The sequence below is a fragment of the Sceloporus occidentalis genome, unplaced genomic scaffold, assembly GCF_023333645.1.
Source record: "Sceloporus occidentalis isolate IW3139 unplaced genomic scaffold, rSceOcc1.0.p SCAF_13, whole genome shotgun sequence".
In the NCBI taxonomy this organism is placed as follows: Eukaryota; Metazoa; Chordata; class Lepidosauria; order Squamata; family Phrynosomatidae; genus Sceloporus; species Sceloporus occidentalis.
The window spans coordinates 184,220-308,753 of NW_028316993.1; the positions used below are offsets into that span (position 1 = coordinate 184,220).

At 42.6% G+C, this 124,534-nt stretch overlaps 6 protein-coding genes across 8 annotated transcripts; 4 read left to right on the forward strand and 2 right to left on the reverse strand.

Moving 5' to 3' along the window:
- Positions 1–4,319: 4,319 nt before the first annotated feature.
- LOC149304451 (interferon-inducible GTPase 5-like) lies at positions 4,320–16,214 on the reverse strand. Its single transcript, XM_089479231.1, has 3 exons — positions 16,145–16,214; positions 9,275–9,354; positions 4,320–7,040 (listed from the first exon to the last, which is right to left on the reverse strand). The coding sequence occupies exon 3, from the start codon at positions 7,032–7,034 to the stop codon at positions 5,802–5,804; it is 1,233 nt and encodes a 410-aa protein (XP_089335357.1). The 5' UTR covers positions 7,035–7,040; positions 9,275–9,354; positions 16,145–16,214; the 3' UTR covers positions 4,320–5,801.
- A 3,399-nt stretch (positions 16,215–19,613) lies between these two features.
- On the forward strand, positions 19,614–31,547 carry LOC149304452 (heat shock cognate 71 kDa protein-like). The gene is made up of 9 exons (XM_089478240.1): positions 19,614–19,801; positions 25,035–25,244; positions 25,669–25,874; positions 26,112–26,264; positions 26,912–27,467; positions 28,057–28,259; positions 28,789–28,987; positions 29,356–29,588; positions 31,115–31,547. The coding sequence occupies exons 2-9, from the start codon at positions 25,040–25,042 to the stop codon at positions 31,304–31,306; spliced, it is 1,947 nt and encodes a 648-aa protein (XP_089334366.1). The 5' UTR covers positions 19,614–19,801; positions 25,035–25,039; the 3' UTR covers positions 31,307–31,547.
- Positions 31,548–43,249: 11,702 nt separating this feature from the next.
- Positions 43,250–52,619, forward strand: LOC149304453 (uncharacterized). The gene is made up of 7 exons (XM_089478201.1): positions 43,250–43,298; positions 47,176–47,289; positions 48,303–48,449; positions 49,356–49,499; positions 49,669–49,803; positions 50,315–50,473; positions 51,007–52,619. Exons 1-7 carry the CDS (start codon positions 43,250–43,252, stop codon positions 52,590–52,592), a joined length of 2,334 nt encoding a protein of 777 aa, XP_089334327.1. The 3' UTR covers positions 52,593–52,619.
- Positions 52,620–64,643: 12,024 nt separating this feature from the next.
- Positions 64,644–78,804, forward strand: LOC149304454 (urokinase plasminogen activator surface receptor-like). The gene is made up of 7 exons (XM_089478768.1): positions 64,644–64,841; positions 71,315–71,425; positions 72,110–72,256; positions 73,133–73,294; positions 75,085–75,228; positions 75,779–75,925; positions 76,764–78,804. The coding sequence occupies exons 1-7, from the start codon at positions 64,754–64,756 to the stop codon at positions 77,024–77,026; spliced, it is 1,062 nt and encodes a 353-aa protein (XP_089334894.1). The 5' UTR covers positions 64,644–64,753; the 3' UTR covers positions 77,027–78,804.
- Positions 78,805–80,900: 2,096 nt separating this feature from the next.
- Positions 80,901–86,764, reverse strand: LOC149304455 (ly6/PLAUR domain-containing protein 5-like). 2 transcript variants are annotated; one of them, XM_089478974.1, is made up of 5 exons: positions 86,602–86,764; positions 85,866–86,018; positions 84,653–84,841; positions 82,979–83,113; positions 80,901–82,164 (listed from the first exon to the last, which is right to left on the reverse strand). In XM_089478974.1, exons 1-5 carry the CDS (start codon positions 86,681–86,683, stop codon positions 81,758–81,760), a joined length of 966 nt encoding a protein of 321 aa, XP_089335100.1. In that variant the 5' UTR covers positions 86,684–86,764; the 3' UTR covers positions 80,901–81,757. The 2 variants fall into 2 exon arrangements, with proteins under 2 accessions (XP_089335100.1, XP_089335101.1); XM_089478975.1 differs by lacking the exon at positions 82,979–83,113.
- Positions 86,765–95,743: 8,979 nt separating this feature from the next.
- LOC149304456 (ly6/PLAUR domain-containing protein 3-like) lies at positions 95,744–108,645 on the forward strand. 2 transcript variants are annotated; one of them, XM_089478128.1, is made up of 6 exons: positions 95,744–95,807; positions 104,435–104,566; positions 106,719–106,889; positions 107,397–107,537; positions 108,047–108,352; positions 108,443–108,645. In XM_089478128.1, exons 1-6 carry the CDS (start codon positions 95,744–95,746, stop codon positions 108,643–108,645), a joined length of 1,017 nt encoding a protein of 338 aa, XP_089334254.1. The 2 variants fall into 2 exon arrangements, with proteins under 2 accessions (XP_089334254.1, XP_089334253.1); XM_089478127.1 differs by having other exon boundaries at positions 108,047–108,645.
- The last annotated feature ends 15,889 nt before the right edge of the window (positions 108,646–124,534 follow it).

Genomic DNA, 124,534 nt, shown 5'->3' on the forward strand with positions numbered 1-124,534 from the left:
GCCTTATCTAGAGCCAAAAACACTTCTTGTTTTTCCCCAGCCCTCTGGAGATTGTGTTTTTATGGTACTCAGGAGTTGGATATTCCCCAGTTTATGATGGATTCTGCTCTTGGGTGGGGGAAATCCCTGCATTGAAATACCCCATCGCATTTCCTTGGATTTATAAAAATTCATGCTGTGTGGGGATGGGAAGGAACAAGAATAATGCTTTAGCTGCTATGGCTCCATCCTATGGAATCCTGGGGTTTTCAGGGGTGTTTTGGGGGTGGGTGGGTTAGAATGCTCCTTCAAAGTGTTCCAGCGCCTCATGAAACTACAAACCCCCAGATGATGGCAATTTAAATAGAATCGTAGTGCTATAAATGTGTAGTGTGGAAGGGTCCATGCTCATGTTGTTAAGTCTGATAAGAATGGATATGTTTGGGGTTTATAGTGACATTTTAAGGACTGGACACTGTTGCACCCAAAATTGAAAGCAAGATGACATCTTCACTTAGTTTGAATGTCTCTGATGGATTTCCCAATTGAGTTGGGAGACTGGGAATGGTATTGATTAATTCAAGTGAATTCAAGCTGAATCTACTAGAGCCGGTCAGTCATTAAGAAATGGTCTGCTGTCCCAGGTAGAATAAGAACTCTTTTTAGTGGTAAAGAGACATGTAGCTTCATTCGCTGAACCAATTCATGTACAGTGCGGTCTTCCTCTTTTTCTACTGCCTTCAACATTACCAAGCATTATTGTTGTTTTTTCCCCAGTGTGTCATCTCTCATGATATGTTCAAAGTAGGACAGCCTTAGTTTGGTCATCTTGGCTTCCAGCGAAAGTTCAAGCTTGATTTGATCTACGACCCATTCATTTGTTGCTCTTTTTAAGTAGTTTATAGTAATAATAAAACTCTTCTGCAGCACCATATTTAAAGACGTGAAACTAGATCAATGTTCTCTCTGTTTTGGATTAGGACAGGCTGTGTTGACACAAGCAAAACATCTTATTGAATATTGGTGCCTTTTCCCTTTGTGAAGCTAAGTGTACACATAGCAAGCATGAAAGGACAGGCTGACTGATCTCAAAGACTCCTCCAATGCCACAATAATAATAATAATGATAATAATAATAATCCTGCCTCTTCCTATGGATTGAGGAGGGTTACAAAGAGATAATGTTTCCTAATCCAGGAAACAAAGCAATAGCGAATGCATTTTCTCATTCTGTATGATGTACAGAAACCTAACCCCGAAAAAGTCTTGGGAAAATGGACATCTCTCTGAAGCCAGCAAAAGGAGACATTGCCATCTTGTGGTGAGAATATTTTTCCCCATTGATTCAGTCACGGTGTAGTGGTTTGAATGCTGGACTGCAACTCTGGAGATCATGGTTCAGTTCAGTTTCTCTGAAGATGCCAGCCACAGATGCTGCCGAAAGGTCAGAAACAAACTCTTCTAGAACATGGTCACATAACCCGAAAAACACACAAAAATAACTATGAATGCCAGTCCTTAAAGCCTTTGACTTCACATCTGTTCCTGAACTTTCATCAGTTGCCATTCCAAGTCTTCACTATTTTCTGTAAAGTTATATGCGATGCAGCAGCTAACAAGGCCAATGAGATTTTAGGCTGCATCAATAGAAGTATAGTGTCTAGATCAAGGGAAGTCATAGTGCCACTCTATTCTGCTCTGGTCAGGCCACACCTGGAATACTGTGTCCAGTTCTGGGCACCACAATTCAAAAAAGGACATTGAGAAACTGGAGCGTGTCCAAAGGAGGGCGGCTACAATGGTGAAGGGGCTGGAAACCATGTCCTATGAGGAATGACTTAGGGAGCTGGGGATGTTTAGTCTGGAGAAAAGAAGATTAAGAGGTGATATGATAGCCCTGTTTAAGTATTTGAAGGGATGTCATATTAGACTAGGACCCAGAACAATGGATGCAAGCTCCAGGAAAAGAGATTCCAGCTCAACATTAGGAGGAACTTCCTGACAGTAAGAGCTGTTCGACAGTGGAACAAACTCCTTCCTCTGAGTGTAGTGGAGTCTCCTTCCTTGGAGGTCTTTAAACAGAGGATGGATGGCCATCTGTCGGGGATGCTTTGACTTAGATTTCCTGCATGGCAGAGGGTTGGACTGGATGGCCCTTGGGGTCTCTTCCAACTCTATGATTCTATGATTCTATATATGATTCCTTCCCTAGGATGGCGTCATCCTTACTATCCTTCCGATGCCAGGTAAAGACATTCCTGTGCAGTCAGAGCTATTAAACAGAGAAGGACTGGGTTTTTAATGCTAGGCTACCCAAATTTTAATGGTTTATATTTTAATATATTATATTTTAATGTACAACTGTTTTAATCCTTAACATTGTTTAATTGTTTTCTAAATTTTATATTTATCTATTTTAATATTTTGAATAGTTTTTAAATTGTATTGGTTTATACTTGTATGCTGCCTTGAGTCACTATATTGGGAGAAAGGAGGGATATAAGAAAATAAATAAATAAATAAATAAATAATAATAATAATAATATGATGTCATCTGCATATCTTAAACTGTTCATGTTCCTTCTCCAACTTTTCGCGTCTGCTTTCTCTGAGTCTCTTTCTGCATCGTATGTTCTGCTCTGCTTAAAATGCAGCTGGTAGCACACTATGCTGCATTGCATTGGAAGCAACTAAAGAGAGGGAATGGTGCCATCTAGTGAATCCCTGAATCCTTTGCATCCAAACACTTGAGGGGGGGAAAGTAACTTGAATCAAAAGTTACAGTATTGGGGTAACACCCTTTCTCCTCCTAATCACCATGTTATTATCAGTGGAGGAGGAAAGAAATGACTTTCTCAGTAGCTAAAATAAGTGGAACGTTGTTGATTCCTGAAGTCCACGATGGTGTCCCCCCTCTTCATATTCATATATATATATATATATATATATATATATATATATATCCTTTGACACTTCTGCAAAACTCTTGAGTCATGCGCACTCAGTGGCATCACTAGGGTTGGCGTCCCCTGGTGCAATAACGTATCGTGTCAACCCATCACTGTTGACCTCCTCCCAAGGCATGACATGCAATACTTAGTAATGTGTTTTGTGCTAATGCTACTCGTAAATCATAATTCCCATATATCACCTAATGCAATGCCCACCGTTGTGACATGAACAACTAGCAAAATCAAAATTATACCTTCAAATTAAACTATCATGTGCACCGGTATTAAATTTTCTTTTAAAACATCACATCTTACCAAATTTCCCCTTCAACCACAAGAAACTATGTACATGGAAATACATTTGGGCTGTATGATATTGTAATTCAAAGGCAGACAGTCGTTTTAATGTTGCTAGGTCTTTATGCCACAATGGTTACCCTTACATTCTGTGATATATGGGAATTACGATTCATGAATAATATTAGTACGAAAATGTTACTAAGATTCAGTATGGAGTAGTCAGTAGAGGTCAATAGCGTCGGTGAAACCATGAGTGATGCCAACCCTAGTGACACCACTGCTCCCAAGGTGATTTTTATGTCCTCCAGGATCTTTTATTTGTTTTGGTTAAAAATGAGAATGGGGGACATTTTCACCATGTTTTGAGGGTCTATCAGAGCTATTTTAGGCCCAACCTTGGGAAGGCCTCTAAATATGGTGGAAATGCTTTCCACATATCTAGTGGCCATTTGTGGATATTGTTGAACAAATACACACACACACACACACACACACACACACACACACACACACACACCTTGTTCAAGGGATAAAAAGCACATGCATAAAGCTGTCTCTGTTTGCTTGTTTAGTGATTACAGTCGGCCCTCCTTATCCACGGATTTTTGGTCCACAGAATCAAGCATCCACGGATTGAAAATATTCAAAACAAAGTATAAATGCCAAATAGCAAACCTTGAGTTTGCCATTTTATATAAAGGACATCATTTTGCTATGCCATTGTATTTAATGGGACTTGAGGATCCACAGATTTTGTTATCCACGGGGGGTCCTGAAACCAAACCCCAGCGGATAACAAGGACCCACTTATTTATTTGTTTATTTACTCCTACATCATAAACGGCCTTCTAGTCACTTCCAGTTTGACATGGAGGGGCTGGAAAAACGGGTCCCATACTGTCAGGGCTTGCGCACTCTTAGAGCATGGGAAATAGTTTTGTGCTCCTGAAGTCCCACATCTATGACATAATGCCACTTTTTTACTTCCCAGAAGTCAACTTCAGATTGTGGCCCCGTAGGTACAATGAACAAATCACAAAGGCAGGACAGGTAGAAGAATAAAGACTTTATTGAACAAGAAACATCCTTTACTTTGCAAATATGTATAGGGCACACTTTTGTCGCGTTTGTCAAATTATAAAAAGCATTACTATTCAAAGATCAAGACCGTTCCACCTATTTCATTTTTTTATTTATACATCAGTTTCTCCTGTGCTTTATGGTTAAGCAGCTCTCACTCGATAAAAAACACTTGAAAATTAAAATATCATTAAAGTGTTACTTGGATTGTAAGCCAGTCTTGTCTCTATAAGAAAGGGTGCATCAATGCCAAGAAGATTCTCTTATGATGGTCCCGCCAAGTGAATCTATATGGGTGATAGGATGGTCCTGTACTGAATATCTCAAAACCCAGGTAGTCTCATAGGGAATAACATATTTCTTTAGACAATCTGAACTGTATAGGGTTTTATAGGTCATAAACTACACTTTTGCAATGTATTTGGGAAAGGACCAATAGTCAGTGAAACCAATGTAACAAAGGAATTGTACCACCTTATAACTAGCCACAGCCTACAGTCAAAGGCAACCCTATCCAGAGTTCATTGCCATATTTCTGCCAGGATGTAACTAAGGCATGTGTCATCATAGCCAGATCACAGGTGTCTATGAGCAGGTATAGCTGGTGCTTCAAGTGTGCAAATACACTCCTGACTACACAGGAAGCTAAGATTCCAAGTCAGGATTGAATCTGACTTTATTGAGATGTCCCAGACATCTGAGGCTGTGAACCAGCATCTAGAGGGAGATGTAACTTCAGCACAGACTGAAATCCTATTCCCCGATTTGCCTTTTGAAAATTCACAAATCTCAGGATTCCACAGCATTGAGCTAAACTGGATTATTTCTGCAATGCTGATGTAGTCTATGTTTCAAAAATCCCATTTCTTTGGCCTCAATCACTCCTCTATAGATGCCACTCAAATTTCCATTGTTCTACTAGAGAAGAATTCAAAGTTAGTAAAGATCAGTGTGGTTTGGTAGTTTGAGCATTGGACTACAAATCTGGAGACCAGGGTTCGAATCCCCACTAGGCTATGAAAACCCACTGGGTAACTTTGGTCAAGTCACATTCTCAGCCTCAAAGGAAGGTAAAGGCAACCCCCCTCTGAACAAAGCTTGCCACTAAAACCTTGTCATAGGCCAGGTCACCTTAGGGTTGCCAATGACTTGAAGGCACACAGCAACATCAAGAGCCACTATAATCCAACAATGCTACATACTTCATCCTCCATGGAGTCAGGAAACTTCCTCAGCACCCCATCCCATAAAACAAATGTGCAAAAAAATGTTTCCAGTAGCACCATGCTTTTATAACCTTTTCCAAGGGGCCACCTCAGGATTCTTTGATGGAACTGTTAGCCCAATATATATATATATATAGAGGGGGGGGGTTATATTTCCATGGCCACTTGGACCAGAGGGAATAGAAAGCAGAAAAAGTGTAAAAGGGACAGAAGAAAAAAAACCCATCATCCACAAATACCCTTGAATAGCTCTCTTTGTCTCTTGTCAATCAAAGATGAATCCAGGTTCTGGAGGGTAGAAGACTGAGCTCTGCAACTCATTGTCCAGGTCATAGGCTTTGAGGAGCACTCGCTCAGCATCTTGTGCGAAGCTATCCAGGGCAGTGTGAAGCAGGTAATAGGCAGCTACAAAAGAAATGCCTCCAGCTACCAAGTTGTCCATAAGAGGCACCCGGTCCTTCACCAACCTAGCAGCCACCCTCCCATAGGTAGCAGCTTGGCTCAGGATGGCCTGGACGACATTCTCCGAGAGATCCTTCCCTAACGTTGAAGTCACCTGTTTTTTCAGTTCCAAGGGGGGCTTTGAGGCTGTGAGGGCCAAGGTGCCCAGAGAGCTATCATCTAGTCCAAAAGCCTTGCGGTAGGAGTCTAGGGTTTTCATAAGCAGGGGGATGTTGAGATGGAGAGGGAGGCCGGGTAAGGCTGAGACAAAACAGGCCATCAAGGCCCTCTTCCAGATGTGCTTCCGCAGTGAAGCTTTTTTCTTCTGCACAGCTTCAGATGTGACAGAAGGGAAAGAAAGGAGCAAGGCATGCCTCTTATGGCCTTCTAGCTCCTCGGCAAGAGTGTCTTGCAAGAGCTGGAAGTGATATTTGTGCAGTTCAAAGCTGGAGATCAAGAAGACCTTCGGAAACTCCAAGCCTTCTTTCTCCAATTGGCGGATGCAGTCTGCTTCTATCTCTCTCAACACTTGGACCTCCTGGAAACGGGTTGGTCTTCGTTGCTGCGAAGCCCGCAGGTCCAAGTCCACCTTGGAACGGACAAAGTAGAAACGCTTGCCCATGGCAGCCACAGCACGTGCCAGTTCAGCATGGTTCTGCCGGAACCTCTCTGACGCCACGATGATGAAGAAATCATATCTCTCAAACTGCACCTGCTGCAGATACGTTTCAGCTTGGAAGCGTGGGGTGCCAGTTCCCGGCAGGTCCCAAAGATGGACCCTGGGCAGGCGAGGATGCTCGTAAGGTGTGGGTGAAAGTGTGGTCTCAGTTACTCCAGTGCGGGCAGCACGAGGGTCTCCATCATGAAGCCCCATCAGCGCATTGATGAAGGTGGATTTCCCGGCACCTGATTCGCCAGTCACTGCAATCTCAAGCGTTGTGGTCTCCAATGAATCCAGGAGCGACTGGACCTGGTTGGACACCTCTAAGACGACACGGGATTGGATGAGGGTGCCCATCTCTCGGAGGTCAAGCTCCTGGATTTCCATGGTGGCCATTCTATCCTAAACAGGAAGACAAAAAGAGAGAATCAGATTCAGATCTGCTAGCTTTTTCTATTCTCCCGTAAGCCAGTGACGAAACCACTTCCACAGCTAATTCCATAAGACAAGGAATGGCAGAGTGTTTCTGGCGTAATATGTGCCACTCCCCCTCCCAAGTTTTAGTTTTAGTCAGTGGCTTTTGACTCCTTAAGATTCCACGAATTGCTCTCTTCCTCTCGCCATACTGAACTACATTACTAACAGCCTCCAAGACACATCTTGCTCTTTTTAACAGCAAAAAGCAAGCAAACAAAGTGTGTGCTCCCTCTCAGAGTTTCCCAGTTGTGGAAAATTGGCTTTCAGTCCCACTGCAATTGCTCACTCTTATTTAAGGCGAACTGATGGGAAAGGAGGATTAAACAGCGCCTTTACTTCAGAGTAAGGGAAGCTGTAGCCTTTCAGATGTCTCTGAACTACAGCTTTCACCATTTCTGATTACTTGCAGTGCTGGTAGGGGCTCATAGGCGGTGCAGTCGAACATAATCTGGAGAGCCCCAAATACCCCAGTTCTGCTTGTATTCCCTGATGTTCACCATACATTGGAAGATCAACACAGTTACTTACACCTTTGGACTCTCTATGGGGGTGTATCTATTGAGACTGTGTTAGTAAAGTCCTGCACTACGAAATCTACAATTGCACAACTGGTTGTATATAGAACATTGGGGAGCAGGGAGGAAGCTCACCCCTTCCCATCACATTGATCCAGTTCCTATTGTAACTGAGGTGGACCAATTCCATATCCTCTAGCAATTCACGATGAAAACAAGGACACATTTGGCCATGCAACAGCAGCATGTGGCCAAGATGTCAAACAGTTATTACTGAGGAACAAAAGATGAGTCGGGAGAGGCTGCTGCAGTTTGCTTTTGCCTGAGCCTACAGGAAAGGCAAGAGTCTGCCAATTCTCTCTGCTGTCCCCTGCTGAGTTAACCGAGTGCAAACTACTTGCACTTTGAACGCAGCTGGCATTAACTGAAGTAAACTGAGGAGGACAACAGTGGAAAGTGAGAGAATGAGAAAAAATTGAAACATTTTAAAAGCATACAAAAAAGTGAGAGGCAGAGGATGGATCCATCGGGACTATTCCTGCCAAGAATGGAGCAGTTGGAAGATATGGGTAAAGTTATAAAACTGCAAGCAACAGTAACAGTGAGATCCCCAGAGAACAGAAGAAATGAATGAACACAGTTGACACTGTGGCACCCTTTGGAACTGGCATCAAAGCTAATGGCAAACATAGGATGAAACCTCAAGTTTCTTTATTTCCTAATCATCTAGAAAATCTCTTCTGGTGAAAGAGAAACAGAAAGAAACAACAGAAAGAAAATCCTGGCTCAAGGCTTCCCTGTTCTTACCACTAGAGCCTACTCTTTCTCCATCCAAAAGTATAACCCCCTTAATCCTTGCTGCAAAACCAGAGAGTCACCTGACAACTTTAAGAAAGCCAGGCTTCTTGTGCCTCCTTAAAACTAAAATATTCTGGGTTTTGCAGACTGTATGTTGTGTGTTGTCTGCCTGCAAGTCGTTTCCAACTCACGGCAACCCTAAAGTGACCTGGGGTTTTCTTGGCCAGATTTGTTCAGAGGTGGTTTGCCATTGTCTTCCCTGAGGCTGAGAGAGTGTGACTTGCCCAAGGTCACCCAGTGGGTTTCATGGTTGAGTGGGCAATTGAACCCTGGCCTCCAGAGTCATAGTCCAAGCCAAGGCTTTGAACCACTATATTACTCTGGCTCTCACATTATACAAAGGGAAAAATAAATAAAGCTATGCTATTCCTGGAGAATTCATGTCCTTCGTTGGCTTGGGATATTCATTCATTTCCAGCTAGGGATGAATGATAACTCAGTGGTAGAGCATTTGCTTTGCATGAAGAAAGTTCTGAGTTCAATCCCTTGCATCTCTAGTTAAAAAAGGTCAGGTAGCAGCAGGTGGAAAAGTCCAGTGGGTTTCATGGCCAAGTGAGGAATTGAACCCTGGCCTCCAGAGTTGTAGTCCAACACTCAAACCACTTATGCCTGGAAGCCACCTATGAAAATCGGCAACCACAAAAGGGTTATGAATTGAGATGCTATGGGATTTCTTCTTTGCTTTGGACTCTTTCCCTAAGGAATTCTTAAAACAAAGCCCAAGTGTTTCTCTGTTTAATTCTGTCAATTGATTTCCCTCCAGCCCTTCCTTCTCTGTATACTCACAGATTTTTCCCAAGTAGATTCTCTATGGGAAAGAAGAAATGTAGAAAACAGAAGGCACTACCGACTCCGGATCCTCTGGGCTGTAGGAGGAAAGGAAAAAGAAACCATCACATGAAAGGAGGTGGAGCTGTCAAGCAGGAAACGTGTCAACTGGGCTGAGCCTCACATAATAGCAGCCTATGGTAATGTGGCATGGAATGATGAAGCCAATGAGTGCCAACCCTGAGCAGCTGGCACATGGCTTATCCCTGCTGACCCACAGTCCCAAGCACAATAACATCAGGCAAGAGGCATTTGCAATCCAGTGTGCATTGTTTTCGATTGCAAAACTTAATTCCCAGGCAGAATCCACCAACCAGAGAATGAGGAAGCAGCACGCCCCCTGGTGGCTTGCTAGGTTATTCCCAGTACTGTACACTGTTTTGCAAATTACATATCTTTCTGTATTGCAAATGGATATTACATGTCCTGGACTTTGAGAAGCTCCCAGTAACCACATGGCCAGAAGGAAGAGGTGCCAGCCTGCAAAAAACACCCCTCCATTCCATACTATCTAAACTAAGAACAAAAACAGCAAGGTGTCTTCAATTTTTGCATCTGAGTAAATAGACTTAAGTCCGCAGAAGCTCGTGCTGCCAACTTCTTTCTTTCAGTTAGTCTCAAAGGTGCTACAAGACCTCTCTACATACTTTTTCTTGTATGGTTTTTAGCACCTTGCCTGATGAAGAAGCCAATAGAGCTACGAAAGCTTGCAACATAATTATTTTGCATTTTGGACTTTTGGCCCCATAAACATATCACTATTTGGTGGATTTTTGATGTTACTGGATTGACTGTAAACTGTTGAGGAGAAGGAGGAGGGAGAAATACATCAAGAAGAGGGAGGACGGATACTGGGGTGCACAGGCTGACCGGCTGCTCTCCCTTTCCAGGACATGAGTCTCCTTCCTTAGAGGTCTTCAAACAGAAGCTGGATGGCCATCTGTCGGGGATGCTTTGATTGTGATTTCCTGCATGGCAGGGGGTTGGACAGGATGGCCCTTGTGGTCTCTTCCAACTCTATGATTCTATGATTCTATGATTCTATGTCCTACATTTCAGCCTTTGTACAGGAAAAATTCCACAGTGTCCTCCCTTTTGATCGTCACTAAGAAGCCCATTGTGTAGCACCACATTTGCTGTTCTCCCTTTGATCATTGTGCTATTCAAAGCAGTCCAGGGAGATCTCTGGATAGCTTCCAACCATTAGTTCCATTCAGAAATGTCAGCTGACTATCTGGACCATGGAGAATCTTTTGTCCACTGTTTGACTCTAAACAGGCATTGCTTTAAAGCAAAACGATAGTGATCTTCCCACTCAGCAACATCAGACAGACAGCCTGCAGAAAACTATCTTCATCATCACCAGCCCTAGAAATGGGACCTGGGGCTTATTTGGGTGGTGAAAATAATCCCAGGAGAATGTGGGTTGAATCTTTGTTGTTCGCATCCTTTTCAAATGCACTTGGGTAAGTCGTGAGAGGGGTGTGCGAAAAAACCCACTTAACCTGGGATAATCAATCGTGTGGGTCATTCACACTAAAAAATAACCAGGTTATTCCTATGGAGTTCATAGGACCCATACAGACAGGCCAAAATAAAGCTGCTTCGGATCACTTTGGAGGTATGCTGTATAAATGCTGAATACATCCTAAGAGACTGGAAACCACACCAAAGCTACCCTCCAGCCCTAAGGACTGCAACGTAGCTTTGGCGCAGCTCCTGGCCTCTTAGGAGGCATGCATCATTTAAACAGCATACCTCCAAAGTGACCTGAAGCAGCTTTATTTTGGCCTGTCTGTATGGGTCCATAGTTACCCTGACTGCACTTGGTGCAGGGGGTTTTTTGGAGGGGGGGCTGCTAAAAAAACCACTTAACCCAATGCATTTTGCACCAGATCACCTACTGCATCTTTTTTTGCGTCGCCATAATGACCCAGATCTTGTGTTTTTTCCACATTTGCGCAGGTCCTTCACCCTAACCCCAGTGAATGTGGAGGGACCACTATCCTCCTTTAATACAAAAGCTGGTACCAGAGACACAAAGGAGAGGGAAAGAATTGGGATTGTTTCTTACACTACAAAAACAAAAACAAAACAACCAGTTCGTGTTTCAGTACATTTTTTAAATTCAACAATATCGGGACAACAACTGTCAGTGACGTTTTTGTGAATGCTTTTTGGGGGGAGCAAGCTAAGGCATTTTTGGGTGGGGCTTTCGGACTATGCGCCCATGTTCTAGAAGAGTTTATTCCTGACGTTTCGCCAGCATCTGTGGCTGGCATCTTCAGGGAATTTCTCCAAAGATGCCAACCACAGATGCTGGCAAAACATCAGGAATAAACTCTTCTAGAACATGGACACATAGCCCCAAAACCCAACAATAAAACGATGGATGCCAACCATGAAAGCCTTCGACTTCCCAAGCTAAGGTATGCTTTGTATCATTTGTTGATTAACCTTTAACTAAGTTTTAGTTTATTTATATTAATTCTGTAGTATTAGGCTTGTGTTGTGCATTGAAGTGACTGGGGCTTACTTGTAAGTAAAGCCCTTTAAGGCCTTACATTGCCCCACTAAGGCTAGTCCTTTATTAAAGCAGATCCCGTGGTCTCCATGGTTACCAGATCCAAGGGAGGACCACTTTGGGAGGGGGGCAGGAGTGGGATGGAGGCTACGTGACCAAGCTCTCATAGCACTGTGTGGGCGGGGCCTGGGTGGGGAGCCTCCTTTTTCATTGGCGGAGAGAACACTGCCTCTCGTTCTCATTGGCTGCTCTGTGTAGACGGACGGCTCAGGAGCTGCTGCAAAAGGGCAGGGTGCTGGGAACTGCTTGCTGCAGAACAAAACAAACATCCGAACATTTGGGGTTGCATTTCTGCAGCAAAGGACTGTCCTAAATATTTGATTCTTTTAATTTTTAATAGTTTATTAAATTATTTATTAAATTTCAAAAATACGAAAGATAGAAAATTGGTACAAAGGTGTTGTAGGGAAAAAAGACACTGATCCTTGATACATAACATTGCTTGGCTGCCTTTCTTGTAAATATCTGATGTTTTTAAAAGCACCCTTCCAAGGCTTTAATCCCTTAGTTCTCCCCACTGAGTTAAAGGGGATTTACTTCCAAATGTTAGAAGTGCCTATAAGATTGCAGGTTTAAGTTGCGGTTGTTGTGTGCCGTCAAGTCGTTTCCGGCTTATGGAAACCCCAAAGTGAACCTATCATGGGGTTTTCTTGGCAAGTTTCTTCAGAGGGAGTTTGTCGTTGCCACTCTCTGAAGCTGAGAGAATGTGCCTTTCCCAAGGTAGGCTTCCATGGCTGCATCAGGACTCAAATCTTGGTCTCCAGAGAGTTAGAGGATACATCGACACTGCAAAATTAATGTCGTTTGACACCGCTTTAACCGCCATGGCTCAGTGCTATGGAATTCTGGGTCTATTTAGTTTTCTGAGATACATGGCCTCTGTCCTCTGAGTCCACAAGAAACTACCAATCCCAGGATGTGTTTGTGGCATAGCGGTTTGAGCATTGGACTAGGACACTGGGAGACCAGGATTCGAAATACGGTTTGGCCATGGAAATGGGTGAGCTTGGGCAAGTCACATTCTCTCAGCTTCAGAGAATGGCAATGGCAAACCCCCTCTGAAGAAATTAGCCAAGAAATTCCCATGAACAGGGCCACCATACATCAGAAATGACATGAAGGCACAATTAACTGGGTTAAATCTTGTCTTTCCCAGTAGGCTCAGGCAAAAGCAATCTGCTGCAACATCTCCCAGTTTTGGTGTGCTTCCTCATAATTACGTTTGCCATCTTGATCCACTCTGATGCCGCTTGGCCACATTTATCCCAGTTTCCGTATGTGAAACATTGGTAGTCTTGGGCACCATTGGAAACATTAGAAGCCCAAATCACGAGAATAACAACACAAAAAAAGCCTCGGCCATTGATTGCTACCAATTTCATAACACTAAGCGCTTGCAAAAATTTGCTCATTCCAGAACCCAAAGTCTGCCCCAGAGTAGATAACATTTCCATAGCCCATGGTAGATATAAGAGGAGATACTCCCTGGAGTATCACAGTCAATAAAGAGCTTTCAAGGGGAGTGCCTTGGACTCGTCCCAGAAATAAACTGGTGGCTAATGGATCTGAGAGAGGACTGATGTTATTATTAGTTTTGTGAGTAAGCTGCTCTCTCCAACTTGTCACAAAATACACATACATAAGATCAAGGACACCACACCCGAGACACAACCCATAACTCCTGGCACCATTTCATGAAGGGTACAGCAGCGAATCTGGGTTTGCCATAGTGTGAATGAACACACGAGAAGGAAAACTGTCCAAGTTGGGCGTCTTACAGTAGGTATATCTAAATCCTTTATTTTAGTTCTAACTGCAGTAGACCCATTGAATCCATTAAATCTTATCTATATATTGACTCACTATTCAACCACGGATTGAATGTGTCTCCTCTGGTTTGGACTAAGTGATCGGATGTTAACTTGGGTCTGTTGCATTCACACATTACCTCTTCGACGCTTTGGCAGATTCTTGTGACATGCGCATGCGTAAGTGTGGCTCATATGCACTTATTCACTTTTTGTGCAGTCCTTTACTCAATGTGCAAGATGTCCCTCCTCCCACAGTCGTCAAGACCCAGGAGAAGCCAAGACCTAAGAAGGGGGATGCAGGTGTGATAATATCACTCATGCTTTACCTAGAAGCTATGAATTAGCATGGTGTAGTGGTTCGAGTGTTGGACTAGGAAACTGGGAGACCAGGGTTCGAATCCCCACTTGGCCATGGAAACCCACTAGGTGACCTTGGGAAAGCTGGAAGGGACCTTTAAATCCAACCCCGGCCATGCAAGTATACACAACTAAACCACTTGTAAAAGATGCCCTTCTATTTCAGGATCGATAAAGATGGAGAGTTCCCTAAGCCTCCAAGGCAACCCATTCCACTTTTTTTGCAGTAAAGAATGTATTACTAATGTTTGGATAGACTTGATGGCCCATGAGACCCTTGCAACTTTAGGACTCTGTGCATCACCTTTCTAGAAACTGGAATCCATTGGTTTATGGAGCAGCAGAAAACAAGCTTGCTTCTTCTGCACACCGTCAGATATTTAAACATGATAGTTCAGATAGTTAAAGATGTTTGACAACCCTTGATTCTACAGGAATACTGTGATATTCCTATGATTAACTGCTGCTGTACTGTAATGGTCTAGATTCCTCTTCTTGCCCTTTCAGTAGGCATAAACTGGTCTCACTCTTTCTGACTTGAGTGCCAAATAGCACGCACTCGGAGCAGGCAGCCTTCAAATGGGAATGGTATCAGTTTGCACCAGCCGAGAAGGTCAGGAGAGGTGAATCAAGACCACTTGGCTTTATAGGTCAGCCCCTAGGATCACCCACATCTTTCGGATGCTAGGGATATTAATAACCTTTAGGCCAAGCTACCCATGACGTAATTCACACATTTAAACTAAGGCACAATATCGCTCCTCTCGATTCTTCTTTATCTTCCCCAATGTACTATTGCTTGCAAACAGCTCCTTCAGGGGCAAATATATCCAAAAAAGGGTAAATTTTTGGCCCAGCTTTAGTCCTTTCCTTTTGAATAGCCCATCAAAATACGATATTGATATCAAATTACCAGTGTCAATGCACAGTATGGAAATCCTTCTGCGGATGTAACAAAATGTAATATTTCTTATGTACTCTATTTAATCCTATTACTTTTAGGGGCAGCCACCAAGAAGGCCCTTTCTTGTGTACCCAACAAACCTGGTTGTGACAACAGTATGACCCATGCTAAGCATATTTGCTTAAACGTTAAAACAACATTCATATCATATTTAGTCACTCACTTTGGCACTTAGATATTGCCATGACTTGAAGCCAAACTTCAAAACAGTCAAAAGCTTTAGGTGGAGCTTTAAGGGAACAAAAGAACACCATACGCTCAAATGGAAAGTGGAGGCCCAATCTCAAATGGCTGCTGTATCTTCCCTTCCTGTTGCTTCAAAGTATGTCCGGCCCTAAAATGGAAGTCAACTGAAATATGTTTTTTTGTCTAAGTGTTGAAAAGTACAGCTAGCTGAGGCTCGAAATATTATTGTCTCAGAAAGCAGATCTCTCTCTCTCTTAAGATACTGTAGTGCTGTTTCTAACAAACCCTGGAAATCAAAAGGAAACCTGATCTATCCAAGTCGACCGTAAGTTGCATTTGAAAAGGAAAACAAATACACAAGGCATTTAGGTACATTTAGAGTCCACATTGTGGCAACACCTTTATTACACCAACAAAAAAGCACCTGGTTCTCTATGTAAACTTTCAGAATGTGCTTCTCCAAAAATGGTTTAAAGGAATTCAGGATCAGGAGAAAGGAGTTTGCAGGGGTACTAGCAGGGACATAGCCAGGGAGGGGGGGGGTCTTGGGGTCCAGACCCCCCCTTCCGTTAGATAAAATCAATGGTGCGTGCTGCCACGCCGCTGCACCCAAGCCCCATTATAATGGTGGCACTTAGTCTGGACCCCCCCTTCCCAAAATCCTGGCTACGTCCCTGGTACTAGGAGCTCTCTAACTGAGAATCCTAAATAAGTATTCCTAAACAACAAACCCCCAGATTCCATAGGAAGCTGCCATGGCACTTAAAGTGGAAACGTTATATTTAGGTTAAGTTAAAGGGCCTTTGACCTCAATGGGGAAAAACAAAGGCAGTAATAAATGTACACTACATTTTCATTCTCCGTTTCAAAACACCCCCAAATTCCACTGAAAACCCAAACCAGTCTCTATTGTAGGCAAAGCTCACCGGTCCTTTTGTTGGAAGAGGCCAACTGCTACTTTGTCAGAGCCTGAGATAAATTTAGGTGCTGGATTACACAAGCCCTGGTGATAGGAACTACACTAGGTAACTTTATCTTCAATCTACTTGGAGCAGATCCACTGCAGTCGCTATGACTAAGTGTCAGCCCTACAGCTTTCAAATTGTTGTGAAATCTAGATCCAATCCAGAAAGTTCTCCATGTCACGACTCATTCCACTTCCCCCTATCTACACTGTCACAAGCACACCTAAATGCCCTAAAAGCCCCAGGTCCTATCTGATCTTGGAAGGCATCCAGGATCAGCCCTGGTTAGTACTTGGATGGGAGACCGCCCACAAACACCAGGCGCTGTAGGTGACATTTCAAATGAAGGGCCTGGCAAAACCATCTCTGAGTATTCCTTACCTAAGAAAACCCTCTGAAATGCATGGGGTTGCCATAAATTGGCAGATGACTTGATGGCAGATACAAAAAAGAAACAGCATTTCAATGGACTGTGTAAGATGATACAGGTTTTCCATATCTTTACAGTCATCAGCTCTCAGTGTTGATGTGTGAAAGCAATAAATCTTCTTACCAAAACTTTGGTTAAGCTGTGAGAAACTCAATGAAACTTACTTCTGAGTGGACAGATCTAGGACAAGAACCAGCATGGTGTAGTGGTATGAGTACCAGACTAGGGCTGCCATGTTCTGTGTTTTAATGTGAATCTATACTGTAGAAATAATGTAGTTTGATCCCACTTTACTTACCGTGGTTCCATCCTATAGAATCCCGGGATTTATAGTTTGTTGAGGTGCCAGCACTCTTTGGCAGAGAAGGCTAAAGAGTTTGTGAAATGACAAATCCCAGGATTACATAGGAAGGAGCTACAGCATTTAAAGTGGTGTCAAAGTGCATTATTTCCACATTCCAGATACACCCTAGGACTCTGGAAGGCCATGGCTTGAATCCAACATGAAATGAAACAACCAAATAAGGCAAGCTTTGCATTAAATAAAACAAAAACACTTGAAAGCTTCTTCCAAAATGCATCCAGGTTTCTCTTCCTTTCTTTTACTAGCCTCCCTTTTCCTTCTGATTTCCATTTAGATGGCCAAACTTGCAGACGGCTGTGCTTTCGACATTCCCAACTGAAAACTGGGGAAGCAGGCTATTCTTTCCTGGCTCAAGGATTATTGTGTGGTTTGCTGCACATTGCCGCAACCAACACAAAGGTTTGGTATTTTGAGCCCTCGTTCAACATCCTCTCAATGCCAATGCAGCTAAAGAAATCTAGCGGCTACACAGAGGACAAGGATGAAAACTGGGGCTGGACTGGTATAATATAAGACTTTGCAAAAAGGAACATCTTTGTCAGATGCTTTGCTAAGTGAGGTGTGTCTGTATTATTATTAATTGTTAGGTTGGCTCAAGATTTATCATCATCATCATCATCATCATCATCATCATCATCATCATCCTTTTATAGCACTGTAGATTACTTTCCCATAGCGTTTACTCTTTACTGTTGCTTTGCAGTTCCTTTGGACTAGCAAATATCTCACTGTTGCAGCTATGTCCTGTTCTGGCACTCTGGCAGGGGATCATGGGAACTGTAGTCCAATCCCTCTGGAGAGTTCTAGAGTGGCGAGGCACTGTTTTTCGTTCATTATCTTTCTTTCTCTCATGGCCTTCTTTCTTCTCTTTCTCCTCGTTCCTCCAAAATTAGATATATTAAGCCTCTGAGTGGTCTCTCTGTTCCTCTTGTCCTTTCACACACCTGCCCTTGTCCCAAAAATAATCAGCCACCCCAGCAAAGGCAAGGGATGAAATTAGAAAATGGACTCATCCCGGCTTCCTTGGAGAAAGAACATAGCAACCAAGGATCAACTTTAATAATAATAATACATTTATTTATAGAGCAGGGTATCTCAACCAAGGGTCCAGAGATCGCTAGGCTTCCATGTAGTGTAGTGGTTTGACTACAACTCTGGAGCCCAGGGTTCGAATCCCTGCTCAGCCATGGAAACCCACTGGGTGACTTTGGGCAAGTCGCACGCTCTCAGCCTCAGAGGAAGGCAAAGACAAGCCCGCTCTGAACAAATCGAGCCAAGAAAACCCTATGAGAGGTTCACCACGACAATATATGTATAGATATATGTGATTGCAAAGCAAAATCAACAGCACCTCTCTCAAGTTTGTCCCGGATCACAGAAGGAAGCACTTAATCACGATATATATGATGTTGGGTGCCTTCATGTTGTTTCCAACTTATGGCAATCCTAAGGTGACCCTATCAATTGGAAGCATGAGCTTTCCTAGACTTCAGGCGACCTCCTCTCCGTATACACTGTACATAGGCACATAGATAAGAGATGTCACAATATTTGAAGTCGAAGGCTGGCATCCACAGTTTTTTGTGGGTTTTTCGGGCTGTGTGGCCATCTTCTAAAAGAGTTTCTTCCTGATGTTTTGCCTTCTTCAGAGAATGCTGGCATGGAAGAGAGTGGGGCTATATATATATATATATATATATATATATACATATATACTGTGTGACCCTGGGTTGGGAGGAGCGATTTCCATTTTTATCTGTTTATTGTTCTGTTGTTGAATGGCAAGGCCCCAGGGTTGGAGGCTACAGGATTATTAATTAAACAGATACCAACCCTCTTTGCATATCCTCCCACCCTGAGGGCTTGCCATTCAACAACAGAACAATACACAGATTAACATGGAAATCACTCCTCCCTACCTAGGGTCATACAGTATATATAGTCCACCCTCTGTTTTCACAGGGGATCTGTTCCTGAACCCCCTGCGAAAATGGAGACTCACAAGTATTCAAGCCCCATAGGCTTGAATGGGGCATGTGCCGCGGGAACATGCCCTATTGACGATAATGGAGGTTGCCCCTTTGTGCATATTCAAGAACATGGATCCCAAGTCTGCAAGAAAGGAAGGGGGGACTGTATATAGTTTTTTGTGGGGTTTTTGGGATATATAGATATAGATATATATACCCCACTCTGATATATATATATATATATATATATATATCCCACTCTTATACGTATAGATATACATATATATATATATCCCACTCTCTTATACATACATATATATATATACCACTCTCTAATATATACATACATATATATATCCCACTCTCTAATACACACACACACATATATATCCCATATATATATATATATCCCACTCTCTTATACATACATACATGTATATGTAAGAGAGAGAAGAGGCTGAATGCACCATCCATAGATAAACATGAAAACCATTGCCACCTTCTTGAAAGTTCCAGATGCTGCTCCAGCCCCATCTGCACCAGGCAGAAATGCTGCGGTTCGATCCCGCCCCAGTTCCCTCATTGCCCCGCCTCCTTCTGTGACGTCACCCCCAGCCCCAGCCCTGCCTTCGGATTGGACGAGGCTGCAGCCAAGTCGAGAAGCTTCTGCAAAGTGTCAGCACTGGCAGAGGCCTTTGGAAAGGAGGGGAGCCTTGCCAGATATAAAAGTCTGGGTCCTGGGAAAAGACAACACAAGAAAAAGGAACGGATTTCTTTTCATTCCTCTCCTTGAAGCCTTTTTTTGCATTGCTATATTTTAAAAGAAAAGAAAGGAAGTTTGCAGTCTGGAAAAGGTACTTTGGGGTTATTATGATGATGATTATTATTATTTTGCATACTTGCATTATTTTTTAAGCCCCCCCAAAATGAAATGGAATTAAAGCTAGGGCTCCTGTTGCGCAGTTGTTTGTGTTGCTTAAGAGGCTGGTTTTCCTTCTTGGCCCAAAGCAGCCCAGCTGGCTTGTCTTTTTCTTCCTTCCCCACATTTGTGGTTGTTTGCAAGCTGCAAAGGAAATTAAGTTACAAGTTGCCTGTTTGTTTGGCTTCCTGTAACTTCCCTTTCCCTCGAAACAGATACATTGAATCTTTGGCCTTGAAGGGTTTCCTTTCGAGAGAGAAGAGGACACGAGTGCCTCTGAGCATAGTGCAGAGTGTTGTTTTTAAAGTTGATCAAGTTGGGGGCAAAGTGGTGAATGTGAATCGTGGCACGGATTAGGTTTAGGAATGATTTTCTGGGTGGGTTTAAGTGTTCTTTGATAAGGTTTGGGGCCAAATGGAATCAGATAATGTTGGGGTCTTTGCTTTTGGGGAAAGGGTTGTGGAGGTTTCCTCCAGAGGATTGCCATAGTAGGATTCCTTGCTTTCTCAGCTGTCTAGTCTTGTGTGTTGTGTTGTGTTTGCCTTCAGTTCGTTTCTGACTCTAAGGCACCCCTATCTTGGAGTTGCCTTGGCAAGATTTGTTCAGGGAGGGTTTGCCATTGCCTTCCCCTGAGGCTGAGAGAGTGTGACCCCATTCCTGGGTTTTCTTGGCAAGATTTATTCAGAGGAGGGTTGCCATTGCCTTCCCTTGAGGCTGAGAGAGTGTGACTTGCCCAGGCTACCCTGCTCTGGGGTTTTCTAGGCAAGGTTGATTCAGAGGAGGTTTGCCACTGCCTTCCCTTGAGGCTGAGAGAGTGTGACTTGCCCAGGCTACCCTGCTCTGGGGTTTTCTAGGCAAGGTTGATTCAGAGGAGGTTTGCCACTGCCTTCCCTTGAGGCTGAGAGAGTGTGACTTGCCCAGGCTATCCTATTCTGGGATTTTCTTGGCTTGATTTATTCAAGGAGGGCTTGCCATTCCTTTCCCCTGAAGCTGAGAAAGTGTGACTTGCCCCAGCTATCTTATCCTGGGGTTTTCTTGACAAGATTGGTTCAAAGGAGGTTTGCCATTGCTTTCCCCTGAGGCTGAGAGAGTATGACTTGCCCAAGCCACCCTATTCCGGGGTTTTCCTGGCTAGATTTATTGAGAGGCTTGCCATCGCCTTCCTTTGAGGCTGAGAGTGTGTGACTTGCCTAAGCTACCCAATCCTGAGGTTTTCTTGGCCAGATTGGTTCAGAGGAGGTTTGCCAGTGCCTTTCTTTGAGGCTGAGAGAGTGTGACTTGCCCCAGCTTACCTTATGCTGGAGCTTTTCTGGGCAAGATTGGCTCAGAGGAGGTTTGCAAGTGAGTCTGAGAGCCTGGGTTTCCATGGCTGAGCAGGGATTTATTTGAACCTTGGGCTCCAGAGTCCTAGGGAGAGGCGTAGATTTGGAATCGAGGATCCAGTTGATCCCTTATTGCTTGGGGGCATGTGATGGATCCTGCGGAGTTTTCAGGGGATTGCTGCAAATGATGGGACAGAAGGGGGAAAATACAAATTCCAGGCTTAGCCTTTGGCTTAAGTGCAAAAACATCCCTTTCTAATGTAAAGGGTTTCAAAGCAGCACTCTCTTGAAACGAGCTGCAATGGACTGCATTTTGTTGGTGGTGGAAAATTACTCCATCCGTTGCTTCTGCTTGCAGCTGGCTGGAGATGTCTCTGTTTCGCACAGGGATTTGACTTCGGTCCTGCAGTCTTTTTAACCCTTTCCTTTTGGGGGCAGATTGGGAAGAGAGAGTGTCACTGTGAAGATGCAGAAGATGGGTACTATTTTGCTTTTTTCCTCATTTATTTCAATGGGGGAAGGGCTGCATGTCAACTCATTGAGATTTTTATTCTGCAAAAGCCATTGCAAAAATAATAGCTCTTCGGTGCCACTTCGAACACTGCTTCAAAACAGTTCTAAACCTCAAAGGTTTAGGGCTCCAGGACACAGTGATTCCCAGACTTTGGTCCTCCAGATGTTTGGGATTCAGCTCCCAGAATTCCTGACAGTTGGTCAAAGCTGGCTGGGACTTCTGGGAGTTGAACGCCAAAATACTTGGATGACCAGAGTTTGGAAAGGATGGGGAAGGCCTAGGGTTAAAGCCGCTGAAGAGCTCTGTACGACTCGGAAGCTTGCATGGTTTGATCTATCACTGCTGGATCGCTAGATCCTGTCTGATTTTGGAAACTGAGCAAGATCAGCCCTGGTTAGCACTTGGTACCAACAAGTACTAGGTACTGTAACATATAGGTCAGAGGACTATGTGTGTGTGTTTGTGTGTTGTGTACCTTCAAGTCATTTCCGACGTATGGGACCCTAAGACGAACCTATCACGGGGCTTTTTGGGCACAAGATTTGTTCAGAGGAGGTTTGCCATTGCCTTCCCTGAGGCTGAGAAAGTGTGACTGGCCCAAGGTCACCAAGTGGGTTTCATGGCCGATCAGAAATCGAACCCTGGGCTCCCATAAGTCGGAAATGACTTGAAGGTACACAACACACAAACACATACACACACGCACTCCTGTGACATATATCCACCACGCTGCACTGAAGGAACTGTCAGAACCACTTCTGAGGCCTCCTTGCCTAAGAAAACTATAAAATGCATGGGTTTGCCATAAGTCCCCAAGTGACATGAAGGCCCACACACTTCAAGGTTCTTTGCAATAGTATTGCTTGTTGTTATTGTCAGAAAATCTGCCTCCAGGATGGAAAATTTCTATTGCATTGGTTTGCAACTCCCATCATCCCCAGCCTGAGTGGTGGTGCTGATAGGCGTTGGAATCCCAAGGAGTGCCACTGTAAGAGGAGGAGGGTTAGAGCCACAGATAGGTAACCTGTAAGCAGCTGTTCATCAAAGTTACATAGTATCTATTAAGTTACTCCTTTCCTAAGAGTGGCTTCTTTTACCTTGGAGGTTGCCAACTTTAAAAAAGCCATCTGCTCTTGTGCATCTAGATTCCAAAGGCAGCAGATTACGCAAAGGTAGGAGGAAAGCCCCATCCAAAACAAGGGAGAGTTAGTGTTTTAGACTACAGCTCCCACAATCCCCCCCATTACTGACATATTCTGGGATTTGTAGTCCCAGCCCCGACATTCCCATGCTGCTCTTCATTATTATTATTATTATTATTATTATTATTATTAATGTACAGACAGAGGCCCATGTGTCTGGAAGCTAAGTTTTTCTCTAAACGTCAGGATTTGAGTTCTCAAGATTTCAGATATCTGGGTTTGTTTGTTTGTTTGCTTTTTCAGGAGAGGCTGAGGAAGTAGTATCTAGTGAGTAGATTGGTGGAGGCGACTGCAATTGAGCCATCTGCAGTTCTCCTCCCTCTTGGCAGGAATGACAAGCTCTCTGCTTTTTTAACAGCAGCTGTTTTTGGCATGCTTTCTGCTGCGTCTTGACTCTGGCTTAGCCATAGAGCCCTCTTGGGAGCTGAGTTCCAGAAAAATCTCTCTCTCAAAAGTGGGCAGTGTTGGAAATTGTAGACGCACCACCCCAACTGCCCGTTTCCAACCTGTGCCCTTTGGGCCAAGCTGGGCAGAGTGCAGAGCTGGGGTGGAGTTTAACCTTTGGGCGAGTAGTTTGGGTGAGAAGTTTAATCTTATCGTGAGCGGCAGCTGTGCCTGGTACAGAATTGACAAATAGGAGCCAAGATTGGCATCACGAAGGTATAGATTAACACCCTGACAATCAGCCCCAGAATGTGTCTTGATGCATCTGCACTGTAAAAGTAATGCAGTTTGAAACCACTTTTAAGTGTTGTAGCTCCACTGTATAGGATTTGCAAGACTGGCACCTCAAAGGTATAGTTTAACACCCTGAGGATCTGCCCCAGAATGTGTCTCAATGCATCTGCACTGAAAAAATAATGCCGTTTGAGACCACGTTTAAGTCTCGTAGTCCCATCCTATGGGATTTGTGAGACAGGCAACTCCCGGATGATTGGCCCCAGAATCTCTTCTGCACTGTGAAAATAATGCAGTTTGAGACCACTTTTAAGTGTTGCAGCGCCATCCTATGGGATTTGTTGTTTTACCAGGTCTTCTGCATTCTCTGCTAAATAGGGCTGGTGTCTCTACAGATCCCAGTATTTGGTAGTATGGTGCTGTGACAGCAAAAAGTGGTGTCAAACAGCATGATTTAGGCCACTTTTAGGTCCTGTTAAGAGTGCCATGGCAGCGTGTCAAGAAAGAAGAGAAGCCAAATTTGCCCCCCATTGACCATGTCTCAGGCCATGCCCATCCTTCCTATAAAGGGGAGGGCTGATATTTGCTAGGATTGCTGAAAGGGCAAAGGACAGGAGCTCAAATTCCAGCCTTCTGGCTGGATCATGGAAAGTTTCTTTAGCGGTTTGGCTTTTTCCAAAAGCTCAACCGCTGGGGCTGCAATATTGAAAGTTTCCAGCAGAGGGAAATAACTGCGACACGTACGTTACATATCTATCAGATATACATATAAACTGCGTGAGAACTAAAGTACCCGTTGCAATTTTCTGCAGCGCCAAGGCAAACCTGCTATTACCAAGCCTTAAGAATGTGTTGATTTTGTACCACCCCATTACTTCTGTTGCATTGTATATGTTAAGAGCATTGGTTTCTTGCTGCAAAACCAAACAGGGCAATGATTATGAAATCATCTTAACTGCATGAATGGCTTTTTCTAAAAGACGTGTGACAACTACAGACAGCCTGAATTGGGACCCTGGAGTGAGGATTAAAGGGCTTTTAAACACTTCGCGTCCTCTTGTGCTTTGTTTTTGGCCTTATGTTTGGGAGAAGGTTGGGATGTGGGACTGTTTTAGCGTGAATTTGTATTTTTATGATATTTTATTGTTATACTTCTGTTGTAATCCGCCAGTGGGTCATTTGTCCGTATTTGATACTCCAGATGTTCAGTGTAGCTTCCACTATCTCTAGCCAATGCTGTTGGGGGTTGGAGTCCAGCAACATCTGGAGGGCCACCAGTAGCCCACATTGAATTGCATCAGTAGCTTGCTTTCAAGGTTTCAAATTGGGAGTCTCCTACTCAGCTGGAGATGCCTAGGACCTGATGACTCAGGTTGTAGCTACATAACTACAGTTTTCTGGCAAGCTCTCTTGTGGCACTTGTGTTAACGTTCACTATATGTCCTCTTGCAGCCAAAATGTCCAAGGGTCCAGCTGTAGGAATTGATCTGGGGACCACCTACTCCTGCGTTGGTGTCTTCCAACATGGGAAGGTGGAGATCATTGCTAATGACCAGGGCAACCGCACCACCCCCAGCTACGTGGCCTTCACAGACACAGAGCGCCTCATCGGTGATGCTGCCAAGAACCAAGTGGCCATGAACCCCACCAACACTGTCTTTGGTAAGGATTAGCCCAGACCATCCATGGTGTGGTGGGTTCTGTTCTAGGCGCTGGCTGAGAAGATGTGTTGTAGCTCAGTTCTTTGTCCAGAGAAGAGTTAACTCTATCAATGTGTGTTAATGGATGAACTACTGAAGCTGAGTGGTTACTAAAGCACATGTTTCTCATGAGAACAACTATAAATGACCCATAACCAAATGGATATTAAAATAATATACACCATGGACAACCTAAAACAGGTGTTCTGTGCCATCTGAAGGTGCATCTATGCTGTAGAAATAATGAAGGGTATTCCGAGTATTTAGGCAACATCATCACTGGTACCATGGATGGCGCCCAAAGTGGATGTGTTTTTCCTTTAAAATAGGAGATGATTGGCTCACTGTATCTTTCTTGATTGTATCAAGTCACTCCTCTTTTCCAGATGCCAAACGCCTTATTGGCCGCCGTTATGATGATCCTGTGGTCCACTCTGACATGAAGCACTGGCCATTCCATGTGATCAATGATGGGGGTCGTCCCAAAGTGCAGGTGGAATATAAAGGCGAGACGAAAAGCTTCTATGCTGAAGAGATCTCCTCGATGGTTCTCACCAAGATGAAGGAAATTGCAGAAGCCTACTTGGGCAAGGTGGGTAGTTGTCGATGATGATATCTCAGTGGTTCTCCAGATGTCTTGGACTCTTCATTCCACAGTCCCTGCCCATTGGCTGTGTTGACTTGATCTTCTGGGAATTGAAGTCCAAAAACATCTAGAGAAGTAAAGGTTGAGAAGGAGACATTGTGGTAACGGGAAGGGATGAGACTGAAGCATGGGTAACATGGGTTGAGCATAGGTCTTTCTAATTCCTTCTTCTCTTCATTATAGACTGTTACCAATGCAGTCATTACAGTCCCTGCGTACTTCAACGATTCCCAAAGACAAGCCACCAAGGATGCTGGTACCATTGCAGGCCTCAATGTTCTTCGGATCATCAATGAACCCACAGCAGCTGCCATAGCCTATGGGCTGGATAAAAAGGTCAGGAGGAGTTATTTGTTTTTGGTTTTTAAAAAATATGGCTAGCCTTAAGAGGAGATGTGAGGTTGTACACCTAGGTTAGGAAAGGCTGGCTCTCAAGGCATTGTATTTAAACTCCTATCCATCCTAATCAGCATAGCTGGTGCTGAGAGCTCCTGGGAGTTGCAGTTCAACATCTGTGAGGGCTTATAGTTTGCCTGCCCTGGTTCATGAGCAACTGCAGGATCTCAAAAGTTCCAATACTTTAGTAAAACATTCTGTTTCTAAGTTTCTTCTGGAGAAAATCTTGATAAGTAATTAAGTATTCAGAATTGTAACAGGCACATTTAGCTTCTTTTTGTGCCTGCAGAATGGCATGTGTTCTGGTATTTCGGATTTCACCTCTTACAAATCCCAGCCAGTTTGGCCGATAGTAAGGGATTATAGAAGTTGTAGTTGAAAGCATTTGCAGTACTTGGGTCCTCGGTATTTGGTTGGACCATAATTCATCAGCATCAGTCTTACCTGGTAGACTTGATAGGAGTTGGTTGTCCAACTCATTGTCTGCCCATGCTATATATAATCTTGTATTGGTAATCTTCGGTACAGGACATGGAAACCCCTCTGAATAGGATGTATCTCACACTATTGGGCTGTCACATTTACAGGTGGGTGGCGAACGCAATGTCCTCATCTTTGACCTGGGAGGTGGCACCTTTGATGTCTCCATTCTGACCATTGAAGATGGCATCTTTGAGGTTAAGTCAACCGCTGGAGACACTCATCTGGGTGGTGAGGATTTCGATAACCGCATGGTGAACCACTTTGTGTCAGAGTTCAAGCGCAAGCACAAGAAGGACATCACGGACAACAAACGGGCAGTCCGGCGTCTGCGCACAGCTTGTGAACGGGCCAAGCGCACCCTCAGTTCCTCCACCCAAGCCTCCATCGAGATAGACTCCCTCTATGAGGGCATCGATTTCTACACCTCCATCACCCGAGCTCGCTTTGAGGAACTGAATGCTGACCTCTTCCGGGGCACCTTGGAGCCTGTAGAGAAAGCCTTGCGTGATGCCAAGCTAGACAAGTCCCAGGTGCATGACATTGTGCTTGTTGGCGGCTCAACCCGTATTCCCAAGATCCAGAAGCTTCTTCAGGACTTTTTCAATGGCAGGGAGCTCAACAAGAGCATCAACCCTGATGAAGCAGTAGCTTATGGAGCAGGTAAAGAGTCTTTGGCAAAAGGGCCAGGTTGGGGTGTGGACTACAGCTCACAGCATTCTTCGTCACTGGCTGGGTCTGCTACGATTTGCAGTCAAATATTTGGAATGCTGAATGATTCCTACTTATTCACTATGGGGTTTGTGGAATAGAAGGGAGAAGCAAGTAGATAGATTCAGGAAAACAGCTGCTCCATTCTGCAGGAAGAAGCAATTTCTGAATGTACATATTAAATAGATAGCAACAACTGATATTCTAAAGCATCTTAGAAATAATACCAACTAGTTATGGTATCAGGGATGGGCAACAGTGGAGTGGGTGCATTAGTCCCTCCAGATCCCATCCCCAGAGTGTGACTTGGGAAATTAGGACTGGAGTATGGCTTTTGTGTGGCTTCTAGCCTCTTAGGACTCATGCATCATTGAAACAGCATGCCCCCAAAGTGACCTGAATCAGCTTTATTTTGGCCTGTCTGTACAGACCCATTGTTGAAAGCCTCTGGGACCATGTTTGGGCAAGACAGGATTTTTTCCCCAGGGTCTTTGTCTGATGGGCATTGCTGCCTCTTGACCCAGTTTCGTTACTCCTCCAGCTGTCCAAGCTGCCATCTTGTGTGGGGACAAGTCAGAGAATGTGCAGGACCTGCTGCTGTTGGATGTCACGCCACTCTCCCTGGGTATCGAGACAGCCGGTGGGGTGATGACAGCCCTCATCAAGCGAAACACCACCATCCCCACCAAGCAGACTCAGACCTTCACTACATACTCTGACAACCAACCAGGAGTGCTCATTCAAGTAAGTGGAAACAGATGGTATAAATTAGGCATTGCTAGCTGTTTGCCTGAAAAATAGAAATAAGATTTGAGCAATGATGGTACTGTATGTGAGAAGTCAATCCAACACTTCATACATATTTGGAGTTTTGCAGTCTCCAAATATGACAGGCATCTTGGGTTTCTTGTGCGCATTTTTGTACTGCCAAAGTGGGAAGCCAAAATCCCTTGGGCTGAATTGGTCCTCCACATTTCCTCAAGTTGGTTATACCAGCTTTCCACAACACTGCTATTTGCTGGTTTGCCAGGTTGTATACATTTTCCCCCCATTCAGGAATGTTGCAATGCCTCTCTTCAGGCTTGGTTGTGTGCATAAGTGCTTTGAAGTCAAATATGCCTGTGTTTTGATCCTGCTGCTTGGTTCTTGGCCCTGCCCACTGCTGGAATGTAGCCCCCAAAAATTACTGAATTGGAATTCAGCCAGAGGTTCCTTGATGATCTCAAGCTTTGCTTTCTAACCACCAGATGCATCCTTTCTCCCCAACCTGCAGGTGTACGAAGGAGAGCGTGCTATGACCAAAGACAATAATTTGCTGGGCAAGTTTGAGTTGACAGGGATCCCCCCTGCTCCTCGAGGTGTCCCACAGATTGAAGTGACCTTTGATATTGATGCCAATGGTATCCTCAACGTATCTGCAGTCGATAAGAGCACTGGAAAGGAGAATAAGATCACAATCACAAATGATAAAGGTGAGTGTGGATGGAAAATGGGATTTCAGCCAATGGTGGGGAATTAGGCAATCTTCTATGTGCTGCACTACCAACATCTAGGTTTTTTCACCAGTGGCCACTCTAGCTAAAGCTGCTGGGAGTTGAAGTCAAGCAACATCTAGAGGACTGTGCGATTCCCACCCCTAGTTTGGCCATTGGTTCTTGGTTGCACCTATGTGCTTAGATGGGCAACTTTGGTCCTCACAGGCTATACCTGCCATCCTCACCATTGGATTGGCTAGGGCAGATGGGTTTTACAGTCCCAACAATGTACAGGAAGGCTGTACATGGCCCATCCTGGCTTACAAATTGCCATCTCCTTGACTGGTTTCCCCTTCCTGCCACAGGACGTCTTAGCAAGGAGGAGATTGAACGTATGGTCCAAGAGGCGGAACAATACAAGGCCGAGGATGAAGTCCAGAGGGAAAAGATTGCGGCCAAGAACTCCTTGGAGTCCCTGGCCTTCAATATGAAGAGCACAGCAGAAGATGAGAAGCTGAAGGATAAACTGTCTCCGGAGGACAAGCAGAAGATCCTGGACAAGTGCAATGAGGTTATTTCCTGGCTGGACAGGAACCAGGTGAGTTTACAAGACTAGGTGGCATGTCAGTAGAAGAGTGGTTAGTCCTGATTTTAGAGTTATTTCTTGGTTAGGAAAAAATGAAAAATAAGGTGACCAATAAGGGCCATCATGCAGACCTCAAAGCAATAAAGACTGGATGGGAGGATGTGTTATTAAGTAAGTCATGTTCATCTTGGTGATTGTATGTTTCTTAGCAAGATTTATTCAGAGAAGTTTTGCCATTGCCTACCTCTGAGGCAGTGGGTTTCATGGATGAGCAGGGATTAAAACGCTCAAACAAGTATACCATGCTGGCTCCAGGGGTCCCTTTGCTTGATTTCAAATGGCCAGTGACAGTGTGTTCCTCATTTTGGTGGTATAGAGCTGTGCATTTGTACAAGGAAAAAGGCTTTACTGCCACATTCATCATCTTCCCTGGTTTCTTGGAAGTTGTGACTGGGTAAAGAACTAGTTAGCTGTCTAATCGTGTTGCCTTCCACCCCCACAGCTCAAGGTTAGTCCCAGTGTTGTAGTTGGGGCATGGTTGGTGTTTCAAGACTTTCTGATCAGCAGAAATGATTGATCACTTGCCATCTTCTCTCCCTCCAGGGTTCCCCCTTCCCTCAAAGCAATGGTTCTCAAACTTTGGTCCTCCATTTTAGTTTGGATCTCAGATCCTAGAGGTCCCAGCCAATTTATCCAAAAGTCAGGAATTACAGGAACAAGTCCAGAACATCCAGGGAACCAAAGGCTGGGAATCATTGCCTTAGAGCTTAGCTGTGATGGAGTTTCCATGCTGTAGTGGAGTTTCCATGTAACAGTATATTGATGGTATCTGTGTGTGCGCATACACATACGTAGATAATGAGCAACATAGCTGTTTTTATTTTGAAGGACTCCTTGGGAGTGTTGCTGTGGAGGTTGTCAATGATGCCCACCTGCACTTCAGCAGCTACCTCTGCACTGTTGGTCATTCCCAAGAACAACTTGACATTGTTGCCATGGCCTATCTAGTCCTAATCCCCTACCAGTGCAAAAATGCACAGCTATAAACCATCCCTAAGAAGTAGCCATCCAACCTCTGCTGAAAAACCTCCAATGGAGGAGAGCCAACCATTCTCCAAAGTAATCTGTTCTGTTGCTGAACCACTTTTACAGTCAAGAAGTTCTTCCTGGTGTCTAGTCAAAACCTCATCTATCCATTAGATAGGATGGTTGTCTAAAGGGGAATGGCTACTTCTAGTTCTCTGCTTGCTTCTTCCACAAGGGGGCATCTGCTTCCTAAGAATGAATCTGAACAAGAGCATCTGAAGGCTTAACCCTGTCATGTCACAGATCTGCCAGGACTTCCAATCTGTTCTCCTGAACTGTGGCTCATTGCAAGGGAAGACAGCTACTTAGCCAATAGTTAGAGACAGTCTTGTAAATCTAACACAGTCTCAGACTGAATGCAGTAGTGCTCCTGTCTTGAATTGTCAAAAACCTGTTATCATGTTAAAGCTAAATTCATCTCCACCTTTTTGTCTCTCCTCTCACCTTGGCAGATGGCAGAAAAGGATGAATACGAACATCAGCAGAAGGAGCTACAGAACGTCTGCAATCCCATCATTACCAAGTTATACCAAGGAGCTGGAGGCATGCCAGGAGGGATGCCAGGGGGGATGCCCGGTGGCTTCCCAGGAGCTGGAGGCACTGGGGGTGGCTCTTCAGGTCCCACTATTGAGGAGGTGGATTAAGAGCCTCCCAAGCCCTGCATGGTGGGGGAGGGAACTTGTGCAAGTTGTCTTGGAAGCTTCCTTCTGATCCTGCTTCACTCCAGCTGCCTCCTCCTGCCCTTCTTCCCCCTCTGCATGAATGGAGTTTCCTCACTCTGTTCTCTCCCCCACACTACTTCTGCTCTCTGTTACAAAATGGAGCATGTCACTTTACTGCCAAATTGTGTTCACATGAATAAATTATTGCACTTTTGTCATCCTCCGGCTTTGGTGCCTGTGTGATTTGTGCGTGCTTGTGTTAGGGCAAGTTTGTGTCCTCTGGAAAATACCAAAGTCCACAATTTATTTCCTTCTTTGTTATTTATAAAGAGTGAGCAGAACATGCTGAAACAAATCCAGGTTGTATAGTTCGTCTTCCATATCCATGGATTCAACCATCCACAGCTTGGAAACATTTGGAAAATATATAAATACCCAAAAGTGAACTTAACTTTTGCTATTTTATGTAAGGGAAACATTTTACTATGTCACTGTATTAAGTGGGACTTGAGCATCCATGGATTTTGGTATCCACAAAGTGTCCTGGAACCAAACCCCAGCAGATACCAGGGGCCTACTGTATAAATTAAAAGCATCTGCTTTTATATTCTGCTTTTAAGGTTGACTCTTAACAAGATGACACAATAAATAATATGAAATAAATAAGTTACATCACTGAAACACAACTGAGTTACAACAGCTTTAGAAGCACTTGTACTGGAAGAGTTAGAAGCACAACCCATGTGATGAAATCCAAGACATTAGTACTCATTTGCCAAAGGCTTGCCTGAGTTAAAAAGCACTTTGACTGCTAACAAAAGGACAACAATGAAGGAGTCAGCCAACTTTCTCTGGAAGGGAGTTCAGCAGTTTGGAAGAAGACAAAGCTCAAATCCCTGTCCAGTTTGCTCCCTGGGTAAGGACTGCTGAAGTATGAGTAATCTGTACTTACCCAGGGAACATGATCTTCCAAATATTGGACTGCAGTTTCTAGCAGCACTAACCAACATAGCTAATGATGAGGAACGCTGGGAGTTGCAATCAAACACAAATTGGATGCTCATACGATTTCCATCCCTGTTGGAAAAGGTAAATAATATGATGGTAATCTATCCGAATCACTTTCTCCAATGGATCTTTTCACATCAGAGTTCCACGTGAACCACATTTGTGGCACACCCCAAATATTGATCTCTTTCTCTTCCTAAAACAAGTCATTTTGCTTTGTCCTTTAGTTCACCTTTTGTTCCTGCCTGTTTTCTGCAAGGGCTGTGTCTGAATTGGAGATCTCTAAGACTGGAGTTTATTTTCACTTCTCTCTTTTTTCCTATTGGAAGAATAGGTCAGTGAGGATCAGGGAAATGCATTGGTTCTAGCATTTATTTCCTACCTAGTGATTTGCAATCCCATAAATGTGCCATCCTCTCCAGCTGTCCTGATTTGACAGTCCTAATTCTCTGTCATCAAACTTTTTCAGCTGCTTTTAGGATGTTCCAGTTTCTCTCTCCTCCTCCCACTTTCCCCTTTTGTCCACAGCATGTTTGAACTGCCACAAATTGAGTTTGAATTGCAAAAGTAGTTTGTACTCAACTCAGCCATTGCCATCCTCTGAGGCTGAGAGAGTGTGATTTACCCAAGGTCACCCAATGGTTTTTATGCTTGAGCAGGAATTTGAACCCTGATCTCCAGAGCTGTAGTCCCTAAGTAGATGACAAAACGTAATCCGTCCATTTCCCTTCAAGATTTCTTTTAAACTGCCATTATTTAGTTTCTCTCTTAAATTCTCTCTCCCTAAACTGCCAGGATTCAAGGGGATGGAACCATAGCTGTTAAAGTGGAATCGTAACACTATAGCTGTGTAATGTGAAAGGGCTCCAAGTGAAGGGAAGTGTTGGGGAAGGGAACAGGTGAGTGAAAGTAGCCGAGTGGTGCAAGAGTTTCCTCTCAGCACAATGTGTGCTGACATGGAGGAACAGCATCTGTTGGCACAACAGGAACGGCAATTGCACAATGGTGCTTTAACTTCTTTGTGTTTGCTCTGTAAACACAACTTGGAAAGATCTTGATTGCTTACTGTTGACCTTAGCAGTCTGCAACCGCAGCTTGGAGTGTATTTATTACCTGTCCTTGAGGCAGAATGTTGGACATTTGGATGCTCCAAATGTCTCCAAATGTCCAGATGAAAACAGGGACATATGTGACCAAGCCGCATCAAGATGGCAAACGTTAATGCAGAAGGACACACAAACTAGGAGATGCTGCTGCAGTTTACTTTTGCCTGACCTTAGTGGTCAGGCTTATCTGTTCTCCCCTTTCCCCCCCATATTCTGCTTTTCACAGGTGCTTAGTAAAAAATTCCAGCGGTCACTGCCTGTTGCAGCCAGGTCCATAAAGCGACTGTAAGATCTGCTAAACTACAATATTTCCCATCTCAAGCTTTTTTTGCATTGTTCACTGCAGACACACTCTTGCACTCCGACACCTGAAGTCTGTGTTTCTCCAGTCCTGCTTACCATTTTCCCAATGCCAATGCTGCTAAAAATCTTCCAGTTAGACAGAGGACAAGGAGTAAAAGGGAGGCTGGGTAGGCATATTTTGTAAAAAGGAGCTTCAGTGTCAGAGGCATTATTAACGAAGGTAGGCCTGTACTTTGTTTTAATCTATGATGCCCGAAGCGGTTGCCTCACTCTCTGTGAGAGATGTTAATCCATCTCTGGGGATACTGAAGCATTTAAAAGATGTGTGAAAATTATTGCTTGGCAACTAAGTGCAGTTTTGTCAAAATAAGTGTGTTTATTATTTATGGAGCAGCTGAGGATCTTCACTTCTAGGATGCCAAGGTACCAGACAAACATAAGAAAGAATGATAATCACTAAAAGGAAGGAGGGCATCTGTATGAGTCAATAGGCAATGCTAGGAAAAACATCATCAGGTTCTGTATAATTAAACTGCAGGACTCACTCCGACAGAATGTGTCACAGGTTGGACGTTTTGCAAGAGTTAAAAAGAAGAACTGGGCTTTTATCTCAGAAAATGGGTTGGGCAAAAGGTAAAAAAAAGACTCCCTGCTCAGAGCCTTTGTGCAAATTTGGAACAAGCTAACACTACCAAAGAGAGACTCAAGATCCAAAACGATTTCAACAGGCTGCCGCAGAGCTTGTAACATGACTTTTGAAAAAGGAATCCGACCTGTTCAAAAATGGTGTTTGAAATGTGATTTTCAACAATGCACTCTGGAAAGGCCGGGTCGGGGGCCGCGGTGTGAGGTTGCCATGGTCCTGATCCAGCTGAAGAAGGAGGCTGCTCCTTTGGAGCTGTTTGTTCAGCCCCATAGACTGCATCTCCACTGCACAAATAGTGCAGTTTTGACGCCACTGTAACTGCTATGGCTCAGTGCAATGGAATCCTGGTATTTGTAGCTTTTTAGCCAGAGCTCTCTGACATAGAAAACTACAGTCCCAGACTTTCATAGCACTGAGACATGGCAGTTAAAGCTGTGTCAAACTGCATTATTTCTTCAATGCACATGCATCTAGAGGGTTTTTTTCTTCTTCCAAAAAAGGGCAAGTTCTCCCCAAGCTCTGGTCCATACAATATTTTGAGTAAAACCATGTATCTTGCAGTCAGCAGCTTTCCCCAATATGGCAGATACTTATCTTATATTCCAAGTGTGTCACTGACCTCTGCTCCCAGATCCGCATGGGGCACATCTATACTGTAGAAATAATAAACCTTGGCACCACTTTTAAGTATTGTAGCTCCATCCTATGGAATAATGTGATTTGGTGCCTCACAAAACTACAAATCCCAGGATTTTGTAGGATGGCGCAATGGCAGTGCAGCAGAAGTCCAATCTGGATTACAAATCAGCTCTTCAATTTGCATTCCAATGGGAAGGAAACAAAGGATTCTGTTGGCATGTGGGCAACTGGTTATTGTATGGCAATGAGAGTTTGCTGCAAGTGTTCTGACTCAGGCAGAGCCCAGCTGTGGTTGGCCCTCATTCCAGCCTTACTTTCATGACCTTGGTTGCATTTCTTCAATATATCCGGCATGGAGGATGTTCCCTCCCACGTGAATTTCCACTGATATTTCACAACTGGGTGAGGTGTGTATCCAAGCCAATAGACACTGATAGCTCTTCCACCCAATTTTTCATTGGATTTGGAGTCTATTAGTCATGACCCTGTAGGTAGTAGGCAAGGTGTCCAGGTTGGCACAACCATTCCATTATCACCAGCTTGGTGACTTTGGCATATCAGGCTGAATTTTATGTTTGCAACACATCTTTGGTTGTCAGCTGTTCAACTGTGTAGCTGAAAACATCACAGACTTGGAACAACTGCTAAGGAATATCAAGGAGGAAAGTGCAAAGACAGGCTTATTGTTGAACATAAAGAAAACAAAAATAATGACTACAGAAAATTTACACAGATTCAACCTAGACAATGAGGAAATAGAAATAGTAAAAGAATGTCCATACCTGGGGATCAAATATTGATCAGAGTGGGGACTGCAGTGAAGAAAGCAGAAGGAGACTAAGAATGAGGAGGGCGGCTATGAGAGAAGTAGAAAATACCTTAAAATGTAAAGACATACAACTGAGCATACAAGCCATTGTATTCCCTATTACTATGTATGGATGTGAGAGATGGACAGTTAAGAAAGTGGATAGGAAGAGTATGAATTCATTGGAGATGTGGTGCTGGAAAAAAAGTGCTGAGGTTACCATGGACAGCCAAGAAGTCAAATGGGTCCTAGATCAGATCAAATCAGAAATCTCTCCGGAAGCCAAGACGACAAGACTCAGGCTGTCATACTTTGGCCACATCACGAGAAGGAAAGACTCGCTGGAAAAAACAGTAATGCTAGGAAAAGTGGAGAGAAGTGGAAAGAGAGGAAGACCACATGCTAGATGGATGGACTCTATTAAGGAGGTCATGGGTATGAATTTGCAGGACCTGAGCAGAGCAGTGGAGCATAGGGAGTCTTGGAGATGCCTCATCTACAGGATTGCCATGGTTTGAGATCAGCCTGAGGGTGGGTAACACTTGGGTGAATTGGGCCCAGGCTAGGATCTGAACTAGGTGGGCTCAATGGGAAATGACCAAAGAGGAAATTGGGACTATGGGTTATATTGCTGTTGATTTGTGACCAACACCCAGAGCATAGCTGGCAAGAGAAAACTTACGCACGTGGACAGATGCTGGGAGGGACCTTGGGTAATCTGAACCTGGCAGAGGTTTGTGATTAGTATCAATTAGCCAGGCATTATATCCCAGCTAATAAATAGTTATTTCCCAAAGCACTGGTTTTAACCTCTGTTTCCTAATCTAAGTGGAATTTTACAAGGGGCAATCAAGCAAGCCATATCCAGTATATTGCATGAATATAGAATAAAGCAGGATGACATCTGAACAATCAGAAGACAAAATTAATGACTACTGGTTATTTACATAACTTTAAAGTGGGCGATGACGACGCTGATATGGTTAAAGATTTCCTACATCTTAGCTCAGTCATAAATCAAAACAGAGACTATACTCAAGAAATTAGAATAAGACTTAGGACTGGGAAAGGCAGCCATGGAGGAACCAGATAAGATCTTCAAGTGTGAAGACATATCATCCACATGATAGAAAAAAAGTTCTACAGATACCATGGAATAGTAAAAATGAATAGATAAATGAATAGATCTTAGAGTAATTTGAATTCTCATAAGAAGATGACTAACAAAAAATGCTGTTGTACTTTGGACATATCATAAGATGGCATGATTCATTGGAAAAGATGTTAATGCTCCATAGAGAAGAAGGCAGTAGGAAGCAAGGGAGACACTTGCAAATGGAAATGCAACTATGCAAGCAACTGGCAGATGCAGAGAGGAATGCTATGGATGCCTGCTTTCCCATGATAGCAAACAAGTAAAACAGTTGTGTGCCTATATAACATTATACATCATACCCAGACTCTGTGCATGCTACCTGATCACAACTCTCCCATGGCACACTGATGGCAATAAGTCTCTGTTAATTGGGCACTGTAACATTCATTTTCTATGAATCAATCTGTTTTCTGTTCCCCTCTTTTACTCTTACAAAAGCCCTGTAAGATGGGTAAGGCTGATGAAAAGTCACTGACTGAAAGTCACCCAATAAGAGCTTCATGGATAAGTGGGGATTTGCAGCCGAAAGAGAGCTTGGAGATGTTAGTTTTTGGACTCAAATCCCCCCATCAGGGACCATGCTGGCTGGAAGTTCTGGCATTTGTAGTCCAAATAAGTAACTTTCCCAAATTCTGGTCTTAGTTGGTAAGTATACAACAAGGAGGAACTCTAATCCGTGCAGATTCATTAATACAGGACATAAAGATTTGGTTTCATTATAACATGCCTTTTGGCGTATTTCATACATGAGAACAAAATGAACTAATCCATCTTGACCTCTCTTACAGCACATGCTGATCCAATTCTTTCCTGTTATCATGCTCAATTAAATTATATCCACCGGGAGCTATTTTTTAATTGTGATGCTATTAAAAAATAAACCCGTGCCCACTCCCTTTTTTGGCAGCCTATTAATCACTCACTGTTGTTGTTGATGTTGTTGTTTCTATTGTTTAATAGGTGATGGGTTGCATCCAAAGACATGCTTGAGCAGAGAATGGACAGAAAGAAGAGAAGGGATTTATATGGCTAGGAAATACAAAAAATGGGGCAAAGGGTTTAGATGCACACAGTAGGGTCTGTGACTCTCATCTGAAGGGTCTCTGGTAAGTCTGACTGTCAAATGATTTGGCAAATTCAGGGGCTGAGGCATCATGTCCTACAAATTTTAGCATATACAATTTGCCTGTTGGAGCTGATCTTCTGCTTCTGGAAACATTTGGTCCCCAGGATTCTAGCAAACTATGGCCCCATACAGACAGGCCAAAATAAAGCTGCTTCGGGTCACTTTGGAGGTATGCTGTTTAAATGATGCATACGTCCTAAGAGACCGGAAGCTGCACCAAAGCCTTGATCCAGTCCTAAGGACTGGATCACAGCTTTCGGACTCTTAGGACGCACGCATCATTTAAACAGCATACCTCCAAAGTGACCCGAAGCAGCTTTATTTTGGCCTGTCTGTATGGGGGGGTCTATGTATGAAATCCCACAAGCCTAAAGTCTTTCCAGGATTGTGGGTCACCTCTGAGCCACAGGTTTCATTGCTATTGTCTCATCTGACCAATGGGCCAGTAAAGTCCTATGACAGGCTGTGTTTCCCCTATCTGGAATTCCAAAACCCCAAATATTAAAACAACCCCAGATTTGTCATGGGTTCCTGAGACTGGGACACTTTTGCTTTCTGATGGTTCACTGAACACAAACTTTGTTTCATGCACAAAATTATTTAAAATATTGTATAAAATTACCTTCAGGGTATGTGTATATGAAACACAAAAGGAGTTACGTTTCTTTCTCATTCCATCACGGCTGCAGGTATGAGTATTTATTAGGATTGTGACTCTCCCTTGGCAATGAAAGCAGCTATTTAAAGCTGCCTCACACCCTGCATGTGGTGCGGTTTTGTTGTGTTGTGGGGGAAGATGGGATGGGAAGGGCACTTTCTGAATGCATGAGGTCTATGTTTGGTCATGCTGAGATACCCATGGGAAACATCAGTGACACTGATGTCATCTGATCATAACATGAAAGAATATACCTTTAGACCCACAATACTTTGCAAGAGACAGACAGGAGCTGAAACTGAGCCAAGATGCATCATGAGCTCGTTCTGAATGCTAGAGAATATTATTATTATTATTATTATTATTATTATTATTAACCGGAATTCTGTTGTGATCAGAGTAGAACCATCGACTCAGTAGAGTTTACCTTTGTGTTGACTCACCATTCAGCTACTGATTCAAAGAGTCTATGCTACTTGGGACTAACCAACAATATTCCGCCAAACAATATTAATAACCATATTGTTAGTATTAATAGAGTGGGCGCTTGGTATTTGCTGGGGTTTGGTTCCAGAACCCCCTGTGAATATCAATATCTGTTGATGTTCAAGTCCCATTAAATACAATGGATACTCAAATGAAGATCCTTATATAAAATGGCAAAATCAAGGTTTGCTTTCTGGCATTTATATATATGTTTTTGAATATTTTCAATCTGTGGATGTTTGAATCTGTGGATAAAGAATCCATGGATACTGAAAGGCAACTGTAGTGAAATACTGACACCTACAAATCTGAAGATCACTGCCTATAGGGGAAAGCGAACAACCATGATTCCAATGGTGACAGGGGTTCTGAATCTGAATTAAACTGCCATAGACAGGATCACAGTAGTGACAAATAGTGTTGTGGCACATTCCAAGCAGTGATAAAAATGGTCACTGTTTGGAATGTGCCACAACAGTTATCCAAGAATAGCTCATCGATCCTAGATTACTGGATAGGATCTGAATCCCTGATGGCCCACAACTCCAGACAGTAATACCTAGTAGGCTGTGAAACTGAGTTAATAACAACTCCGGCTCCAGTATGTGGTGTGGAACACAAATGGGAGGGTGGTATTGTGTTCTAGTTCTGCTTCTAGGCTTCCTATTGGACATCTGTTTGGCCATTGAAGACACAGAATGGTGGATTAGATAGCCTTGGGCCCACACAGTTCTTTGTATACTCCTTTATTCAGCGGATCCTTGTAATACGCTGGGGTTTGGTTCCAAGATCCCCCTGTCAATCACAAAATCTGTGTATGCTCAAGTCCCATTAAATATAATGACATAGCAAAATGGTGTCCCTTATTTAAAAAAAATGGAAAATCAAGGTTTGATATTTGAAATTTATACCTTTTTTGAACATTTTCAAACCATGGATGCTTGAATCCATGTATTAAAAAATCAGCGTATAAGAAAGGCCGACTGTATTATCAGAAAATTCATTCTCTCATAATGAATCTTAATGTAGCCAAAGCCACACCATATAGTCACAGCAGATATCTATCGGCAGTGTTGTGTGTGTGTGCCTTCACATCACTTGACAATTTATGGCAACCCTATGAATTCCATTGGGTTTTCTTAGGCAAGGAATACACAGAGTTGGTTTTGCCAGTTCCTTCTTCTAAAATATATCTTACAGTAAAGTTGTAGGTCTATAGAAATGCAAAAGAGAGGACAAATCTATCTGATAAAGGCATGGAATAGACTTTTCTGGGAAAGGGAATGGGTGTCTAGAATCAGGAACAAGTCCACTGCCAATAGCAATATTGGCTCGCCAGTCCAACTTGCTGTCTTGGACTAATGAATCCAAAATGTGCAGTCTTGCCAGTCTTCTTAGTTTCTGGCATGTCATGTACCAACGTTTCTCTATCAGCCCACTCACATTCATCCTTGTGTCAGGATTGACAGAGGTTACCTCTGCTTTTTGGCAGGTATTGGGAATGCCCTGGAGGAAGGCATGTACCAGCAGACACTTGTCCAAAGCAAGAGCTTGCAGGGTGTAAAAAGCAGAGCCTGGAAAAGTTCTTCTTCTGGACTACAGCTTCCAGAATCCACCACCACTGGCCATGTTGGCTGGGGGATTCTGAGACCTGTTGCCCCCAAGCTGTAGCAAATAGAGAAGGTATAAGAGAAGACATTTAAAAATAGACAACTAGGCATAGTGAGCTCATTGCGCTTTATAATTAATGGAGTGCAAATTGTGATGGACAACTATGTTTTAGTTAGTGTCCTGGTCTGAAAATGCAAAGTTAGCTTCATCTTAAAGTGTGTGCCAAATTAATTTCTTCCTGATTCCCATTCGTTTTCCCATCCATCTGCATTTGCTAAAATATATATTAATGCAACCTCCAAACATGGTGCTCTTGTTGTGCTTTCCACATGCCAGAGTCAACTTGAGTGCTCTGTTGTGTAGGATGGAGCCAATGGTACACCTGTTTATTTATTGTAAACAGAGAATGGAAAGGCTGGGCACACCCAGCCCAAACTCTTACCAGGCCCAGAAAGTCTCTGACACAACTGGATGCCAAGAGACCAAGGCGTCTCGATTCTGAATCAGCCCTGCCCAGTCCTAGAGCTGCAAAGAGAACAAGTGTCTGTGCACCTGCAGGCTCCAACCACTTGACTACACAGCCTTCCAGGAATTTGGAAGCGGGGATCTCAGAATGAGTCCTTGTGCTACAGTTATCTTCAGTCAAAACTTGGAGATTATGCATTTTCCAGCTGTAATTCAAAAAATACATTATTCGTGGCTTGATCATTTAAAAAGCAAGGTATGGAAGATAGCAAAGCTATTCCCCCCCTCTTTCCATCACTCACAGACAAGGTATTGTTTAGTTCCTTTTGGACATATGACTTCTGGAGGTGGGAGTTGTATCTGCACTACACAGTTGAAGGGCATCATTTTCATACCACTTTAATAGCAATGGGTCCATGAAATAAAATCCTGGGATTTGTAGATTGAGGGAGTATTTTGCTTTCTCAGCTAGGATAAAATTGTGGTCTAGTGAAGTACTTAAATGTCTCTCCTAGAAAGGTCTAGTCCATTCCCCTGGGTTACAATACAAAAACCGTGTGTGGTTGCACTGTGTTGTTGTTCTTTACCATCAAGTGGGGACACAATAAAAGGCCTTCTCTGGGATTGCTCCCACATTTTGGAACTCCCTCCCTGGGAAGGTTAAAATGGCTCCTTTGTTTTTCTTTCACTGAGAAGACATTTCTTTCCAACAAGCTTTTGGAAACTGATTTCAACACAAAAATGACTTTTATGGTGCAGGGTTCAAATCTTGTCTTGGCCATGGAAGCCCATTGGGTAACCTTTGCTAAGTCACGCTGTCTCAGCCTCAGAGGAGAGCGATGGCAACCCCCCTCTGAAGAAACGTGCAAAGAAAACTCCATGACAGGTTTGCCTTAGGGCAACCATGAGTCAGAAATGACTTGAAGGCTCACAACAACAGCAAACTGTTTTTAATCTGTATGAATCTTGGACTTAGCCTGATACAAAGACATCACACACACACACACACACACACACACACACACACACACCATGGTGGGAAAATACCAGTACTTGCATATGCAAGCAAGGTCTGCCCCACATTTTCCTGTAGAATAACAGTAAGCCATGGAAGGGAGAGCTTCACTTCTCATCAGAGAACCCATCACTCATTTGCACCATATTTAATTGACCCTCCATTCTGGCCTCCCCTTAAATGAAGGAGTGCTGTTCGTGTGCTCTCTGGGATGGATGGGGAATAGAACGGGGACTTCTGGCAGCACTGGCGGTGTTCCCCCTTGCGCTAAATACATGGTATCCCCGTTCCGTTCCCTTCTCGCCCTCTTCCATTCTGTGCCAGGCCCATTCTCTGGGGCCCATGCGATAAGCTTCCATATCACTGGGGCAGTAAATCCAATTTGGTTTTAAAGGCGCTAGCCAAGGTGATAAACCCTTTGCTTTCTTCTTCTTCTCTCTCTCTCTCCATCTCCCTCTCTTTCTCTTCCACCTTCTTTCTCTTTCTCCTTCACTCATATTTTCCCTCCCTTCCCAACCAGACTGGCTGGATTCCTCAGATCTGACACAGCCTCCTTCCCATCCATATTTTGGGATGCTCCCAACGGCTCCCTCTCAAATCCCAGCGGTGACTCATGTTGATACCGGGTGGGTCCTATCCACTGTGCCCTCTTGGGCGACTGTTTTCACTCACGTGCCTAGCAACTTTAATTAGTACTGTCCCCTTCCACCCGTTGGGAAAAAAGGTGGATCTCCACCTAGGACCAATGGAAGCCCAAAGAGGCACCTTTGTTTAGGGTTGGCCCTTTGGAAGGGAAGGCTTGGCCAGAAGCATAGAGAAGGTTATTAAAGCTGGTGCCTTGCAGTTGGTCAGAGACAGGGGCACCGGACACAAAGGGGGAACACAGTAGTGTCTCAAGATGGCCAAGATTCTGGAAGTTTTGCTCCTATCCACACTCTTCAGCCAAGGTAAAAATAAACTTAGGCATGGATGAGATACTCTTTAGCAAATAGTTATGGTAATCATACTAATAATAGAAATAACAAGAATAAAAATAGGAGATTTATGAATTCCCTCTGAAAATGTGCTATGCTTTTGCTCCAACAGAACTATTCCAGCATCTTTCAAAGTCACTCTTGACTATTAGATGGAGGAGGAATCCTGGGGTTCGCTCAATTTTTTACATGAAGTGAAATTTCGGGCGCAGCTCCATTCCTAGCCAGACATGTATCCAAAAGTCATCCCTGTTTGCTTGGAATGTGATTTATTTCCAAGTGAGCATTTTAAAACTCCAGACGTAGGCTGAGGCCCCTTATTTGACATCAAAGCCCATTGAACTCAATGAGACTCCTTTCTCAGTTAGTGTAAAGGAGTTATGTTGTGTTTGTGCAATGCCCAGACTCATGGACTTGTTATTTTTTAGGACTCTGTGACCACGGGACATGCTGGTTGGGGGACTATGGGAGTTGTAGTCCAAAACTAACATGTTTTTGAACTTTTGGTGTCATCACAGTCTTTCTTTTTGTTTGATCTTAACAGAGCAGCTATTGGCCTTGCAAAAAATGGTGGGTTTTTCTTAGGTTGCTAATTTTAGGCTAGCGCTTTCTTCATAATCACTCTTTCTTAAAGAGAAGGAACAGTTCTGGCTGTTAGATATATCTTTTTCTGGTTTGTTGCAAACCATAGGGAATAGTATTAACAGTAGGAGGAAATGAGCGCCTTGCTCAAGGCAAATGCAGGAAGGAAGCGGCAGAGGAAAACACTGCACTAAACACTGCCTTGCAGATGTGAACCTACATTTTGGAATACGTCTCCCAGAATCCACAAGAGGATTCAAATGGGTTCCAGCAGAGGAAGATTTTGGAGGTTATAGCCCCCAAAGAAGAACTTTTCCAAGCTTTTCATCCGACCATTGCTCAATTTGAGGTGGCTTCAGTAGGACACTATCTTCATTGTTTGTAGAATTATTTCCCCCCAAATGATATAATGCAGACATACAGACCAAACCAAGATAATGAAAATACAATCCACTAAAATATACTAAAAGCACAGGGAGTTAAGAGTGAGAATAAGATGAAGCTCCAGTCAAAACAAATAATATGTGATAGGGACTGAATGAGTAAAATGTTAAAAGCCTAGGAGAACAAGGGAGTTTAAGCTAGCAACTGAACAAAAACTGTGTTAACAGCAAACAAATTTTTAATAGGAAGAGCATTCTGTTTCAGAGAAAAGGTTTAAAGCAATGCTGTCAGAATTCTACTCCTACAGCAAAATATACATAAAGGTGGAAGAGTTTTTATCATCAATCTAGGGAAATTTATTGAAAGAGTTCACAGACTGGTTTAATTATTTCATTTGTTCTCCTTTAGATAAAAAATTCCAAGATCAAAGGACAAAATAGTGTCTTTTCCTTCCGTTCCAAGCATTTGACCTGAATGGAGCGGCACTTAAACCTTAATTTAGCCCGGGCAAACTAGTTTAGTCAGTAATGATGGCACATCCTCCAACTGAATTGTTAGGGGCCGACCCAAGTAATCCTCTGTTGTCCCATTTTTTCAGCTGCTTTTAAAATGTCTCAATTTTTCTCTTAACTTCACATTTCCCCCCTTTGTCCTCAGCTTACTTTGCAATGAACTGAGTCTAAAATGCAGAAGTAGTTTGTACTCCATCAACTCACTGGTGTGATAGGAAAAGAGGGGACAGAATCTTGACCTTCCCTGTAGGCTCTGGCAAAAGAAAACTACTGCAGCTGCCCCTAGCTTATGTGTTCTTCCTCATGAATAACTTTGGTCATCTTGGCAACACTCTGATGTTGCTTGGCCACATGTGCCCCTGGTTTCATCTGTGAAATGTTGGATGAGTTGTGTATGCCACAATCATAGAATCCTAGAGTTGGTAGAGACCCCAAGGGTCATCCAGTCCAACCCCCTGCTATGCAAGAATATGCAATCAAAGCACTCCCAATAGATGGCCATCCAGCCTCTGTTTAAAATATGGAGGTTTTTAAAGAAGGAGACTCCTCCTCTCTCTTAGACAGGTTGTTCCACTGTTGAACAGCTCTTACCATCAAGACCTTTATCCTAATGTTTAGGTGGAATCTCTTTTTCCTGTAGCTTGAGTCCATTGCTCTATGTCCTAGTCTCAGGAACAGCAGAAAACAAGACAGGCACAGGGGAGAACAGGAAGCATGGCAAATGGGTGTGGACAGCCACTGGTGCCCTCCAGCATCTGCTGCAGTCTACCTCATAATATTGTTCGTATTGCAGGAAATCATTTTATGGAATAGTCTTAAGACAAGGAACACAAAAATGCTCATGCTGCAATCCTTATTATGAGGGTATTTTTGTTGGAGAGAGTGGATCTAGATTAGAGGTAAGGATTGTGTGGCTCCCCAGTTGTGGTTGGACTTCATTTCCCAGCATCCTCACCATTGTCTATGTTGGCCAGGGTTGTGGCGAGTTGTAGCACAACATCTGGAGGGTCACATAATCCCCATCCCAAGTGTAGAGTCATGGATGACTAGTGAAATAGGCATAAAATATCCTTATGTCCTCTTTGTGGACTTCTCAGTGGCAGTGTGCATATACAGTTGTACTCTATGCAAGCTCCTTTTGCAATGTTATTATGGAAATGTGTGGATTGGGTGCACACATTCCCATTTCTCTGCATGTGTTCAGCTCCACCCTGAGACTGCCTCATTTCAGATTTAATATAACCACCTCCGCCTTTCACCTCCTCCGAGGACAAGGGATTTGCAAAACGTTTCATGCTCAGTTAGCTCAAAGAAAACTTGTCTCTTGGCTTGTTGCACTTGGATTCCTACTCAGTTTCTTATTTGGAAATTAGGACAGTCATTTTTAACTAAATGGTCTGTTCCTAGATGATGGTGAAATCATGGAGGGGATTGTTCCTTCTCATCTACTCAGGGAGATCAGATGAGAAACATTTAGCCTATTTGCAAATCAAAACATGGATGCAAAGTAGAATGCAAGGTGAGCCCTGGCACTACAATGACTGGCGGAAAGGAGGAAGAATCTTTGAAGTTGTAGCAAGAAATGTATTCATAATTCTTGGCAATTTGGGCAAGAAAAAGTGCATAGAACCATGCTTTTAAGACAGAAAAAGGAAGTTTCTGATCTGATTCTTGACTTCTGAATTGCAGGAAAAAAAATCACTGGTGATAATTGTTCAAAAATCCTTTTTCTGAACAACGTTTAAATGGATGGAAGCACGCTTTGGCATTCGACTTGGCAAGCCTCGGGTTACATTATTTTCTCAAACCCTGTGATAGGGCTGGAAAGAATATTCGAAAAATGGTTGGGAAATGTGCTTTTCAAGCATTGAGAAACCATTCTGCGAAAATTCACGTGTGGTTGTTTTGTGCAGAAAACAGCATTTTCTGTGCAGGAAACTATGAGGAATCCTCTTGGGCAACTGGGAAATGTGTAACCTACGGTGGTTACCTATTTGCAACTGCTACATATTCACAATTCCTAGGCAGTCCGTAACAAAGCCACTTAACAATATGGTTAAAGCAAGAACAAACTAAAAACCTGATGATCAAAAGTTTCAAAAACGTACCTAGTTAAATTAAATTAGCTAACAGCTATAATGTGGAACAATATAAAATCATTTAAAAACAAAACTTAAAAATTTAAAATGCAGCACGTCTCCCATGAGAAAACCTTGAAAGTTAGATACTCTAATGAATACATGTGCTGCATATCATGCATATGATAATGGCATGCATTATGTATTATGTATAGGGTAATGTTATGGGATCTCTTCGTGCCCAGATGGGATGGCAACATCAATTCAGACTATTTTCTCTTCATCTTTTGCCAGTCTTCTGCCTGCAGTGCAACACATGCCATGGAGAATACGATTGCATAGGAGAGAATGTGACCTGTGAAGACCCCTCTGCCAGCTGCACCACATCTGTCCGAAAGGCATACGTCTGTAAGTAGTATTTTTAGACATGGGAACTGGTGATGCTTTTTATTTTTAAGGGCCAATAGTTATCAATAAACCGGAAGTATCGGCAGATTTCTTAGCCCATTCCCAGAAAAACCAAGTCAATTGGGTTTTGCTGTTGTTGTGTGTCTTCAAGTCATTTCTGACTTATGGAGACTCTAAGGTGAATCTATCATGGGGATTTCTTGGCAAGGTATCGGGGGGGGGGGGGGTACCATTGCCTTCCTCTAAGGCTGAGAATATGATCAGGGTTTGAATCCCTCTTATTTATGGAACCCAGTGGGTTTTCATAAATAAAAGGGGATTCAAACCCTGATTTCCCAGCGTTTTAGTCCAAGAGTCAAACCACTACACCATGGTGAAACCAGCTAGGAAAAGCCTTGGGAAACATTCAGCAAAACCATGTTATTAGGAAAAGTCATTTTTTAAAAATTGGTAGCCCAAATGGTAACGTTTCCAAACCCTCGGACAGCCATCCGAACAACAACAGCATTCCAAAATTTGGGGAACTGAATACAAACCATCAACTAGTGAAGTGAAGTGAATGGGTTCATAGGAAGGAAAGAAAAGGGCATAATGTTGTTGTTGTTGTTGTGTGCCTTCAAGTCATTTCCAGCTCAGGTGAACCTATCATGGGATTTTCCGAGGCTGAGAGTATGTAACTTGTCCAAGGTCACCCAGTGGGTTCCATAGCTGAGCGAGGATTTGAACCCTGGTCTGCAGAGCCATAGTCCAATGCTCAAACCACTAAACCACACTGGCTACAAGACCTAATAAAGTTCCAACAAGGCCCTGTAATTGATGCCTAGTGGTTGCCAGGGTGTGACCAAGGCTTCAACATTCTTTCTGGGCAAAAGCAAGGAGGAGAAGCCAGAAAACAAAATTAACTAAATTATCCATCAGTTGCAGGGTGGACTAGGGCATGATGAGTCTCATGCAAGAATAGCCTCTCAGCCTCATTTCCTCAAGAATATTTCTTGGCTTCTTTTCATTCCCAGCCTTTCTGGAGTTCCAGTCTGTGAGGAAAGGCTGCGCCCGCCAGTTGTACCCCCTTGAATCCGTTTCGATTAAGTCGCACCTGATGTCCCTCTCGTATCAGGCGCGTTACTGCGCTGAAAATGGTTGCAACAATGAGACCTACTTTGGTGAGTTTGGTGAGTCTGATTATTCTTGGGGGCACCTGATGCAAGATCCTGTGTGGTTGTGGAATGGTGGCTTCCGCCTAACAACACATCGATTTTTAGAGCATTTAACACTACAGATGTAATGAACACTCAATATTTTTTTAAATATAATTAATGAGAAATGATGTCAGGACACATCAAAACATTCCACTAAGAAAATGGTCAGTTGCTGCCAGATTTTATACATTTTTGGAGAAGAAAATCATTTGTGGAAAAATGGCATTTTTTAAAACAAAAAGAACATTTTGTGTAATAGCAACATGGCTGGAATCCTGGGACTCTTTCACTTGCATAGTTATAGCACTATGGTCCAAAACACACTGCAGAAATAGTCCAGTTCAAGACCGTTTTAATTGCCCTGGCTCAGTGCTAGGGAATCCTGGAGACCGTAGTTTATGGTGGCACCAGAGCTCTCTGACAGAGAAATGTCTCCAAAACTACAATTCCCAGAATTCCCTAGCATTGAGCTAGTGCAGTTAAAACAAACTTAATTATTTCAGTTTGAGAAATAAATCTTTGAAAAATAAAAATTATTTCTGCAGTGCGTTTTGTGATTTAACTTCAATGGAAAATTTCATTTAATCCTGGGAATTGTAGGGGTTTTTTTTTTTGGGGGGGGGTTATGTAGCATTATTAGCCACAATTCTATTCTGTGTTGGTCAGACGTCACCTGGGACATTGTGTCGGTTCTGAGTGCAACCATTCAAGTACAGTATTGACAAGCTGGAACATATCCAGAGAAGGGCAGCCACAACTGATTGAAGTTCTTTACTGTGAAAAAGCATTGAATTCTGCACAAAACATCTTGTGCATTTTGAAACCTTTTATATCCAAAGTGCATATTGACCTCTTTCTTTCTTCTTCCAGTTTCTCATCTGCCCCCTACCAACCACATGCGCTGCCACACTTGTGCCTCCCAGGGTGCCTGGTGCCCAGAAACAGCCCGCACTCAGATCAGCTGCTCTGGAGAGCAGGACCAATGTGTGGATCTGACCATCACTGGAAAACTGGGTAAGTTCGGAGAGCAGGGAAGCGGAGGAATTTATGGAGAGACCAAAGGGTGACGTCTCAATTCTCACCCCATCTGCATTGAGGATATAAACAGATGTCTCAATTTTGAAAAGTTATTATGGAGTAAGGAACCAAATGCAGTTTTCCTTTCTCTGTTGTGCCTACACAGGTCAATATTCCAACTTGAAACTGAAGGGTTGTGCCAATCTCCAGCGCTGTGAGGACACCTTGAGCTTCTACTCTGGCAAGCGCACCATCCATGCCACCTGCTGTGATTCACCTCTCTGCAATGACTTCACCACAGGTAAGCAAACTCCCAACTTGGTAACAAGCAGATGACAGATTCACAGTAACCATCTCAATTCATTTTGGGGCTTGGTTTTCCAAATATTTCTCATTACCTTTCTGTTAGCCAGATAGAAATATTCTGCAGATGGGCAATCTTCATCCTAGAGATTGCCAATCTGCAGAATTTTCTCTTTTTTATTAATGTCTTCTTCCTGATTATTTTGGGCTAAAGCAATCATGAATGCATGGATATTAATGGCAAAATCCCTGTCAACAAATCTTGACAACAAACCCCTGTGATAGATTTGTATTAGGGTTGAATATGTCAGAAATGATTTGAAGGTCCAGAACAACAAGTGTCACCCCATAATTTGTCCAATCTATAATCAGTTTAGTCATTTGGCTTCTAGGGATAGTTCAGACTTCATTTGCTCTAGTACCCATTTATTTGCCTTTTTTGCCAACATTAAAGATCCTCTTTATAATTCTAATATGTCTCAAGGCTGTTTCTCTGGACCCTCTTTCAGATTTCCATGTGCTGAACGAGGCACCAAATGGACTGCAGTGCTACAGTTGTGTGGATGATGATGGCTCAGGGTCTGGATGCTCCAATCAAAGCATGTCCAAGGTGCAATGCACAGGCATCCACAGCATGTGCTTGGAGGGAATTGGCAACAGTCGTAAAGGTGAGTGTCTGTACTCCTAACCACAGAACATGTATATATAACCATTGGGTTAAAAGATAAGTTCTTTGCTTGGTCACTCAGCAGCCGAGGGTTTGTTTGTTTGTTTGTTTGTTTTGCTATTTGTGGAAACACCTTTATAGTGGAAATTCTGTGTGAGGAGGAGAGAAAAAATATTTTTAAAAAATATTCCCCCAAAATTCCAGAATTTCACTACTTCATTTTTCTTAAAAGTAACTTTCAAAGCTCTGTATCTCCACTGCCTTTTTGGAAACACTAGGAAAGTCAGCTCTCTGTATCCATGGATTCTGCATGCACAGATTCAACAACTACACACACGCCCCAAAGTAAACCTTGATTTTGCCATTTTCTATAAGGGTGCCATTTTATTATGCCATTGTATATAATGAGACTTGAGCATCCATGCATTTTGGTATCCATGGGGAGTCCTGGAATCAAACCTCAGCAGATACTGTAGGTGCACTGTAGATGTTTTGACTATAAGTCTCTGTTGTTTTCCTTTTCTCCCTGTACAGCCGGAAGAGATTTGGGCCTTGTAACCTTTAAAGGTTGTGCCTCCCCAGCTATGTGCCAAAGCTCTCTCTTGGCCCTGGTGCAAGAGCTGGACAACGCCGATGTCATGTGCTGCCAAGGAAGCCTCTGCAACAATCGCATTGTGAATGGTGTAGTGACAGAAGGCAAGATCGCTGCTGATAGTGCAGACATCACAGACTCACCTGAGTGTCTCAAACCCACCCCCAAACCATCTAGAGTCACCCCAGTTCCTGACTGTGTCTATACAGAAGGGGAGGAGGAGGAAGATGACCGCATGGTGAGTGTACATCCCTCTGCTGGGAGCCACAATGAAAAGGAAACCACTGGCACTGTAAATAAAGAACACAGCAATGAGAATTTAGTCACTGAAAACAACACAATGTCCCATTCTCCTCATCATGATGACCACTCAGTTACCCATGAACACACCGTCAATGAGAACCTCTCAGAAGGTTCTTCCCAGGGAAACACAGCCTCGCCAACAGGTGCCACAGGCTTTGATCATGTTGCAGGAGATGCTTCCTCAGCTACAACAAACTTGGACAAGAGTAATTCTGGTGCCGGAACTACGTCTTCTGCTAATCATGGCAACATTGTTGTGCTGGTCCCTGTTGTCATCTCCAGGAGGAACAACACTGCTACCACCACCACTTCGTCCTCCACAGGAACAAGCACCGACAGTAGGATTGTGGCCAGTTCCAACGCTGATAATGAATCTGAGGATGAAGAATGTGAGGCAGAAGAGGAGGGCATGACTACTGGAGAGCACTTCATAGCTGCTAAAGAGAGCAACCGTGATGGCTCTACCTCCAACCCAAGGAGCACTGTTGTTCCAACTGGAGCTAATTCCAATGCTGGCATGTTTGATGAGGGAAGGAATCAAGATGAATCAGCATCCCATCCAGCTTCCACACAAGGAGGTCATGATGCTGGTGTCTTCACTACCGGCAATGCAGGAAGCACCAGTGTAGTTCATGGCCATGGTAGAGATGATGAAAGGTTCGTCATGGATGAAAGCACTGCCAACCACAGCCCAAGACCTGGGCATTCCACAACGGGTACTCATGGAGCCACTAGTGGCGAGAGCTTCATTGGTGACAATCATACTCCCCAGCCAGGGGATTTTTCATCTTTAGATGATGTGGTTGATGCCATTCTTCCTATCCCCTACATCATGCCTGAGGATAATGACTCTTTCCACTCTGAAGACAAGAATGTGGCAGGTACCCCTCCTGTGGCCAGCACCAACTCTCCCATTGCTACCAGCAACCCAGTCCTTGTTTCAGGAGCAGGGGCTGGTACCGCCCGTCCTAAAAACAAGATTCCATGCAAACGTCCAGGGTCTCAAAGCCGACCTGGTGCAAAGTTGGCATCCTCAGCTGCAGCTAACAAGCGGGTCGGAGAAGAGGTTGTCAGTCGGCATGGTGCAACCTCACTGTTCATGGACACTAAAAATCCAGGACACAGTGGAGGAGGAAAGGTCAATCTTGACAGTGGAAACTTGGGCCTTGTCAGCAACCTTGCTCTCCTTTCGTTCACTTTCCTGTTGGTCGCTCTGTTACACTGAGCCTACAGAGACAGGGAGGGCGGGTTATTGTATTTTACAAACTAGATGTCCTAGTTTCCACTTCTACTTTTGATCTGACCCCACTTCTTTCTGTCAAGAACCTTTGTGAAGGTTCCTCTGTCCAAAGAATTGGTTAAAAAAGAAGTGAGAGGGTTGCAATAGAAGTGCCAGAGTAAAATTTGGGATACTTGCATTTTGTATAAGATACGTGAACACATTATTTTTATGAAAGGTTATACATAATAAATGAGTCAATGAATAGTATCTTGCCCCCTACTGGTCGAAATAAGGATAAAATTGTATTTCACAAACCCCAAGTTCTCCTCGCATGGGAGCCAAGTCTCCATTGAACTACATTCAGCAGGTAATATACCATATTATCATGTAGCCCCAGATGTATAGGATAGAATACACAACTAAGGTGATTGGCGTTTAATCCTTAACATGCTTAGATTTATTTTCTGTCAGTGCTTCTCATAAAAGGATGGGACACATGTTGCATACAGCTACAATATTGTTTGCTCGGTTGCACCAAAAGAGAAATGCATAAATATGGGCAGCTGAAAGAATAAGTTGGCATGCACTATTATTTTTGTAAAAGCAATAGTGGGATATTTATTTTTCCAGTTGTATTTGCATATAAGTACACAAATATACATATTTGAAAAAGAAGGGACAAAGCATTGGATCACTCACAGAAGCTACAAATATTTAGCTCTGAATTGTAATGTTACTCTCAACTGGAGAAGAGCCATTAAAACCTTTGTAATTTAGTAAAGCAACACTTTTGTAATTTCCATTGAATCATAAGGTTTTTTTTTAATTGAGATTGATGCCGGAGGTCTGCTCCAAGTCTAGAAAAGAAATCTACCATCCTATACTTCTTTAAACTTGTCAACTCACTATGAAGACTGAAAACAAAAAGGAGATATTTGGAGCTTAAAGAGAAGAGGGATCACAGTCACCAAAAAGTAACTTTTTGAAGTTCTGTGTGTTTGCCACTGAAATATTTGGAACTCTTTTGGAGTTACATTCTTGCAGAATCCAGATCTGTGTCACAGTTTATATAAACCTTTTGCTGTTTTATCCAGTACAGAGAAGGTTTTTCCTCTGAAAGGCAACATAAAAATCCCAAAATAAAAATAAAAGGAACATAAACATTCTTGTTTGGATTGAGTCACAGAGGGTTGGACTACATTGGCCTTGGGGTCCCTTGGAAGTCTATGCATCTATTAATCATTTCTATTCTATTTTCCTTCCTGGTTTTCATTTCCTCCCATCTCCAGAAGTCATCATTCTGTGTCCACCAAGCATGCATAGTCCTCACCAGGCTGCGTTTAGTATCTGTCCCACTTGATGTCTGATATTCTTATTCTTATTTGCACATCTTGGACTCTTCTCTCACTCTCACAAGCCTTCTTCTTATTCCTGGGTGATGCCATATTGGCTACGCAAACAACTTCATTCTCCCCTCCACCTGAAGACTGGAAGGTAGTTGTTGTGTGTGCCTGTTCAAGTCATATTTTTTTTTGACTTATGGTGACTCTAAAGTGAACCTATAATGGAGTTTTCTTGGCAAGGTTTGTTTAGAGAGGGTTTGCCTTTGCCTTCCTCTGAGGCTGAGAGATTGTGATTTGACTAAGGTCACACCATGGGTTTCCATGGCTGAGTGGGGATTTGAATCCTGGTTTCCAGAGTCATAGTCCAATGCCCAGACCACTACTCCACACTGGAAAGTAGTATATGGAGTAATTTTCTGGAAACTGAGCTACCAAGAACAAGATGTGATTTTTTGTTCTCTTTTTGGACTTTGCAATCCCCTCTCTGCATATGACAAAGGTTGGGGTTGTGATTCGAAACAGGTTTTTCTACTCTTGTTTTGTCTTCCCATCTACCTCCCTACCATTCCCCATCTGACTGTTCTCAGATTTAATATCAATTTCATTGCCTTGTATGGAGTTAATGTCATTTTGGTGTTTCTTCTTATTACCCATTGAATCTGCTCCCTGAGTCAGTGCTGACTTGTTGGTTACTTCCTGTTGAAGGGGCAGAAAGCCCATCTATTATATCCTCCAACCATTCACAGATTAAAACCAGGACACATGTGGCCAAGCAACTTCAGACTGTGGTCCAGATAGGAAAAGCTGTGAATGAAGAAGTACGTGCATGCCAAGAGAGGCTGCAGCAATTTGCTTTTGCCTGAGCCTACAGGGAAGGGCAAGAGTCTGCCTCCTTCTCTCTTCTCCAGCCTTCTGGTTTTGCCACATGAACTCCGTTTGCAGCCACTGAAGAAAGCTGAGGACAAATAGAGAAAGTGGGAAGAGGAGAGAGATACATGGGGAGGAGAGAGAAAACTGGGGTGACAGAGGCTTGATCGGGACTGTCCCTGCCATATCAGGACAGTGGGAGAGTTTGAGCTTGGCAAAAGGTGGCAGAACATCCCACAACCTTTATGGTGGATTTTGCTCAATAATAATAATAATAATAATAACATAAAATTGTGTCCTGGGCCCCACAAAAGCATCCTTTGGGGTTGCATTTGGCCCATGAAAAGCATTTCCTCCACTCCTGCCCCTATACATTGCACAACTGTTGTTCTTGTTCTTGTGTGTCCAAGTCATTTCTGACTTATGGCAACCCCTTGAATTCCATAGGGTTTTCACTGTGTGCTCTCCCTTATAAGTGAGAAAGTCAATGTACTCTGGCATCTAGTCTGAAATTCAAAGGAAGTGTTCAAAGGGCCAGGCCTATTTTATAAGTAGTTCTGAACACCTTGGAAAAGTCCTTTAAATTTTGTATTAAATCCCACCTTACTGACATGGAAGTCACTCTGTCATTGAATGAGAATTCCTTAAATGGGGTGCCACTACCAAGAAAGTCCTGGCATGTGCAGCAGCCTTATGGGCCTCTATAATCTGAGCACCACTTAATTAATTTAATTAACACACAGCCTTTTTTTTTTTTTTTGGAAGTCAGCGCAGGACAAGCTCATTGTAAAAGAAGGGAATAAAACATACCACAGGTAATGAATAGCCTTTTGCCCCATGCAGAGATGGTGTTGGGAATCCACTGGGAAGATTGAGAGGCAAGCATAGGAATTACTCATAAACACAGCTCTGTTTTCATCAGTGAATTCTTGGCTGGCAGTGAACATTGTAATTTTCAATCACGTAGCAGGCTACTCCTTGGTTTCCACAGGAAGATGCCACCCCAAGGTTACTCATGATTCTGAGATTAAGATAGAAACAGAATTCTGAAAAGAAATGAAAAAAGAACAATAGACTTCAGGAAAATATATATTTATAGGACTGATTAAAAAAAAGGAGTCGATGCAAATCTTGGCAATATTTCTGGGTTCAGTTTCACAGCATCCTTATCCCTGGATAGTATTGTGAAGCCAAAGCTTGGGGAAGTTGCTTTTTAATGGCTACAGTTCATATGGCTTTGTTAGCATGACAGTACTGGGAGTTACAGTTCAAAAAAAGTAACTTGCCCAGGTCTAAGGCAAAAGGAAGGCTTGGAGTGAGGAAGCAGGAAGATTGGGCCAGATCTCCTTACCTCTCGTACCTCCAATGTACTGTTTTCATTGCAAGGATTGGATAAAATGAGAGCAATAGTAGTGGCTCTCTCAAGCAGATCAGTCAATTTGGTAAAGCAACAACCAGTCAGAATCTAGCAGAGAGAGAGAGAGAGAAAGAGAGATAAAACTCAGTCTTCTTTGTAAAACATATGAAAGTAGCTACTCCTACTGATACTCAAGCCTTGTAGCTGGTCTGGCTTTGCTGCAAGCGGGGGAAGGACTGTGGCCAAAGTAAGAGAGAGGAAAACCATTGGTAAGCAAAGGGACACTTTAGCACCAGAGAGTGGGAAGAAGAAAAAGAGAGGGGTGGGATGATGCTGCTGCTGCTGCTGCTGATATATTTATACCCCACTCTTTAGCCAAAAGGCTATCAGGCAAAAGGGATGGCTGCACTGGTAAAATGCAAGACCTTCTACAATCATGCTAGAAACAGAGAAGATCAATTTATGGACCCTTTGATTCTCATTTGGGGAAAAGGTGGGATATAAATCTAACAAAAGAAAGGAAGGAAGGAAGGAAGGAAGGAAGGAAGATGGAGGTCTCAGGTGCCCTTAGTAGTACAGATGGCTAAGGGGTAAGTGCTGCTTATGGGCAATATTCTACTCCCAAACACTGAAAGGACCTTGATATAATGAGTGAACTTCTGGACCTCATTGGCCCCAAACCCCTTTTTCAAACCCACTCTCAACAGCCCTGGATTTCCATTCTGATGCTGCAGAGTGCCTTGTTCATCACTTGCTAATGGAGAGCATTATTCCAGTTCCCCAGCAATTATGAAATCTCGTCTTTTAAAAACCAAACAATAACACCTCAGCCCTGCAATTAAATCTCTTATTCTGAAGATGATCAATTGCAACTTTGCAGGCTTCAGTCAAAGCACTGCCCAGTGTGGAAGCCATTTGAAATGGTGTTCTCTGACTGGTTGAACGGAACGCCATCAAACTGGAGAGCTCCAAGGCAATCCATTTTAGTGCAAGAGACATGAAGGGGATTTATTCATTTGTGATTCAAAAACTTTTCTCAAGGTTAGCCTTCTGTGGGTAAACACAGATCTCCCTGTCTTGGGAGGTGCTATATTTGTACCTGGAAAAAAATGCCTTTCCTGTTGGGAGCCGTTCTATCTTGCTTGCATTTCCTTGCCTTCTATGTATGTAAAGTGAAGCTTGATGCCTGGAATGATATGTCTGATTTTTCCCTCTGGGGTGGGATAAAATTAGGTAGGCTTTGTAGTTCATGAATGTTTCTATTTGCTGTGTTTATTTATAATTTCCAATGCTTTTCCTTTGTTGAATGATATTAAATTAAAGAAAGAAGGATCCCCATACAGACAGGCCAAAATAAAGCTGCTTCAATCACTTTGAGGTATGCTGTTTAAATGATACATGCATCCTAAGAGTCCTGGAGCATGGCTTTGACGTGGCTTCCAGACTCTTAGAACGTATGTATCATTTAAACAGCATACCTCAAAGTGACCCAAAGCAGCTTTATTTTGGCCTGTCTTTATGGACCCTGTGTCACAGCTCTCTCTGAGTCTCTGATGCAGTTTCCCATCTAAGTACTAACCACGGCTGATCATGATAAGCTTCCAAGATCAGGCAGGACCTTTAGGGTATTTCAGCACAATGGTTCGTTATTTCAAGCTGATTTTTTAAATAAAAGGTTGCGTGTATCAGAAGGCAGCAAAACCAGAGCAAAGTTAAACATGCAAGCAGTCCTTCCTATGCCAACTCAGAGATAACTCTGGCAAACTCCAAAAATACTGGCAGAAACTACCATTGTCATCATGACGTACCTGAGTAACAGAGTTGTAATAGTTATGATTCATTAAAAGAAAATTGTTTGAAAACTGAAGTGCAAACTAACTCCCCCCAAGTTTTATGAACAAAAAATCTGTTCTTGAAATAGAAATGTCCAACTGATTCAACCAGCGGGGAGACAGCTATGGAAGACAATACTGCTATCAAAGGTGATTAGCCGTGACAGTTGAGTAGAACATCTATGTTCAGAAGCAATGTATCTGTACCTATATATGGTTCTAGATAGGAAGAGGTGATGATGATTACTATTGTGTCCTACACACACCTTTACAAAGGCATCCATCTGGAGAAAAGAAAGAACCATGGTTTTGAACTGGTCCAGTTGAACCGAATGTAGGAACAGTGCGCATCTCCGTTACTAAGCCAAAGAGCCAGCGTTCTCCAAAGACGACTTGGAGGTCATGTGGACAGCATGACTGCACAGAATGCTGTTACCTTCCCACCAAAGTGGTACCTATATATCTACTTGCATTTACATGTTTTTGAACTGCTAGGTTGGCAGAAGCTGGGACTAGTGATGGGAGCTCACCCCATCATGCGGCACTTGAGCCCCAAGCTTCCAACCTTCTGACCTTACAATCATCAGAATTGGCATCTTAACCACTAAGCCACTGCATCCCATTACCCATGCTCCAACTAAATCTTAATTCCATCATGTAAGTTGCAAGGCAGAGCTCAGTTCCAGTGGCATAACTAGGATTTGTGTCAGCCGAGTGCATTAACTCATGCTGTTACCCCACTTGCAGCCGATGGGCAGCAGAAGTGCCCTGGTTGGCGAAGAGGGAAGACTGGGTGTGTGTGTTTTGGAACAGAGGGAAGCAACTGCCTCACTGGGTGTTCACTCTTCTCTGAGGTGTAACCCACTGTGGCTTGCACCCCCTGCACACCTCTAGTAATGCCCCTGCTCAGTTCCACGCAATGAGTAGCCCAGGCTGCAAACCAACACTTAATTGTCTAAAGCAGACTCCAAAGCAGAGTTCACTTCCATTCAGCTGCTGTCCAGGCTATAAGCCAAACCTTAATTCCTTTAAATGGGCTGCAAAGCAGAAGTTAGTTCCATACAATTCCTTCCCAGTCCTTAAATACTCTCATCTGTTATCTTCTATCACTGAGTGGAAATAACAACAGAAGAACCTTGATGGCTTTAGGGACTCTCTAGTGGGCCAAAATCTGGTTTACAAACCAAAAGTTCATGGTCTCTCAGTTAGCCCTTTTTCGTTCTTCTGTATCTCTCTGGCATGAAACTCAGGATATATAGATTGTGTGCCTTCAAGTCATTTTTGACTTATACCAATTCTTAGGTGAACCTATAATGGGATTATAATGGAGGAGATTTGCCATTGCCTTTCCCTGAGGCTGAGAGTGTGTGACTTGCCCAAAGTCACCCAGTGGGTTTCATGGCTGAGCCATTCTGATCTCCAGAGTTATAGCCCAACACTCAAACCACTTTGGCACACTGGCTCATTATATATATATATATCCCCTACTCCTGCTCTCTATGGATACATCATGTCTCTAAAAACCACAAACAAGATGTTTTAGAGCTTATCAGTCTGATGAAGCAAATTCCTGAGATGCTTTGGAGAGGGTTGAAAGCATCTCTCTGTTCAGCCTGAATCACATCATTCCTCTTTGTCATATACCTGTTGCAAGCCCAGCCTCACTCCATGACCCACCCTGTTGACTTTCATATCAAGAATGCCATTTACAATTTTAAAAGGCTGTGTTCTGGCAGGTAAAGAAAAAAGAGATAACTAACTACATGGTAGCATAAGAGAAGACCTGACGGATTCAATAAACTGTTTCATGAACGTCTAGTAAGTGGAGAAGGCAAGCCAGTCATCTCTGTGACTGCTTAAAATGGTGGCTTTCAAGTTCTCCTTCAGACTGGGCCAGTCTTCAAACACAGGATTTCTTCAAGCAGAAGATCGTCATCTATTCTCTGTCTCCAATAGAGAATTCTCCTGAATAAAAAAGGCATCTGGCCACACTAGCATCTGTGCCATATAGCAGGGGTGTTCAACGCACAATGCCTGGTTTTCATGCACCTTTTCTATTTTTGTGGCTTTAAATCTGGACAGCCTCCCTCCCTCCTTCTTTTTCTTCCTCTCTTTCCCTCTCTCTTGCTGTCTCTTACATTTTGATCTTGCCTTTCAAATTATGGTCGTGAAAGCAGACGGCTTATAGACAACCGGAACTGTATGGCAAACTTCCCAGTAAAATCTTCACTGGCAAGGACTGGTCTGTACCCTATTAAGGTTCCTTTATGGCCAAAGTGAGTGATTCAGCATGATTCATCTGGAACTTAAAGGGAAAGAGACCACAGGGAGCTATATACTGGGAAGCGCCAGGTCACTCTTCTATGGAAGATTTACCTCTCTTTTCCTTGAAAAGCAGATTCATCTGCTGTCCAGTCAGCTTCTGATCATGGAATGGCTGCAAACTGCCACAAGCCAGTCAAGAAACTATGCTCTGTAAAGTACTGATAGATGGTGGCTCTCATGTCAGTGGAAAGATGAATCAATTCTAGCTTTTAGTCCATTTTGCCACTGTCCTCCAGCCCTCAGCATCTCCTACTTGAAATAGATGCCCCACTCTGCTTCATGGTAGGGCCAGCCCTGATTGAAAGTGTGCTCAGACCTTGGCCGGGATGGAGGAAAGATGAATCAACGGTGATTCAAGCTGTGATGGGCTTAGCAATGTATAAATGAGTCCAAGAGAAGGGGGAAGTGGTCAGGGCTTTTTTGCCATGTGGTTTCCCCTGCCACACACCCCACACACTGCCAAAGGTACCTCACACAGAAAGTCTGGATAATGTCAAGCCGATGATGCTAGCACTTTATTTATCAACCTCTATGCATTTCACTGAATTCAATTATCTGTCCATGTACTTTTCAACAAATATTTTAATCCCACTTTCCCTTCCTTTGAAGGTGTTTGTGGAGCTCTTACTTACTGAAACAGATGAAAATGGTAGTTGCCATGCTGAAAGCAATGACATAAGCAAAAGTTTAGTTGCATGGCACCAGATGCTTTGAAACCTCATGAAATTTTATAGATGGATGTGTGAGTGCTAACAGATGATGGGAGGGAAGGACAAATATTCTCCAGCAAAAACGGATAGAGATGTTATGGTGAGGGAACTGGTAGGTTATTAGTGCCTTTCATACATCGACTGGACCATCTCCAGTTTTGATTGTTAGAGACTTCCTACCAGACGTCTATAGGCAGGATGATCAGTGTGTGAATGGCCCAGAGAACACTTTTGACTTAAGAAAAACAGAGTTTATAGCCTGTATCTTTCAGGGAATACATTTCTTTCTGCAGGGGTTGAGGTGACCCAAGAAGAAGAGATCGTTGGCAGCTCATAGATCCAGCCCTGATTTAAAGTGTGATCAGCAGCGAGGGGCCTTCTTTGTCTCTGTTCAGTCCACAAGCCACTTCTGGGTGAGATGATTCATATGTTCTTCTTCTTTTGCCAGAAGAAGAGGGCAAACAAGGTGTCTGTGAAGGGAATAAAACACAGCTGGCAGTTTGAGTAAGACCGAAAGACACAGACAGCCAAGAACTGGGATGTGAACAAAACTTAGGATGCTGGATGTCTCCCAATGGATCCGATATAAAACCAGGAGACTTGGGTGGTCTATTTTTCTGTCTGCTGGACTCCCATAGTTTGGAAGTAACTCATTACAAATAAGAAGTAGCTTATAATTCATTCCTTCCTTCCTCTCTTCCTCTTCCTCCTTTTATAATAACTAAAGCAAAATTAAGTTATGATCTCACTCTTTTTGGGGGGAGGAACGGTAAATGTTTCACAATTATTCCTAGCATTGCAGTATGCACAATGGTCATCCCAGCTGTAGTATTCTGGGAGCCCAGAGCAGCAACCTTTCTGAGCTCTGCTATGATGTATGCTCCCTTCACCAACCTGGAGAGAGATTCAATGCTGTTCCAAATTCAAGAATAAGGATGATATATATATTTTTTGACAAAGTAACAAAGGGACACAGCGGCTCAAGCAGTTAAGACACTGACTGTGCTGACTGCAAGATCAGCAGGTTGGCAGTTCGAGGCGGCATGACGGGGAGAGCTCCCATCACTAGTCCCAGCTTCTGCCAACCTAGAAGATTGAAAGCATGCAGATGCAAGTAGATAAATAGGTACCACTTCGGTGGGAACGTAAACAGCGTTTTGTGCTGGCCACATAACTACAGTCTTTGATAATGCTGACTCTTTGGCTTAGTATTGGAGATGAGCCGCCCCCTACAGTCGGGTACGACTTGACAACCTTGTCAAAGTGGAATACCTTTACTTTTACTGTAACAGTTGCCCCAGTCCCTGGGCATGGCCTCTGGAAACCATGCACGCAGGCTCTGAACCCCGTGCTCATGTACCCTTCCAAGGACTCCCATCACTCCTAGACCCCCCCCCCCCCATGACCCTGTGCCTGCTCTGACTGCCATTCTGTGTTGCAGATGGTGCCAGGAGCTGCCAGAAAATAGTCCAAGACAACAGATACTTTGTTTGGAGTTTTGTTTTTTAATTCTGAGGATTTATAGCAACAGATAATGCAACCGGACACATTTGCCCCATTTTCATGAGTCCTGGGGGCGGGGGGGAGAGGGGGGAACCACTCATAATGGAAACAAACAAAAAAAAGAAACCTTTCCATGTTGACCCATCCACTTCAAAGCAAGCATTCATTTCCTTAACTATCAACACAAGTTTAGCACATGCCTTAAGTATTAAATTCATAGCCTGGGGTAACTTCTGTGCACTGAGTCAGATGCATAGCTCTTTATGCATGGCAATTCATATTACAGGCTGTGAATTCTTCGTGTATAGCGCACAAGTAACATTTATGTTTTCAATGTAAAATGTTTCCAAGTTCAATTCCCCTGAATCTTATCACCTGGAGGATTGCTCCCTGTTAAATTGGGCACAATTCAAAGTGCTGGTTATGGCCTATAAAGTCTTCTCTACAGCTTATATCTAGAGTGCTAGATTATGTGAGCATGCCTGAATCTTAAGATTCCTCAGGAGAGACCTTTCTTTTGATCACCTTATTGTCATAGGGCTATCTGATAAGACAGAAGGCCTTCTTGGTGGCTGCTCCCAGGTTATATAATTTACTTCCACTAAGTAGACAGGACCCTGCCCTGTCCCTATCTTTCTCCTTCTCCTTTTCATTTCAGCAGGCATTTGGTGAGTAACTGGCTGTGCAGAAAGGTCTTCTAATGACTGAGGTAGACAGCTATACTTTTATCCTTATTTTAAAATTACAGTCAGTCCTCTATATCCATGGATTTTTTTAACCATGGATTCAACCATCCATGGCTTGAAAATATTCAAAAAATATATAAATTCCAAAAGCAAAAGTTGATTTTGCCATTTTATATAAAGGACACCATTTTATTGTGCCAATAATAATAATAATAATAATAATAATAATAATAATAATTTATAGCCCGCCCAGTGACAAGGAATCTGGGTGGGTTACAGCAATAAAAATACAGAGAATACAATAAATAAAATACAATAAGATAAGATAAGATAAAAGAGAGTGACGTAAGTCACAGAAATTCACAGCTACACCTGATGGAATTGGGCCTGTCTTTTTCACTCCCTCCCAGGCCTGATGATGACAGTTGACACAGAGGGAGGGCTCTTCTTCTTGAGGCATTGTATTTCATGAGACTTGAGCATCCATGGATTTTGGTATCCATGGAGGGTCCTGGAACCAAACCCCAGGGAAAACCAAGGGCCCACTGTATTTTGCATTGTTTAAAGTTATGAGTGGTTTTTTTAAACATGATTGCTTACTTAAAAATATATATCATCAGAGTTTTAGCTGTGTCTTGTTTTACTCTTCAGCCATAACTTATTCTTGGAGTTAGGTAAGATATAGATTATTGATATGGGTGTAAATATACACATACACGTACATTAATACACACACATCTATAAATTTAATTGCACTAGCCTTGATCAAGAGTGGGGAAATTTTGGCTCTTGGACATCAACTCCCAATGGGAATTGTAAACATCTGGAGGACCAAACATTCCTCAGACCAGGGCTATATCGGTGATTCCCAAAATTGGCTCCTGGGTGCTTTTGGAGTTCAGCTCCCCAAAAGTTCCAGCCAAGATGGCTGAAGGATTATGAGAGTTGTCGTCCAAAACATCTGGATGTGCAAAATTGCTCCAACAATGGGATGGATGAACAAAAAGCCTGACCGGACAGAAGGCATGTTCTTATATGTTTCTCCCTGAATTCAGCAGGCTTTTATTTAGTGCTTTATGCTTTGAAATAACATCCATTTGCCATATGCTGTCTTATTCTGGAGTGTGCAAGGGCTCAGTGGTGAGTCCGGAGCATTCTGCATATGCTCAGAAGACATCCTGCTCTTTCTTTTTTGTCTCCAGGACTCAGGGCCACGAACGTATTTCACGGAAGAAGCGTTAAAATATTGTGTACACATCAAGGCAGGCAGAAAGTGTGTTGTCATCACTTTCCCCCTTTCTCTTCCCCCCTTCTTCCTGCAGCAGCCACATCACCGACTGCTTGTCTGCGTCATTCCCTAAAGTGCTGCAAGGCAGGCATGGGGAAGAGGTTCCCTATGAAGTGATATCAGGGGTGGGGCTAGAAAGGAAGCTTTATTTGAAAGGGGAATAAGCACTAGAGGAGTGAAGGCTAGTATTTCCACTTATCTGAAGGAAGAAACCGAGCAGGATCTCTAGACTGACTGTGCATTTTAGATACAAATGCGCACCCAGCCCAGCCCCAGGTCACATCCCAAGGACATGGACTTCTTCTGGACCAGCCTTGCCTTGCTTTTGACGGTGCCTCACAGTAAGTTAAAGAGGAAAAAAAACTTTATAAGTTATTTTCTTATTATAAATTATCTCTATGCGCAAGCTATTTGGGACTCTGCAGTGTCGTGGTGAGCCAGCCTGGTGTAATGGTTTCAGTGCTGCATTATGACTCTGGAGATCAAGGTTCAATTCTCCGCTCAGCGATGGAAACCCACACACTTCCAGCCCCAAGAGACCTTGTAAAAGGTTCGCCTTAGGTTCACCATACGTTGGAAATGACTTGAAGGAACACAACAACAAAGTGAATACAACAGGCATGATTAATACAAGGCTCTCCAACCTGGTGCCTTCCAGATGGGAGTTGTAGTCCAACACATCTCAAGGGCAAAATCTGGGGGAAGGCTGCAGGAGTACTGTGTGTTCTTTTAAAATGGTTAAGGGAAGTGGGTTTAGTGGTTAGATCTCCACTCCATTCTAAGTCCTAAGTTATCTTCCTAGGTTCTGGAGGGTCCTGAGGCTTCATAGACAGTGTGTCAATGTTTGGGGAGATGTTGGGAGGAGGGCTACTAAATCTAACATTTCCTAGGTTTTCTCCCACCAAGTTTAAAAAAGAAATGCCAGTCTAGTAAAGAAGAAAATGACATGCTGGCAGTAGGCAGATCACGTCCAGCCAAGTGATGTTCCATTCCTAATTCTTGGTGGAAACAGTAATTCATAAAGCAGTGATAGGTAGCTTGTAGGCCTTCAGACGTTGATGGATGGCAGCTCCCATCCTCCATAAATGGCAAGGGTGGGGATGATGGGAGTTGTGGTGCAGCCACACAGCTGGAGGGGCAAAAGTCTCCCATTCCTGCCATAACTTTTTAAAAATGAAAAATGGCTTAGAGAGTGTTTAGTTAAGTAGTATAGAAATGTAAAGTGCTATTGCTATTGCTATTTTTGATCACAGTTGGGGAATCTCGAGAACTAGAATGAACTGATGATGGCTTATATCTGAGATCAGTTAACCTAGATCAAATCCTGCTTAACAACACTTTTAGAAAGATCAATATGATTAATTAAATAATCATTCTCTCCCTTTCTCATGTTTTTAGAGATAATCTGAAGTTTGCAATTCATGTTAGTGAATGTCATATATTGTACCAGAGCTTGGAAGTAAAGAGTGATAAATAACGTTTACCAGTAATTAGTTATTTTTTGGCTAGAAGGTGGTAACAAGGGGGTTCAACAGACCTCCCCAAAACATGCTGTGAATAGCTAGGTTTGCCTTTGTTGTGGTTTGTTGTGGTTGTGTACCTTCAAGTCAATTTATGGTGACCCCAAGACAAATGCATCATGTGGCTTACTGAGGCTGAGCGTGTGGGACTTAGCCAAGGCAACCCTAAGGCAAACGTATCATGGGGTTTTCTTGGCAAGTTTATTTCACAGGGGGTTTGCCCTTGCCATCCTCTGAAGCTGAGAGAGTGCGATTTGCTCAGGGTCACCCAGTGGGTGTCCATGTCCAAGGAGGATTCGAGCCCAAGCTTCCAGAGTCATAGTCCAATGCTCAAATCATTATGCCGCCATAAGTCAGAAATAACTTGAAGGCAAACAATAAGCAAGAAAACTTGCATGCAGGAATGCAACATTACTCCTTGGATTCATTAAACCAGAATAACAGGCATCTTGCCTTGGGATTTATGACCACTAGTTAATGCAAGTTGCAAACCCCACTTTATTTTTAAAAATTGCTTGGTAAAGTTTATTTCGGGGACACCAACCCCCAGAGTACCTCCGTGAGCCATTAGCTTAGCCATGCTGGTTGGGAAATTCTGGAGATCGTAGTCCCCAAAAGAAATGTTGCCAATATTTTGTCTTAAAGCTTTCAATGAAACAAAAGGAAAAATAGCTTTCAAAGTAGCTGCATTAGTCTCTTGCAGGATAAAAAGGAAGAAGGGAGCAGGGAGAGAGAATGTGGCAGCACTTTTAAGACTAACTGGTTTTTATGTTTAGATAAGCTTTTGTGGATATGAACCCACTTCTGTGGATGCAGAACCATGCAAAAATATTTTTAAAAGCTAGTCTAAAAGGTTCTGCTACAGTCCTTTCCCCCTCTCCCTCCCTTCCTCCTTATTATAAGAAATACAGGCCTCCTACTAGTAGCCAGTTGACCTGTCTATAGCTATACATTTGTGGGAGGTGGTATTTGTGGTGGGCTCTCTCTGATGAACATCAGATGGCTATCCATCATGAGAATGTAACTTCAGACCATGCCAGCAATGGTGGGAAGGGCCAGTCCATGCAGTTCCATGCTTTCCTTCACTGAAGCCATGGAAGAATGGACAAGTGAACGTACCCACTCCACCCCTTTTGATGGATTTACTCATAATTCCTTTACTGTTACACTACTGAGCAGCCACTCTTTCCTTGTCTCTGCTTAGTTGTAGCCAGCTGAACAGGCAGTGAGTAAGTACAGGATGTGAATCTTTCACAGATCTTCCACACGTGAAAACAAAGGAGAAAGTAGCTGGGGATCAATCTGAGTCAGACCTTTACCATTCTTGTTAGCATTACATTCATGGGGTATATATAGAAACAATGCGCCAGCTAAAATACTGGTTTCTTTTCTCATTTTAGCTAGCTAGCAATTTTTAAAGTTGCTGTTAGGACTAAAACATCACAAGACAATGTAGAAACATTCAAGAGTAAGAAAAGATGCAAAGATCCCCCGTTCGGCTAAGGTTTTGGGGAGCTGTAGTCCAAAAGGGACCCTTTCCAAGCTCTATGTAAAACCCACATTACAAGCATACCAAAAAGCTTCTCTGAAATATCCATAAACACACACACATTATTATCTTAGTTAAAGCAGGGTATCAATGAGAAGGATCTTGAAAGCATCTCTGTACAAATGGGTCAATAGGGAGGAAGCTCCATAGAATTGGGACCACCACTTAGATGTCCACATTTATGAAATATAACGCATTCACCCAAACCTTTAGGAATATTGCATTATGGAAGCATCCAAAATGCATCAAGATTTTTATATTAATGAAGCAGTTATGCCTTATACCCCAAAAAATTCATCTAGAGGGTTTGGAGATCCAGTAGGACAGTGTTTTGGCATCCCAGAGTGCTGCAGTGAGTTGGAAAGAGGAGGTAAATCATGGTTCTGCTGGCATCAGATACTGAACTACATAACTGGATCATGGCCAAAGAAGGAGGACAGAGATTGCACAGTTAATATAAAACAACGAATGCATCAAAGTCAATCATTAATAAGTTAAAATCTGATGCCATTACATTAATGGAAGAAACTATTAACTATTAAGCTTCCATTAAACTGCCATTTGAAATTTAAGTTAAACACTTACACTAAAATCCTTACTTGAACTAAGTTGAGAAATCCCATCCATGATGATAGGGAGGAAGCCAGGAGCCTTTGGTTCTGAGATGAGAATACTGTCTAGTGCTAAAAGCAGAAATAAGGATATAGGGATCAATACTTTTGGATTCTGTGGTCCTACCCTGGCCCACCACCACAATATGTTATTCTTGGGCAAACGCCAAGGCTCAGTAAGGACCTGCCAACACAGAATGTACATTTCCACATTGCCTACCCTGCGGCTTCACTCATGCACACCGGGGAGCTGAGGTTGAGATCTATGATTTAAAATGTCCCTCAATGTGTCGTCTCAGGAGACAGTGGAAAATTTAAAACGGTTGCTTGTAACCCCAGCAGTTACTGCCTGGTAAGGCTTTCAGCTATGGGGCTACTCAAACCCGAAGCTGGACATTTGAGAACCCACTACTGAAGGCCGGTTTGGGTGATGTGACTTTTCCCTTGGTGCTTGCCCCTTGTTATGAGATGAAGGCCTTGGCTCAAAATGGGACCAGTATCTGAGCACATGAGAGATTCAGGAAACTTGGCTCCTTTGCTTATTATCAAGGTTACATGAATCATTCACATTAAGTACACTGCAGAAGAGATACTCTGCCAGACAGAAGCCCTTGACATCATTCTCATTATTTGGAGCTTGATTTTACCATTTTATATAAGGGACGCCAATTTCACTACCCCATTGTATATAACGGGACTTGAGCATCCATGAATTTTGGTAGGGATCCTGGCATCAAACCTTAGTGGATACCAAGGGCCCATTGTATTCACTTGTTACATTAATGTTGTATTGGCCATAGCTTTTCCATTGCTTCTCTCCCACCTTATTCTGGAGAGAGGAAACCCTCTTAGGACCATAAGAGAATGGCCTAAAGCTTGAAAAAACCCACCCAGCTGTGTCTGCATACATGACCAGCCTAGTGGCATAAGTGCTATGGGTTTCACCAAACTGGAATTATGAATAGGATTCAGGCCATGGCTTTTTATATGAGAATATCGCCATGGAAATTTTGTAGGAAAAGGTCCCAGAATGTGAAAAATCAGAAGAAAAGTGAAAAAGTGGGGAGAAAACGTTGGGAAAATTTCATTCATGTGAGTACAAAACAAGCAAAAATTTTACAATGTGCAATACAAAATCCCTACAGTGACATCAATATCCATGAAGGTATCTGGTTCTCCATGTCATCATTACCCTCTTGAGATGGAGGCGGCTGCCACACTGCAGAATGAATGCAGTTTGACACCACATTAATTGCCATAGGTCAGTGTTATGGAATGATAGGATTTGTAGTTTTCTGAGATATTTAGCCTTCTCTGCCTGAGAGCTCTGGTGCCACAACAAACTGCAAATCCCAGCATTCCATTGGATGAACCTATGACCGTTAAACTGGTGTCAAATTGGATTATTTCTGTAGTGTGGCAGTAGCTGGAGTTATGAAACAATAACCCTTCTAAGCCCATGATACGGTTCTGTGTAAGTCCTTGTGTCTGTCACACAGAATGCACATTTCCACATTGCCCGTAAAAGAAGAAGAGGAAATACATCAGGGGCAACAACAACAACAAAAAAGGATATGGAGTTACATAAAACTGGCATGCCCTACATTTAGAAATCATTGCTGTCATTGAAATTGGTGTGTGTGTGTGTGTGTGTGTGTGTGTGTGTAACTGAAATAGATCTAGGGGCCAATTCTTTGCTTCTGGGTTCCTACAGAGGCCACTAAAAGTGACAAAAATGAACAAACATGCTCACCCCATGAAATGGCCAGAAGTTCCTTTCTCTTATTAAAGTGGTAGATAGGGTCTGAAACCATTTAAAAAGGTAAAATGCTGCTCCTAGGGCTTTTAGAAGAGTCAGCTCACTTTTTTGGGGGGGGGGGGGGGTGGTGTAGAAAAAGAATAGTTTAGGAAGGAATAGAGGGCCACAAAAACAGTCTTGAGGAACACTTTACCCACAATGAATTGAATGGAGACACATAAAGTGTAGCCAGGAGGTCAGGAGACTATAGGGTTGCCAGATCAAGGACTGGATCTTCTTTTCCAGTTCACAGGGTGCAGGTGAGGAATCTCAGGGTGAGAGCACTGTCTTGAATTGAGGATGTCTTTGTTGAACTGGGAGGGTATTTCAAAATTAAACAGCATAATTTGGCACACAAAGGTTGATGCTTAGCGAATCATGCCTAATGGCATCACCAGGAGCCGCCTCTTGTAGCATCATCTTTGTAACAGCAGCAAGACCCTGTGCTTTCTCTGACACCACAAGAGATCATCCCTAGGTTTCAGGTTTTGGCCCTAAAATCTCGGGGCCTGGCGTAGTCCTGACCTGGGAGCCCTAGAAGACTATGCCCAGGGATTTTTTCCACCATATAATTAATGCTGCTGTGATTTTCACTTTAACTGCCATGGCAACATCCTATGAAATCTTATGAAATCTTGGGCTTTGCAATTTAGAAAGGGGTATTTAGAAGTCTCATAAACCACAAAAGACACAAAAACATAGATTAGGGAGCCCTGGTGGCACAGTGGTTAAATTCCAGTACTACAGCCATTCACAGATACAAGCTTATGAGTTCGATCCAAGAGACTCCAAGGTCCACTCATTCTTGCATCTTTCCATAGGCTGCTATTTCTATTGCTATTCCTAGATAAAGAATGCAATAATAATATACATGAAGATAATGTAAGTAGTCAATATAGATAACATATGAGTAGGAATATATGCTTGTTGTGTGCCTTCGAGTTATTTATGATGTATGGCAACCCTAAGGTGAACCTATCATGGGATTTTCTGGGGCTGAGAGTGTGTAACTTGCCCAAAGTCCCCTGGTGCAGTTCCATGGCTGAGCGGGGAATTCAACCCTGATCTCCAGAGTTATAGTCCAGCACTCAATCCATTACACCACACTGGCTCTAGGAATCTATGCAGAGCTAAATAGACTATCACAACTTACCGCCAATAGACAAACATGCATGAAACACTGCCCAAAGTGATACTGCAAAGGTAAGGGGGGAAACTGTTGAACAAACTCAGTAAAAATCAAGATGGGTTTTAAAGTTTATTCTGTGCAAAAGGGGTAATCTGCTTTGACTAACCCTGCTTGCTAATAAATTCTCTTTCCAATCTCTTCTTACAGTTGCTGGCTTCCAGTGCTATTCTTGTGATGGAGACAGAGATTGCTTGGAAACAGAGGTCTGTGAAGAGCATCAGGAACAGTGCAGCACTACTGTCATGACTGTAATATCGCGTGAGTTGGGAAAGAGGTCTTGGTAGTCTAATAGGGTTTTTTCTGATGGTTTAGGCAGAATGGAAGACACTTGGTAGTTCCTTCTACATCTGAGGGCTTACAGAAGTTTGGCAAAAGTGTGGTGGGAGGACTTTCCCCTATTCTTGTAATAATAAAACTCAGGTTTGCACAATAAAATTAGCATGGAGGAGATGGAGGAAGGACAGACAAAGGGACATATTGCTCCACACTGTCCAATTACTTGTTTTATTACCCGTCTATGGCACTTTTTCCAAAGGAACTGGAGATCACAGCTTAGAAAATCTAATTTTGACACTACAAGTCCTCTGGAATTAAATGGTGTAATATGGAGGGAGTTTAAAATGAGGCCATTGCCACATTCAATTAGAATTATGACTTAAGAAGAAGAAGAATTGGGACTGTCCCTGCCAAATCAGGACAGTTGGAGGGTATGTTTGCAAGTGGTTATGAATTTTATTTTGGGAAAAGGACCTTTGCCATACTAAATGCATATATATTGTTATGTGTGATGATAGCCTACTTATATCCTAAGGAATGGGAGCTAATTTTATTATGTCATATCTGCATGTGAGTGTTAGTGTGAGTTGTGGTGTTGCTGTAACTGTGCGTCCAAGAATGTTGCATCTTCCTTTGTTTTCATTCCTTCCTTCCCTCTGCCTGCAGGACCTAAGATCTCCACTTACTTCCTGAAGGGCTGTGACATCAGTGGGAAACCAAACAATTCCATCTCACATTTCTCTGGCAACCAAGTTGTATTTCTGGCAGAGGAGTACTGCGACACTGAGCTCTGCAACAAGATATCACCAAATGGTTAGTCCATAGCAATGCCAAGGGGTTTTTGCCAAACTATACATTGAGCTTAGATTTAATACTGGGAACTCCTGATATATATAACTTTATTTTCAAAATGGAAGCCATTGCACTGTTAGGTAGATCATAGGAGGGGCATTGGCCCTTTGCTCCCAGGCCTATTAATGCCAAAGCCTGAAAAAGTTACTTTATGGACTACAGTTTCCAGAATTACCCAGACAGAAGGACAACTTTGGGAGTATAGTCCCAAAAAGTAATTGTTTGAAGCCCTGCCCTCACAAAAAGCTTCATGAACCTCCATGATGGAGATTCCATAACACTCTGAGGCATCATCTTCTTCTGTTGAACAGCTCTTACCATCAGGAAGTCCTTCCTAATGTTGAGGTGGAATCTCTTTTCCTGTAGTTTGTATCCATTGCCTTGTGTTCTAGTCCCTGGAGCTGCACAAAACAAGCTTGCTCCATCCTCAATATGACATCTCTTCTGATATGTAAACTTGGCTGTCATGTCACTTCTTAGCCTTCTCTTTCTCAGGCTAAACATACCCAGCTCCCTAAGCTGCTCCTCATAGGGCATGATAATTGATAAAGATTGATTGATTGATTGATTGATTGATTCTTCCAAGGCATCATGCATCATTTCACAACCAAGGTTGGCATTCTGTTGGTTAGCCACAACTAGAGCAGACCTATTCAGTCAATTAAATCCCATTAATTGAATTGGTATATGCTAGCCAAGACTAACAACAGGATTTCTCTTCTGGACCATTGTTTGTATTCATAGGCATACACATGTATTTAAAAGCCCAGGTCTTAATTCAGGCATTTTTAAGCCATTCAAATCCCTTCCCACCCCTTGGTTTTCCTCCCTTTGCAGTAGTGGATGTCCTTGTGGCTCGGGGTCATCATAGACGTACCAAGGATTGCTATTCCTGTACCACGGCAGATAAGACCTGTTACAACACCAGCCTAATGTTAATGAGCTGTGCCCGGCTTGAGGAAGACTGTGTGGAAATCACATCCTTTACTACATCCACAGGTGAACTTGTGTAATGCTGTCCAACTGTCTGCCTTTCTTCCTATGTTACAGCTGCCACTGTTAGGGCCTTTGAGGGAGAGAAGAGCAGCCAAGCATGCCTTGAGCTGCTGTAACACTGCAGAATTAGTGCAGTTTGACACTGCTTTCACTGTCATGGCTCCATCCTACAGAATCCTGGGGTTTTACAGTGTGGAGCTCTCTGACAGAAGGCTCAGTATCTTGTTGTTGCTGCTGTGTCCCTTCAAGTCATTTCCAACTTATGGTGACCCTAAGGCAAACCTATCATGTTTTCTTTGGCGGGGGGGGGGGGGGGTTGGCAAGATTTGTTTAGGGGAGGTTTGCCATTGTTTTCCTCTGAGGCCGAGAGAGTCTGACTTGCCCAGTGTCACCTACCATGTTTCATGGTCAAATGGGGAATTGAACCCTGGTCTTCAGAGTTGTAGTCCAACGTTCAAACCACTATGCCAGAATTCCAGATAGTACTGAACTATGGCAGTTAAAGTAGTATTAAACTGCATTAATTCTCCAATGCAAAATATAGTCTTGGTCACAACAGCTGGTGCATGCCAACTACCACTGCTGTGGCTTTTCAGAGAGAGAACAGCAGTCAGGCACAGGACCATTCAGCTCGGTCCCATTCCTGGTGATCATTGTCTGCTGGGAAAGCCCCTGACCCTGGGTAGTTTCTCATTTGCGTTTGCTGAGTGCTGGTTTTGTTATTTTGCAGGACTGGTAGCCAAACTTTGTTTACTTCAAGGGTTTCCTCTTTCCTGTTGAAGTTGTCCAAGTGTTTGTGGATTTCAATGGCTTCCCTGTACATTCTGACCTGATGGTTGTTGGTCCAGAATTTCAGTGTTCTCAAAACCCTTCAAGTAAACAAAGTCTGGCTACAGTCCTGCAAAACAGCAAAATCAGCACTCAGCAAATGCAAATGGGAAACCACCCAGGGTCAGGGGCTTTCCCAGCAGACAATGATCACCAGTTAGCAGACACTTATCCTCTTTTGTATATCCTTGCATCCTGAGGCCTTGCCATCAACAACATAAGCATACTTAGATCAACATGGGAATCACTCCTCCTTATCCAGGGTCACACAATATTTATATACCCACTCTCTTCCATGCTAGCATTCTCTGAAGATGCCAGGCACAGATGCTGGCGAAATGTCAGGAATAAACTCTTCCAGAACATGGCCACATAGCCCCCCAAACCCACAAAAAGGTCTGGCATTTATAGTTTGGAGAGGTACTTAGAATTAGGAATGGAAATAAATTTTTTTTAAATAATCAAAAATGGTTGGAAAACGTATTTCACAATTGTTGGGAAACTCTGATGGGGCAAGTCCTGGACTGAACAGAATCTTTGCAGTTCAGGTATTTGTGTATATGTTATATTTGTGCAGCAAACAGCATTTTCTCAGCAGAAAGCCACCCTTTCTCACAGGAAAAGTCCACCTGTGAATTTTGTATTTAGTGGGCCCCCGACTACAGTTAATTTTCTGTGCAAATATAGCATTTCTGCACAGGGAACCTGGGGATTTGTAGTTTGCTGTGGCACAAGAATTTTATAGCATTGTGCCATATTAGTTAAAGCGGTGTTAAACTGCATTAATTTTGCAGTGTAGATGCAGCCAGAGTGAGATGTACCTTTCAAGGAAGGCCATTCTAAAAATCCTGCTCCAAGATATAAACAGTTGAGTATAATGTTCCTGAACAGCATTGAGTTTAGCATTGGCACCCTCTAGAGCCCAAAGGATATACTCACAGTCCCTGTTTTCTCCCCATTGGTAGAGTTACCTGAAGATGAACAGCACATCAAGGGTTGTGGTCAACTCTCTCACTGCCAAGCCTCGCAGCCTCTGGGATTCCAGAACCAGAATAGTTTCCACCTTATAAAATGCTGCAACTCCAGCCGGTGCAACAGTGACTTGCAAGGTAAGGCAATCGGGTGGTTGTTTGGAGTTTAAGGGGCTGTGAGAGTGTAACTTGCCATAGGTCACCCAGTGGGCTTCTGTGGCTGAGGAGGTTATTTGAATCCTGGCTTCCTGAAGTCTTAGTCCAGCACTCAGATTACACCGCTGTTAAATCAATGTACCCATATATAAATCAATACGCAAAGGGATTTTATAGCACTTTTGAGACTAAGGCTGCATCCGCACTGCAGAAATAATCCAAGTTGACACTACTTAAACTGTTATGGGTCAATGCTATTATAAGAATGATATTTTGTTGGGGCCCCAGAGCACCAGAGTTGTTGGTGCCCCAACAAACTACTGTTCCCAGAATTCCATAGCGCTGAGCCATGGAAGATAAAGTAGTGTCAAACTGGATTATTTCTACAGTGCAGATGCAACCCATGGCTGTTAAAGTGGTATCACAGTGCTCAAACTGTCTAGTTCAGATATGTTTTCAAAGCTTTTAAAGCAAGGGAAAGCAGAAGTTTCAACCATCCCAGACTGAGAGTGTTCAATCCTTCCACTTGCAGACTACAAGAATACCCCGCTACCCCTGAATGGCGTTACATGCTTCAGTTGCGAGGGGAACGCCACCCATGGTTGCTCTCCAGAAGCTGTCACCAAGATACAGTGCCAGGGTCCCATGACCCAGTGCTTAGAAGCTTCAGGAATTCATGGTGAGTATGTCTATGAATGATTATGAAAGGTGGACAATGAAGAAAGCTGAACAGGAGGAAGAATCAACTCATCTGAAATGTGGTTCTGGGGAAGAGTTCTGGGGATACCAAAGACTGCCAAAAACACAGATCAGTGGATTTGAGAGCATATCAACCCTAGAAGCCAAAATGACATTATACTTTGGATACATCAGGAAATGAGGGGAAGATTGAATCATAGGTGGATAGACTCAAAGAAACCATGGCCCAGTTTTGCTAGTCCTGAGCAGGGCTATGGATGATTGGGTGTCTTGGAGGACTCCCATTTATAGGGTTACCATAAAGTTGCCTTGAGAGCAATTGACAACAACAATAATCACCCTTTAAATTGACCCAAGTCCCCTCATCCTAAAATCAGTTCCCATGGATGGGTTTCACTCTGTAGAATGAGGTCAAAGGATGTGAGCATGGCAGCATGGTAAATAAAGTTGTACAAATTTTTACAAGCCTACTAAGAAGCCGATGGCCTACATTTAACATGTTGACTTTGGTGAAAGAAAAGCTCCTGCTTTGAAGCCAGGATGAAATGCAAGCTGATAAAAAAAAGTAACTGGATAATTAAAATTAATTAATCAAAATGATAACAGCAATACATTAATTAAATTAATTAACCCCTCGTTTAACTGCTTGTATTTATCACTTTTCCGACCCCAGGGTTCCCAGATTGAGGTACAATGCAATATATATTAAAACGTAATTTTAAAACAGATCAAAAATCATTTGGAGAACCAGTGAACCAAAGGTGAGACAGTATAGTATCTGACCTACTACTCCTATCTCTGCTCTTTTCCTTCTTCAGGTACCTCAGGAGAAAACTCTGTTGTCAAGGGTTGTGCATCCCCTTCCTGGTGCAACAGTCCCTACACTTCTGTCTACAAGAACCTGGGTGCCATTCACAGCCGCTGCTGCACCGGTAGCTTCTGCAACAATTGGATTGTGGATGGGACGCTGAAACCATCTCCAAGGAGTCAAGCTGCGCCCACAGCCCAAGCCCAACAGATTTTGCTCTCCACAGCTCTACTGCTCTCTGTTGCTTTTCTTCTCTCCTCAGGGAGCTCTTGACCTCGAGTGCTAAGATCCGGACTCAGTCTGGACCAGGACTAAGCTGGACTCAGAGCTGGAACTTCTCTCCATAATCCTCTATCTTAACACACAGCTGTGAAAGACTGCAGGCTGTAACAAAGGAGATCCTCTGAGTATATACAGAGCACATTTCTCGCACCACTGAGGATGTGCAGCCACTCTGAAAACGTTGGGGAGAAGAGCACAGCTTGGAAGTAACATGCTGTCCATGACTAGTTACTACTCCAAGTCACAGGAGTAGGACAAAATTACATTTCTAAAGTAACATGGCAAGTATGAGTGAAGATACTTTAGTGGTGTAATGAGTCATGATTCCTTATATTGTTCAAAACTTAGGCCCAGTACAGACGTGCGGGAAGCACCGTACTCGATTCAAAATTAGAGTTTGGGAGCATGCAGAACCGCATGCTCCCAAACCCTAGCACACAGCGGTGGTGCCATCATGGCAGCCTTACATCCACACAGGGGCCGCCATGGTGACACAGCATCCAGACGTCACAGGCAGGAATTGGCATCATGGTGGCACCCTTTCTTGCTTGCTGCACTGCAAGAAGCCATTCTAGGCAGCTTCTTTTTGGCAGAGCGGTGGAACTGCAGCGTGTGGCTGCTGCAGCACCAACTCAGGGCAAAGACGGGCGATGCAGAGCTGTCTGTCTGTCAAGCCCCTTACTTTTCAAGGCAGGAAAACCCATATTCACCCCACAACTGCTCCTCTCCGTGCACATGATATTTCTGAGTATTCACATGCAATGCAGGGCTTTTCTTTGAAACTCAAGAGATAACGGAACCATCTCTTACTTTGCATTTGGCTGGAAACTTTGGAGCGGCATTGCAGACATGGCCATGTGGCTGGAAATACTCTGTGCTATAGCTCATGTTATTGTCACATAGTCATAATCATTTTCCAGATTTCTCTGATCTCACCATAGTGAATGTGGCATTATTGGAGTCACCATAGTCCAGGAAACTGTGCCAAGGCTACAAAGTAAATGTGGATTTTCCAGCTGGTGTAGACAAGCCCATACAGCTCCTTTAAAGCTGAAGCTAAAAGCAGGAGCAGATTTGTTTTCCCACTCATACATGAGCCACCAGCTACCAAGCTGGAAAATTATAATTAAAGGCTACAAGATTAAGGCGGAGATGCTGGACACCTCCCTGATGCCATTAGTTTTAACTCTGCTGAAGAGATATGCAAAAACACAAGCACCTTATCATATTATTTATTATTTTCTATTGCTATGAAGGACTCCTTTGCAGAAACAACTCCCTACCAAGAAAGATTGGACCAAACGGTCTTTCTGAAATCTGGGTAATGCCTAAATACCCTAAAGGCACCAGATCCTGTCTGATTTTGGAAGCTGAGGAGGTTCAGCCTCGGTTAGTACTTGGATGGGAAACCGCCAACAAATACCAGGTGCTGTAGGCTATGTTTCCAAAGAAGCAACTAGCAAAACCACCTCTGTGTATTTCATGCCTAAGAAAACCCTGTGAAATTCATGGGGTCAGGTCATGACAGGTAACTTGAAGGCATGCAGTGCATTGAGGAATGGCTCTTTCACTCTATGCGTCTCTCAAGAAGATGAAAAGAATCTTTCTGAGTTAAACAAGAAGATTCTGCCAAGAAACTCAGGGATGCCTTCACCATCCACTTAAGTTCTGCTGTCCAGAGGTTTGATGGCATGTTATCGTTTTATATATGAACCCTATTTATGTTAATAAACTATTTTTATAATACTGAAAATAAACTCTTTCAAGTCTGCCGTGTCCTATATGTTCCTAAATGTCATTGACACCACACTGGAAAATTGCAGGCCCATCTTCACCACCACCCAAGACATTTCTACATGTTTCTGTAATACACTAAAATATTTTACAATTGTCAAAAGAACCGCCAGGAAACTAGTGTCTGGAAAAACCAGGGTTTTTGCATTGGCCTCGCTTTACCATGACAGAGATCAATCAAAGTAGGATCGGAACCGGTTTCAAATGGGAATGACAGTCATATAACCCGATCTGCAATTATGGTGGCTGTCACAGCAAAATGGTGAGTCCTGCGAGGGCTTTGGTTACTGTAGAGGAAAATAATAACAACATCTGCAATAACAACAACCAAAAGCCTCAGTCCTCACAGATGTAGACAGATGTACATTGCACTTGCACATGTGTATAATACAAACAGCCTATGAGGAAAATAATACCCCCCTCTCAAGCAATAGCTAAGCCTATTACTTCACACTTTAAAAAATAGCATCTTTTCCTTGCCCTGTTGTCACCTTCTGGGCCCAGCTATGACTCAGTCTATCCCTGGTCTTGCTCACAGGCTTCCTTAGGACACGGCAAAACTTGTGTAACTTCCCAGATTTCTTGAGTGAGTCCAGGACGGAGAGAAATGGGGTGAACAGAAGCACAGAAGGGATTTTCTGCTCTTTGTTTTTCAAATGACGTAGCAGAAGACATTGTTCTTTTCTTGTATGACAGGCTGCATGCATTCAAAATTGCGCACGGGATTGTATAGACCAGTTGCACAAAAGATGGTGAGCACTTCTGCACTTAAAAACAAAAAGGGTTTTCAGGAATTAGTATTTCAGACAAGGGCAGTGGTCTCTGGGAGTGTCTACATCAATGAGGTGGTAAATCCGATTCAAGGCTGAGTCCAAACTTTAAAGCAGTTATTCAAAATGCTGGACCCCATCCCCAAGATTAGATTCAGTGCCTTAAATGGCTTTATTAATGTTTGGGTTGACATTAGCCCAATTCAGTAGTGGCACCTCCTTGAAAAGACAAGGAAAAGCATTATCGATGTAACATCTCCCTTTGCAGTAGGAGAAATATCAAACGTAACATAATTCTCTGGGCTGGAAAGTGGTTTCAGTGCTCTGATGGAGAGACTTCACTTTGTTCTGGGGGATGCTATTCATGCGGCTGTTAAAGAAGTCAGTAAAACAAAACCTAAATCACATCTAAACTAGATGTCAAAGTGGATACCTGTTTGATAGATTTAGGGCACATTCCATCGATGATCTGAAATAAGATGATAGGTGAAGACTGACAGCACACAATATACCCTTATTGGGAGTCATAAAGAGCTGGAGGAGTCCAACCAAATTTGAAGAGAGCTAACAAGTACCAAGCTAGTTGCTCATCCCACCTTCATGTTTCCCAGCCCTGATTTAGAATTTCAAATGTCATTTGCACCAATACTTTAAGCATCATGAGTTGATCCTATGAAATCCTGGAGTTTGTAGTTTAGGCATGCAGAGAATTGTAAGTAGCTCCTCCAGCTCATCCTAGGATTCTGTAGGATGGAGCCATGGCAGTTGCAGTGATATGAAGGAGCTTGGCACAAAGAGCCTGGTGAAGGAAAGACTGAGAGGTGACATGGTTGCACTCTTTAGATACCTCTAGAGCTGTCACAAAAAGAAGAGTACAAGCTTCTTCTCTGTTGCTCCAGATGGTAGGATCAGGTCTAATAGCATCAGGAGGGTAGATTTCAAATGAACATTAGAAGCAATTTCTTGATGTGAAGAGTGACTTAGCCATGGAACCAATTACCTTGAGAAGTGGTGTCTGCTAGGGATACTCTAACTGAACTTCCTGGCTTAAGCCAAGGGTTGGACCAGTGATGTCTAAACTCTGGCCCTCGAGGTGTTTTGGACTTCAGCTCCCAGCATCCCAGACCATTGGCCAAGGTGGCTCAGGCTTCTGGGAACTGAAGTCCAAAACGACTGGAGGGCCAGAGTTTGGACATCACTGGGTTGGACTCATTGGCCTGTGTGGCCCCTTGCAACTCTATGAACCTGTGATTCTGTGAAACTGATAGAGTTGTGTAGCATACATGCACTCTCTGTTTAGGTCTGCAACATTTTATTTTATTTTTCACACATTTCCTTTACAAGTTGGTGATATGCTCCGAACCATTTGGTGAAATACTGCAAAGCACTTTTTGTTGGCATAGGCTTTTATCCTGTTTTGAAATACGTGTTACAGGAATGAAAGAGCAAAACTAGAAATATATAATAAGAAAACAAAAATAGGATTGCGCAAGACTAAATGAAAGCTGCTAAGATACAGAAGTCTTCACTGGTCCTTGCCCTTCCCAAATTCAGGGTTGTGACTTGTGAGCTGTTGTTTGTTATTCCTGTTCCCATTACAACAGATAGGACTGTGAGGCAAATGTGAAGCCCTGTTAAGTTGTAAGGGTTGAGGAGAGGACAAGAAATACCATCAGACCTCTCTAGAAATAATAATAGTAATAATAATGATGATGAAGATGATGATGGAAGAATGCACTGGAGGAACAACATCCCCCTCTGTTGAACAAGAATTCTCTGGGCTCAAAACTGGTTTAAATGTTCTTATGGTTATGTTTCATTTTTTTCTGCAGGCATCTGTTCCAGGGTCTTACAAAGACATCTGTGAAACAAAACGTAAATCACATCCAAACTAGGTATCAAAGTGAGATACCTGTTTTATTCATTCATGGGTTCTTTGGCATGCGCTTCCATGGATGACCGTGTATCATTCACAAGCAATGTTAAGAATTGGTTGGTGGGTCTGGGTAGATGGGAGAGAACCAAAGAGGCCTGGAAATGGATCCAACTCCAGATCTATTCCCAGGTCTATACCTGCCCTTTCCTTCTCTCCTACAATCCACCTCTTCCAAAACTTGAACACAGAACCTGGGAGTCTAGTTGCAGGAATCTCCATTTCTCACCCCAACAGCCCAAGGAGTGTTATTCCAAGAGCTATCAGCAGAGGACTCAGTGGAAGGATGACTCCTCTGTCAGAAATTGGACCCTGTGCCCTGGGATGAAGCGTTGGAAATGCTGTACCCATGATACTGTCACCACCATCACTGTCATCATACTCAGATTCCGAGAGGGAATCATCTCCAGTATCATCATTGGTGTCATTGACAGAAACATCAACATATGAGTCATTGGCAGCTTCCCGTGTGTTGTTATTGTGGACTGGATCAGCATCTTCTTTCTTGTTACAAAAGTTGCCATGGCAGCAGGTACCTTGGATGCTGAATTCTATCGGGCCAAAAACCTGCCTCTGGGGAATAGTGCAGGTGCTATGGCAGCTTCTGATGTACATCAATGAGGTGAGGTGTCCTATGAGATAGAGGAGGAAAAGAAGGGAATGATGTTGTTAGACAAGAAGGCATGCCCAAAGTATCCTAGAATGCAATGCAGATTTAGAAGGACAGATGGAAACAGGTCTAACTCATCAAGAGGAAAATTGTGAAGAAAAGGCAACACATGTACCCAGCAGAGAATCTAAGAAATTGCTTTCCAAAATAACTAGTTACAATTATACTCCCAGGCTCAACAGAAGTAGTGGTTTGATTTCATAGTTTATACTTTTTAAAAAAATGAGAGGTAGGGGAACATTTGGCCAATGTGGTGGACTGGAACGCCCACCATTTTAGCCAGTAAGACAATGGTGAAGAATGGAACGAGTTACAGTCCAACAACATAGGGAAAATCACATGATTTGTGCCCCTGCTTAAAAGTGACTCTTTACTTTTCAGATTTCTCAGAAAATAATCAAAATAATTAGATTTACATTCCTAGAACAAACAATATGAATATAGCAAAAGGAGGTAAAGCATAAGCCAGTGTTTGAATAATGTCATACAGTGGACCTTCGATTTATGTGGGGGATCCGTTCTTGACCCCCCCCCCCACACACACACACATAAATACTGTGGGTCCTCAGGTCCCATTGTTTTCAATGGTGGTACGTTCCTGTGTGCTGCACCGTGTGTCAAGTCTGCATATAGCAAGCCCGTGTATGGCGTGGCCATGTATTAACCCCTCCTCATCATGTGAGTCCACCTCATGCCTATAAAAATAATTCTAAAAGTTACAATTACACTAGGAAAGGAGTGGTGTAAGCACTCTGTGGTTTGACACATCTACCCACCAGTTGAGATGTTGCCAATGCCTTGGTAACATTGATCAGAGTCCTGGTGGCATGTCACTCTCTCCAGTGTGGTTTCATGCTCATGGAAGATGAGGCCAGAATAGCACTGACTAGGGTTGCTTGGTTTAGATTTTTCTATAAAACAATAAAAGGCATTGTGTGTCAATCTCTGTGTATATTTTCTATCTTTCTGCCCTAGCTCCAAGACCATGAAATCTAGACACATGACACATGGCATGGATCCTATGGGCCCCCTGCTTACATGCATTTGAATGCTGCTGTGTTCTTAAACTAGATTCATTAACACTGCAGTCGGCCACGCCACATTCCTGTGTGTTAAGGGCACCACCTCCGCCATGAAAGTGAAAAAACCATGACTATAACTATATATAAATAAAACAGGAGAAAGCATGTCTTTAGGAATCTCAAGACCCTCCAGCATGAGGAATTTTACCAAAATTGGCTTCAGAATTGCACTGGAGGACCTAGAGATTGCAAGAGAGAGCATCACATCCACAAAAGGGAAACCAGAGAAATTGAGAGGCAACTATTGTCTATTAACATCTCTCTGTAACCTGTAGTACCATCTTTAGCAGCTAGGTGTCAATCCTTCCCTATCCAAGAGAGACAAAGCTCCAAGCAGAGAGATTCATTTCCGCTAAAAGCTTTTAGGCAGCTTCACATAGTGCTTTCATCTGCAGGGCTTTGAAACTCTCCAAAGAATTCAAAGAGAGAAAGGGGGGGATTTTGCTTCCATTTGTTAGACAGTGAATGTGGGGAAAGGCTAAATGAGCACAGATGTGGAGAGGTTGGCCCCATAGCTGCTTCGGGTCACTTTGGAGGTATGCTGTTTCAATGATGTATGCGTACTAAGAGTCCGGAAGCCGTGCCAAAGCCACGATCCAGTCCTAAGGACTAGAGTGCGGATTTGGCGCAGCTTCCCGACTCTTAGGAGGCATGCATCATTGAAACAGCATACCTCCAAAGTGACCTGAAGCAGCTTTATTTTGGCCTGTCTGTATGGGGATAGGAAGAGCAAAGGGAAACTGGAACAGCATCAGGGCAGGATTGAGGAATTAAAGTGCTTCAGAAGCACCTGCTGCATTTTTGCTTATCACAGCTATTAGTGATATGGAAACCATTGCTTAGAAAAAGAAATGGAATAATAAGCAAACTTCCCTATATTTATTTATTCAATGTATATCCCACCTTTCTCCTGCCAAGGGATCCCAGGCAGTATATAAAATTTAATATAACAGTTTAATTTTTTTAAAATGTACTATGCACAAGATTTTAAAAAATCAGTTCAGTTAAAAACACATAGCTAAAAACAGTTTTGAACCACAAATACAAAAATGCATTGCATTTCAAATGCACAAAGAAAGAGAAAAGGGTGCAATTTTAAACACTATTCCACCATATGATTAAAATAAATCAAATGTCTGACTAAACAAAAAGGTCAAAAGAGAGGAGAGAAGATGCTAACTGGACTTCCACAGTCCATGCGCAGCCATTGAAAAGGATCACTCTGCCTGTGAAGGTGATGGAATTGAGAGAAAGCTCTCTCCTTAAGGTCTTAGAACTGGGGTTGGCTCATGGGGGGAGATACAGTCTTTAAGATAGTCTAGATCTTGTATAAGTGAAACATATATTCTCACTTTTCTCTCTTTTTACCTGGAGCCCATTTGGTCATGTCAGGTGCTGCTTCAGTAGCTGTTCCCGCATTGCAAAGGTCTTTGGAACAGCAGGTCACATCGTACTGGATGGCAAAGTTCCCATCATCAGAAGTGGTTGACTTATTTCCATCATGAGGGTCCTTGGTGGTGGTGCAACCTCTGTACCTCACAACCACAATGTGGCTGACTGAAAATGTACAAACAAGAGGTCACTTAGGTAGCAGGGTGCTTCCAAGGCCTCACTTTGGCAAAATTGTCTCAAGCTGGAAACCTGACTTAATTAACTGATTTTATAATATCAATGAACTGTATCCATAAAGAGACTCCAAACAATGACAAAGCACATAAGGTTAAATTACAGTGGCCAATATCCAACTGTTAGTCCCAGCTAGAGTCAAGAGGATTTTATTCAGCGTGTTAACTCACTATTCAGCAATTGATTCAAGTTGGGATTAACTAATAGGATGGAGGTTGTGATACCTGCCATACCTAAGAGTTAAAAACATGGGCCTGGGACAGAACAGACCCACTGAATCAATGGGAGTTTGTCAACTTTTATTACAATCGAATCCCCTGGGTTTTGAATGGATCACAAATGTCCCCTGGCATTCTGCTTGGGACTTGCATCTTCATAAATGGCTTTACATGTGCACAAAAGTAAACAGGGTAGTTTCACAATGTTCATGTTCTCCTAGGGGCTGCCATGGCATTACAGCATAGAGGCACCCATTGCACAATGGCAACGACTGATGTACCATCGCCCAATGCACTGCAGACACTGATAGACATTGGGACATTCCCTTACATGCTGGACACCATCTAGGAAATGCTGGAGCATAACAGGAGCTCCTCATGTGCATCAGAAGTACCTGATGTGTGTTGCAGCACTTTTGCCAGTGCTCAGATGTGCCTCTTCACAATTCACTAACAGGATATTGTTGCATTTCTGCAATGCAATGTAGCTACAGAATTGAAACGTTACAAAACATGGATTGTGATATAGGAACTCAGCCATCTTCTTTGAGTTCATCTAATTCTAACAGGGAATATGAACTGATGAAAGTAATATGCAAGTCTTCTTGGTGCTTTCAATTCACGCTACTCTCTACTTTATGGATAACTGACTTAAATATGAAAAAGAACTAGCAGATTTATTGGGTCCAAAATCTAAACAACCCTTTTCAGTGAAATAATATTTGAATTCAGCTTACCTATGCTGAGTTTCAACTGTGCATCTATGCAAGCATGGTCAGCAGGAGAACAGGTGACATTTTCACCAGGGGAGTCTATTTCGGTCAGGAGGTTGCCCTGAGAGTTAAACTGATGAAAGTAAACGGACTGATAGCATACCAAGGCTGAAGTTCCTGAAAAACACACACATAAAAACACCAAAATAATATTCTGGATGTATAATTGGACCCCCATATCCTTGGGTCTGGTAAACCTAATTTCACTTACCAGCATCTGAGATGAGGGAGTCTCTCTAGGCATTTGGAGACTCTTCAACATGACTCTAGAGTCAACTTTCATGAGATACAGTGCTTGCCATTATCAGTGATCTTTGATCACTGTGATAACTGGAAATGTATCCCCCACAGATATGGGGGTCATACATCAGAAGGTACTTAGGAATTCATCGCACCCCACATAAACCTGACTTACCTCTCCTGGGTTAGATTCGATTACTTAATGCAGTCGGGTATTATCGCATGCAAAATGCCACCCATGCCTCCGCCCAACTTCATTCCACCTAAAACCCGGCTACAAGCCACACTCAGATGGCCGATTTGCAAAATTGGGAGCTTCTTGACTTTAGTCTCCATTGGGTTTTTCTTTCCTTCTCAGCTTCACCTTAACTTCCCCTCCCTTGTTTCAATTTTGGGTCCACTTAAGTTGGCTGTCAACCACTTGAGTTTGCTATTAAAGAAGAAGGTTGATGATCCTTACCTGGAGTAAAAAAGATCACCACCAGGAATCCTGCCATGGCCTTCCATCTCATTGAGGGACTGTCCATAGTCTCAATCCACATGCCTCTGGAAGCTAGGAAATCAGTCTTCTAAAGAGCAGCAGAGAAAATGAAGGAGAAACCCATGCAAAGTGTGGTCTCAGACCCTTGGGCAACTGGATTAAGTTTAATATATTGCACCCACACATGCAAGCAAAGATTGTGCAAAGGCCAACTTCCTGCAACAGGAAAACAAGAGAGATGGCACAATAATGTGGGCATGGTGAAGAAAACAGATAGTGACCTCCATATCAATGGTGTGCAAATGGGCTCTAGATTTTTATCTGAACTTTCCATGAGCTATTCAAGAAGACACTATTTTGAAAAGAGGCTTCATCAATCTCAATAGCTCCCTTAAAGCTTGATCTAAAACTCAGAGTACAATCTCTCTTGTAGTATGAAGTGTGCAACTGGGAAATATAGGTCTCATGCCTTTATTGAGATGTCATTTCCAACTATCATTAGTTGAACTACAGTTGTTGGTTTATCATGTTCTTGTTGATTTAATGGGTCAATTATATTTGGGTGTGACAACTGAATGTATGCCTGTGTGTCTTAAAACATGAGGTCACTTACAACCCAGAGATCCAGTGTTTTAATGTTGTTGGGTTGAGGGACAAGTGGTGCCTTTAGCTGTGTTTAGCTGTCCTTCTGAAGAAGCACAATCGTGCTGCACAAGAAGGTACAGGATACCACTTTGTACAACATCCTGAAGAGTACTTGCATTGAAAAGAGTGGTGGTAGTGTCAGTGTAAGCCACCTATATTTGCAGTTTCAAGCAAGATATAGGGATGCCAGGTGAAATGAGAGACACAATCCCTTTTAAGGACTGTGCAGAAGAGGGGATTTTCAATGCAAGTACTCTGAAGGATGTTGTTTGGGACTTGAAGGCCCATATATGCAAGTCAGCATGAGACCAATGATCAGGGATTATGGGAAAGATATTCCAAGAACATCTAGATGGCATCAGATTTCCCAGTCCTAAACTTGACAATATAGAAGTTGTCACTTGGGTACATCATCTTTAATCTTCACTCAGTTTACTACTAGAAGAAGCAACTAAGGCTGTTCCTACCACAACCAAGGCTTCCATTGCATACCTGGGCCATCTGAGATAGATAGATAGATGATAGATAGATAGATAGATAGATAGATAGATAGATAGATAGATAGACAGACAGACCGACCGACCTTTGGCATAGCACTTAAGCACAACACTGTTCACAGTACTGTCATTTTTAAAAGTCACTTCCCCATTGGGCACAGTTGCAAAACTGTAGATGTGTCCTTAAGGATGTTTCGAAATACACACATTCAACCTTTGTTTTTGTAAAAACCTACAAAAATACAATATTGCAGAATTTTTGTGCTGGGCAGTGACTTGTGGACCATGTATCTACAAGCAAAGGGTATACCTACCCACATAGGATCTTTTCTCATACATGCTCTGACATTACAGAAAAGAAATCATAACACAGAGGTGGGCCTGGAAAATACAGACATGGTTTTTCTGGGGTCGCCCATTTTCTTAAACCAGCAAGCCTGCTATGAATATATTATATTATATTATATAAGTTACTAATGTGTCTCTGTACTTTCCATTAATTTTTATTGAGATAATATGATGATGGCAAATAAATGTCAGAAACAAAGGTTGCAACTTCCAGCTATTTAAACAGTATTACACGTGTTAAATGTCATTTGATTTTTGGATGTTGTGCACTCCAGAACTAGGCTCACCCCAGCCCTGCTTTATATATATAGTAATTAGAAAATTAACTATTGTCTTTCCAAAAAGGCTGCCAGCTTGTCAACCACCCATGCTGCTATGCCTTTTACAGTGGCTGGAGCAAACAGAACTTGCAGGTCAAGCCTTATCCTTGCATCAGTGTAATTGCAGAGGAAAGCTCACATCTGCCAGTGGCTGCCAAGGGCACTGCTGTTAATATGCAAAGTCTGTTTGAAAATTTGGCAACATCGGCGGTGAAGCAAAACCTTTGGTTGGCTAATTGTGGGAAAGAGAAGAGGGTTTTGAGACACACAGGACTCTCCACTCAGAAGGAGAGGACTGCAGAAGACAAATCCTGCTGTACTCACTAAATTGATCATCCTTTCTCAGCCTTTGTCTTCCGAATTTTCCTCTCTGAAACTGAAGCGATGAGGTCATGCCATTGATTTTAATTAGAATGAAACAGGACTGGCTGGTTAGGATCTCATGGAGTTACACAATGACCCTTTGGAGATGTTTTCACTTGCACGGAACCTGATTTCCTAGACCAAGATCATGCTGGAGTGCATCATCAGTCCTAACCATCTTTCCAATGCAATGTCTCTGCAGCTCCGTTTGATAAATCTTGAGCCAATCCATGGCGAATCAATGGATGGGAGGAGGAATGCCACCTGCGAGATACATTTTAGAATCTTTACCACCATCATGCTGCACAATGGTATAAGAAGGTTTATTTCATGTGCTGTAGGCCTGTCAGATGGTTTCTGCTTTACCCAGATAATTCAATGATGTAAAGGCAGAAAGATCTTATTCAAATCAGTTGTCTGTACTGGTCATTTCAACAGGCCTATATTCCTAGTCTATAGAAGACCTGTAACACTGAAAGGTAACCACCTTGAGGTATAGGAAGGCACTGAATTCACGATGGTGAGAGTGATGAGTGCATACTCTCCATCTTACCTGATTTGCGAAATACAGTCCCGATTACTCCTCTGCCATCCCACTTTCTCAACTGTTTTTAAAACGTCCCAGTTTCTCTCTCTTCCTCCCTTTCCCCCCTTTTATCCCCATTGCTGCAAACTGATTTCAAAGTGCAAAATTTGTATGCCTTCAATTAATCCAGTGGTGGGAGAGAAGAGAGGAGAGGTGAAGTTTTGTCCTTCCACTTGTTGAAGCATATGTTGCAAGTTTCCTCTTTTGCCAGCCTAGCCATTCATGGAGAAAGCTAGGAATTGCAGCCCAGGAGCTTCTGGAGGGTACATGATTCTCACACACGATGTAGAAGTAAACCAGAATACTACACCTTTATCTCTCATATCGCAGAATTTCACATTTGCACACTTTTGGGTACAAATTTTAGCACTATTGTTTTCCATCTTCATTGTCTGCCCACAAGGTAATGACCAGTCCTATATAAAAGGTCTTCATCATGCAATAAATAATGAACTCTCCCAAAATCAAGTTGGGACTGTTACCTAATACTTTGATACAACAACACATTTTTCTTTCCCTAGCGTCAACTTTCAGCCAAAGAGGTGACTCAATCTGTTCCTGATCTTTCTCATAGGCTTCTCTCTGACATCACACAAGTTGTGCAACTTCTTGGATTTCCTGGGGGAATTTGGGACAGAGAACAGTGAGATGATCATGGACATAGGATTGTCTGCGGTTGTTGTTTTCCTTTTAAAAAACAGCTGCAGAGGAGATATTTCTTCTTCTCTTTGTATAACTGACTGCACCCATGCAAAGTGGCATAGCAAGCATTCTAGATCAGTTGCACAAAGGCTGGTGGAGGTACTGCAATAATAGGTGGGCAGGAAAGGGAAATTCAGGACAGGACAGTGACTGTTTTAGTGACTTCCATGTCAATGGGGAGGCTACTCCATTCCAACTCTTAGTTACAACTGTGAAGGAGCAAACCAAAGTGCTAAATCTATTTGAGGAGGCAAGGTTTAGTATACTGGGATACTACCTTAAAGTTCATACTAAGAATAGATTTCTCACTCCACCAGTTTGGAAGCTACAAATTGCTACCAGGAGAGGAGCTAGTGTAATGTTTTTGCCTTCCTTTGGCATCAGGGCAAGGGGTTAATTCATTTATTCATTAAGAATAGAAACAGGGGAAGGGAATAGAAGTATGGTAGGTCTGTAAACCTCAGCCCTCTTCCTTATAGTAGAAGGAGAAGTGAAATATATAGTGTTCTGTCCAGCTCTTTGTAGCTGCTTTCTCAGATGTCCATCTGAGAAAGATGTTAAATGATGGCAGAGGAAGTATGTGACAACAGGGAGTTCATGAAATGGTGATGTGTCCTCCATCCATGTTTGCTAAAATCACACTTTCGTCAAAAAGAACAAGCACTCACTTTTCTCTATCCTTGGAAGTCCAACTATTGTCATGTCAACCAACAAGTGGCTGCATCTCACAGATAGATGTCAAAGTGATCACACACAGATCTGTTCCCGAAACTAAGCAAACGTATCTATATTCGTGTTTGCTTGGGTGCAAATTCTAATGAGTTTAACTGGATTTTATTCTCAAAGGGGGGAAAGTGCATTGGATTCTGGCCATAGTTGGCTGCATCTCTCCCACACCCACGAAAAAACCCCAGAGGAACATATGGGCAGAGGCGAGGCAAACCAGTTTTGATTTACCTTCCACCCAGGCAAATGGAAAGTCTGTAACAATAATAAAAAATCCTCCACCTGTTTTTCTTAAACATGAATAATCTATATACAGGTTTATAATTATATCATGTCTTACTTGGGACACAGGGATGTAAATTACTTTCCGTTTACAGCCAGCATTTCCCAGCATGGTGTTGTGTAACTGTTGGGAATCGAATTTGGTTCCTTGATTTTCTTTTAATTATCTTATTAATTATTTCTCCCTTGTCTTGGCAGATTCCTTTTTAACAGCTTCATGACCGGTCGATATTCCCCTGGCATGGACTTGAAGTCATTGGGGATGTTGTTTCACTTAGCATGGTCACCTAAAAAAGAGGAGAGGGCTCCTGTGCTTTTGATAGCAATGTGGAAGGAGTTGCATAACAAGATATACTCACTGAAATGTCCTCTGTCATGCAGCTATTAAAGGTACAAGAGCCACATTGTCTTTTACATGGGTCCACTCTAGCTTTGCTAGCCGAATTTTGTCATTGGTTTCGCAACAAGTAATTGCAAAATCAGGTAATCGGACCACAGTAGGATCAGAATTGGTTCCAAATGGGAACGGCGGCCATATAAACCGATCAGCAATTCGCTCTAAAGCATAGTGGGAATGAGCCCCTAGACTGGTATGTGTCACATGCGTTCAGCCAGTGAAAAGTGCTATGAGTGAATACTCTGCACTTGCATGCATTTCAGCGCATGTTCTGGCATGTTCAGCATATGCTTCATGGTACTTCCAAGTTAGAAGTGGAGGCCAATGAACTGGGGTAGATACTGAGTCAGCACTGATAGTAATACTGACTCACCAGCATGGCTTCCGATGGTAAAAGTGTTATTCAAATTGTTCATGTTATGTTATTCTCCGTGAACAATATGATTCAGAATAATTCATGAGATAGGTTTGGGGTGGGACAGGGACCACTCCTACCTCTGAATCATCCATTTGCATGGCAGAGTGTCTAACTTTTCCATTGGCTTTTGTTTTTGGACCTTTCAAAACTCTACCCTGCAACTGTCCCAGTTTGGCAGGAACAGTCCCAATCAATCTGATGTCACTTCACTTTTGCAGCTGCTTTTAAAATCTCTCAGATTCTCTTTCCTCCTCTCACATGCCCTTTTTGTCCTCAGTTTACTTCAATTTTGGCAAGCTGCGGTCAAAGCCCAGAAGTAGTTTGCACTCAGTTAACTCACAGGGGAAAGAGAAGGGGAAAGGAGGGGATGGAATATTGCCCTTCCCAGTGGCCTCAGGCAAAAGCAAACTACTGCATGAATGATTTTGGCCATCTTGACCACTCTCTGATGTTGCTTGACCACATGTCTCCCATTTTTCATCTGTGAAATGTTGGAGGATATGTTAAAAACAGCTTTACACACTAGCGCTCAGGGAATAAAGTTGATCTCCAATCTTGGATGACGGAGGATGTTGCAGAACAACACATCTGGAGAGCTAGTTTCACTGAGTCAGGTTTCCGCCTGCCCAGTTGTCTGCCCTGCCTGAACCCACCTTCCTTTGGCTAGTCCTATAAGAAAAAGCCCCTGGGGAAATTAATCATGCATGTGAATGATGGCTAATATTATTACTTCAGCAACAATAATAAAGATGTGTTTCTCTTCACAGATGAAAACAAGCTTCTTCTCAGTACAACAGGCTTTGGAAATTGCTAGAAGAGCCCCAAGCCATGTTCTGAACCCTACCAACACCTTTGAGTGAATAAGCAAAACCAATTTGCTACCCTTCTCTTAGGAGTTTATCACACAAAGGAGATTGGGAGTTTATCCCATGAATATCTCAAAAAAAATTGTGTAATTACACAAAACGATTTTACACAAAGTCACACAAAACCCTCCATTAAAGTGGTCACAAAGAAGCATTAACATGCATCTTTTTACATCCAGGATTTCAGTGACAATGAATTTCCAATATCACTTTATTTGTACAATTGCGTGTGATAATCCTTCTTACTTTGCCATTTTCGCTTTATTTTGGGGATGCGTTAAATGTTCTTTAATCTCTCTTTAATGCCGAAATTAGCCCCAGTGTGATAAACTCCTTATAGATTATATACAGTGTGATTTTAATATCTTAGTATCCACTGGGGGTTGGTTCCAGGACCCCTTGTGGATACCACAATCCATGGGTGCTCGAGTCCCATTATACGCAATGCCATAAATAATAAAATGGTGCCCCTTATATAAAATGGCAAAATCAAGCTGTGGTTATGGAGGGCCGGCTGTAGTAAAGAGTTGTTAAGAGGCTAACTGAAGGATCACATTCTCCCCTGTATGCCTGCCTCCATTCGTATCTTTGGGGCAAGTCTTCTCTTAGTCTTGTCACTCACAGAGTCATTGGTAGTGAAGATGAAAGAGAGGGAATTCATGGTGGCTGCTCCCAGGCTATAAAGCTCTTTATCAAGAGAGGCTAAAGTATACCTCCCTTTCTTCTCCAAGAAGGCAAAAATCTTTTTTATTATTCTTATCCAGGCAGCCATTGGACTATTGACTGGCTCCAGAGGCAGGGTTTTAATGAGTTTGTGTTGTACTGTTACACTGATGTGCTTTTAAATTACCTTTTAATTCAATAGTGTAGTAAGACAGAGACCAAGCTCTTATGATGATGATCGCATTTATGGCTCTGCCCGCATTGTTATGCTGGGGGTTTGGGATGGCAATGCTAGCTACTGGCATGATTGCGATGAAGTTCTCCTGAGACAATCCTGGGGCCAAACAGTGGCTTGTTTTGGATGCAAGGCCAGATTGCACTCAGACACAAACACAATCCAACTGTCCTCACACAGCCTGTGGGGGGGTGGGGGGACCATTATATACTAGATACCTCTTTGTGCAATGTCTGATAAATTACTTATACTAGTGCATTAGCATAATGCTATTATATCAGTGTACCAGTGTATTATTTCAGACATCGCACAAGGAGGTATCAAAGGCACTGTGAGGATCCCAGCCTATCCTTTGCTTGATGGTGTTCAAATACTTTATCTTTATGCATTTTGAATCTCTTATTAACTACGGGTGCGTCTACACTGTAGAAATAATGCAATCTGATATCACTCTAACTGCCATGGCTTCAGCCTATAGACTTCTGGGATTTGTGGTTTGTTAGAGCTCTCTAACAAAGAAGGCTAAATATCTCACAAACCTTCAAATCCCAGAATTCCATAGCAGTTGAAGTGGTGCCAAACTGTATTAATTTTGAAGTGTAGCGGCAGCTATAGTGAGTGTTCCCAGGACAACAGATTCGACAGCGATCAAGCGTGGGAAAGAGGAATGCTAGCAATAACAGAACATTATTCTAATGCTTAACTAGTATAATATTGCTAAAGGACTTCAATTATAACACCTGAATAATCAGCATAAAGGGTCCGGTGGAAATTGGTGGAAGTCACCAATGACACCTTGCTTTGGTGACACTTTGTTTGATCAATGGAAGAGGGAGGCGAAAGAATACAAAGGCGAGGAAGTAAGGCAGGGTATTTCTAGAAATGGTTTGGATGGAAAAACACAGACCTCCAGGTAAAATCCAAAGAAACAGAATTGGCAAGTGTCAGTACTTCCAAGGAGTATTTTGTCTTTCTGGATAAGCCCTTAGAGTGAGCAACAAGGAGAACTTAATGAATAAATAAGTACAAAGTTTCAGCTTCTGCCTTTCTCAATTGGATATAACTGCCTTTGATCTTGGGCAACTCAAGAAGGCAGGAGCCAAAATTTATGCAGTTCCTAATTACTCCTACATCTATGTATTTATTTCAAGAGACAGTGTGGCATATTGGTTTGAGTGCTGGACTATGACTGGAGACCAGGGTTCAAATCCTCACTTGGCCATGGAAACCCATTGGGAATCTGGGACAAGCCGCACACTTTCAGCCTTAGAAAACTCCATGACAGGATCACCTTAGAGTTGCCATAAGTTGGAAATGACTTGAAGGCACACAGCAACAACACCACACACACACTCACACTCTCTCTCTCACACACACAAACACACATGAGACATGTTTTTTGTCCTGATACTCATGATGATGGTTTCGGATTTTGCCTGGGAGCCCATACATTACCTGTCTGTCCTCATCATGCCCCCATTTACAGATTTCTGTTGGATAGTCTCATTTACTTAGGAGAAATATGGAGCATTTTTAACCCAGCTTTGCATCTCAGCCTCTGTAAGCATCCATTGTCCAAACTGAAAAAGGACCCCATAACATCCCATATACTCGTCCTGCTTCTGTCGAGCAAGCTGCAAGAATTCCTTATCTGGGCATCTGTGTACAGTGTCCTCTCTTTGCAAGAGAGGTAGTTTTCCAGGCTGTGCTCACTGTCCAGACTTGCCTGCAATTATCTTCCCTTGCCTTGAAGCCCTGGGTGAACAGCATCAGAAACAATCCCTCAACTGGATGTTCTAGTTCCTGACGGAGGCGTCGCCCCAATAACCATCCTCAAAATGCTGAGGAAGGGAAGTGATCAGCCCTGGGCCCATCAACAAAAAGTCCTCCAAGGGTGCTGAGCAACGAAGCCAAAAGAGGTGTGCCCAACTGAAGAGGCAACAGTGCCCCGCCCCAGCTGTCTATTCATATTTAATGTCTCAGATTCATCTTCCAGACATTGACAGCAGCAGAACGTACCCAAGAGAGGTGAAAAAAGAGCCAAAGCAAGAGTGGGATTTACCAACCATAGCCATGGGAACCTGTCTCCATCTTCATGGCTGTCTATCTATGCTACTGGTGGCATTCTTCATGCAAGGTAGGACTCAGAAGAATCATGATGATGTTGACTGTGGCTGAGCCTAGCTTCACTAGGAGGATAAAACCAGAGGTTCAGAGAGGTGCATGACTGCCCTAACAACCCTGGAATAGGCCTGGATTCGTCACAGTTTGAAGTACGCAGCAGGAAAGGGGTCCCAGTTGTCATGCAGAAGATGGAGCAAGCTTGTTTTCTGCTGCTCCAAAGACTGGAACATGAAATGATGGGTTCGAATAACAAGAATAGAGATTCCACCAAAACATTAGGAAAAACCTCTGTACTGTAAGACCTGTTTGACTGCCTCAGAAAGTGAGGGACTCTCCATCTTTGGAGTTCTTTAAACGGAGATTAGATGGGTACCTTTCAGGAGTATTGTAATTGTGTATTTCTGCATGGCAGGGGTTGGACTAAATGATCCTTGCAATCCTTGCAACTCTATGATTTTATAGAGTCGCAAGAGACCACAAAGGTATATGACTTTCTTCCTGGTTTTGAGGCAAGACTTAAAGTTTCACCATTGGCTTTAAGAGGAATGGCAGTCAAAGTTGCAGATTCATCTTTCAGACATTGCTGTGGCAGCCAAAGTAGTGTCAAACTACACTACTTGTAAAGTGTAGATGAATCCTGAGAGTCACTGGTCTAGACAATGCACCAATGCAATGCAACAAGCATTCTTTCATACTCTTTTCTCTCTCAGGAAGGAATTCCTCTTTCAAGACCAAGCTTGCCATCTATAGCCATGTGCTGCCTGATTCATTGACAGTAATTTTTTCAAAGCTATGTAATCTAGCTATTTTACTTAAAAGAAGAGATCTTGTAGCTTCATTATCCTGGCCCTCGCTTCTCACCATCTTGAGATAGAAGAATAATTTGTTTGCTTGGAAATTGGGAGGCAAGGAAACAAATGTCAAAGGAGCAGGTGGGGTGTAATGTTTGGATTTGGTAGGTTTTGGTACTAAATTGCTTTTTAAAAGCAGTACAGTCAGCCCTCTGTATCCACGGATTTTTTTTATCCATGAATTCAAGCATCCATGGCTTGAAAATATTAATATATATATATATATAAAATTCCAAAAAGCAAACTTTGATTTTTACCATTTTATGTATTTAATGGGACTTGAACATCCATGGATTTTGCTATCCACGGTGGGTCCTGGAACAAAACCCCAGCGGATACCAAGGGCTCACTATATTGCTGTGTACCTTGACAGGTTGCAGTTTAGTAACATGTTGCATTGCTCATTGCTCATTCATTTTCCATTACCTTGCCATTGCTTTTTAAAAGAAACTTTGGGATCGATGAGAGAATGACATGATTTCACAATTCCCTTAAAATACCTTCAAAACCCTGTTAAAAATTCTAGATAACTAGGAAAATATTATTCATTATATCCATGTTATTAGCAACACATAATTTATATCTTCTGCACACCTGACTCAACAAACCTGGACTCCTACCTTTCCTCCCCAATAAAATTTGTTGCCTGATCTTAAGCAAGTTATAATTTCTCCACCTAATTTATCTCACATGAATAACCCCACCCCAAACAGGTTATATTAAGGGTGGCAATTTACATAAATGTTGACTAAAGGCACTATATGAAGTGTATTTGCTTACTTTTATTTCCCATCGCATTGCAAAAGTCTCACAGGGCTCATTATACGTATCATTCCTTTTATTCTCACGGCAGCTTTGGGAAAAGTGTGATGGTGTTCAACAGCTGGATAGATGCAGCTGCACAGGGGTCAGGGACCCTTTCACACTAAACGTTTATAGTGCTATGATTTCACTTTAACTGCCATAGTTCCATCTTAGGGAATTCTCAGATTTTCAGTTTAGGGAGATACCTTTAGAATGGATTCCATAGGATGTTGCCATGGCAGTTACAGTGGAATCATAGCATTACAATTATATAGTGTGAAAAAGGCCTGGTCTGTGAAGATTCAACCACACATTTACACTTGATTTAAACATCTGGGAAAGAAGGAGCATGGACAGCTCCATTTTCCAAGTAGCAGATGCTAGATGCAAGAAATTCCCCAAATGGCTAATAGTACGCTTCAATAAGCTACTTTGTGGTCAAGGGTAGTTTGTGTAATTTGTACCCAAACCACCCAGCTGAGAAGAGCTTGGCGCTTAAGAGAAAAGGATGCCTTTCACATTGGCGAAACTGTGGAACTTAGTGACAAAAGCTTATTTTATGAATTGATTTGCAAGCATCTGATACTTTAATGGATTCTGTGTATGCTTCAACTCATACATTTCATTGAGGCTTGGCAAGGGGAGTCCTGATTAATCATCTCCTGTCCCAGTTTTCCAGCCGCTTTTAAAATGTCCCAGTTTCTCTCTTCCCCTTCCCCCTTTGTCTTTAGCTTATTGCCATTACTGCAAACTTGAGTTCAAAGTGCAAAGGAATGTTGAGTCTGTGAACCCAACAGCTGGGAAAGGAGAGGAAGAACCAGAATTCCCAGTAGAGTCAGGCAAAAGCAAACAGCTGCAGCCTCTCCTAGCTTGTGTGTTCTTCCTCATTAATACCTTTGGCCATCTTGACCACGCTGTGATGTTGCTTGACCACACATGTCCTGGTTTTCCACCTTTGAACTGGTGGAGGATGTTTCATCTGTGGCCCCGTACAGACAGGCCAAAATAAAGCTGCTTCGGGTCACTTTGGAGGTATGCTGTTTAAATGATGCATGCGTCCTAAGAGTGCAGAAGCAGCACCAAAGCCATGCGCCAGTCGCCTCCAAAGTGACCTGAAGCGGCTTTATTTCGACCTGTCTGTGCAGGCCCTGTATTTGATTTATTTGATTTTATTACTGGCTGTTTTGAGTCCCATTTTGAGAGAAAGCCAGGATACCAATAAAAGAACTCAAGAAAGAAATATAAATGTGGGAGTCATCAAATTGGGTGGCTGTGAAAGGAAATCTGACTAATCCAGGGAGAATAAGGCCATTGAAGCTGATTAATCATATCACATCCAGGATCAGAGGAAACATACTTATCAATACTCGTTGCTAGAGAGTACACATGGGAACCATGAACTGCCACAAGATGATGATATTATTATTATTTATTTACCCTTGCATACAATAATTATATAAGTGAAGATTCGCATCCTTGCTCATCACTTGGTAAGCCTATTAGGAGCAATGGAAGCCTTAGCATCCCAGTCATAGTGATAGACCTATCCTTTTGTATCAACAAACTAGACAACAGATATTTCTATGGCACTCGCTCCACATTCCCAAGCACACATGTATCCATGTGTGATGCTCTCCCTTTCCCTTGCCTGGCATTTTGTCTGATGAGTTTTAGGCGCCAGTCTGAAAGCTGTTTTATTTGCGTAGGTTTTTTAATGAACTATAAGAGCCATGTTGCTGTTTTGAGATAGTGATGTTAATTATTTGCTGGTGCTTGGGTTTATCTCAGCTACCAAAGAATATTTAAACTGCAATATTGTTTTTGGAAGGAAGGAAGGAAGGAAGGAAGGAAGGAAGGAAGGAAGGAAGGAAGGAAGGAAAAAAGCCATGATGGTGATTTGAAATTATTTTTCGATGAACCAAAACTTTTTTGAGAGAGAGACATATTGACACAGCAAGGTGAACCAGTGTAACTGTTGCTGAATTTACTTTATTGGCTATAGAAAAGAGTGACCCTCTTAGTCTATGGCAGTGGTTCCCAACCATTAGTTTCTGACTCTTGGCCAAGTTGGCTGGGGCTTCTGGGGACTTCATCTCTTGGAAGCCACAGCCAAAATGGCCAAGGGTCATGAATTATGGGAGCTGAGGTCAAATCATCTGGAGGACCAAAGGTTTGGAAACCACTGGTCTGTGTCAACAAAAACAAGAAGACGGAGTTTTGCAGCACCTTAGAGATGAGCATGTATGTTGTGGTATAAAATTATTCCACAATAATTATCTTATACTGTATAATGCAATATGAGGGATATGCTACTTCTTTCTAGAGAGACTACCATCTCTTTCCCAGAATGTTCATAACTATAACAACAGCAATATATTCTGTCTTGAATAATAGATTCATTGAATCAATAGGAACTTAGTGTGTCAGCGCACATGCCAATTCCACTGATTCAAGAAGCCTTCTCTAGATTACAGTGTTATAGTGCAAAAGTGCCATTTCACTGATGCTCCATTACACTTTAATAAATGTTTAAAGGAAAGAAAGAAGAGGAGGAGAAAAGGAGACTTTTTTGTTCCAATATGTCGGAGATGTCAAAAGAAATCCACTCAATGACTGGTATAAAACATTGCAGCTGGTCCTGGGACATTTGCAGCCTAGAACAATAGGAAGGTAATTTGGAGAAGTAGAGCAACAAGTAGCTCAATCTTCAGACACTCATCTGGCGGAGGCTATAATTTCACATGTTAGATAACATCTGGTTTGGCTCTCTATCAAAACCAGTTGCAGAGGGAAAGTGACGCATTTTTTGCATCAACGGATACACTTTTGCTGGTTGACCCAGCATGGATCCACAAGTTTGTACCACTTTAAAGAAAGTCTACCTCCACCTCCTACCAGAAATATGGGGATTTCAGTGGAACAGCTGCAGATACCTAAGAGAGAAACTGCGGCTTCAAAAGCTTGAGACAAAGGACTATGCCCAAGGGTGCTCTCACCGTTGGGAGTGTCTCTCTTAATATTGGCCTCACCTTTGGGTGGGGTCATCTCTGAAGGTGGAAGGGAAGGAAAAGAAAAGTGAAGGAAAGAAGAAGGAGAAAAGACTGGGCACAGAGGACACCATGATGACAGATGGGAGAAATCTGCAGGGTGGAAAAAGACAGGAGCAATCCGAATCTGCCTTGAAGAAGAGTCGAGTAGCTAAAAAGATAACGAATTGAATGAAAAAGAGATTAAAGCAGCTCAGATTTTGCTAAAGAAGTGTTGAGCAAAAGTGTCAGACTGAAACTCTATGCAGGCCTGAGCATGTGCCTAAGCTGGTTGACCTCTGGTACCACCCATGATGTGCAAGTCATGAATTCCTTGCTTGGTAGTGTTGATGAAGCCTCTGAACGCCCTTAGGATTGTTGTTTTAATCCATATTAGTCTTCTTCCTTTCCAAGGGAATCCTGGGAACTACCATTGGGGAACAGAAGTTGTGCAGGGGATCATTAATACATCTGTAGATACACATCCCATTCCCCACATGGGATGGGGAAGGATTACATATGCTCCACAGAAACGACTGGATTTTAAAAAAATGTGGTTATGGTTACCAGTGAGTTGGATGCACAATAAACTAGTCAAGCTTAGTTCCCACTAAAATCAGTGTGAAAACTTAGATAGGTCAGCAGTCCCATTGATTGAATTCAATCAAGTGACTCTGAAAGAAGATAGAAACAGTGGTGGAAAAACACCAGAGATTATACAATGCCATCATCTCAGAGTAGAAGGAGAGGTTGTTGTCGTGTGCCTCTGAGTTGTTTCCAACTTATGGCATCTAGAAGGCGGACCTATCGCAGGGTTTCCTTGGCGGGATTTGTTCAGCGTTTGCCTTCTGCTGAGGCTGAGAGTGTGTGACTTGCCCAAAGTAATCCAATCAGTTTCCATGGCCAAGTTGGGATTTGAACCCTAGTCTCCCAGTCTCTGAGTCCAACATTCAAGCCCCTATCTGACAGTGAAAGGTAGGGAAAATTAAAAATCAGGAAAAGGAAAGGTCCATGTCAAAGCAGCGTTGTGGGGTATACAAATCAAAATATAAAGCAAGTTAATTGTATTCTGTAAAAATATGTTTCAAGCAAGGTGTTGGGACTCTGTAAAAATACATATTTCAAGCAAGGTGGTGACACTTTATGAGCTTCGTTTGGATCCATATCTAGTTTAGATTTTGAAACCCTATACTATATTTAGGTCCGGCTCTATCATTAAGGAGAGTGAGGCAATCATTTCAGGCCCTAGATGTTTGTGGGCAGCAACCTCTTGGCAGTTTCTCTTCATTGGAGAACAGAACTGTGTATGTCCCACATCCTACCCTGGATTCCCTGCCCTGTTGTTCAGTTCCAACTTCCAGTCCAGCCAGCTTCTGTACATGGGAAGGTCTGACATGATGACTTTTTGCTTCAGAGAGCAAAATATCTTGGGAAGTGCTGGCTATATTTTGATCTAGCTTTGCTTTTAAACTGTTTAATTGTCTAAAAAGAAAAGGCAGAGGCATTCTTGCATTAGAAAATTTGGGAGGTTCGTATGAGAATTCATGCAAATATAGTCAATGGTTCAAGCAACTAAAATTCAGAGGATTCACAACTGGAATACTGAATTATGTGACATGTCCTTATGTCAACTCTAACACAAAGAATATGATGATAGTTTTGCTCTTTATTGATAGAAAGGTGAAAACACAGGAAAACCCAAGCTTGTGGCATCCAGCCTCAAAATAATGAATGGCCCACTCTCCTTTAATCCCATCAGAGCCTTCATTGTTTCCTTTAATCCTGCATGAAATTTGCTCTCAACCCTAACATTAGTTTATGTAGTTACCTAAGTCACACAGTACTTAGTTATGAGCACAGTTTCGGCTTCCACATCTGCTGTGCTTGGCATAACGGCAGCATACTCATCAACATTTCACAGATGGAAACTGGAATGCATGTGGCCAAGCGACACCAGAGTATTGTCAAGATAGCAAATGCTATTAATGTGGAAGAATACTAGCTAGGAGAGGCTGCAGCTTGCTTTTGCCTGAGCCTACTGGGAGGAGCAAAATCCCATGCCCTCTTCTCTTCTACCTTTGTGTTAATGAAGTGTAAGCTGCTTTTGCACTCTGAATTTTCAGATATTGAAGCAATCTGAGGATAAAGGGTAAAAATGGAAGGAAGGAACTAGGGCATCTCATGGAAGCTGGAGGTTTAGAGAAGCTATGGTCCTGTAGCCAGATGCAAAAGGATTGCAGAAGCACTGAGGTTTCTGGAAGGTCCCCAATGGACCTCACTCCCTAACTCACTACTGGGACATAATCATAAGGCACATAATATCTTTGTGTGGGAGATGAGCTTCAGGGGCTGTACAATAAGTCCAGGGGAAGATATATAGCTCAGTCTAGCATAGGTTTACATTTAGAACTACTATGGCATGCTACATCATATAGGACTGCAGCCAAAAAACCTTTAAAGATAGCATGTCTTTAAAGGTTTATTATGCAAAACTAATATTCATGCTATATATGTGATACTGAATATGCTCAAAGAAACTGAAGTCGAGTACATTATAAACAAAGCCCACTCGTCTATCGTTGGTGTTCCTTTCTGAGCCACTTATAATATACCGGTATGTGATAATTTCCATGAAGAACCAACAGAGGTTGTGGAAGAGTTTGATCAGTATGTGGCCAGTTTCAATTCTCTTTCCAACCTACATCATCTATACCAGTGATCCCCAAACTTTAGTCCTTCAGGTGTTCTGGATTTTAGATCCCAGAATTTGAGACTGTTTATCACATTGGCTGGGGCTTCTGGGATCTGAAGTCCAAAATACCCAGAGGGCTAATGTTTGGGAATCACTGATCTGTACAAATAAAAGAGAATGTCTGTGTGTCTGTCGGTGGCAGCCAAAAGTCGTTGCAATAGCATGCAAGTTGCTTCAAAATTGACAGAGTGCTTTCAGTTATTGCTCAAGTTGTGGTTCCAAGGTTCAAGTCAAAATTCCAAATTGGAGGGGAGGTTCTAGATACATAAATGGGACCAGACATAACTCACATGAAACCATACATACTGCAGAACCCGATAGAATGTGTTTGGATGCTTTCCAGATTGGAGTAATGTCCAGTTTCAAGTCAAAACCTGTAGAAGCCAAAAAAAAGGGTGCATGCCATAACTCCCTGGAAAATACAGTCGGTCCTCCGTTTTTGTGTAGGATCCGTTCCAGACACACACACACCATGTAAATGGAGACTTGCAGCTATTCAAGCCCTAGAGGCATGAATGGGGCGCGTGTCTGCAAACGTACCCAAGGGACAACAATGAAGGAACGGCTAAGATCTTGATGTTAAACAGGGGTGGGCAAATGGGAAAGAACTGTCTGAAGTACTGTTGATAAGATTTCTAATGCTGAAACAGGACAGGAGGCAGGAAAACTGGAGTCCCACCATGGAAATAAATAGGATCCAAGCAATGCTGGATATGCTTCAGCTATTATACAACATCCCAAAGAATAATTTGTGAAATACTTGTAACTTCATAGGCCATTATATCTTTTATAGATGCATAAGGTTTCTTGCCAACACTATAACTGGGCACATTCAGGATATATGAAATGTGCCGACATGTGGGGCCTGAACGTTAAAACCACAATAACATTTAGAGATAATAAGTTTCAACACTATGAGAAACAGGCACCAGAAGTTTTTAAATGTCATTCTTTAAGTGTTAATCACACTTTTGGCAACATTTCCCCATGAACAAATCCACAGGTGAACGAAAAGCGTTTCTCCAAATTCTGGTTCTAGTGTTTATGTCTGAAGTTTAGTTATCCTTATCCCTTGATAAAAATCAAATCAAATAGGACAGTTCATTTACTGATGATGAGAGGCAAGAATGAGTACCGTCAAAGAAGGTTCTCAAATCCAGACCTTTTCTCCTAATCCCTTCCCATGACTTCACTGTCTTTTCTACAGGTGTCTTGGCACTAGACTGCCACAGCTGCGTGGACCATGGTGACGGTGGCTGCAGAGCAGAGAACATAAAGAAAGTGAAGTGCCCATCATCCACCTCTGTCTGTGTGGAAACTGTGGCTGCGGTCGAATGGAGTGAGTCAGCTACTAACCAGCTCTAATTTCCAAAAGTAGAAATACCAGAGCAGTTTCTGCATGCCTGAACTCTTTCCTCTGTTCAAAGGCGCTGGCTTTAATTAGGCAGAGAAAAGCACTCTGTGCATGCTCAAAGGAAGTCCATTATTTCTTGCCTTCATTCCTGGCACTGAAAGGATATTCTGAGCAACTTGTTCCTGGTTTAAATGAAACCACAATGAGTCAAGGTTGCTAACCTTTTCCCTGAAGCTCAAGGAAAAGTGTAAGGATAGAGAAGCATTGTTCCTCCACAAATGTTGTTCTACCCTTCCAGTCAGTTCCATGTGGGAACCGGTGTCCAAAAGTTCTCCACCCGAAGTTAAAAGAACTAAGGAAAGAAGGAGAGGCTTAAGAGCTTTTGTCTTCTGTCTCCCTTCATTCACAAGTTATATTCCTAGAAATTACATTATGGAACTCCCAACCAAGATGATGTGATGGCCAAGAGGATTAAGCATATTAGCAGAGGATAAATTTACCAACACGCTTTGTCTTCTTGGAGCCAGCATGGTGTAGTGGTTTGAATGTTAGATTCAGACTCCAGGAGGTTCCGGATTTCAAATCCCCAGTCAGTCATGGAAAAGTCATTGAGTGACTTTTGGCAAGACAAGTGCCTAAGAAGGCGGCAATGGCAAACCTCCTCTGAATAAACCTTGCCAAGAAAAACTTAGGATAGGATCGTTGTAAGTCAGAGTTGACTTGGAGGCACATAAGAACAACATAACAATTTGCCTTCATGGCCCGATGAAACTATCCTTGCACAGAGACAGAATATCTGTAAATTCCTAGTGATGGGAATACGCAAAAGGAGAAGTCATCACTTCCTTGTCCTCTTTATGGGCAGAAGAAAGAGAAAAACAGGTGTCTACTTTTGACTGTTTCTGTTCACCTCAAGCATTGGCCCCATCCACCTTCGAAATCTGTTGTTGTTGTGTTACTTCAAGTTGTTGCTGATTTATGGCAATCCTAAGGTGAACCTATTACAGGGTTTTGTCAGCAACATTTCTTCAGAGGAGGCTTGCCATGGCCTTCCTCTGAGACTGAGAGAGTATGACTTGTCCAGGTGGGTTTCCACAACTGAGCTAGGATTCAAGCCCTGGTCTCCCAGAATCCCAGTGCAACAGTTAGGCCATTAAACAATGCTGGCAACCTCAAAACATAGTCCTCAGTCACTTGCCTCTGAGAATGCAGCTCTTCAGAAAAAGAAGCATCCTGACTTAGACATTAGGAAGATAGAGGAAGATCTATTTGGCTCCCTGTCTATTGGGGTGCCATCCCACATCCTCTATTGCCCTTAAGTGTACAATAAGCACCATAGTTAAGGTGCTATACAGTGAATCCTGGTTTGACACACATGCGCACACACATCCCCACTTATTGGAAAGCAACTGCTGTGATTGATGAGGGCCTGTTTCCCTGTCATTTGGGAAGCAGCTGGCTAACATTTCCACTGCCTTCCATGAGCAATTTCTGGTGCAATGGACAGAAGAAGGACCCCTTTTGGAAATTGCTTGTGCAAGAGGATGAATGGGAATGGCAGGCAGCTGCTTCTTGAGCAACAGGGAAAGGGACCCCCATTGAGTTCAATGAAGATTTTCATACTAGCACTTTACCGCTGGTAAAATGTTTAGGAAGCACATGTGTCTGAAAGCCTGACGCGCTTCCTAAATGTCAGGGAATCATCTGCTCGCCTCCACCACCCCTGAATCTTTCGGGGAGCAGCCATTTTCCATTAATGGAAACTTTGTGATAATGGGAAATGACTGCTCCCAATTCAGGGATGCTGGGGGCAAGTGGATGATTCCCTGACTTTTAGGAAGCACATCAGGCTTTCATACATACCCACTTCCTAAACATGTTAGCAGCGTTTTACCAGCACATATCCCACAGTAAGCGCTGGTATGAAAATCTTCTATGTCTGCTGGTAAGTGCAGTTTGGGAGAGTATGTAGGGATTGTGAATACAAAACAGTCACAAATGTGTAACTCCAGGCAACATATTTGCAACTGCCGTATAGGATTTTGACCATCTACTTTACCCTCTCCGAGCAGATCAGTTGGTATGAACTCCTTCTTCTTACTTCCCTGTGTAACCACTTTTGCTTTCCTTTTTGCAGGTCATGGGAAGTTCTCAATTGGGGAGAAGGGTTGTGGATCAGGCATACCAGGAACCAATGACAAAGCTGTAGCCATACATGGCATCTATGCCTTCTCCCAGTTACACCAGTGCAACAAAAGCCGCTGCAACAACAAACTGGACATCAAAACCCTGGAACTGCAACCCATGGGTGAGAATATGAAGGATGAAATTTCAGAGGGATGTAATTCGATATAGATCTTATTCTTGCAGGCAACAACAAATAATTTTGTTACTCCTCTCCCTACAGTGATAAAGTTGTCAAAAACTGTGTAGCTCTCAAGTACTATTCTTGGGGCATGTATGAAACTTGGCCAGATTGCTTACCCTACTAGTGGCATCTGGCTTGTTAGTTATTAATGCAGTAGGAGTAACTTTCCTTGGTTTCATTCAATAACTCTGCAATTCCTGTACTAATGAAGATCAGAATAGATGGACCTTGAACCTCCTCCTCACCCCATGACTTTGGTTTCTTAAAACTATCTTTATAGAGTCATGGGGTCAAGAGGGAGCTCAAGGGCCATCTATTCTGATCCTGAGTTCAAAGAATTCTCTCTTAGTATACGTACAATGTTTCACAACATTCAAAAAGGCCAGAGTCTTTGTAGAGTCAAGCTTTCCATCACTACTAATGCCAGATTTTTTCCTTGGTTGACAGATAATGTGAGCGCAAGGGTTCCAAACGGTGTGGAGTGTTACAGGTGCATCGGTGATGAGTGTTCGATAAACAACTCAACCATAGTCAAATGCTACGACTCTTTCCGTGGTTGCTTCCATGGCAATGTCACAATGAAAGCAGGTAAGAGCAGTGCATAAGAACAGGGGATGAAAGGTGGCTATTATTTAGTGTGGTCAAGTTTGGTTCACCTAGTGATTTTGGCAGGAAAAAATACTAGAGTTTGTTACCTATTGACATTGTCTTTTATTGCATGCTTTTAAGGATGTACTAGAGAGAAGGAGAACAGGATTGTTGCTCCATGTTTGGGTGGATCTGCACAATGTAACAAACCCCACATTACTCTACCACTAAGTAGTGATATGACCAAAATGTGTACATGGATAAATGGGGATTTCCAACAATTATATTTTGCCAAAAATCACACATATTTTCATATTCTGGATGAAAATTACATGGAAATATTATTTTTAAAAGAATCTAGGGGAAATAGATCCTGAAACTCATCCATCCAAGCCCAAGTTTCCAACTGATTAACTCTTTGAACTGAACAAAATGGAGATAGTTCCAAATGAAACTTGCAGCTCATCAGATGTTCTTGCTTCCTTTATCTCCCTTTTAATTTCTTCCAGGCAACTTCTCATTGACCAGGCCTATCAAAGGCTGTGTTCAGGACGAGGAATGTACTAAGGTATCAAAAGGAAGCCAAGCTGTCACCCTTGTGGGTTCCTGTTGTTCTGGCAGTCTCTGCAATGTTGACCTCTCCAACAAGACACACTTTGCTTCCAAGATTCCACGGCTGGAGTTTATGCCTGGCCAAGATGCTAACAGTACTGCAACATCAACCTCTTCTGCAAACACTCACCTCAACATACCAGACCCTTCCGCTGTCAGCAAACCAACCCATTCGCTTACAGTGGACCCATCACTGTCCAACCATCATGAGAATAGTCATGACCACAACCATGACCACAACCACGACCATGATCATGACCACGACCACGACCACGACCACGACCATGATCATGACCATGACCACGACCACGACCACGACCACGACCACGATGATGAAGAATTCACCGCAGAGAGAGACGGGAACATTGCCACTTCAGTGAAAGTGGAAGAACGACACAACCATCAAGCTCAGCAACCTGATGGCACAAAAGGGGGTGCAGCAGGCTTGGGGGGATCAGTCTTGCTGTTCTTGTTGTTGGCTGGCTTGTTCATATGAAGAAAAATCAAAGAGGTGGCATGATACTCAACTTCTTCCTTTCTCCCTCACTATTTTGGTCCCATCCGAATGCATGTTTCCATCATAGTTTGGCTTGACTGTTCCTACTCAGAGGAGAGTTTGGCCTACCTATTCTTAGCATCTTGTTTTGAAATTAATGTGACTTTTTTATCCTATCTGATACCATCAGTGATATATGCCCTGCATAATGCTATTTGCATATTGGAAGCCTGCTCCCATTACATTTGTGTATTCTCTTTGCCTTGTTTTACAGGCATCCATTTTGTAGCACATGGCATGGACTGGCTAGAATCAGCCGATATCCTACAAGGCAAAGTTTTGTGTTATGTTGTTATGTTTATATGTATCAACACTCTGTTCTGTTCTTATGAAACGAATTCCTACTGTGTGAGAGCCTTCTTGTGTGCTCATTATGCAACCAACATGTAACTGTTCTGGACCTAATAATTTGGATCTAATAATCTAATACTGAGTTTCTGTCTCAGCAAAACCAATACTGTGCAACTGACCATCCTCATGCTTTTCTTGTGCAACTGGCATGCTACTCCTTGTACAGAATTCATTTGTAGTAAGACCCAAGAGCCACTGACAGTTTCCTTTCTTCCAATAATAGTTGATGTTCCCAAGAATGAATGTTATCCCAGCTTTCTAATATTCGACACCAGTCAGAGACAAGATGCATTCGATTTAATTTAAATAAAGTTATAAGGGTAATGAAGTCAAAAGAATGAAGGCAATGAAATCTAAAGAGGAAACTCTTTACGTGACCCCTAATCCAAGCAATTTTGGAAATGGCTTATTTCAAAATAGGACTGTCATTCACTGTCATATAAAGGATTGGGATCCACTTGACAGCTGTCTGAAAGAGCTGCAAGATTTTGAAATGAGGTAAAATCTTCCCATTTTGAAAATCTAGATGGTGATCATGAAAGCTGGTGTTTGAGTTTGGAAATCAAAATCAGAAATTCAACAGGTATAGCTTTTCAGCTTTGCAAGGACTTTTGTTCTTCTTGGCTCAGTGGTTGAAAGGAGCTAGTCTATACTCCAGTTGATGATAAGTCTGAGAAATACTGACTGCTCCTGCGACTCTCATCACTAAACAGAGAATCTTCAATCCCCGATTTTGAATTTTAAATATTTACTTGATTTACAAAGGCAGAAAATATTTGCCATATGGCCAAAGGATATACGTTTCAACTGAAATGCTATTGAATTGATTCTTAAGACATTCTTGATACATCTCTCCAAATAATCCAGGCTTCAGCACAGCACATATTAAAGAATTATTTGTAACTACGCAATCGTTTTTTAATGCTATCAGTAAGTCAATGGTCTTTCCGCACTTGGGGCATATCTGCAACTCAACGAATCAGACTTATGCCCAATTTCTGTTACAGCCCTTCTTAATCTCAGCTTCCCTTAGGGTTCTGAAGGAGACAAAATGGCATTTAAAAGGTATCTGTTTTTCTCCTTTTGTGGTTCCTGTTCTTTTATAAATGTTTCCAGACTGAACTCTTGCAAAGATGAGAAATAGTAGGAGACACTGGAGCTGTAGAGGTGTGGCAAATAAATACATTACAATTTGGATGAAGAAAGCCTCTGTCTCATTTTCTTTGGTCTCTTGTTTTATGTGTTTTCCTTGTTTGCTGTTTTCATCAGCAGTAAGCAGAGCAGATTGCTAAAGCATAAGTATTGCCAAGTTATTATAAAGGATGTCCTTTATCTAAAGCTTGTCCCTTACATGGACTAAGTGAGATATCAAAACTCCCAGGATAGCAGAGAATGAAGCCAGAACAATCCAAATGGAGTTGTAGTCTTATAATTGGTTAGTCTGCAATCGGAAAACCTTCCAAGAGTATTCTGGTCACAGAAGGTGGTCCTCAGATGGCTTCTCATGGTCCTTATTCAGCTGTGATTAATAGAGTAGTGACATAAAAAGATCCTTCCAAAGAAATCCCTGAATACATTGCCTCTCCCAAGTCTTGTGCCAGAAAGATCATATTCCCAACATGTCTTGCTTGGATCAACTCCCACGAGCAGAAGAACAGGAGCACCATATGCTCCAGGCCTTTCATGCCTCCAAACAATAGCATTCTACTATCTTTGGTTCCACTAACTTTCCAGGTAAGGGAAAGGAAATTGGTTGTTCCATCTCAGTCTCACACTGAGTAAGCTTCACTCTCCAGGAAGCAAGATAATGTCCACTTCTCCTTTCATGTCCGGAGCTCAGAGATCTTTGTAACACTCAGCGGAACATCTACTGTGGCTGACCATACCCAAAATACCAAGCAAGGACAATGGGCTCCATCCAGGCCAGCTGTTACACAGAGAGAGACAGACATCCCTGGTTCAAAAGCATGGAAGATAGCAACTACAGTTCCTTCTCTGTTCCTTTGAAAGCTACAACTGTTCCTCTTAGGGTTACCAGGCTGAAAAGTGAAGAGGGTTCCTGTACTTCTCATGATTGTGTAGAAAAGGGAATTTCAGCAGACACTGCTCACAATAAGCAAGAACCGCTGAAATCCCTACACAAGTTTTCAGTCTGGCAACCCTAGGTCTGTTGCAGGACAAGAGAACTATGTATGCCACTTCAACTATTCTCCATGTGTGATAGAAGTTGTTATTCTGAATAATAGAAGTTGTTATTCCATTGCCACCATTCAACTGACTTTCCATTCAGCTTTTCAACATGGTGTGGAGGAGAGAAGACACTACTTGGTCCTAGTCCTCAAGCAGAAAAATGTTGTTAGTCAACCTGTCTTCAGAGAAACTTGGTTGTTGTGTGGAACTGGAAAGGTTTCCCTTGAGATAGAAAGTTTCAGCCACCAATTTGGAATCAAAGCACCTTTCCACTTTTCAGATTTAAACCTTCACCTTCTAAAGTGGTCTTTGCAAAATCCCACACTCACTTCTTTCCTTTCATACACAAACACCACTCTGGATCTTTGCACACAGTTATATATAGAGACTGTTCACTCCATTTTCTGAGCCAGGTTTCAAAACTTGACAGGAATTTGGCATACAGGAATTTAAATACACATACTTAAAAGAAGGATTAGCCCCAAAGGTTTAGTTGGATTTCATCTGCTAAACTTTTAGGTGCTTTTTCTAAACTTCAGAACTCAAGTTATAAATATAGAATCTAAAGGCTTACTAGAAGAGCGTACTTTTGAACAACCAGCTGACACAGAGAGGTCAAGATTTACCCTTTCCAACCAAGCTTTTTATAACCTTTTGCATTGTTTTATTTTATTTTAGGCTACCATGGCACTCAAGGAGAAGAAGATACACTTTTCGAACCTTAAACAATTAAAAACCGGTTACTAAAACACTCTAAAACCCAATTAAAATTCTCATTCAAAGTCACCTTGAAACCACGCAAGCAGTTGGACCAGCCTGGAGGTGGGAGCATATGAAAGAAATTCCTTCATATGGAATTTGTTATCTTTTATCTAGCCCAAAACTCTGATCATCTTATTGTTGCTTCATCACAAGTCAATCAACGACATTAACTGGCCATTGAACTGGATTCAATTTATTTGCTTCCTTGTTTCAAAAAGGCATATCCTTCACCAAAAATGGCTAGGGGGTAACTCAAAAATGGTTATTTGCCCATTCTGGGAAATGAGGGCACAGAGTCAAACCTAGGCTCCCTCTCACTTCGGACCTCCATTTGTATCCCCAGGTGAGGTAAGGAGTCAGCAATGCCATTGGATTCATAAGGATGGGTATCTTCTTGGCAGGCCTGCAGTGGCAGTTCTCTGCCCAGTCTACCACCCATGTATATATCATGATTATCTGTTGGAAGGCAGCTGCCATTATGATCACATTTTGCTCCAGGTTTTCCAGAGTAAAAAGAAAGTCTTTTTTAGTGCTGGACCAGGGGTAGAAACCCTGAATCCGGTCCAGGCATTGTGTAAACAGTTCAGACCCAACTCAGGGCAGCCGGCTGTGTAATGTGAACAGCACACAGCCAGCCCAAAAGGAAATGAGGGTATATAGGTAATGTGGACAAGCCCTGAGACAGCAGCAATACAAGAGTGTTTGGAGAAGGGCTTGACACACCTGAAGTTGGGTTGGAACTACCCCAGCCTTTCTTCCTGAACAACCATGCTGCTTAGATAAGGCAGGCAGCAAACACTCACCAGGTTTGGAGACTCTGGCCTGTTACAGACTGCCAAAATAAAGCTGCTTCGGGTCTCTTTGGAGGCATGCTGTTTAAATGATGCATGCATCCTAAGAATCTGGAAGCTGCACCAAAGCTGCACTCCGGTGCTTAGGAATGGAGTGTGGCTTTGGCGCGAGCATCCTAAGAATCCAGAAGCTGCACCAAAGCTGCCCTCCAGTGCTTAGGAATGGAGTGTGGCTTTGGCGCGACCTCCGGACTCTTAGGACCCAGACATCATTTAAATAGCATACCTCCAAAGAGACCTGAAGCAGCTTTATTTTGGCAGTCTGTAACAGGCCTCTGCCTTGCTTTCTAGAAACTTGGAACTGGATCTCCTGTGCACCCATTGGTTTACTGACTACTGACTGAATCCTCCGCTTCTTGACCCCTGAGCTGTTAAGTACCCATGTGGCTTCTCCCCTCTCCAGATGAATTGTTACATATATTATGTTTTTATCCTTTTACCTTTTACATGTAGGAGGAAGCCTCCCGCATGATGGCTTCAATAATCTAGTACTGATGACTTGGCTACAGTTCCCAGTGTAGTCAAAGAAGAGGAGGAGGAGGAGGAGAAGGAGGAGAAAATTGAGCAAGAGAGAGAAAAGAAAAAATGGAGCAGGGAATGAACAGGCAATGCAAAGGGTTCTGAGACTAAACAAGACATTACAATCCAGGCTGTCTTGATCTAAAAGTGCTCCTACTATTTATAGAGCCGTGTGTGGTTAGTTGTTGTTTAGTCAGCCTCCACCTACACATGACAATCATGTGAAGTCCCATCCTCTCATGTGTTGTCTGTCTCAGTCTAAACTGAGGAGGCAGTCTCCAATCTGGAGTGTAACCACAGATGGGAGAGTGATATATAGAGGGATGTAGCTGGAGAGCAGGGATCAGAGCATTGACCACCCAATAAGATGTCTGCCTTCCAAAAGAAAAATCCCCTCACTCTCCAAATGTCTGCCATCATTGCAGAGAGTGAGACACTGAAAACAACTCCCTTGTTTGACTCATGGTGATCCTGAGAATGAGACACCTCCAAGCCCTTTATCCATAATCGGTCTCCTCAAGTCCTACAGACTCAGAGCTGTGGCCTCCTTGGTTAAGTCTATCCATCTGACATGCGTCTTCCTCTCTTTCTACTGTCTTCTATCATTCCTATCATTATTGTCTTTTTCTCTTCTCATGATGTGGCCGAAGTATGACAGACTCAATTTAGTCAGTTTGGCTTCCAGGAAGAATTCAGGCTCGGTCTCCTCTAGGACCCATTTGTTTGTTTTTTTGGCCATCCATTATATCCATACCACTCTTCCCTAGCGCCACATCTCAAATTAGTTCATTTTCTTTCTGTCTCCTTTCATCACTGTCCAACTCTCACATTGGTACATGGCGATGGGAACTACTATGGCTTGGACGATCCTACTTTGCTATTCGGTTTAATATCTTTGCAGTTTAAGATCTTGTCTAGTTCTTTCATAGCTGCCTTTCCCAATCCTAGTCTTCTTCTGTTTTCTTGACTGAAATTGTCATTCTGATCAATGATTGATCCAAGGTAGGTTGTCACCTGTTCTAAAAGTAACTTCTTGAAAGTAAGAGTGGTTCAGCAATGGAACCAATTGACTAGAGAAGTCTCTTTCTCTGGACCTCTTCAAAAAGGAATGGTCTAGCTTGAGATCCTGCCCTGAGCAAGAGGTTGACTCAGTGGCCCATGGGACCTTTCCCAACTTTATGATTCTATTATACTCTTCTCCCCATCTCCCGACTTGCCAATGAGAAGTCCTGCCATTAGAAACAGTGCCTAGATAGATCAATAGATTTAAAAGAAGATCTACACAGCCGCTTTGGTATTTTGGCTATGGCCAGCCAGAGCAGATGTTCTGCTGACGGAGCCCAAAAATCCCTTTGTGAAGCCTCTCTATAGGGAAGCAAAAACCTCTTAGCTCAGGACATGAAAGGGGAAGTGGGCATGATGTTGTTTCATGGAGAGTGAAGGTTACTCAGTGTGGGACTGAGATAGAGCAAGCAGCTTCCTTTCTCTTACCTGGAAAGGTAGTGGAACCAAAGATAGGAGAATGTCATTGCTTGGAAGCATGAAGGAGCTGGAGCACATGATGCTTCTTTTCTTCTGCTCATGGGAGTTGACCCAAGCAAGACATGTTGGGAATATGGACTTTCTGGCACAAGATGTGGGAGAAGCAATATATTCTGGGAATTATTTGGAAGGATCTTGCTATGTCAATAGTCTACTAGTTAGAGTTGAATAAGACCCATGAAAGGCCATGTAAGAACAACCCTTCTGTGACCAGTATACTCTTGGAAGGTTATCGCACTATCCCAGTTATAACAGTACGATTCCATTTTAATTGTTCTGGTTGCATCCTATGGAACCCTTGGGTCAATGCTAGAGCTCTCTGGCTGAGACTGTTAAATGCCCTTCTCTAAACTGCAAATCCCAGGATTCCATAGGATGAGGCCATGGCAGTTAAAGTGGAACCATAGAACTGTATAGGGTGAATAGGCCACCAAAATTCAGAAGAAAGGGCATGTTTGTTGGCAGCACTGAGTTCTATTTACTGTCTGATTTCTTTGCATGTATCCGAACGAATGGGTTAGGACAATACTGAAGAAGGGACTATCCTCTATTAGAAGGTGGTCTGTTTCTGAAGGCCTTCTAAATTCAAGCTAATTTTCTTTATTCTTGTTTAAATTTAATTTATATCCCACCTTTATATCAAAAAGCAGTTTACAGCATAAATTAAAACTAAGTAAAGATTTTTTTAAAAATCTAATGATTAAAGAAAGCTTTTAAAAAATTAAATTAGTTCTTCTCTTAAAACATCACTAATTTAGCACAGCATTTTAAAAGTTTGGCAATAATGAACAGTATAGCACAGATGCCCCATTAAAAGAGCCTTCTGCACAACCAGCTAATGTCAAATGCCTGTTTAAATAAAACGCTATTTACCTACCGGCAGAAGGAGAATCAAAAAGGGGCCAACCTTGCCTTCTGTGGAAGAGAATTTTACAAACTGGACTGCGGTTCTCAGTAGATTTAGGGAATATGATCCTTTTAAAAAACTGAAGCAGCACTGGAGAAAAGTTACATTTTGGGCTACAATGCCCATGCTGACTGGCGAGATACACAGAGTTGAAAGAATCAGCCTTTTCAAGTTGCCTATCTACATGACACTTTGATAGCAGATTGAGCAACTGCATCCTCTTATCACAATTTTATTTCCCGCAATGGTGATGTGTATTGTATTTCAGATTGTATTTCTGCATGAATGATAGGAATGATTAGTAAACAATGCATCTATACCAATAATTTAACATATACAGATTTTTATATGCCATTGTCCTCTTCTTTTTGGTGATTCATTTCCATTTCTTTGACAACATCTAGGTGCAATTAAGATGGATGCTGAGTGGACCCAAATTAAAACAGATCCTTGCTTCATAATGACTCATATGTCAGACCCCTATGTCTCTTTTACTTAATTTTATGTATACTTAACTAAGTAGCAGAGGTACTAAGAAACTCTGATAATGAATGGTGAAGATGAGCATCAAGACTCTAGAAAGAGTGTGTGATGCACATTTGTGTACAATGCTTTGATATACTATATGATGTGTAATAATGCACAATACACATCTGTGTCCAATGCATGTTTGGCACTTTGCTGGGTCTGCTGCACAGTAACATAACAGCACCTCTGTACCGTTATGAAATAAACCAGTTCTAATTCTTGCAGATGTAACTCCACTTACAAAGATCCAGGATTCCATCCATAATGTCTTAGTGAGTCCATGATTGTATTAGCGAATTTTTGGAGAGATCGATAATTTTCCCCCATCTGCATCGTATGGAACGCCTATATTCCAGGTTACACTATTTGTTCATTCAATCTAGTGGTATCTACTCTAGCTGCAGCTCTCTGGCGACTTGTGAGTAGCACTGTGGTTCACTAGGAAAATTTTGTGCACACGACTGGAAACGCCACCCTCAAAGGTCAGTGAATGAGCAGCACAGAGAAAATCACGCAGCCCACCAACCGATTGCTGCATGAAGGCATTTGCTGACATGTGGAGTGGTTTATAACATCTATTTATAAATAGATTTCATGAGGAAGCCATATTGTGGGAAGTACCTCGTAAACAGATCTGTGTATGTATCAGAGACCTTTGGGCTTGAACTTAGAGGTTTATAGTTTGGGGCTTGGACTTCATCTGATAAATTACTTGATGCTTTACAAGCTTGGACCACCAAGTCCTTTTCAGGTTCAAAAGGGCATGAATAGAGTCCCCAGATTTCAGGTTTTAACCCTGAGTCCCAGGGCCTTATTCTCCAGGGAGAATTATAGGTATCTCAGGCCCAGATTACTGCCTTGAAAAATATGTGTGTTCCTTATTTATTAAATGTACAGGCTGAGACTCATCTGAAATGCTTGGAACCAGAGGTGTAAGCTGCTTTGATAGCCTTTTGGCTGAAGAGTAGGGTATAAATTATTATTATTATTATTATTATTATTATTATTATTATGGATTTCAAGGTTTGTTTGTTTTGTTGTTTGTTTTTATTTCAAAATATCTGTATTTGCTTATACATAAATGTATGTATGTATTTGCATATGCATACATACATTATGTAGGTATTTGGGTCCCTTCTTGGAGATGGGAGCCAGATCTCCATTCAGCAACCCATCTGCCTTAAGAAATGTTCTCACTACCATGAAGGCTAGAACAAGAAAATGAGAGTCTTAAGAAATCTGCATGTTCTGTCCACATTATCAGTGATCCTGAGAGCCTACATTCGGCCTTCGTGCATCATTGCAACGTGTGCATTTCTTTTGGGGTCTGCCACACCAGTCATCAGCTGCTCCCACATCCATATCTACCATAGGTTCCCACAGTAGACTTGCTAATATACAACATGGAGAAGGCAGCTCCTCTCTTGATCTAGATTTGAAGCATCTTGGAGATTGGACCCAAATCTAAAGACAAAATTCATTTACGTTTCATATATACCTTATACATATAGTCTGAAGGTAGTTTTATACACAATGTTTGTGCATGAAACCAAGTCTGTAAACACTGAACCATCAGAATGAGAAGATGTCGCTATCTCAGCCACCTCAGAAAAATTTGGGGTTTTGGAATTACATATAAGGGAGACTCAACCTGTAGTGTTTTCTGTTTGAGAGTCATATTGTGTGCAACAGTGATTGATGCATAATGCATCATGCTTCATGACACCACCCAAAGCTAGCCCTTGTAACATCATCAGAGTCTGCCACCATGGCATCACAAGGGGTCATATCTAATTCTCAGGTTTCGGTGCCGAAATCTCAGGGTCCAGGATAGTATTTACCTTACAATCCTAGGCCACAAGGATGTGCAAAACCAGCCCTTGTGACTAGATGGAAGTAAGAAGACTTTGGGTTAGCCTACCCTGCTGTATAAATGCTCCAAATCTGGGTCAAGAGAAGGAACTGCCTTCTACATGCTGCATCTTAGCAAGTCTACTGTGGGAAGCTATGCTAGATATAAATATAACACCAGCTAACAGCGCTAGTGTGACTGACTCCAAAAGAAACGCATGTGTTGCAATTATTCAAGTGGGCAAAAAGGTCATGAATGTGGATGGAAAATGTAGATTTTTAAAGCATCTCATTTTCATGGTTCTAGCCCTCATGGGTAGTGAGAACATTTCTAAAGCCAGACAGGCTGCTGAATGGAAGTGGAGTACAGGTATCAGAAAACAAACTGTCTGAAACTTTACATGTGACAACAGAGATAGTTGTATTCATATCCATGTCTCACACCAAGCATCACAGCTTGGAGCATAGCTACTATCAGTGCTGTCCTATGGTGGGTTGTACATTGTATTTGTCTGCAATAGTATTTGTCTGCAATAGCCTCTCATGCACTGGCTTTCCAAACAGGATGTTTACTAAACTGTTTGTTTCCTTCTAGAAGAATGCTAAATGGAATGCTTCTTATCATCATGGATCTGATTGTACTTACAGAATGCATTTAGTGCAAACACATTCAGCCCGCTTCATCTTTAAGCACTAGCCTAGTCACCATAGGCTACCATGGCTTGCTAGTCATAAAATTAGAATTTAGATGAACACACAGAAATGCATCAAGCCTGGGACGCAAGGTGGCTTACAACAGTTAAAAGGAACATAGCATTCACGTTGCTGTTAAAGCAGTTCTGCAAGGTCCAGTCCCCTTGCACCTTCCAAGCCATGACAAAATGAAGTCTTAACCTGCCTGCTAGCAAGAAGAGTGTCAGTCTAACCTATTTCAGAATAGTATTCCAAAGCCTGGGAGAAGCCACCAAGGAGGCCCTCTCCTACATTCCCACCAGTGTCCTTGTGTGGATGGTGGGACAGAGAGAAGTTCCCTCAATGGACTCAAAAGGCAAGCAGGGTCACATGGGAGAAACATGAAGATTAACAAAGGAGGAAAATATAAATGTCTAAAGAGACTTTTTAAGACAGTGCTCTTGCTGTGAGATTCCTCCCTCTGCACTGGATAATGGAGAAGAGAGTCTAGGCTTTCAGACTTGGGTCACTCCTTGAGATGTGGCATCCTTGGCTTTAACCTTTGGGATCCTGCTTTCTGTCCTAGACTGATATGCTTAGGGTTGCTTGATATCATTTCTTTCAAAGTGCAAAAGTAGTTTTTATTCAATTAACAGCATGGAGGAGAGGAGAGGTGAAATCTTTCACTTCCCAGTAGCGGTTCAGGCAAAAGCAAACTGCTGCAGCCTCTCCAAGTTTGTCTGTTCTTCCTCATTAATACCTTTTGCCATCTTGACCAGACACCGATGGCTACTTGTGTCCCAGTTTACATTTGTGAAATGTCGGAGTTTATGTTCATGTTAAAGTGGAATCATATAATGCCATAACTGTGTAGTCTGTGAAAGCCCCAAGTCACAATCTCCCCCACTATGATGAGATGCCTTAGATTTCTAACACAATAATTATTTCTAAATGTATATTAAGAGATTATAGATAGGTGGAATATATATTGATTTGCATATGCATAGGGGTGCAGTGTGGAAATGGCCACATTTGCTGGGAATCAGGAAACGTAAACAGAAGATAGGGTCTTTCTTCCATATGCAATGGACCTGTGATAAAGCCTGGAAATATTGGACTCAGAGTCATTTAATGTTGGGAGATATGTTTAAAGTCAAAATAAGTTCAAACCAGAGATCTTCTTTTCTTTTCTTGGAATGCTGACCGATCAAATTGAGAAGAAATAGGGAAAGACTTTACAATATAGGATCACAGCAGCAAGAACAATATATGCTCAGAGATGGAAGGACACAGATACTCCAGCACAAGAAGGCTGTCTGATGTGGACAAGTCACTGAAGTGGACAAGTTGACTATGGCCTGATACAGACAGGCCAAAATAAAGCTGTTTTGAGTCACTTTGGAGGTATGCTGTTTAAATGATACATGCATCCTAAGAGTCCAGAAGCCACACCAAAGCCACACTCCTGTCCTAAGGATTGGAGTGCAGCTTTGGTGCAGCTTCCAGACTCTTAGGAGGCATGCATCATTGAAACACCATATCTCCAAAGTGATCTGAAGCAGCTTTATTTTGGCCTGTCTGTATTAATGTTGATTAAAGAGAAATCTCTGAATAATTTTAAGACTCAGAGTTATTTGTCACAGACTTGCAGTCTCATTGGAGATGTGAATCAGCTTTGAGTTTTCCAAAATAAACAGAGTTCGTACGTTGCTGAGGCATAAATATAGTTTCATATACTGTATAAGGAAATGCAATAGTGCTATATATCTGTCAGTTGGGGAGGGATGGGGAGTCAGTAGGGTACGCCTGTTTTGTTTTGTTTAGTAATCCAGTTAAGTCTGTTTTGTTATTGTAGTTTGATAATATTGGCTTTCGTTGTACGTATAAAAATGTTTGTGGCTGTGTTTAGATTTAATAAAAATGGTTTTAAAAAAGGAAAATCAAGGCAATGGAGCAATGTAAGATATTCAGGGAGAAAAGTGGCAGAAGGGTTAGTGAAGAAGGACATGCCTTTCTTACAGGAGAAGAGAGGCTGGCGGGTACGGTTGCATGAGAAGGATTTATCCCTTCTAGGGACTTACATTTGGATCCGCAGACTTGCATCTTGCTGGTTAGTCCCAACTAGAATAGACTCTTGACTAGTTAGTTAGAAGCTCAGGAAATCTCTCTCTCAAAGCTGAAGAATAAATCAGCCAAAACCAGGCAATGATGCTTAATCTGAATAATATATCCAAGTTACCTGAATAATATATCCAGGTTGTCACAAAAGTTGGATGGCTTGTAGCATGTAGTGCGCACACCCATCCCTACCAATTTCTCCCCTTCTGTGTCCCGTTTGGGCATAGTCTCAGCTACAGTAAAAGCAACCTGTCATCCCGGAGAAGGAATTCTTGAAGACATGCATTTGGCAAAGGCTTTGTGTCCCATGAATCACTGCACCCTGCTCGAAAAGAGTGATATTTGATTAATCTCTCTTTCTTTTTCTTTAGAAGCCTGATGCAAATGACCGCATGCCTCAACCGGCCGCCTCCTGTCATTTCAGGCAAAACTTCCTGAACCTCGGTGTGTTCCTCTGCGTTTTCCCATCTGCCGCACAAAATCGAATAACCATCTCGCCAAGTTCCTCTTTTCGTCGAGAGCTAATCTTCCTTTTGGCCAGAGACCAAGATCTCATCTGGGTAAAGGAGGCAAGCAGCAACCAAGACATCGTTCAGTTTCCTGGGAAAGGACGCTGGTGGAAGACAAGGGAACTTGATTTCTGTGTGGCTTCTGACAGGTAATTTTCAAACTGGCATGGCATGCTTTCTCTCCTTGATTTCAGCGCTGTGCCCATGAGGACCATCCCAATGACCTTTGGATGTCTCCATCTTTCCTATTAGTTTCCAGTTTTCAAAAGGAGAGAAAGGTGTCTATCTTTTAAGGCTGGGCTCCCTGGTGTCTCTCGGGACAGGTTTCATTTCATCTGCCTGTTGTGGTTTGTGGTGCTGACAATGGCTCTCTGTGGTTTGCATTGCAGCCATGTGTCACTGCTGTGTCTGGGCTTGTGCATGTTAGATCCAAGTGTGATTTTGATGCGAGAAGAATTCAGAGACATAGCCATGTTAGTCTGGAATATCAGCATGCAAAGGGATGTTGTAGCGCCTTTGAAATTAACTGAGCAAAAGAAGTTGTAGCAAAAGCTTTTGCAGACTTGGTCTACTTCCTCAGATGCACTTTGATGGGAGTGTTTAAGATTTCAGCATATGTGTTGATTTCCCCTTAAGATGGTTTCTCCCGTGCGACACAAGCAACATGGGTGCATGGATGAATCTGTGGCAAGAGTCAGTGGTCAAGCACATGGGTTGCGCATAAAAAGACCCCGGTTTCATCCTTAGCATTTCTACTTTTTCAAAAAGAATCTCAGGTAGAAAAAGCAGGAATAATCTCTGCCAGAGAGATTGAAGACTAAGGAAATTTAGTTGTGGACTACAGAGTTTTTTAAAGAAAGGGTTTAAGAATTAGCATTGTTTTTACTGAAGTGTTTGTAACTGTTTTAAAATGCTTTTTAAGCCTATGTTTTAAATTGTTCAAATATTGTGAATATTGTGATTCAATTTTAACGTTGACTATGCTTTTAGCTATATTGTGCTTGTTTTAAACCGAAAACCACATTGAGTCCCAGTTCTTAAGCATGGGGTATAGATAAAGATCATCATCATCATCATCATCATCATCATCATCATCATCATCATCCCAGTATCCCCCAGTGAGCAGGCTATGCCAGCTGGGGGATTCTGGGAAATGTAGTCGAAACAAGTACATGGGTATTTCTCACTGTTCACGAAGTTGCAGCACACCCTTTAACTAAGAAGGGAAAGAAAAAGAAGCACTGGACACTTTCACTTTGACTCCCTAAAAAGTTTGTTTTCTAAGCATACAAGAGGAAGAATGATTCTTTAAAAAAGAACTGTGGCAAGTTCAAGATTAGGACATTCTATTTGAGTTTTTGCAGATGACATCAGTGTCTCTAATGGAGAAGGCTACAGACCCCTAATGCTAATACCAAATAAAATGTGTAAGTAGTTTTTTGTGGGTTTTTCAGGCTATATGGCCATGTTCTAGAAGAGTTTATTCCTGACGTTTCACCGGCATCTGTGGCTGGCATCTGAAAGCCTTCAACTTCACAGAGGAGACTCACTTTTGCATCCAGCCAGCAAAGCCACTAGACCCAGAAGGCAGACCCTGCCCAGCAGCACATCGGGTGACAAGTCTCTCTGAGGTGTCACTCAGTGCAGTCTGAACTCCCTGCACCCCAATAGTGACACCCTGCTATTATGGCTAACCTGTCCCCTGCCTCCCACCACAAATAAGAAGAGTGACTGGAATCGTAGAGCTGGAAGAGATATCAAAGATCAAAAAGCCCATACCTTTGCTGACGCGGGAGATCTATTTTTGTAGTATCGCTGGCAGATGACCATCAGTTAGGGATGAAAATCTTCATGTTTTTCATGCTCACAGGCAAGAATGAATAATTCCTGCAATTTCCACCCACCGCAGCAGAACGCAAACATTTCTGTGCCATTTCTGATTGCAGTTTGCACTTCAGGGAGCGTTTGTCGGAGCAGAGACACGTGAGGGTTTTCCGCATTAAAAACACACACTTTTCATGCAGATATATACCTGGTTTTTATGTGCAGAAGACACTTTTTCTATGCAGAAGTACACTTTATTGCGAAGGAAACACTTGTTCATTGCAAAAATATACATTTTAATTCCATGCAGAAAATACATTTCTGAGCGGGGGGGAAAAGTATTTCTGAACAGACAAATGTTTCCTGCTGTTCAACAAGCTCACCAAAGCCTTGCAGCTATCTATATTCTTACCAATGGCTTCCCCCAGTTACCAAGAAACCCCCTTCTCAGCTGGGAAAGGATAGTGAGTTAATATTCTCCCCTTCCTTGTCATTTGTACCTCCACTTTTGGAGGTATTCTATTCAATTGACAAATAGCTCATACTATCAAGATGTTTCTGTCTAATTTCTATCAAAATTCCCTTTTTTGTTGTGTGCACTCATTGGTTCAAGTCCTAAGTGTCCAGAAAAACACAAAATATATTAGGTCCATTATCTGAGTCATTTACCCTCAAATATTTGGAATCGAGTGGGCTATCATTTTATCTTATAAACTTTTTCCAGGGCTTTCTATACTCATTTCCTTCACTGGACACACTTCTCTAGTCGTTGTTCTTTCCAGAGAGTCCATCCACAATGTTTCATTTGGAGTTATTTATTGTGGAGCATCTATTGACTGGAAAGAGGAAAGCCCAGAATAGTGATTCATACAGAGAACTAAAGACAGTCTCCTCTAAGGGGCAACTTTGGGCCTTTAATGCATTGGTAATGGTTGCATATTTCAATCACAGTCAATGGAGGAATAGAGCAGAATTCCATTGGAACTGTATCTAAAACAGGAGGAGAGCCAAGGCCAAGTGCCCAAACTGCAACCCAAAACCCACTTATTTATTTCAAAGTGCCATGTCCCTCAGGCTTTCTAGTAACAAACTCTGGCAAACTTTGTGCTGGGACGATGGCACAGGTGCCCACAGAGAGGGCACTGAGTGCCACCTCTGGAACGTGTGCCATAAGTTCGCCATCACTGGCCCAAAGCAATAGATCA

Bases quoted from the DNA above. Each gene is read 5' to 3' on its own strand.
- LOC149304451 (XM_089479231.1), bottom strand. From the start codon at position 7,034: ATGGCCACCATGGAAATCCAGGAGCTTGACCTCCGAGAGATGGGCACC.
- LOC149304452 (XM_089478240.1), top strand. From the start codon at position 25,040: ATGTCCAAGGGTCCAGCTGTAGGAATTGATCTGGGGACCACCTACTCC. The intron at 25,245-25,668 runs GTAAGGATTAGC...CCTCTTTTCCAG, and splicing joins CCCCACCAACACTGTCTTTG to ATGCCAAACGCCTTATTGGC. The intron at 28,260-28,788 runs GTAAGTGGAAAC...CCCAACCTGCAG, and splicing joins AACCAGGAGTGCTCATTCAA to GTGTACGAAGGAGAGCGTGC.
- LOC149304453 (XM_089478201.1), top strand. From the start codon at position 43,250: ATGGCCAAGATTCTGGAAGTTTTGCTCCTATCCACACTCTTCAGCCAA. The intron at 47,290-48,302 runs GTAAGTAGTATT...TTTCATTCCCAG, and splicing joins TGTCCGAAAGGCATACGTCT to CCTTTCTGGAGTTCCAGTCT. The intron at 49,500-49,668 runs GTAAGTTCGGAG...GTGCCTACACAG, and splicing joins GACCATCACTGGAAAACTGG to GTCAATATTCCAACTTGAAA.
- LOC149304454 (XM_089478768.1), top strand. From the start codon at position 64,754: ATGCGCACCCAGCCCAGCCCCAGGTCACATCCCAAGGACATGGACTTC. The intron at 64,842-71,314 runs GTAAGTTAAAGA...CTCTTCTTACAG, and splicing joins GCTTTTGACGGTGCCTCACA to TTGCTGGCTTCCAGTGCTAT. The intron at 75,229-75,778 runs GTAAGGCAATCG...TTCCACTTGCAG, and splicing joins GTGCAACAGTGACTTGCAAG to ACTACAAGAATACCCCGCTA.
- LOC149304455 (XM_089478974.1), bottom strand. From the start codon at position 86,683: ATGTGGATTGAGACTATGGACAGTCCCTCAATGAGATGGAAGGCCATG. The intron at 86,019-86,601 runs GTAAGGATCATC...TGTGTTTTTCAG, and splicing joins GGTGATCTTTTTTACTCCAG to GAACTTCAGCCTTGGTATGC. The intron at 83,114-84,652 runs GTAAAAAGAGAG...ATTGTTTTATAG, and splicing joins CATGACCAAATGGGCTCCAG to AAAAATCTAAACCAAGCAAC.
- LOC149304456 (XM_089478127.1), top strand. From the start codon at position 95,744: ATGGGAACCTGTCTCCATCTTCATGGCTGTCTATCTATGCTACTGGTG. The intron at 104,567-106,718 runs GTGAGTCAGCTA...TCCTTTTTGCAG, and splicing joins TGTGGCTGCGGTCGAATGGA to GTCATGGGAAGTTCTCAATT. The intron at 106,890-107,396 runs GTGAGAATATGA...CTTGGTTGACAG, and splicing joins CCTGGAACTGCAACCCATGG to ATAATGTGAGCGCAAGGGTT.